At 36.4% G+C, this 144,179-nt stretch overlaps 3 protein-coding genes and 1 pseudogene across 11 annotated transcripts; 3 read left to right on the top strand and 1 right to left on the bottom strand.

Moving 5' to 3' along the window:
* Positions 1-6,153: 6,153 nt before the first annotated feature.
* Positions 6,154-21,599, top strand: LOC123815636 (annotated as a pseudogene).
* Positions 21,600-24,237: 2,638 nt separating this feature from the next.
* LOC123815858 (UDP-glucuronosyltransferase 2B31-like) lies at positions 24,238-45,535 on the top strand. Its single transcript, XM_045834559.1, has 6 exons — positions 24,238-24,999; positions 26,559-26,707; positions 36,620-36,751; positions 38,656-38,743; positions 39,604-39,823; positions 44,788-45,535. The coding sequence occupies exons 1-6, from the start codon at positions 24,261-24,263 to the stop codon at positions 45,065-45,067; spliced, it is 1,608 nt and encodes a 535-aa protein (XP_045690515.1). The 5' UTR covers positions 24,238-24,260; the 3' UTR covers positions 45,068-45,535.
* Positions 45,536-57,802: 12,267 nt separating this feature from the next.
* On the top strand, positions 57,803-83,320 carry LOC123815856 (UDP-glucuronosyltransferase 2B31-like). 4 transcript variants are annotated; one of them, XM_045834555.1, is made up of 7 exons: positions 57,813-58,146; positions 58,671-59,441; positions 61,156-61,304; positions 72,202-72,333; positions 74,482-74,569; positions 75,432-75,651; positions 82,932-83,320. In XM_045834555.1, exons 2-7 carry the CDS (start codon positions 58,673-58,675, stop codon positions 83,209-83,211), a joined length of 1,638 nt encoding a protein of 545 aa, XP_045690511.1. In that variant the 5' UTR covers positions 57,813-58,146; positions 58,671-58,672; the 3' UTR covers positions 83,212-83,320. The 4 variants fall into 4 exon arrangements, with proteins under 4 accessions (XP_045690513.1, XP_045690512.1, XP_045690511.1 ...); XM_045834558.1 differs by lacking the exons at positions 57,813-58,146; positions 58,671-59,441 and adding an exon at positions 60,369-60,464; XM_045834557.1 differs by lacking the exons at positions 74,482-74,569; positions 75,432-75,651 and having other exon boundaries at positions 57,803-58,146; positions 82,932-83,065.
* Positions 83,321-110,470: 27,150 nt separating this feature from the next.
* On the bottom strand, positions 110,471-143,838 carry YTHDC1 (YTH domain containing 1). 6 transcript variants are annotated; one of them, XM_045834163.1, is made up of 18 exons: positions 143,476-143,838; positions 135,467-135,511; positions 133,600-133,701; positions 132,901-133,229; positions 132,355-132,778; positions 128,085-128,174; positions 127,585-127,638; positions 126,939-127,033; positions 125,323-125,431; positions 125,118-125,235; positions 121,035-121,119; positions 119,927-120,093; positions 117,322-117,404; positions 116,064-116,100; positions 115,928-115,991; positions 115,755-115,817; positions 114,123-114,257; positions 110,471-111,463 (listed from the first exon to the last, which is right to left on the bottom strand). In XM_045834163.1, exons 1-18 carry the CDS (start codon positions 143,501-143,503, stop codon positions 111,239-111,241), a joined length of 2,253 nt encoding a protein of 750 aa, XP_045690119.1. In that variant the 5' UTR covers positions 143,504-143,838; the 3' UTR covers positions 110,471-111,238. The 6 variants fall into 6 exon arrangements, with proteins under 6 accessions (XP_045690119.1, XP_045690120.1, XP_045690122.1 ...); XM_045834164.1 differs by having other exon boundaries at positions 115,928-115,967; XM_045834166.1 differs by lacking the exon at positions 127,585-127,638.
* Positions 143,839-144,179: the final 341 nt, after the last annotated feature.

Below are 144,179 nucleotides of genomic sequence, written 5' to 3'. Positions count from 1 at the left end.
TACATGTATCAAGGTTTGTGCTGCACTTCAAAGGAAATTGAGAGCCTAAAGTGCACATAGATTTAAAAAGTAACAAGACTAAAACACTGTGAACTAAGCTGGCATTTTAAGATCTTAGAAAAACAACAGCAAATTTAACCAAAGTAGAAGGAATTAATATTAAAGGGGAAATGAATTAATATATTACAAACACAATGAAGATGATCCATGAGTCCAAACAGTCTCTAAACAGACCAAATAAATAAACTCCTGGCAAATTGGATCAAGAAAGAAATAGAGCAGTACAAATTACCAACATCAGAAATAAAGAAATAGCAGAGCCATCAGGCACTAAAACTTTTGTTATCAGTGTATTAGGTGTAATGATATAAACAAAATTCTCTTTAAAGAAAAAATTAGTATAAAACACAATTTATACAAAATGACACAAGAATCAGCAGAAATCGAAATTTTGAATTGCCAAATAATACCCATTAAAGAAATTGAATCTTTGTGAAAAACTATTAAAACTTTCAATTGAGTCCTTGTTAAAACTACTAGAACTACCAATAAAGAAAACTCCTAGCACAGATGCTTTCACCAGTGAATATTCACAAATACTTTAGAAAGAAATACCCCAATCTTCCACATACTCTTCTAGATAATGTGGACAAAAAGAGGGTCCACACCCTAAACCTGGCAAGCTCAGGGAAGGCCTGTGTGGAAGGCCTTTCCAACCCAGTGACCAAAAATAACCACATAGGATGGTCTGAAAGTAACACTTCCTAACTAAAGGGGGTCATGGCAGGTAGTCACTTCCTAGTCCATTATCTTTCTTGACAAAGGCCAGTCTTAACTGAGACTGTCTATGGTCTTTTTCCATCTATGGTAACATACCTTTGAGATGTCAGTTTAATTTCCTTTTTCGAGACCCTGCAGGGAACAATCACAGCTCCAGAGCAGAAACCACAGAATCCTGCCATTGGCATTGTTGTCATGTTCATTGTAAACTGTTAACACCCTAGACCCACCAATGTAAAAGTAGTATGTGTCACTCTGGCCAGATGGCCCAGCTGGTTTGAACATTGTAATTGTTTATTACATTCTAAACATTCATTTTAAACATTCTAATTGTTTATTATTGGTATATAGAAATGCAATAGGTTTTTATGTAATACTTATTCTGTATTCTGTAACTTCACAAAATGCATTTATTGGTTTTAGTAGTTTTGTGCTGGTGTCTTTAGGGTTTTATATATATATAGCATCTAGTCACTTGCAAATAATGAGATTTTTATTTGGATTCCTCTTATTTCTTTTTCTTACAATTTCTGTGCTAGTACTTTTAATGCTACGTTAAGTAGAAGTGGTGATGGGGGGCATCCTTGTCTTGTTCTTAATCTTGTAGGAAAAGCTTTCACCTTTTCACCATTGAGTATGATGTTAGCTGGGGGTTTGTCAACTATGCCCTTTATTATGTTGAGATATGTGCCTTATATGCCCACTTTGCCGAGAGTTTTAATCATAAAAGGATGTTGAATTTTGTCAAATGCTTTATCTGCATCTATTGAGATGATCATATGATTCTTTTCTTTTCTTATTATTAATGAGGTGTATCACACTGATTGATTTATCATAGTTGAATCATCCTTGCATCCCTGAGATAAATCCCACTTGGTCATGGTGTATAGTCCTTCTGAAACTAATTTTGTTAAGAATTTTTGCCCTGGCTGGCGTAGCTCAGTGGATTGAGCATGGGCTGCGAACCAAAGTGTCGCAGGTTCGATTCCCAGTCAGGGTACATGCCTGGGTTGCAGGCCATGGCCCCCAGCAACCGCACATTGATGTTTCTCTCTCTCCCTCTTTCTCCCTCCCTTCCCTCTCTAAAAATAAATAAATAAAATCAAAAAACAAAAAAAGAATTTTTGCATCTATGTCCATTAAGGAATTTGGCCTCTAATTGTATTTCTTTGTAAAGCTTTGTCTATTTTTTGTATCAGGATAATGCTGGCTTCATAGTATGAGATTGGAAGCATTCTTCCCTCTTCAATTTTTAAAAGAATTTAAGAACAGGTATTAATTCTTCTTTAAAAGTTTGGTAGAATAACCTGTGAAGTCAGCTGGTCATGGGCTTTTGTTCATAGAGAATATTTATTACTGCTTCAATTTCTTTCTTTTTCTGACAATAATTTTTCTTTTGTAATTACAGTTGACACACAATATTGTATTAGTTTCATATGTACAACCTCCAGTAATTAGATATTATGTAACTTATTAAATGATCATCCTAATAAATCTCATACCCATCTGACACAATACATATTTATTAGAATATTGACTATATTGCTTATGCTCTGTTTTACATTTCTATGACTATTCCGTAACTACAAATTTGTACTTCTTAATCCCTTCAGCTTTTAAACTCATCTCCTCAAGCCCCTCCCACCAGACAAGCATCAATTTGTTCTCAGTATCTATGAGTCTGTTTCTGTTCTGCTTGTTTGTTTATTTTATTTATTAGACTCAATTGTTCATACACATACTTTGCCATCTTATTGTTCATACTTTATCTTTTTCTCTTCTTCTTTTTAAAGAAGACTAACATTTCATGTAATACTGTTTGGGTGGTAATTCACTCTTTTATCTTCTTCTTGTCTGGAAATATCTTTATACCTCCTTTGATTCTAAATGATAGCTTAGTTGTGTAGAGTACTCTGTCATGTAAATGTTTGTGTGCTTGAAATTGTCCCAGGTGTTCCTTATACTACTCTCATTTTTTGAAATTCTTTTTCCTTTTTTGCTGTTCTGATAGGGTGTTTTCTTCTTTCTTGTTTTCCAAATCTCTGATTTGATCCTCTGCTTAATCATCTCCACTCTTAATTTCCTATAAAGTATTCTGCATTTTAGTATAGTCTTGGTTTATGACTGGTTATTTTTTTAAATTTTATTTTAATCATTGTTCAAGTACAGTTTTCTCCCTTTTACTCCCAATCCAGCCCACCTCTCAACCCTCCCCACTTCCCTCCCATTACCACCCTCCCCCTAGTTTTTCTCCATGTGTCCTTTAAGTTTGTTCCCGTGAACCCTTCCCAATGTCCCCTGAAATTCCCTCTTCTCTTCCCTCTAGTCCCTGTCAGCCTGTCCTCTATTTCAGTGTCTTTGGTTATATTTTGCTTGTTTCTTTGTTTTGTTGTTTAGGTTCCTATTAAAGGTGAGATCATATGGTATTTGTCTTTCACTCCTTGCTTGTTTCGCTTAGCATAATGTTTTCCAGCTCCATCCAAGCCGTTGCAAAGGGTAGGAGCTCCTTCTTTCTTTCTGCTGCATGGAATTCCATTGTGTAAATGTACCATAGGTTTTTGATCCATTCATTTACTGATGGGCATCTTGGTTGCTTCCAGCATCTAGCTATTGTAAATTGTGCTGCTATGAACATTGGGATGCATGGGTTCTTTTGGATTGGTGTTTTAGTATTCTTAGGATAGAGTCCCAGCAGTGGAATTTCTGGGTCAAAAGGCAGATCCATTTTTAGTTTTCTGAGGAAGTTCCATACTGCTTTCCCTAGTGGTTGTACCAGTCTGCAGTCCCACCAACAGTGCACTAGGGTCCCCTTTTCTCCACAACCTCTCCAACACTTGTTGTTTGTTGCATTGTTTATGATGGCCATTCTGACTGGTGTGAAGTGGTATCTCATTGTGGTTTTAATTTGCATCTCTCTGATAGCTAGCGATATTGAACATCATTTCATGTGTCTTTGGAGTTTCTGTATGTCATCCTTGGAGAAGTGTCTGTTCAAGTCCTCTGCCCATTTTTTAATTGGATTCCTTGTCTTCTTAAAATGCAGTCGTGTAAGTTCTTTATATATTTTGGAGATTAAACCCTTGTATGACTGGTTATTTTTTATGTTTTCTAGTTCTATTTTTATGTTTCCTATCTCTTTGTTGAAGTTCCAACTAAGTTTGTACAGTCTTTTCCTAAGTTCACTGAGCATCTGTATAAACAATATTTTGAACTCTGCATCTTGTAAATTCTTTGCCTCCATTTTCTTTAGTACATTTTCTGGAACTTTTTCAGTTCTTTCATTAGGACATGTTTCTTTGTCTCCTCATTAAGTCCAGCAAGTTCAGAGAATCCGAAAGAAGTTGGACCCAAGGAGGAACACACCAAGGCACACCATAATTACATTTCCAAGATTACAGGTAAGCAGAAGATCTTAAAAGCAGCAAATGAAAAGGAGACAGTTACCTACAAAAGAGTTCCCATAAGACTATCAGCTGATATCGCAAAAGAAACCTTACAGGCAAGGCTGGGCTGGAAAGAAGTATTCGAAGTCATGAAAGGCAAGGACTTACATCCAAGATTACTGTATCTGGCAAAGTTATCATTTAGAATGGAAGGGCAAATAAAGTGCTTCCAAGATAAGGTAAAGTTAAGGGATTCATCATCACCAAGCCCTTATTGTTGAAATGTTAAGGGGACTTATCTAAGAAAAAGAAGAAGATCAAAAATACAACCAGTAAAATGACAACAAACTCACAACCATCAACAACCAAACCCAAAAAGCAGAAACAAAAATGAACTAAGCAAACAACTAGAACAGGAACAGATTTACAGCAATAGAGATCACATGGAGGGTTATCAGCAGGGAGAAGGATGGGGAGAATGGGGGAAAACGTACATGGAAGAAGAAACATAAATTATAGGTACAAAATAGATAGGAAAAGATTAAGAATAGTTTGAAAAATAGAGAAGCCAAAGAACTCATATATATGGCCCATGGACATGAACTAAGATGGGGGAATGATGGTGCAAGGGGAGATACAGGGTGGAGGGGATAAAGGGAAGAAAAAAATGGGACAACTGTAATAGTATAATCAATAAAATACATTAAAAATAACAATTTTTTTGTTTTAAAGTCTTCTTATCTGATAAAGCATTGCTACCTCAGCTTTCTTTTTATTTCTTTTTGCATGGAATACATTTTTACATGTCTCCTTTTTCTGACTATGTGTCTTTGAATTTGCAGTGTCTCTTGTAAGCAGCACATTAATGAAGCAAGTTTTTTTTTAATCTATTTAGTTGCCCTATGTCTTTTTAAAAATGTTTTTATCCTCACCAAAGGACATTTTTTCATTGCTTTTAGAGAAACAGGTAGGGAGAGAGAAAAGGAGAGAGAGGAGAAACATCAATGTGAGAGAGAAACATTGGCCAGTTGCCTTCTCATATGTGCCTCTACTGAGGATCAATACTGCAACCTGGGTAAGTGCCATGATTAGGAATCAAACCCATGAACTTTTGGTCTATGGTACAATGCTCCAACCAACATAGCCACACCAGCCAGGGTACCCTATCTCATTTCACTGGACCATTAAATACATTTACATTTAAACTAATAATGTATAGTACCTATGTACCTATTGCCATTTTGTTAATCATTTTTGTTGCTGTTATAGTAATTTTCTGTTCTTTTCTTCTCTTAATCTCTTCCTTTGTGGTTTTCTGCTTTTCTGTATTGCTTTGCATGTATTCCTTCCTCTTTGTTCTTTTTATACCATTTTTAGGGTTTTGTTTTGTAGTCATCATAAAGTTTATGTATTTCTTCTATATCTATAGCAGTTCATTTTAAGCTAATATACATTTAAGTTCAAATATATTCTATAAGAATTATTTTTTTACTTTCCCTTCCACATTTTGTTATTGAAGTCATGTTTTACATAGTTCTGGGTTGTGTATCCACTAATTACTTATCATATTTTGAGTTGGGTTATATACATTTATTCTTTTGACCTTCATACTTTTTAGATATTGGATTTGCTGTATTTATTAAATATACCTGTGATTTTTTTTTATATTTCTTTATTTCTGGTTATGCCCTTTCCTTTTCTACTTAAAGAAGAGCCTTTGAATAGAAATAAGACAGACTTACACACACAAGGTCATCGCTAACACTTATAATCATAGAACAGACATTAAATCCACTTATTTACAAACAAGATCATCTACATTAGCTTTTACAACTTCTCTGTGAATACTCTGATTATTTATATGAGGTTACTATATTTACTTTGAGGTGCAGAACTTAGTATTTTAACTCCTGATTGATTTCTCCTTCAATAAACTTGAGCAATGAGGAAAGAGATCATCAGTTCAGAAAGAAGCATGTGTTCCAGTAGGATGTCTATGAAATGGATTTTGATTCTTCTGCTGCTACAGCTGAGTTGTCATTTCAGCCCTGGAGGTTGTGGGAATGTGCTGGTGTGGCCCATAGAATACAGTTATTGGATCAATATGAAGACTATCCTGGATGAACTTGTCCAGAGAGGTCATGAAGTGACTGTTCTGATATCTTCAGCATCAATTCTTGTTAATCCAAATAAACCATCCGCTATTAAATTTGAGATTTATCCTACACCTTTAAAAAAAAGATGATTTTGAGAATTTTTTCAAGCAGCTGACCTCTAAATGGATATACACACCAAAAGATAGACTTTGGACTTATTCTTCACTAATGGAAAAAATTATTTTGGAATATACTCATTTTTTTCTGAAGCTCTGTAAAGATGTAATTTTGAACAAGGAATTTATGACAAAACTACAGCAAGAAAAATTTGTTGTTCTTGCAGATGCTGTGGGACCCTGTGGTGAACTGCTGGCTGAGCTACTTAACATACCTCTTGTGTACAGTCTCCACTTCTTTCCTGGCTTTGCAATTGAAAAGCAGAGTGGAGGATTTCCAGTCCCTCCATCCTATGTATCTATTATCTTGTCTGAATTAAGTGATCAAATGACATTTATTGAGAGGATAAAAAAAAGTTGTATGTGCTTTATTTTGACTTCTGGTTTCAAATGTTTCATGAGGACTGGAATCAATTTTATAGTGAAATACTAGGTAAGTTTTGTTTTTATTTGGTAGTATGAAATTCTAACTTTCTTAGTGCCTTGGAAGGTGAGTTTGCATAAATATTAAGTGTTATATAAGTAAAATGTGGAAATAAAATTATAAATTCATCTCTCATTTTCACAAATATTATGGAAATACTTAAAGGGTCATTGAAGAATTCCTTCCTCTAATATATTTTTATTTAATTTAAAAACTGGTAATATTTTGCCATATTACCTGAATATTCTTTCATGATATAGTGGCTCTATCTCAGACTCAGGAACCTATAATACAGAGTTTCTAATGATTTCACATCCCTTCACTAACTACTTACAATTATTCCATTTAAACGTCCAAAAACTTGTTGAAGGGTGGGCATGTAAGTCAGTAAAATATTGGGTTGGCCAAAAAGTTTGTTTGGATTTAAAGTAAAAGTAAGAGACACATTTTTCATTTTCACCAATAATTTTGTTTTTTCTCTCTTTTTTTATCGTTATTCAAGTATGCTTGTCTCCATTTTCCCCCATCAATCCCCCAACACAAGCCATCACCACCTCCCAACTTCAATCCTATTTCCCTTTGGTTTTGTCCATGTGTCCTTTATACATGTTCCTTGATAATCCTTCCCCCTTTTCCTATGTTATCTCCTCCTACCTCCTCTCTACTTACTGTCAGTTTGTTCTATATTTCAATGTCTCTGGTTATATTTTGCTTGCTGGTTTGTCCTGTTGATTAGATTCCACTTATAGGTGAGATCATGTGGTATTTCTCTTTCATTGACTGGCTTATTTCACTTAGCATAATGCTCTCCAGATCCATTCATGCTATCACAAAGGATAGGAACTCCTTATTTCATTCTGCCAGATAGTATTCCATTGTGTAAATGTACCATAGTTTTGATCCACTCATTTACTGATGGGCACTGAGGTTGCTTCCAGCACTTGGCTATTGTAAATTTTGCTACTATGAACACTGGGGTGCATAGGTTCTTTTAAATTGGTGTTTCAGGATTTTTAGGGTATAACCCCAACAGTGGAATTGCCAGGTCCAACAGTGGAATTTTAGTTTTCTGAGGAAATTCCATATTGTTTTCCACAGTGGCTGCACCAGTCTGCATTCCCACCAACAATGCACTAGGGTTCCCTTTTCTCCACAACCTCACTAGCTCTTGTTGTTTGCTGATTTGGTTATGATGTCCATTCTGACTGGTGTGAAGTGGTATCTCATTGTGGTTTTAATTTGAATCTCTCTAATGGCTAGTGAGCTCAGCATCCTTTCATACGTTTCTGGTCCCTCTGTATGTCCTGCTTGGAGAAATGTCTGTTCAGGTCCTTTGCCCATTTCTTTAATTGGGTTTTTGTGTTACTGAAGTAGAGTCATGTGAGTTCTTTATATATTTTGGAGATCAAACCTTTGTCCAAAGTATAATTTGCAAATATATTTTCCCATACAATTGGTTCCCTTTTCATTTTTCTGATGTTTTCTTTAACCATGCAGAAGCATTTTATTTTGATGAAGTCCCATTTGTTTTTTCTTTCCTTTATGTCCTTTGTTCTAGGGGACATATCAGTGAAAATATTACTGCATGGAATATTTAAGATTTTCCTCCTGATATTCTTCCTTAGGACTTTTATGGTGTCATGACTTACATTTAAGTATTTTATCCATCTTGTGTTTATTTTTGGATATAGTGTAAGTTGTGGTCAAATTTCTTTCTTTCTTTCTTTCTTTCTTTCTTTCTTTCTTTCTTTCTTTCTTTTTTTTTTTTTTTTTGCATTTAGCTGTCCAGATCTCCCAACACCATTTGTTGAAGAGGCTATTTTTATTCCATTTTATGCTTCTTCCCCCTTTGTCAAATATTAATTGAGCATAGACACTTGGGTTTATTTGGGGGCTCTCTATTCTGTTCCATTGACCTATGTGTCTGTTATTATGCCAGTACCAGACTTTTTGGTTATTGTAGCTTTGTAATATAGTTTTATACCAGGTATTATGATCCCTCCTACTTGGTTCTTCTTTCTCAGCATTCCTAAAGCTTAAAATTTTTTCAGCCTTCTTTTGTCCAGTAAACTCCTTATTTGGCCTTCCATTTTAATTGAGAGCATTGCTGGGTAGAGTAGTCTTGGTTGCAGGCCTTTGCCTTTCATTATTTGGAATATTTCTTGTCATTCTCTTCTGGCTTGTAATGTTTCTATTGACAAGTAAACTGCTACCCTTATTGGTCCTCCTTTGTATGGTACTTCCTGTTTCTCTCTTGCTTCCTTTAAAATTCTCTCTTTGTCTTTTAATTTTACCATTTTAATTATGGTGTGTCTTAAAGTAGGCCTCTTTAGGTTCCTGTTGATCGGGACTGTCTGTACTTTCTGGATTTGTGTGACTTTTTCTCTCATCAAATTAGGGAAGTTTTCCATCATTACTTTTTCAAATAGGTTTTCTATCTCTTGCTCCTCTTCTCCTCCTTCTGGTATCTTCATTATACAGATATTATTCTGTTACATGTTATCCTGTATTTTCTTTAACCCTCTTCATTCTTTTTGAGTCTTTTTTCCTTTTCTTGCTCTTTCTGGGAGATTTTTTCTACCTTGTCATCCAGCTCACTGATTTGATCCTCTGTTTCATATAGCCTGATTTTGATTCCTTCTACTGTGTTCTTCAATTCAGAAATTGTATTCTTCATTTCCTCTTGGCTCTTGTTGGTAGTTTCTATGTCCTTTTTCATGATAGTGTAATTCGCAGTACATTGAATGTAGCTTCCCTGTAGTTGCTGGTAATTCTCACTAAGCTCATTGAGTTTCCTTATAACCATTGTTTTGAACTCAATATCTGATAGTTGACTTGCCTCTATTTCATTTAGTATATTTTCTGAAGATTTCTCCTTTCCTTTCATATGGGGATTGTTTCTTAGTCTTCTCATTATTTGTGAGACTCTTCTTATTTGCTTTTGATTCTTAAATTGATCTCTTTTGACTCCCTGAGTTTACAGTGTGAACTTCTATGATAGGAGACCAATTAAATTCAGTGGTGCTGTCTCCTTGATTTCTTGAACTTGATGCTCTTAGGATGCCTTTATGCAATTTATGTTGGCTCTCTGGATATAGCTGGGTTTTGATTGTTGTTGGGTCAATCTTTGGTGGGTCCTTCCCTCCAGCTGTTTGAAAGAAGGTCATTCTACCCACTATGTCTTGTATGATGTGTTGGGAACCACCCTGCCTGGTATCAGAAGCTGTAACCCCCACCAAGCCTAAGGATGAGGGAAAGACCTTGGACCATTAGCCACCAAGGAGACAAAAGCTTATCTTCCTGGCAGGAGTGCCGCTTCTGCCCCTTTTACTTCACCCTGCCTGGCCCCCAATGCTTGGTCAGTTAGCCAACGATGGGTAAGATTCCCTAAGGGGGAAACAACCTAAGACAGGCACAATCACGTGGGAGGACCCCAAGGAAGGACTTTGGAGGCTACAGCAAAAGCGGGTGATGGACCCTCGCCCCTTGGCTTTGACATAGCCTGAGTCCTCATTGTCTGCAAGAAAATCTCCTAATCTCTTGGCTGCCTCACTTCCCTTGCTCCACCTAAGCCTGAAACAATGACAGAGGGTTGTGCAGCCCTGTGCTGGAAAGGGCGGGTTCCCTGGGTGATCAGGCCTAAGAAAGAATATGTAAAATCCTGTGAAACCTGTTTAGTTTAGAATGTTCTCAACTGAATGATAAGAGTCCAAGGAAGAAGTAAGTTTATTCCTTAAAGATTTTTACAACTCTTTGACCCTGACTCAAAATAGGCCCTCCTAGTTCCTTGTTATCTATTGTTTGATCCTTACTTCCTGGCAATGAGTAATGAGCTTTACCTGAATTCTTACGCAAATGAGCCCAATAAAAAGCCTGCTCGGGTGGGGGAATGAGGCACTCTCCCTTAGAGGTGCTCTCCCCTAGGGAGGGTAGCCATGGCGCTTCCCACTAGAGAGAGTAGCCATTTCATACCTATTTCTCCACAGGACTCAGTTGTCTCTGTGTATGTTTTTCTCATGTTTCAATGAGCCATCCACAGCATTCTGCAGTCACTGCCGGTCAGTGGCCATGTCAATGATGTGGCAGACTTCAGCCAGCAGAGTCTGTGTGTTGTGGCTGAAGACGAAAACAAATGCACACAAACTATAATAGTCCTGTGGAGAAAAAGAGACAGTACGAGTACTCTCTTAAGATGAGAGTCCGGCAGCCACTTCTCTCAAGGAGAGAGCACTTTGGCCACTCTCTCAAGGGGAAAGCTCTCTGACCCTTTCCTGGACAGGCTTTTATTATTTTTCTCAGGTCTTATATCAGAGAAGGATTTATTTATCTATTACATAGAATGCTGTTGTCTACATTTTAGGTGCAATCAAGGAAATGAAAATAACAAATGCAGAAGAAAAAGGTGATGAGCTAATTACACTCCATCCTTGGGAAAATTCATACAGACTTTGGAAATTACCTTGAAGATAGGCAATAAACACTGTTTCAGACCAGGGTGAAGGAGTTTTAGCAAGAGCAAACCATAACAGTCTGGATGCATTTTCTAGGCCTGATTCCCATGGGAAAACCCAGTTGGAGGGTCTGGATCCTGCCCACCGCTTCACTCCTGTCAGTTTTCCATACAAAGCTGAGTCACATTTGCCAGATTTAAAACAAACCAGTTCCCTACAGTATTCAGGTGCTGTCTTAACAAAACCACAAAGCCCAGGGAATAAACCCACATCCCCCAAAATATATCCCCCCACCACAATCCCACTATCAACAGCAAATGAACCAGTATTAATAAGGATGCAAAAAGATTAAGACTATTATAAGAAAGGAGAGAAATGAACTATAGTATAAAATCTAGTGACTTAATATGCAAAACTTGATGGACAAGAAATGAATGTTAAAAAGCTATGCAGAAAATAAAATATTGCTAATCATGGAGAAGACCACCCTGGATTTCCTCTCAGTAGCCTCTAGTATTTACCACTGCTTTTCCTTTCTGGATCCATCTCTGGTGATGTCAGACATTGACCCTGTCTGACCTTAGGCAGCCTGCTCTGAGACTGCCAGGGATCTGCTGTCTGTTGCTGTCTCCTTCAGCTGTTAATCTAGTCACTCTGCACTCAGCAGTCAGTCTTAAGCCCCACAGGGCAAGGCAGAATCTCTCGTGATGCTGGGGCTATTGTTTCTCTGCAGGCTGCTATTGCATTGGGGTATTGGTCTACCTGAGAAGGATGGCTGCTGCCATAGGGGCAAAGACTCAGAATGAGGATCCCAGCTACTACTCCCTCAGTTCTTTCCCCAAAACTTCTGTCCTCAGTCTCTCCTCAATCATCTCTAGTCCACTCTGCTCCCCCTTTTCCAGTGATTGATTGTCTGTGGCTGTCTTCTTCAGTTGTTAATCTAGTCACTCTGCACTCAGAAGTCAGGCTTAAAGCACTATAAAGCCAAGAAAGAGTCCTCCTGGGGTTACGCTGTTGTTTTCCATCAGGCTTCAACAGCTGGTAGGGGAGCAGTCTGCCTGAGCAGGATGTCTGTGTTGTATGTGGCATTACTCAGCACCAGGATCCCTGCTACTCTCTCAGATCTCTACCCAAAGATTCTGCCCCCAGTCTCTCCTCAGGTGTCTCCAATCCACTCTGCCCCTGCCTTTGCCAGAGCCCGGAGTACATGGTTCCAAATAAAAATTTGTGCATTGACCCTTTAAATGTTTTTTGCATCTCCAACCATCCATCTCTAGCAGAGAGCAACCCTGCTGCTTTTCACTGTCAGTTGTTATCTGTGTAATATTTGGGCTCTGGCACTCTAGGCTGGGATCCCAACTTAGGGCTTAGACCCTATTCTTCTCAAGGGGATCCAACCGGCTGCTTAATTATCCCTCCACCACTGCCACCTGTGGTGTCACAGCCAGACCTCTCAAGTCTATACCACACTCCTTACCAGTCAGTTAGTGCCGAAGATGATTCTTTTGTCAGTCCAAGGTGACAAAGCTTCTCTTTCACTAATGTTCAGTTGTTTGTTCCAGGTGGTTTCTCCACAACTCAGTTGTAATTCCAGATTGGTCCTGGAGGATGCTGGTGTGGCTTCAGTTCACCCTTCTGCCACATGCCTTTTCCTCATTCATAATGTTATTGAATAGTGCATTCACCATTTTGTTCCACTACCTTCTGCTATTTTCAGGCAACTTCATAATTCCATCTCCCCAATACTTTTTATCTTTTTGAGCAAAGAACTGTTACAGGTGCCTTATGCAGTCTTCCAGGGAACTGAAACTTTTCCTGTTAATAGAATTTTGTGAAGACCTAAATGAATGGAAATCTGAAAGTGCAATATCTGGTGAATATGGCAGATGAATCAGAACTTCCCAGCCAAACTGTAAAGTTTCTGCCTGGTCATCAAAGAAACATGTGGTCTTGAATTATTCTGATGGAAGATTTTGTGTTCTCTTTTGACTAATTCTGGATGCTTTTTGTTAAGTGCTGCTTTCAGTTGGTCTAACTGGGAGCAGTACTTGTTGGAATTCATCATTTGGTTTTCTGGAAGGAGCTCACAATAGAGGATTCCCTTCCAATCTCACCATATACATAACATCACCTTCTTTGGATGAAAACTGGCCTTTGGTGTGGTGGGTGGTTCATTTTGGTTGCCCCACAGTCTCTTCCATCACATATTATTGTAAAGTATCCACTTTTCATCATCCATCACAATTTGTTTTAAAAATGGAATGTTTTCATTATGCTTAGCTGAGGAATCACATGCAGAAATATGGTCGAGAAGGCTTTTCTCAATTAACTTATGTGGAATCCAAACACCAAAGCAATTAACACAACCAAGCTGGTGCAAATGATTTTAAATGCTTTATTTGGATACTTTGAGTATGTCATCTATCTCCCACATGGTATAATGTTACTGTTCTTCATTAATGTTTTGATTAGGTTGCTATTAGCTTCAAGCGGTCTACTCTACCATAGAGCATTGGCCATTGAGAAACACCCAGCATGAAACTTTAAACCACTTTTGACACACTTGAGCACTCACAGCACCTTCCCCATACACTGCACAATTTTTTGTGTGTTTCAGTTGCATTTTTACATCTCTTGAAATAACAATGCATGATATGCCAAAATGCTGCTTATTTTTTTCCATCTTCAATATTAAAAGGGCTACACAAGAATCCACCAATTTTGATGTTTTTTTAAATGCATGTTGATATGACAGCTGTCACAATACAATCTAACATAATTGTTTCAAATGAAGTTAAAGACAACTAAGCACTACTGGAGTCATCTTAAGGAAAAAAAAAACCTTTGGGCCACACCATATATTTTGTCAAAACTCTCCCTTTAAAGACAAAATGAGCCAAAATTAAGAATGAAGACATCTATTATTATACTTTATGAAAATATTCCAAATATTCCAGCAGTTATTTGCAAATATTTTTATTAATGTACAAGAATTATTAAGCTCCTAAAATAAGCCAAATGCAGTTATAGTACCAGTAAATTGCTTGCTAAATTATAAAAACCACACAAAATAATCTAGGGAAAAGTGTTTCCATGGCTATGGTAGAATTAATTGATTGAGGAGTTGAAATCATTGTTTACATTTGCATCTATTACTGTTGCAGCTTTATAGAGTAACCAAATACATGTTTAGTCTATGATTGCTTAAGTTTAATCATCTTCTATGATTCTGAATGTACTGATGTGATGTTAGAGAAGAAAAACTATTACACTTTATCACAAGTATAATTCATATATATAAACAACATAATATAAAGTATGTATATTATATAATTATGTTTGCTTATAAAATCACCAACAGTTTAAAGATCTTGGCTACACTAGTCCAAGCTCCTTTCAGGAAATTTCCAGGCACATTAAACTGCTCTCATTTTATCTAATTTTTTTTTTTTTGCGATTTTTACGTGAAGGAAGACCCACACATTATCTGAGTTGATGGGGAAAGCTGAAATGTGGCTCATTCAAACCTATTGGGATTTTGGATTTCCTCTTGCCACATTTTGAATTTGTTGGAGGACTCCACTGCAAGCCTGCCAAACTCCTGCCTAAGGTAAAACTATCCGTTTTTGCTTTACTTTGTTTACTTTGCATTTTTAGTAGTAATGATTCTGTGTTCTTCATTTAGAATGTCTCATCACACTGAGAAAGATATGGAATATAAGGAAAGTAACATGACAATTAGAAACTCATATATTTCTATACTATTACAAGAGTCTGAATGTCATTATCATTACAGAATAAAGAGTTATACTTGGGAGACTTTCGAAACAGGGTCAGGTAAAATAAGGCCTTCTTAATTCAGTACATAAGAAAGTGTAAGTCATAATTCAAAGAATAATTTTAATGTCACTAGCATAGTGCAAGGATAAGTGATGGGTATATAGAGGAGCAGACACAATTTTTGCTCTCACACAAAAGATATTCCACTTGAAAAGATATAAGCAAGTAATAAAAAGTGTGTGAAAAGTATTATAATAAAGAAAGAACACAATGCTACTATGATGTTAGAAAATATCCCATGGGAATGGATCACACTGCATCAGGAGTGACAACAGCAATCAAGCATAAGTGAGCATAAGAGATCCCTTTTTCTGTCCCCTTCAAGAACAAAAATGTGTTATCTATCCATGAACAAAAATGTCTCTGTGGAAGGTGGGATCCAGCATTACATGCCAAGGGACCTGGAAAGAATCTCACCCACCTGTACATCAGGTAATAGGCAGAGAGACACCTGGCTGGCTGTGATGCTTACAGGACATTGTGAATTGTTGCAGGCCCTCCTGGCTGCAGTCCAGGAGTACTTAAAGACCTGATATGGGCAGTCATCTATGGCTTAGAGAGTTGTTGGGGAAGTCCAGATTTCCAGGGGAGAAGTTCCAACACAGTATTAGAGCACAAAATATATTCATTTAAATGCTTTGGTATGAGGTAGAGGGAAGATTGACTTTGCCAGCATCACTCCTTCCCAAAGGCACCACAGTTTAAAGCCAAGAGAAAGCCTGTGATTTCTCCAACAGGAGATAGGATGAGTGAGTGAATTGAGGCAGAGTTTTCCCTAGTGTGCAAATCAGCCCTTTTGAAATGAGCTTCCTGGTTAGAAATTTCTCTAGTACAGAAGGTAATAAAATCTGGAAACTGATAAGGATTGGAGAACACAGAGTAATTCTGAAACAATTTGGGTGAACATGACTTTACCAGGAACTTCATATACATTGAACTGAGCTACTCAAGAAGGTGACCAGATCTCTGCTGCAGAAAGCCCAGCTGTATCTCTCCCACCATGGGGCAGGGCAATCCTTTGGAGACCCAGTGAGGTGATCATGAAGGTCCCTCACAGCTAGTTGCATGCAGCACATTCTAATAAATCATCCATTTTAAATAAGATTTCAGAACAAAAGGTGGCATTCATAAATAAGCCAGAAACCTAGTAACTTAAATAAATACCCAGAAAGTACAACTCTGGATTATGAATAAGAATTTTACAGCTATTTCATGGAAATTTCAGACAATTATACCAGACTTATGAACTATACTGACTATCCAGCTTGCAGAGAGTGATTTAGGGAGACAGATCCAAAACTGATGTGGACACAGGAAGATCCTGAACTCACACCATGCATGAACACACTGAATATACACCTACATGTAGAGTAAATTCTCCTGAAAAATAACTGAGGGTAGAGGGAACAGCTTATGCACAACAAAAGCAGAGAGATTCCATAGAAAAGGTTGAGAAACTGAGAGAACTCTTTGGATTTTATGGAAACACTGGAATTAGAGATGCCAGTAAGTTCCATTGTTTACATTCTCTTTCCACAGATAACATGGGCAGAAATTTAATTCAAGTGGTATAGTCCATGTGCAAGGCCACCATAGTGTGCTGTAACCTGCTCACCCCACACCCACTCTAACCTCAGACAGCCGAACTGCCATAACAGCATAACAGCGCTGCAGCCACAGGCCCCTGGCAGCTCCCAACCCAGCCAGCCAGCCTAGCAGGGTGCCCCCAGGGTGTGTACTCTGGGACTCTGCCTCTGCATGCCTTCACTGTGGCTAGCCTGTGTGCCTTAAGGACCACTTCAAAAGCCACTCCATCAGGACAGATAGTTCTTTATCTAATCCTTAAAAACAAACACAGAAAATAAAACAAACACAGAAACTAAAACAAATGAGGAAACACAGAAATATGTTCCAAATGAAAGTGTAAAAAAAACTCAGGGATAAAATCTCTAAAGAAACACAGATAAGTAATTTGCCTGATAAAGTATTCAATATAATGGTCATGAGGATACTCACCAAACATGAAAGAAGAATAGAAGACCACAGTGAGAACATTAACAAAGAGTTACAAAATACAAAACACAACCATCTGAACTGAAGAATACAATAACTAAAATGAAAAAAATATATATGCTAGAGGAATCAACAGATTAAACAATAAAGAAGACTATGGTAGCAACTTGAAAGACAGAATAGTGAAAATCAGGAGAGCAAAAACAAGAAAGAATTAAAAAAAAACAAGAATAATTTAAGAGACCTCTGGAACAACATCAAGAATACAACCATTCACATTAGAGGAGTCCAGAAGGACAAGAGAGAGAAAGGTACAGAAAAACTATTTTCAAAAAATGGCTAAAAGCTTTCCTAACCTGGAGAAGGAAACAGACATCCAGGTCTAGGAAGTTCACAGAGTTTAAAACAAGATGGTCACAAAAATATCCTCACTAAGATTTGTCATAATTAAAATGACAAAAGCTAATAATAAAGAGAGGATCTTGAAGGTAGCAAGAGAGAAATAGTTAGTTACATACAAGAGAAACATCATAAAACTATCAGTTGATTCTAAGGAGAAGTTACATGCCAGAAGGTTGTAGCAGAACATATATCAAGTGCTAAAAGAATAGAACCTACAACCTAGAATACTCTGCCAGACAGGCTTGTCATTGAACATCAAAGGAAATTAAAAAATTTTCCAGACAAGCACAAATTAAAGTTCATGACCAATAAACCAGCTTTATAAGAAATATTAAAAGGCCTTCTTTAAACAGAAATAAAATGCCTATAACCAGGAATAAATAAAATCTCACTGGTAAAGCCAAGCCTATAATAAATACAATAGACCAGCCATTTAAAAAGCTAGTATTGAGGAAAAATGGGGACAATTGTAATTGAACAACAACAACAAAAAAGAATTAGATACCTAAGCAGAAATAAATAAGTAATAAATAATAAACAAACACCATGGGAAATATGGTCAAAAATATTATAACTATGTATGGTGGAGGATGGCACTAGAAATGATAGGGGATCACTTTACAAGTTATATAATTATGCAACCACTATGCTGCACACCTGAAACTAATGAAAATAATATTGAATGTCAACAGTTGTTTAAAAATAAAATAATATTTTTAAAAGCTAGTATGAAGGCTCACATATAATAGTAGCAATATAACAATAAGTACATAGACGATGTACAATAATAAAAGGTTATAAAATATTATGTCAGAAACAAAACATAGAAGGGATAGTAAAATATAGCTCTTCTGTAATGTTTGGAACACTACAAAAATGCATGTTGGTTTAAAATAGACTGTTATAGATATAGATCAATATATATGAACCCCATGGTAACAACAAACCATAAATCTACAAAACACAGCCCCCCAAAACAAAGAAAAAGAACCCCTTCCAAAAAGAAAAACAACAAACCAGCAGGCCAAAATGGAAGATCAGTAAAGGAAGAAAGAAACAGAAAAGAACAACAAAAAAATACTAAAAAACAATTACCAAAATGTCAAAAGTACACCTATCACTAATTACTTTCAATGTAAATGGAATAAATTCTCTAATAAAAATACATAGTGTGGGGACGCAAGTTGGCTGCAGAATAGGTGAAGATACACACACCTCCACTTTGTGTGAAACAGCATTTACAGCTAAATTAAAGAGCAATCAACTTTGAATGACCCACTGAAAGACAGCTGAACAGGAGTATTATATCCAAAGATTTCTAGAAAACACTACACAGCGACTGATAATCAGGGCAGAGAGGGCTGGCCCCTGCACCCAGGTGGGGTAGCTAAGAAGCTGGAAAGAATGCTTGGTGGCTGCAAAAGTCTCCCCTAGGGAGTGTGGGGGTCTCAACCATATGTCAGGACCCCAAACCAGGGAAGCATGGCCAGGAAGAGAGGCCTGCATAGAATCAGTGATAATCAGCAGGGACTCTGCTCTGTCTGCTGGAAGCAAAAGGGAGAGTCTGTTAGCATCCCAGGTGCTCTGCTAAAGGTCAACACACAGGAGCTCACTCTTTGGCACTCACCCAGGGCTCTGGTAGTCTTAAGCCAATTCAGGGCATATGGAAGCCATAAAGAGAAGATCTGAGTGGTGAGGTTCTAGAGAAAGATCCAGAGGGTCCACTACTGAGGTCCGTCCTAAGTCAACATCCTGCATTGTCCTCAGGAGCCATAGTCAAGGGCAGGCCCCCTGTTCTTACAGCACAAACTAGGGCAGGGGGCAAGCACTAACCTGATCCCTAAAATACTAGCAATACCATCCTGCCACGCTGGAGTCAAGCAGAAAGGATTGTCGGCTGCACCCACAGGGACATGAGGCATATTCTTTTCCTGGAGAAACATAGGCAGACTCTCAGAAGGCCGATGAATCTTTCCCCCTACTCGCAGGTTAAACAGGTGCCCTGAACAGAAAGAAGGCACCCTCAGCAGAATACGCCCTTGTCAGGGTCTCTGGCAGCATGGCTGTGGAACCGAGGGAAAAGGAGCAGCTCGCTCCCCTGCCATTGGCCTGTGCCAACCACTACGAAGAGCTGCCTTGATCTTCACTTCCCAATCTCATGGGGCCCATTCTGTGGAGCAGAGTTCAGCAGGGTGGAAGAGGGCACAGTTCAGAGCTGGGAGATGTGGCACAACACCCTCAAAACCTCTCATAAGGGTCTTTGGCAGTTTAGCTGCAGAGCTAAAGAGAGTCTCACTGGCCCCATTTCATTGGGTTCAGTTCCTTGAAGAGAAGGGTTCAGGGAGCTCAGCTTGGAGCCAGGAACTTCAAAGTGCAGCTCCCCTGGGGTCTCTGCAATCACCAATGTGGAGCTAGGGCAAGGCATGCAGCTTGCTCTCTGCCTGTGTGCCAGCACCATCCACAATGGAAGACTAACTAGATCTGTTTTTATAAATACCACCGGACCCCTCCTGCTGGGCTCAGTTCCTTGCAGGGCGGGCAGCTCCGATCAAGCTGGGACATTCAGAGTGAACTGCTTTCAGAGACTCCAGTCTGGGGCTTCAGCAGTCATGGCTAAGGGTGGGCTCTTGTGGCCCAGCCAGTGTCACACACACACATGTGTACAAATACATGAAACAAAAAAATTCAAACTCATCAACTGTGTCCTCCAAAGAAACTAAGGGATTAGGTTTGTTAAAAACAGCCACTGGTTGAAAAAAAAAATGGAGGTGCCTCAAAAAATTAAAAACAATAACCACTTGGTTTGGATGTATATCCAAAATGATGACAAAAGAATCCTGATATTTCCACACCCAAGTTCATAACAGCACTATTCACAAGAACCGAAAGGTGAAAACAATACAAGGGTCCATTGATGGATAAATCAATAAACAAAATATGGTATTTACACAGACAGGAGTATTGTGTGTTGTGTGCCCTTGAGTCAGCTCCTACTCCTGAAGACCTTATGAATGAGTGATGTCCACAAAATCCTAGCCTGAGCAGCCCTCACAGCTCCTGTAGCCTCATGCCTATGGCTTCATTTATGGAGTCATGGACCTCACATTTCATCTTCCTCTTTCCTGCTGCCTTCTGTTTTCCCAGCATCATTAGCTTTTCAGAAGAACCCTGGCTTCTCATCATGTGCCCAAAGAATGGAAGTCTCAGTTTTGTGATTTTTGCCTTCGGAGATATTTCAGGATGAATTTGCCCTAAGACCCACTTGTTCATCTTTCTGGTGGATCAGAGTTATCTGTAGAGGAATATTACTAACCCTTAAAGTTGGAGGAGATTCTAACAAATGCTGGAACATATCTGAATCTTAAGGACATTTTGCTGAGGGAAATAGGCCACTCGCAGAAAACAAATCCTGTATTCCACTTATATAAGGTATCTAGACTACTCAAACTCACAGAAACAGGAAGCAGAATAACATTTGTCAGGGATGGGTGAGATGGAAAGAAAATGGAGAATTACAGTATAAGAAAGACAGTTCCCATATGCAAGATGAAAAAGTTCCAGATCTGGGTTGAACAACAAGAATACAAATGCTACTCCACTGTACATATAGAAATAAATAGGTAAGATGTTCACTTTGTATTATGTGTATTTTATCACAATCTTAAAACACTAGACCCACTAGTCACTACACTAGTAACTACTTACAATAACTAATTTTCTCTCTTTAGTTATTTGTAGCAATGCTTTCACTAGTGTTCACTCTGCTGTTACTCTTTTCTGATGGGAAAATTTCTTCCTTCACAGGAAATGGAACAGTTTGTCCAGAGCTCTGGAGAAGATGGGATTGTGGTGTTTAGCCTGGGGTCGATGGTCACTAACTTGACTGAAGAAAATCCAATATGACTGCCTCAGCCTTGGCCCAGATTCCTCAAAAGGTTAGACAAAGTACCTTAGAGTGGAAAAATAATGAGTGTGTTAAACTCGCTAAGGGGTCTGATTACAGAAATTCCTACATGAAAGGTAAATTCTTATGATAGCCCCAATTTAACTAAGATAGCAATTTAAAAACAAGGTGCCCATGGCAGGTGCTAAAGTGATGCAGAGAGTGTTTTGTTTGGCAATAACATTGGCATTAACATGGTGACCACAGAGAAGTGTATTTCAGAGGTACAGTGTGAGGTCTGGTATTATAACAACACTGTAGACAGGTCTAGATATGGACAAATTTTACCCTGACAGTTGCTCCTTTTTCTTTCTTTCTTTTTTTAAATATATTTTATTGATTATGCTATTGCAGTTGTCCCATTTTCCCCTTTTATTCCCCTCCACCCTGTACACCCTCTTCCACCCACTTTTCCCCCTATAGTTCATGTCCGTGTGTCATAAGTTCTTTAGCTTCTACATTTCCCATACTATTCTTGCCTTCCCCCTGTCTATTTTCTACCTACCATCTATGCTACTTATTCTCTGTACCTTTTCCCCCTCTTTGCTCCTCCCACTCCCCTGTTGCTAACCCTCCATGTGATCTCTATTCCTGTGATTCTGTTCCTGTTCTAGTTGTTTGCTTAGTTTGTTTTTGTTTTAGTTTTAGGTGTGGTTGTTAATTGTGAGTTTGCTGTCATTTTACTATACATATTTTTTTATTTTCTTTTCCTTAGATAAGTCCCTTTAACATTTCATAAAATAAGGGCTTGGTGATGATGAACTCCTTTAACTTGAACTTATGTGAGAAGCGCTTTCTCTGCCCTTACATTTTAAATGAAAGCTTTGCTGGATAGAGTAATCTTGGATTCAGGTCCTTGCTTTTCATGACTTGGAATCCTTCTTTCCAACGCTTTCTTGCCTGCAAGGTCTCTTTTGAGAAATCAGCTGACAGTCTGATGGGAACTCCTTTGTAGGTAACTGTCTCCTTATCTCTTGCTGCTTCTAGAATTCTCTTCTTCATTTTAATCTTGGGTAATATAATTATGATGTGTTTTGGTGTGTTCCTCCTTGGATCCAACTTCTTTGGGACTCTCTGAGCTTCATGGACTTCCTGGAAGTCTATTTCCTTAGCTAGAATAGGGGAAGTTCTCCTTTATTATTTGTTCAAATAACTTTTTCACTTTTTGCTCTTCCTCTTCTTCTGGTACCTCTATAATTCAGATGTTGGAATGTTTAAAGATGTACTGGAGATTCCCAAGCCTCTCCTCATTTTTTCTGAATTCTTATTTCTTCATTCTCTTCTGATTGGATGTTTTTTCTTCCTTCTGGTCCACTCCATTGATTTGAGTCCCAGTTTCCTTCCCATCACTATTGGTTTCCTGTGCATTTTCCTTCATTTCACTTATTGTAGCCTTCATTTTTTCATCTAATTTGCAACTAAATTCAACCAACTGTGTGAACATCCTGATTATCCTTGGTGGTTTTCTTAAGCAACTGACTCTTTCTGCAGTGTCACAAGTGGCTCAACCTCTGCACAGAATTTCCCTTTCCCACATTCACCTCCTGTCAAGCTTAAGGCTTCTACAGGCCAGTGAGTCACCTGCCATCCAGAGGGGACCAGTGGTTTGGAAAGAGGCTTTGTAGCTTTTTCCATGTTCATACCCACCTCCAGGAAAGCAGGACCCATTTTTCCCAGGTTCTCTGCATATTCCCTTCTCTCTGAGGAACTTGGATTCTTGTCTCTGGTGCACATAAGGCCCAAAACTCCTGACACCAATACGTAGATTGTTAAACACCTGTGAGTCTTAAAGGACCACAGGATTTTCTGCAGCTTTTTACTAGCATTTGCCAGCTCCCATGCCTGCACTGATTTAAAAACTTTTTCTCCCTCTGCCTCCCCTTCCTGCCTTCCCTAGACCTTGGAAGGATTGGATTTTGTAATTCTAGCTGTTGTACTTTGTGGACCTGTTATTTTTGTTTTTTTCCATGAAGCACATACATTGGATGTGGGAGGTAAAGAACTATCTCAGTTGTTCCTGGTGGCTCCCTTCATATCCGTCACTGTCTTCTTTCTTGTAACTCAGGTTAGATTTTGTTTTCTCTTGCCCCACTGCAGAAAGAATAAACTGGAAGATATGGGACAGAATGGAAGACCTCACAGTCAGATCTGCTGGGTTTTGGAGAGTCATTTTTTTTTTCCACTGAAGGGGAAAAGCTTCTTCAACTGCTACTTGCCCAACCTCAAAGAGGTACTGATTTTGGATAAGTGCTACTGCAACACAAAATGGGCAGAGAATCTGAACTTTTAAACTCTGGAGGTCTGAAATTTACTGTTGGTCACTGTCAAGTTTGTCTGGTGTTTCAAAGGCATACAATATTGGATGCTGCAAATAGGAACTAAGGGCATCAACATTTTATTAATCTTATTAAACCTGTGACTGGTTGGTGTTTACCCCCCATTTTAAAAGGTCACAACTAAACATTAGCTGGCTTAAATAAATAAATAAATAAATAAACAAACCCTATGTGGGGAACCATTAGATTCCCCATTAGATTGCCATGGGGAATCTAATAACTATGAGCAGAATGAGATGTTTATGTGTTATCATCATTGCCTAAGTATTCAGCTACCTTTTTCTTTTTCCACTTGTAATACAAATGTTATCGTATTTTCACTTTGAGTTGTAGGAGTTGTATATTAACTTTCTGATTGATTTCTCCTTCAATAAACATGAGCAATGAGGAAAGAGATCATCAGTTTGGAAGGAAGCATGTGTTCCAGCAGAATGTCTATGAAATGGATTTCGGTTCTTCTGCTGCTACAGCTGAGTTGTCAGTTCAGCCCTGGGGGTTGTGGAAAGGTTCTGGTGTGGCCCACTGAATACAGCCATTGGATGAATATGAAGACCATCCTGGATGAACTTGTCCAGAGAGGTCATGAAGTGACTGTTCTGACATCTACAGCTTCAATTCTTGTTAGCGCTAATAAACAATCTGCTATTAAATTTGAGATTTATCCTACATCCTTTACAAAAGATGATATGGAATTGTTACTCATTAAGCTAATCAGTAAATGGACAAATGATCTGCCAAAGGATACATTTTGGAGATATTTTTCACTAATTCAAGAAATGCTTTGGGAAAGTTTTGATATCTGGGAAAAGATCTGTAAAGATGTTGTTTTTAATAGGAAACTTATGACAAAACTACAGCAAGAAAAGTTTGATGTCGTTCTTGCAGATGCCATTGGACCCTGTGGTGAACTGCTGGCTGAGCTACTTAACATACCTTTTGTGTACAGTCTCCGCTTCTATCCTGGCTATACAGCTGAAAAGCAGAGTGGAGGACTTCCAATCCCTCCATCCTATGTACCTATTGCCTTGTCAGAATTAAGTGATCAAATGACGTTCATGGAAAGGGTAAAAAATATGATATATGTGCTTTACTTTGACTTCTGGTTCCAAACACATAATCAGAAGAAGTGGGATCAGTTCTACAGTGACGCACTAGGTAAGTTATGTTTTTACTTGGTACCATGAAGTCCTACTTTTCCTAGTGCCTTGGGAGGTGAGATTGTATAAATATTAAGTCAGAGAAATGTGTCTTTTATAAGTAAAATGATTAATATATAATGTCCTTAGTCTTACAAATATTATAGTAATGCTTAAAATAAGGTTAGTTTCAACCTTGTGTTCCATTAGTAGAGAACACTCCAGGAAGTCAGAGACCCCAGATTGAAGCACGGAGAGTTCTTCAAATGATCGCATATCCATCTTGTTTATTTGTGTGTTTGCAATAACTTTTATTTTAGAGAAAAATTTTAGGTCCACCACAATGTTAAATAGAGATTTCCCATATATGCCCTACCTCCTCACAGGCATCGTCTCCTGTATTGTCAGTATTCTCCATCAAAGAAGTACATTTGTTACAACTGATGGAAATACATTGATATATCATTATCATATGTCCAAATGTGCACATTATGTTTACATCGTAAATCCATAGTTTACATTAGGATTCACTCCTGGTGTATATTCTGTGATTTTGGACAAATTTATAATTTCATGTATGTACCATTATAGTATTGTACAGAGTAGTATAACTGCCTAAAAATCTTGTGTGCTCTATTTACCCTAAAAATCAATTTTAGTATAATTTTTTCATCTTCAATAAAGGCATTAGAAATTTCACTAACTGTCTCATCAAAGCACAGAAGATTGAGGGGTTATTTCTAGCACACTGTTTATGGATGATTGAAGAAATTGTTTCCGCTTGTTTCTCCTTGGTTTCCATATTTAAAATTTAAATGGGTTTGCCATATTACCTAAAGGAATATTTGACAATGAAGAAATATAATAGCTTTATCCCAGATTCAGGAACCTATAATTTGAGGTTTCTAGTGATTATATTCCATCACTAAGTGCTTATAAGTCATCTCTTGAAGGGTGGGTAATCAAGTTATATGTCTATGGGGTTTTTTTTTTAATTATATCTCCCCCAAAAAGGAGAAATGAACAAAGTTAATGACAAGGACTTCTATTTTCATATTTCATAAATATTTTCTAGCTTTTTGCAAATACTTTTATTTAATAGACAAATATTGTGAAGCTTCTAACATGAACCAAATGCAATAGTAGCCATAATTAAAACCTCACCATTTACTTGCAAAATCTAGAAACAAAGGAATAGCTTGCTAAACTGTAGAATCTATACAGAGTATTCTGGGAAATGGCATTTCATGTATATGGTAGGGTTAATGTCTTGAGGAGTCAAAGTCACCATTTACACTTACATTAGTTAATTTTGAAGCTTTATGGAGACAACAAATGAATATGCACTGCTTTAGTGCTTAGATTAATAATTGTTTATGATTCTAAATGTACTGATTTCACAGAGATAAAAGTCTATTATAACATATATAATGTATGTGTATACATATTTGTATTTTCAAACCAATGACTTTTAAACATTTTTGGCTACATTAGTCCAACCTCCTTTCAGGAAATTTCCAGGTACATTAAACTACTCTCATTTTATCTACTTTTTTTTTTGGCTATTTTTACCTTAAGGAAGACCCACAACATTATCTGAGCTGATGGGGAAAGCTGAAATGTGGCTCATTCGAACCTATTGGGATTTTGAATTTCCTCGCCCACTCTTGCCACATTTTGAATTTGTTGGAGGACTCCACTGCAAGCCTGCCAAACCTTTGCCTAAGGTAAACCTATCCGTGTTTGTTGTACTTTACACTCTCCATAGGAATGATTCTGTGTCCTTCACTTATAATGTCAGATCACACTGAGACAGATGTGGGAATCTGGGAAAAGTGACCTGCTCATTAGAAACTCATATATTATAAGGGGGGGGGGCAGAGTAGGTGGAAGCTACACTAACCTCTTCCCAGGGCCAATCTGAAATTACAAACTAAATTATAAAACAATCATCCTGAATAACCAACTGAAGACAAGCTGAAGAGAAGGCTTATAGCCAAGAAATTACAAAAGAAATGGCGTCACCACACTGAGACTGGTGGGAAGTACAGAGGTTTGAGAGAGCTGGCTGAGCTCCCCAGGGTGGCAGCTGAAGTTCTGGAGGGATATTTTAGCAACCAGGGGATCCCTTGAGAAGTGTAGGGTCTAAACCCTAAGGCAGGCATGCCAGCCTGTAATATCAGAACTGGAAAAGACATCCACATAAGATCCCCCTGTGAAAAGTAGCAGGGTTTCCGTCTGCCGAGGAGAGACAGCTAGAGATGCAGCCACTTTATTTTTTAAGTATATTTTATTAATTATGTTATTACAGTTGTCTCATTTTTCTCCCCTTTAACCCCCTCTGCCCTGTACCCCCCTAACTCCAGCATTCCCTATCCCCTTAGTTCATGTGCATGGGTTGTATATATAAGTTCTTTGGCTTCTCCATTTTTTATACTATTCTTAACATCCCTCTATCTATTTTGTATTTACCACTTATGCTTCTTATTCCCAGCACTTTTCCCCCATTGTCCCTTCTCCCCCTCTTCACTGATAGCCCTCTATGTGATCTCCATTCATGCGATTCCATTCCTATTCTAGTTGCTTGTTTAGTTTCTTTTGGTTTCTGTTTTTTTAGGTTCAGTTGTTGACAATTGTGAATGCTCATAGTTTTGATCTTCTTTCTCTTAAGTTTCTTTAACATTTCATAATAAGGGCTTGGTAATGATGAACTCCTTTAATTTAACCTTACCTGGGAAGTACTTTATTTGCCCTTGCATTCTAAATGGATACAATAATGGGTGTAGGTTTTTGTTTTTCTTGACTTTGAATACTTCTTTCCAACCCCTTCTCTCAAGCAAGGTTTCTTTTGAGAAATCAGCTGGTAGTCTTATGGGAACTCCATTGTAAGTAACTCTCTCCTTTTGTTGCTTTTAAGATTCTCTCCTTATCTTTAATCTTGGGTAATTTAATTAAGATATATTTTGGTGTGTTCCTCTTTGGGTCCAACTTCTTTGGGACTGTCTGAGCTTCCTGGACTTGTATGTCTGTTTCCTTCACAAGATTAGGTAAATTTTCTTTCATTGTTTTTTCAAATAGGTTTTCAATTTCTTTCTCTTCCTCTTCTCCTTCAGGTACCCTTATGATTTGGATGTTGGAATGTTTAAAGTTGTTCCAGAGCTTCCTAAGCCTCTCCTCATTTTTTTTTGAATTCTTGTGTTTTTCATTCTGTTCTAATTGAAGGTTTATTTCTTCCTTTTTTCTCAATTCATTCATTTGAATCTGGTTTCCTCCCCTGCATTGTAGGTTCCCTGTATATTTCACTTTATTTCACTTTGTATATCCTTCACTTCTTCCTTTATTTTTCATCTGGTTTGTACTCAATCATTTTTATGAGCATCCTGATTACCAGTGGTTTGAATTCTGCATCTGATAAGTTGGCTATCTCTTTGTCACTTAGTTCTTTTTCTGGAGTCTTGATCTGTTCTTTCATTTGGGCCATATTTCTTTGTCTTGGTGCACTTGTTACATTGTAATGGGCAGAGACTTCGGTATTCACTATGGTGGGGCAACCCACTTCTCTGCATTGTGGCACTGTATTTGGGGTAGGAATCAGAGAGGAAACAATGCCACCTGCTTGGCTCTCACATTGCTTTCAGTTGTCTTCCCCACTACCCATGAAGAAATTGCACTCTTTGGGTACTTATTCCTGGGTTGGTGGGTTTTATATGTTCTAGGATCATGTAGGCCCCTTCAACAGACCCTCCTATGAGCCTGGCAGTTTCTCCTACTGCCACAACCCCCACAAGTTTTTACAGCTAGGAATTTTAAGCTTTCTTTTCCTCTTACTGGAACTTGGGTTGCACAGTTTCACTTGCTCCCCAGTTGTTCCTCCCAGTTTATCTGCACAGTAATGTGTTACCACCTGGTACACCCACTGCTGCCTTACATGCCCAGTCTTCCAGCTGCTGCCTTGTCCCGCATCCCCTCTGTCCCAGTAGGTTACATGAAGGAGAGGTTCAAATCAGCAATTTGGAAGAAAAGATAGAAAAAGCAACCAACCATTTGCTGCAAATAAAATAATTCTTTTAAATAAGGATAGTTTAAGGAACATTTGGGATGACACATAACATAAAAATATCCATATCATAAGGATACCAGAAGGAGAGAGAGAGAGAGCAAGAGATCAAGAACCTATCTGAAGAACCAATGATCAAATCTTCCATAAGCAGGTGAAGAACAAAGCACACAAGTCCAGGAAGTGGAGACTGTCCTGAACAAGATGGATCCAAAGAGGTCTAACAAGATACATCATAATTGATTGGCAAAGGTTAAAGACAAAGAGAGATTCTTAAAAGCCCCTAGAGAAAAGCAGTTAGTTGCCTATAAGAGAGCTTTCAGAGACAATCACATGATTTCTCAACAACTCTGTTGGCTAGAGACATTGGCATGAAATACTCAAAGACCAACAACCCAGGCTACTTTACCAGCAAGGCTATCATTGAAAATTGAGGGAAAAATATAGTTTCCAGAAAAGAAAAGCTAAAAGACTTTGCTACCATCAAACCAGTATTACAGGGAATGTGAAATGGCTTGTTTTAAGAAGCTCAAAGAAAAGAAGAAGAAAGAGAAGGAAGAAGGAGGAGGAAGAAAAAGAAGGAGATGGAGGAGGAGGAAGAGGAGAAGAAGAGGAAGAAGCACAACAACAATGACGATGACAACCAAAACGGAGGAACACAGTATAAAAATAAAATGGCAATAAATATGTATCCATCAATAATCACTTTATGTAAATGGCTTAAATGTTCCCATCAAAAAGACATAGGGTAGATGAATAGAAAAGAAAATAAGACCCATGTACATGTTGTCTTTAAGGAGCCAACCTTAGAATAAAAGATACACACAGTCCACAAGTAAAGGAATGAAAAAAATATTTCATGGAAAAGGAAAGGAAAATAGCTGGGTTAGCAATACTTAAATCTGACACAATAGACTCTAAAACCAAGCTACAGTGGCAGACAAAAAAAGGACACTACCTAATGATAAAGGGAACAATGCAATAGTAGCATATAATGTTAGTAAACATTTATGCACCCAACATAGGAGCACCTAAATAAGTAAAACAAATCTTAATGTACATAAAAGGAAAGACTGACACAAATACAGTCATAGTAGGGGATTTAAAAAACCACACTGACTTCAATGAATACATCTTCCAGGCAAAATTTCAACAAGGAGATGGCAGCTCTAAATGGCATACTAGATCAAAAGGATTTAATGGATAGTTTCAGAACATTTCATCTCAAAACTGCAGAATATATATTTTTCTCAAGCACACTTGGAAAGTTTTCTAGGATAGATCACATCTTATAAAACAAAACAAGTCTAAATAAATTAAACAAGATTGAAATCATATCAAGTATCTTCTCTGACTAACATTTTATGACAATGGAATCAATCACAAGAAGAAAACTGAAAAATACAGAGACATGGAAGCTAAATAACATGTTATTAAACAATAAATGGGTTAATAATAAGACCAAAGAAGAATCAAAAGATACTGTGAAACAAATGAAAATAAGAACACAATAACCTAAAATCTGTGGGACTGCAAAAGCAGTTCTAAGAGCAAAATTCATAGCAATACAGGACTATCTCAAGAAACAAGAAAAAGCTCAAGTAAACAGCTTAACTTTACTCTTAAAGGAACTAGGAAAAAAACAACAAACAAAGTTCAAACTGAGCAGAAGATAGGAAAGAATGAAGATCAGAATAAAAATAAATGAAACAGAGTTTAAAACAATACAAAAAAAAATCAGTGAATCCAAGAGTTGTTTCTCTGAAAATATAAACAAGATCAGCATGCATTTAATCAGACTCATCAAGGAAAAAAAAAAAAACAGGAAGGACCCAAATAAATAAATTCAGAAAAGAAAAACAATCTCATTCATAATTACTTCAAAAAGAATAAAATACCTAGGAATAAATTTAACTGATAATTAAAAGATTCTGTACTCAGAAAATTATAAGACACGGAAGAAAAAAATTAAAGATGATAGAAATAAGTGAGAGCATTAATATCATTAAAATTTCCATATTACCCAAAGCAATCTATGCAGTCAATGCAATTTCTATCAAAATACCAAAGATGTATTTCACAAAAGTAGACCAAATTTTTTTTAAATATATGGAACCACAAGAGGCCTCAGATAGCAACAGTGATCTAGAGAGAGAAGAACAAAGTTGGAGGAATCATGCTGCTTAACCTCAAACTATACTGTAAAGCCATAGTAATCAAAACAGGATGGTACTGGCAAGAAAAAAAATGGACACATAGATCAATGTAACAGAACAGAGGGTCCAGAAATAAACCCACACCTTTCTAGTCAATTTTTATTTGACAGAGGAAGCAACTGCATACAATGGGCTAATGAGTATCACAAAAAATTAAAAATCCAACTGCCTTATGACCCAGCAATTACACACCTGGGAATTTATCTGAAGAAATCCAAAACACTAATTTGAAAAAATACATGCACCACTATATTGTTTGCAATATTATTTACAATAGCAGCCCAAGTGATCATCAGTAGATGAGCAGATAAAAAAGTTATGGTACATTCACATAATGGATTAGTACTCGGCTATAAAAAAGAAACAAATTTTCCTCTTTGAGACAGCATGGCTGTAACTGGAGAACATTATGCTAAGGGAAATAAGCCAGTCACAGTAGGACAAGTATCATATACTCTCACTCATACATGGATTCTAATATACAAACTGAGCTAACAAGCAACATAGACACTAACGAGCAACATAGACACAGACTCATATACAGAGAGAAGACTGACAGCTCTGTGGAGCAGGGAGTGATTTGCAGTTTGGGGTGATTGAGATAAAAAAGTAAAGAACTCATAGACATGGACAACACTGTGGTGATTGCAGAGCTAGTGGAGTGTGTAAGTGGAAAAGGGATAGGGGGATAAAAAGTAATGGAAATAAAATTAAATTAAAATGATTTATTAAAAAGAAACCATTTGCCCCACACTTGCAGCTAAGAGTAGCCAATAAATGGAGTTCCAATAAAAGGTAATCCCTGGAGAGAGCAACGTTTTTAAGTAATAAACTCAACTACTTAAAAAAAAGACATGTTTTATATTATTTCAAGAGTCTGAATATTTATTAACATTACATAATAAATAATCATACTTGGGAGACTTTTGTAATAGTTCTTTCCAAAGCATTCTTTATCAGCACATAAAGTTGATAATCATTCATAAAAAGAAAATTCTTAAGATGACTAGCACAGTTCAGTGATAAGTGGTGGGTAGACAGAGAAATGGTGTAGACACAATTTCTACCCATAGATACCTGTCATTCTACTCAGAGAGACAGACTGTAAGTAAGAAAATTTGTGTGAAGAGTAGTATAATAAGGAAAGACCACCAACCTAGAAAACATCCAGCAGGGATCATAGAAAGTGTCTCATGTCATTGACAAGTAAGTGAGACCTGAAGGATGTGCAGTAACAGGAATGGAATGGAGAGAGAGGAAGACACAAAGGTAAAGCAGGAAAAATAACCCTGACAGTTTCCAAGAAGTCTGAGTTTAGTGTATGAGGAAGAATCTGAAAAAGGAGGCAGATGATGCTGGAGCAGTTAAAAATAAGTAATTATAAAGATTTTGAAGCATCTAATGAAAGCATTTGTGAGCCAATGAGGAGGAGAAAATGGAATAAAAAGGCAGATATATGATCAGATTTCTTTTTTTAAGAAAGCCCTCAAGAAGCAGTCACTGGATGGAATTGTACGGGGACCACGGTGGAAAGGCAAAGAAATAGGAGTTTGTTAAGAGAGTTCAGACAACAGACAATGTTAAACTAGACATTAAAGATATGACAACATGCCCTGGCTGGTGTAGCTCAGTGGAATGAGTGCCCGCCTGCAAACCAAGGGATTGCTGGTTCCATTCCCTCTCAGGGCACATGCCTGGGTTGTGGGCCAACTCCCCAGTAGAGGGTCCTCAAGAGGCAACCACACATTGATGTTTCCCTCTCTTTTCCCACCCATCCTATTCTCTAAAGTAAATAAATAAAATCATTAAAAAATAAAGATATGATAATACCAACACTATATATCAACCTCATATTCCTTTTCAATAGAAAGAATTTAATATATATATAAAATACTTAAAATATCTTTGGCACATAGTGAGGCAGAAGTAATATAAACTACTGTTATCTTGTTTTCATTACTGTAAAGACTATTATTAATAACCTAATATATACATGCCTATGATTCCTTACTTAATAGCAACTTGTGCAATAGATTCTATGACATTCTAACAAAGTCATAGAGAAAACATATCCTGTGAAGTACTTAAAAGTACATGTGTAAATAATTTTCTTTTCAGATGAGTAAGTTGAAATACTAATGAATATTTATAACTGTTGAGGATCTTCACCAGTCCTCTAGTTTAAAGGGAAGACCATTCCTCAGCAATATGAATGTGCACCCCAGCAACACTGGCAGCCAAACCCAAAGTTTACTTGCTTTCAGTAGAGCATTTAAACAACTATTCATTTGAGATCCCTAGAGCTTAAAGGAGATTTGCATATTTTAGCAGGTGTATTCTGCCATAAATGAAACCCTTATGAAATTTCAGTAAATATCCCCTGGTGAACATGTTTCTTACCATTGTAGCTGCCTGCCAAAATTATCACAGAAAATGTACACTGCACATAAAATAACAACCATAAATTCTGTATATATAATAAAGTCCAAACAGTTTCTACCACTCCTATCTGAACACTGTTTACAGTTTAAAAATGCAAAGAATTCTGTTAGTATATACTGTAGGATGTATTCTTATGAGAGAAAGAATCTGTATGTTTTAAACTGATGCCATTCTTTTAAGACATAAGTAGAAAGCAATCATCCATTACTAAACTAGCAAAAGACTGTTAAGAGATCTTTGCCTGCCATTTGAAAGCAGCGACCTAAAAAAGATCTTATTCAATGGTTAATGTAATATTTCTTTTGATTGCACATTATTTAAGCTATATGTCGAAACTTTCCCAAGGGCAATGGCTGAGGTAAGATTAGTGAAAGTTCTATTCAATCTCACCTATTTTGAAAAATGTGCCCCTTCACATTAAGGGACAGTGGCAATGTCAGTAGGAGTGGAGAAAGAGGATGAGGAGATCAGGACAAGCAGAAGGATGAATAGAAGTGTAATCAAAATAATTAGTAACAGTAGCTCTTGTTAGCAGTTGCAAAAACAAGACTTGAATTCTAGTCAATGATTAGTGAAACCTGCCCTCATTCTTTATTATATAAATACTTTCTCCAAACTACTTCATTTCCATTAGTTATTAGGATCCCAGGTAATTTCTCTACTTTCCTTTTAAGAAATAAGAATTAGGCAAGTTGTAACAAGATTCAAAAAATGTCTGTGGAGCCCTGGCTGGTGTGGCTCAGTGGATTGAGTGCTGGCCTGCAAACCAAAAGTTCACTGGTTCAATTCTTAGTCAAGACACATGCCCAGGTTGCGGGCCAGGTCCCCAGTTGGGGGCCAAGAGGCAACCACACACTGACATTTCTCTCCATCACTTTCTCCCTCCCTTCCCTTCTCTCTAAAAGTAAATAAATAAATCCTTTTTAAAAAATTCTTCTAGACTTTGACTTCACAGAATAATACTGTGAAACTATACAGGGGGAAAAATCAAAATGTGTAAAATTGCATACAAACTCCACACTGATGATATACATGGATAGAGAGAAAGGGTGAATCTTACTTCCTTTTTAATCTTTTCTTGCTTTTCCAGATGTCCTATTGACAAGCATGTGCTATTTTTATAAGGATGCCACAGAATGACCACTCCATGTTAGTGATTAATCTATAAAGACAGGCTGTATTATATCACTACGATACCATACAGAACCATCTTCCACAGCATAATAGAAGAAGGCTATTGGCAGAGAGCTAGTTAAAGGAAACATTAAACATAGTAGATTAACATATATTGAGTATATGTATTTGCAATAAAGCTAAAGAAAAGAAAATGTCAAGGAAATATATGGAAAATATACTTAGAATATTTCTTGAAAATATCCATGCATAAGTGGACCCACACAGTTCAAACCAATGTTGTTCAAGGACCAACTGTACAGTTTGATCTGAGCCACTCAAGAGGGTGAGCAGATCTCTGCTGCAGAAAGCCCAGCTGTACCTCTCCCGTGGTGGGGCAGGTGATCCCTAGGGCACTCAGTGGTGGTGAGGGCTCCTCACAGCTAGTTACAAGTAGCTCATTCTCCTAGAACATCATTTTACAATATGATTTCTGAGCAAAGGTGTCATATAAAATCAAGACAGAAATATGATTGCTTAAATAAGTAATTATTTGTATATTTATGAGTCATACTTACTTGAATAAGTATATTTATGAATTTTAGGGCTATATCATGGAAATTCTAAACAGTAATACTAGAATCATGAATGATAGTAACCCTGAACCTCCAGCCTTTAGAGACTGATTTAGGGGGAGAACCTGGGAAGTGCTGACAACAGTTAAGGTAAGATCATAATACACTTTTTCTTTGTGCTAAAAGTCAAAGAAATAAACTACTAATGACAAAACAAAAATAATTCTAAAAAAAACCTGCTTAGAATAAACACAAGTGATTTAGTACAACTATAACAAATAAATAAAGGTGAATTAATATCCTCCTGTTTGGCCTCCTCCCAAAAGCCCATGTAAGTAATTAATGACATTCTAAATGAAGAATTTGGATGTAATACAGTCTAAGAGCCATTCCTGCTCAATACTGTGTACTTGCTGTACTTCATTTCTTGCATGTACACGTTTGCAGAGTAGACCTAGTAAAGGAAACCAGTCCATTTCAACTATATACTCCCAAGAGAAACAAGAGATCAGGTCTGTGACAAACAGCCACTGATGAAAAAAATGGAGGTTATCCAAAAGTTAAACACAGAATAACTATTTGGTCCAGCAATGCCACTTATGGTTAAATATTCAAAAGAATTAAAATTAGGATCCTGATGAGACATTTAAATACCTAACCTCATAGCAGCATTATTCATAAGACCCAAAATATGGAAACAAACCAAGTGTCCATCAATAGATGAAACAATAAACAAAAATGTGTTATACACACAGACAAGAATATTCTCAACCTTAAAATAGAAGGAAATTCTAATGCATGCTACAACATGGATAAAATTAAGGACATTCTGCTAAGCAAAAAGGACTAATCACAAAAAGACAAATACCGTATGATTTCAGTTATGAGGTATCTGGCCTGGTCACATGCATATGAATAGAAAGCGAATGACATTTGTCAGGGACGGGTAAAATGGAAACAAAATAGAGAATTAGAGTATAAGAAAGTTCCGATTTACAAGATGAAAAAGCTGTAGAGATGGATTGCACAACAAGAATATATATGCTACTCAACTGTACACTCATAAATAGTTAAGATGGTAACTATATTACGTGTATTTTAACAAATTTATAAAAAGGCAGTACACTAAAAACTCCTTATAACTAATTTTCTCTCTTTAGTTATTTGTAGCAATGCTTTCACTAGTGTTCACTCTGCTGTTGCTCTTTTCTGATGGGAAAATTTCTTCCTGCACAGGAAATGGAACAGTTTGTCCAGAGCTCTGGAGAAAACGGTATTGTGGTGTTTAGCCTGGGGTCAATGGTCACTAACTTGACTGAAGAAAATGCCAATATGATTGCATCAGTCCTGGCCCAGATTCCTCAAAAGGTTAGACAAAGTACCTTAGAGTGGAAAAATAATGAGTATGTTAATCTCTGTAAAGTGTCTGATTGCAGAAATTCCTATGTGAAAGGTCAGCTCCAATGATAGCTCCAATTTATCTCAGATAGCAATTTAAAAACAAAGTGCCCATGGCAGGTGCTAAAGTGATGCAGAGGGTGTTTTGTTTGGCAATAACATTGGCATTAACATGGTGACCACAGAAAAGTGTATTTCAGAGGTACAGTGTGAGGTTGGTATTATTACAGCACTGTAGACAGGTCCAGATATCACCAAATTCAACCCTGTGGGTTGCTCCCTTTTCTTGCAGGAATCCTAGGGAACTGTGCACAGGATAGATATTCTCAGAGCAGCTGCATTTTAACAGTAACATAAAGTAGGGATGATAACAGTATGAAAGGCATCATGCAGTTTAGTTTTGCCAGGTAATCCAGGCTTCCCTTACTTTCTCTGAATTTTGTAACTGGTCTATTCAATGTGTTCTTCAACGTGATGTTCAGATGAAAGCATGTCCAGCGTTCACCAGTGCATCCAGATACCCAAGTCAGCCACAATGAGTTAGAGAATGAGAAAAAAAAAAACCTATAAAAAAGAAAAAGAAAAACTCCCTGGTGACCCAGGCCTTGCTAAATTCTAAAGCAGGAGACATAAAAGAAAGGATAGAGGCTGGTCCAGCCCTCAAGGTGGCCCTATGTTTTATAAACTGTGGCCCAGAAACAACCCATCAGAATGATAACCTCCTGACTGAAGAAGAAAACAAGCAAATAAAAAAGAGTCAACCAAAAACAAGCCTAGCATACGACAGGTTCACATGTTCCTACTTCTCCAAAAAATACAGTAGTAAATCATCCTAATACATCAAATACTCAAACTCTCTGGGTATTTGTGAAGTGCTCTTCGTTTCCTAAATAATGGAGCTTTCTCCCTATCACCTATGCTAATTTGCTGAGAACCTGAAGTTGCTGTAACACACACATAACAAATGAGTGTTAACTAGTTATAAACTAGAATCCACCTCTTGAGGCTTTCTTAGAAATTTCAAAACAACCTTATTTAGCTACCAGACTTAGAAATTGCTTGGCCATTTATGATTAATTAACCACATTAGTCAATGCTGTCTATGCATGGCAGCACACTGTGAGGTGTTAACAGTCAGCTGCATAAAACTTAAATCATCATCATATTTGAAGTGCCAATGGGTTTTTCAAAAACTCTTCTACATTTTAGAGAATTTTCAATCCTAGCTAGAATTTTCAATCTTATTTTGTGATAACACAAAATTCATGTAAAAATTACCACTTGAAATTTTTCTTAGAGGAAATAGTGATTCATAATTATTTAAAAGAAGCTAAACATACTCTTAAAGCAGAAATTATTTATTACTATTAATAAATTATTAAACATCAGAATGATTTAATTTTCACAAACAGCTGAATACATTGATTTTGTAAATCAAATTATATAAGACTCTAATGCAATAACTCATGAAACTAGTGAAAATAAGTAAACTACATCCCATGATTCAAAAAGAAATAAACAAGGTAACATTAAATCTGGAAGATGAGAGCTGGTATAATAGTTAAAACGAAATAAGTGTGCAGACAATGAGAAATTTCCTTGAAAAAGTCATTGGTAATCTCATTTGTCTAACCCCTGACATCATGATTGCACTCCTACCTGACTGAATATAAAAACAAGTACATGTAATAGGAGTATCTACTCTTATTCCATCAGTGTTTTATTGGTTCTCATTATCTAACATGTCTTGTCCTCATTACCTTATCTGTAAGATGGAAGAGGTTGAACTAGATGTCCCTGAATCTATTTGTGATTTAACATGCCATAATTTTGAAATTTGACTCATGGAAACTTGATTTTCTTTACCTTAACAGGTTATATGGAGATATGAAGGCAAAAAACCAGACACGTTAGGACCAAATACTCGCCTGTATAAATGGATCCCCCAGAATGACCTTCTTGGTAAGACTCTGGAAAACACTGAAATCAGTGTCAGTTTGACCAGAGTGATGAAGAGTTCACTAGGAAAGAAATATATTGAACATTTCTTATTGAAAACCTCAGAAATAAAAATTAACCTCCTTATATGTATTTCACAGTCCTAGGGGAAATGAATAAGACATAAGAGTTGGCATCTTATTTTACACAGTCACATTCCTTACAGCCACAAAGAAAACACCTTCATCGTATGTGTCATTTCCTCTCATGCAGAATGTCTCAACAAGTTCTGGGTTATCACCCTGTCTCCTAACTTTCCTCTCATACCAAGCCTTTAACCCACTTAAGGGTATACAAATGACCCTGAAAAACATCAGCCCACCTTTTGATACTAGTGACTCTCCATTTTCTCTTGGAAAAAGAGTCAAAATCTCTTTCTAAAGTAGTAACATATGTCTTTATAATGTGTAACAGAAACAGAATTTCTTTCTCTGACCCTGTGCCACCACCATCACTTCACGTACTGCCTTGACACCCTACATATCAGACTCAGTGACTGCACCATTGTATTTAGAGAACATGTTCTAACATGCCTCACCACTTTTGTTTATGCACTTTTTAAATTTTTATCCAGATTATTCCCTTCCAACTTGTCCACTGGCAACTTGTATTCATTTTCAAGTCATCAGAAACACACCAGTCTTCTGCACAAGCCTTCACTCTCTCTCCAGAAGTTTTGCTGCCTCTTCCTTTGAATTTTGAAAGACATTTTAATAGAGTCTGAGGTGCATACTAATCTGTTACTAAATATACCTTTATTTCCAAACACTCATTTTATTCCAAGATTTATAATTCATAATTTACTTAAATTCACTGAATCCTAGGTCATCCAAAAACCAAAGCCTTTATAACTCATGGTGGAGCCAATGGCATATATGAGGCCATCTATCATGGGATCCCAATGGTGGGCCTCCCTTTGTTTGCGGATCAACCTGATAACATCGTTCGCATGAAGAAAAAGGGAGCTGCTGTCAGACTGGACATCAACACAATGTCTAGTACAGATTTTCTCAATGCATTGAAGACAGTCATTAATGACCCTTCGTAAGTATCACATTTTTAAATAGATAATATTTATAAAAAGGTTCTTTTGTCAGAGGTGCATATGAGTTTCATCTCATTTTTAAGAGGCTAATTTTGACATTATTATCATAATTTAACTCATTTTAAACCTACTTTTATTTTAACCACTCTTTTATTTCAAAGTTGAATTTCAGCTCCATTTTTAAATGGGTACCCAACTAGTGAAACAGTTTTCTCCTCCAATAATATAAAGTAATAGATAACCATAAGAACACATTTTATAAAAACACATGACAGAATACATAGAAAAATAATGATGAACTAGAAAAAAATCATAACATCTTTCAATTGAATATATAACATTTCTGATACTATAAATTTCTCTACACTCAAAAAATTATTTCCTTATAATCATTTTAATAGGTTTTATTATATTATTTACATACTATAAAATGTACCTGTTTACATTATTAAATATAAATATATGTAATATGTTTACAGAGCTATGAATGTATTGCCATTATATAAATTTAGGATATTTTCATCATCCCCAAAAGATAGGTCATGTACCTTACAAGTCACTCCCATCCCTGTCTTCCACGGAACCATTAATCCACTTTCAGTCCCTATACATTAGTCATTTTGGACCTTTCATAATAAGAGAATCATGCAAGGACTTGCTCCTTTCACATTATGTGGTTTAACTTTGTCACTGTTGTAGATTTGCACTGCTGAATAATATTCTATGATATTGATATAACACATTTTATTTATCCATTTATCACTTTGTGGACATTTTGCTTGTTTCTTAAATTTGGCTGTTATGAATATTTCTATCTAAGATTTTGTGTGAATATATGAAAGATGTCAGTAGTTACAGCCAATGTAAACAGACTAAATCATTTAAATGCAAGTAATATTTAAGTCAGAGTGGATTTTAAAATTTTTATGTACTACTTAGAAGGCATCCTTAAGTTGCAGTGTACAAGATTTTTATTAAGTAGGAAAATGGTCTATTTTGATAGTGACCATAAAAAAGAGTTAGCTTTACCATTATCAGACACAGTAGATCAGAAGAACTTCTAAAAATAAAGATAAAAATGTTAATAATAATGAATAGGTTAATCTTTCAAAGCAATACAAATTATTAATTGGTAACACCTACTAATAAATCCCAAATTAAAAAAAATTAAAAGTGGACAAAAGGAAAGATCAAAATACAAACCTTTAATCATAATAATATTTTCAAAGATCATTGTCTATACTATAAAAAAGATGACAAAATAAATAAATAAAATAAAAGATTTTACACACAATTTTAAAAGGAAACCTCTTTGACATATATACAACAGTGGAGAACACATATATTTAACAACAATACGAATAGAAATGTATTTGAACATCCATACTGGGAAAATCCACAACTCAGTATATGAAATTTTTCAAATTATAAAGAGTATATATGTCCAAGCAGATACAAATAAAAGAGAAACCTAAACTAAAAATATCTCTAAATCTGTAAAATTAAGCAATACATTCTTCTCAATAGTTCCCTATTTTGGTATATACAGCACAGAAATGTATAAATATGTAAACCAAAAGCCATGTACAAAAATGTTTGCATCAGCATTAGTAGAAATAGCTAAAAAAAAATGTTAACAATCCAAATGCCCACCAAACATTGTGAAGCTATAATCTGTGATACTCTCATATATTGGATACAATACAGCAATGGATTAATTAACAAGTGCTACAGAAAAGACAAAATCTAGTACTATAATACGATTCTAATAAGAAAAATTAATCTATGATGTTTAAAGTAATGTCATTAGTTAATTTGTGGAAGGGATTACTGACTAATGGTTCAAGAAAATAAGGAGTGTCTAGTAGCTTGGGTACCCTATGTCAGTATCAAGCTAGTAGATACACTGAGGTATTTACTTCATGACTATTGACTAGGTATTATGAAATTTTGAGCTGTCTATTTAGGATATGTGCATTTTTTCTATGTTTTTTTATACCAAAATTAAGGGTATACTTTACAAAATATATTGTTTTGTTTTCTTGTCCTTTGTTCTGTTTATAGGGATGACAAGTTACACACAAAAACTGATTTCTATCTTTGTTAGGAATGAATATAGCACACATTAATGTGGAAATTATAATTTCACAAAAGCCAATAGCATACAAGATAATATCTATTAGTAGTCCAAATAAAGAAATAACATCTCATGACTGGTTAATCACACTATTGCTACAAGCAAGTGGAGATGAAGGAATGAAGTCAAATTTAATAAAGAATCAATGACCAACCAAGAGCTGATTTGCAACTGCCAGTCCAAAAATAAAAGTCCCCTGTTACTAGAGCATGTTGCTAGGGAGCAAGGTAACAGGTTGGAAGGCTGGCTGATCTCTTTCAAGGGCCGCTTCGAGGGTTATCACCACTGTCTAAGAGAACTATGATGCCAAGACAGGAAGGAATGCCCAAGGGTCTCTGGAGAGAGTTTTGATTAGTAAGAGTCACCCTACCCGAACCAAATTGATCAAATAGTCCTAACAAACCCTCAGTATTTATAGCCTAGATGTTTCTTTGCCATAGTCGCTTCACTACACCTTCTCATCAATAAGCCCCCAGGTTGGGGGCAAGAGCCTCTGCTTATGAACAAATGTATGTAGAGTGACATCCCAATAGAAATTTCTTCATTCTTACATCAAAGCAAACATTGTAGTCTTTGTAATAAACAAGTGAATTAAAGTGACTTCACTTAACTCATAAATAAGTGGATTTGAAATCACATAAATCAATGTGAATGTATTTAAAGATCTATGAATCAAATAGTGAAAAAAATCAAAACCATAGAAGAAATGCCCTGGGCGGTATTAGTGTGGTCAGTAAAAGCTTCTCTGACACTTTACATTAACCCCAAGGCTTCTGCCAGAAGTTAAACGTAGCCTTGGGTGTTGCAGGGAAGCCTGCTGTAAGAGGGGAACAGAGGAGACAGAAAGTGCAAAAGCGCTGAGGTGGAAACACACTTGGCGGCTTCAGTGACCAGCCTGAAGGTGGAAGTGTCAGCAAGACAGTGTGCATAGGGAAAAGTGAAAAAGAGGTGGTTGCCAAGGGTCTGTCCATTGTTACACTGAAAAATTCAACCAAGTAAATTTAAAGATCTAATGGACTTCATTAAGCAATTCATGAATGGGGCAAAATACCATTAGCAACTGGAAAGGTTCTCGGAGGTTTTGAACAAAATGGAAGGTTTGTACAAGCAGAAGAATGTAGTGTGGGAATTATTAGCAAAATGAAAAAAACAATTATTTTTAATTTTTTTTATTTATTTATTTACTTTTAGAGAGAGGGAAAGGGAGGGAGAAAGAGATGGAGAGAAACCTCCCTATGTGGCTGCTTCTCAGATGCCCCCAAATGGGGACCTAGCCCACAAGCCAGGCATGTGCCCTGACAGGAATCAAACTGGTAACCCTTTGGTTTGCAGGCCAGCATTCAATCCACTTGGCCACACCAGCCAGGACAAAAAAATATACTATTTTTAGACTGGGCATCATTTTCCAGGAAAGAAATGGCAGGGGTTTATCATGCAGATTGCCTCTTCTGCCAATGGAAGACACAGAGGTGCCAAGTGACAGACTAACTCATTGCTAATGATCAGAAAAGTCCAGACTGGTTGATAATGATTATATTTCTGGGAGAAGTTAAAATTTCAAATAAATCAGGTATTAAATCTATTTTGACATCATGATCTTTTAGCAAAAGTAATGTCATTTAGGGTGTACTGTTTTCTTGTAAACAACATGTAGGATCCTTTAGGCCAAAAAAAGACTTGTAATTTATTCTAAATGGACTGAGAAACCAAATGGAAACTTTGAGCAAGAGAATGTGATAATCTTCTGTGTTTTAAAACAATATCATTCTGGGTGGGAAACAGACAATAGATTTATGAAGAGAAAAGTAGAAGCCCATGGACCACCAGTAAGGAGGTAGTCTTGGACCATGGTAAAATTCACTTAAAAAACATTAAAGGCATCATCTTAAAACTTCATTTCGCCATCTGATTTATGTCTAGGAAAGAAAGTCCAAAACCATCAAAACAATTTTATAAAAGTTTATTTGAGCTAATAAGCGAGGACCAGCATAGAAGCAAGATAAACAAATGAGAAAATGCTGTGGAGAAGGGCAGTATGACAGTTCTTTTTATGCACTTAGAATCCAAGGAGAGAATGAAAGAAGAGTTACATGAAATCCACCTGTATTAGGTTAAAGAAGCATGAAAGCAAAGTAGAGGTGGGTGGGTAGGTCCCACTACCTACTAGGATTGGATAAAAAGTGATATGGAAAGGTACTTCTTTCACATTGGTAGGTACAGAATAGTTAACATTTTATATTTATAGTAAATGCAGCTGATATGTGGGCAAACAAAAGATGTTTGAGGTCATTGTGCTCTGCTGCCCAAAGTCATGCCTTTGAGAAATTTCTTGAGCATTTCAAAGGTATATTTTCCTTGATACATAAGAACAAAGGACTGGCTCTTTTACAGTACAGATTAACCTTTTACTAAGGACGCTGTTGGCCTGGGATGAGACTACTACCAGGACCCACCCAGTTAGAAATTTATGATCAGATCATCCTGCATGGTGACCTTGTATCACTGAACTTGTCCAGCCCACCATGTGGCCCCTTTTTCATTCACACAAATAGTAGCCATTAGAATGGCTCCTATGATTCCTATGCTAAAAAGAGGTGACTCTCCCACTTCATCTCCCATCTTCACTTTGTAAAATATTTGTCATCAGAAAATGTCAACTTTAAAGCAAAACCATCTGTGAAGACCCAAATAAAAATATCCCTCTTCTGCAATTCTACGACATTTATTTGAAGCACATGTATAACACTTCAGAAACCTTTCATGGGAGTAATTCACTTAGGCAAATTAATTGCTTTTAATGTTAGTATCTTTGTGTTTCTCCTTCAGATATAAGGAGAATGCTATGAAATTGTCAAGGATTCACCACGATCAACCTATAAAGCCCCTGGATCGAGCAGTCTTCTGGATCGAGTTTGTCATGCGCCACAAGGGAGCCAAACACCTGCGGCCAGCCTCCTATGACCTCAACTGGTTCCAGTACCACTCTTTGGACGTGATTGGGTTCCTGCTGGCCTGTGTGGCAACTGCTATACTTGTCGTCATAAAATGTGTTCTGTTTTGTTGCCGGAAGTTTGCCAAAACAGGAAAGAAACAGAAAAGGGAGTAGTGTTTCTGAAGCCTGAAGATGATATACCTAATAGACAGGACTCCTCCAGTTTATTTCAGCAAGAAGTAGTTGCTCCTCCTATGACAAAATGACTTTTCACAATTTAGCTTCTCATTTCATAATCTGTCTTCAAATGATTTCTACCTGTTTAAGAGTTATAAATATGCCATGCCAAAGATAAAAACTGGTAAATATAAAACAATAATAAATTGATATGAATTTATATTTAAATTTGTATTCAAATTCCATGTTATACAGAAATAATAAACCTATCTGTGTCTCAAGCATTACACAAGGACACAAGAACTGTAAGTAGTCTGTCCACATGTCAATAGTATTTCACAAATATTCAGAATATTTTTACAGTACTTTGGTGCAAAATTCTGTAGTTTTGTCTTTTGCTAAAGGAACTATTCAATAGTTAGAAATGTGTAGAATGATTAAAGCTTCCATTTGATTTTTGAAAGACCAGTAATGCTCCTTGGTTTTGCTGTACGTTCAGACTCAGCATCACTTCTGACACAAAGACATGGCAGGTCATTTGCTTTCATCTAATTTAATTTAATTTAAATCCAAAACGTACATGGATTTAGAAATACAACAGCTAACTGCTTCCTGTTTTGGATGACTTTGGTTTCAGTAGCTAATTCTCTTTGCTTCAGAGCCCCTTAAAGAGTAACCTGATTGCTTTCACTCTCATTTCAGCCTTTGAAAATATAGAATGCATATTCTAAAAGGACTTACTGAATCTGTGTTCCCTCCACAAGTGTGTGTAAGTACATATGTCCTCCTCATGCAAAACAAGGCACAGCGTCATTTAGCTACTTACAGAAACGGGGAATATTCAATGTGTCAGTTGAAGGGAGTTTGAAATAATGATTATTATTCCACATAACCACACTAGATATGCATGTCTCATTTCTTCTCTCTTTCCTCAGAAGCCTGCTGTTCCACCCCTCTCATTAACCTGGTATAAAAACATTCAATACTTTGACGTGACAAAAATACAATACAATCACTCTTTCTTTTAAACATAGACACACTATGACTGACCATAATGAATAGCAATGCAAAGAATACAAAAATCATGTAAATTTTATTGAAAAAGGAAAATCAAAACTCAAGGATTCTCAAAGCCCTCCTGAAACAGATGCTTCATGTGTGATGTGGTCCAGGCCAGCAAATCATTCCTTTCTTTTTTGATCAAGAACAACATTTAAGTCTCACCATAAGCATTCTCCAGGCTAAGGCATGAATTTATTTTTAAAACAAGCTAAAACTTCAATGATGGGGGACATATAGGACAATGTTATCACTGATTTTTCCATGTAACTCTTCTATACATTTGAAACAATTTTAAAGAAAAACAGAAGTAACATAGTTCCATAATAGATTATAATGTTAAATCATCCATATAGGCTTAAGTTTCCTCAAATTTATTTTGTAACACACATAACAGAGAAAGGTTAGTAATCAATGTATAGTGAGAAATCTTACAAATCACAAACAAAAAAAGCAAACATTCCAAGATAAAAATAAATATAAACAGGAATTCACAGAAGTAAAAATGACCAATAACATATAAAAGATAGCGAAAGCACTGATTTTAGTAAAATATAACTTGAGTCAATAAATTGTTGCCCACAAGATATTTATCAAATGTAAGAATCCATGTGGAAGAGGCCCCTGTGGCTGCCAGAAAGCACTCACCTTGAAGGCCAAAGCTGCCCAGCCTGAAGAGCCCCTGAGAACCTGGAAGCAGAGGCTGACAGTGGCTCTTCCAGCACAGCAGGACCCAGAGCAGCTGGTTCCTGTGTCACCTCTGCCACCCAAAACCTCCAAGTTCAAAGATGAGATTCTGCACTCAGGCAGCACTTAGTGCTGCCTGAGCTGGGCCTGCAACCACAGATGTGTCTAGTAATTGGGTGTTTGATAGTCATTGGCTGCTGTGGGCTCAGCTGCCCATTGCTTAACACCTGGCAGCAGCCTGTGGAGGCCATTGGCCTTGTGGACTATGACATGCTAGAAAGCAGCAAATTGGTCCTCTCAGTGTACATGTCATGGCACAGGTCCACCAGGCCTGGGTCTTCATGGCACCACCTCACTGTGCCTGTTCAGTTCTGCCTGGAGTGCATACCCCACACTTCTGCACTTAGACGTTGGTCACTGCCCAGATGTGCTAGCTGATTGCTTGGACAATAGGCCCTCTCACTACATGGTTAAGGGTGCCTAGGTGCTGGCCTACCCACCTCTCCTGTTAACCAAGGCCAGGACTTCAAGGACCAAAACAAAGTCTACCACTATTAATACTGATAGACATGCTGTCCAGACCACTGGGAGCAGGCAAGAAGCAGGGACTGCCAGAGCAGATTGAGAATTTCCCAGGGCCATGAAAGGCAGTGCCAGGTTCCTCTGGGTGAGCCATGTTTCTTCGGTAACCAAGGGCATGCTTCCCTATCTCTGGGCAAGTGTCAGGGGGAGGAAGTTCTTAACTGAGCACCAGCAAGTCTAGCAAGTTAATTGGATAAATGAGGAAAAATCCTCTTACCTGCTTCTGTATAAGATTGGGGGTGGGGCCAATGGAAGGCAGGCACAAGAACAACAGAGGTTAAAATGGCAGGGCATGATTCTAAACCAAAGAGGCCTGCCAATATAGCCAGGGGAAAGCAGGGATTGGTTGGGAGGTGGACCCATCCAAAGACATGAAAGTTCAGTAAGTTAATCATCATTCTGAGAAAGCTCCTGGTCCATCCCACACCCAAAGCTAATATACCCCAGGGGATCCAAGAGATCTCTCTCTGGCTTGTGGCTTGCTGCTCAAGACATGCTCTCACAGGATGTACTGGACTGTCCTCTCCATGGGCCATGTGACCTTAGCAGTTACATGGCCCATGGCCTCCAGGAGGGAGTGTCTCTCACCTGCCAGCCTGGTGGAGCAGATGCCAGTGTGTTCACATGCTCTCTGGCCCTCTGACTCAGAATATAGAACCTTGGTGTCACAGAAGACACATGACTATTGTGGGCACTGGCATAACACACAGCCTCCACGAGGGAGCCTCAAGCCAGATATAGCTTGGTGCAAGCTAAGCTACCTGGATCACCCCTTAGCAGCCACTTGGCATTCAAAAGCATGGTGCTTTCAATGGAGCAGGAATTTTGGGCGCTGCCATTTGTTTTGGTCTTGTTAAGTAGAGTTGGGTTTTGTATGGACTTAGCAGAGGAGATGAGCTTTCAGATGGGGAGTTCCCCATTTTCCCAGGTCATTCAGCATTCACATAACTTTTTTCTTTCTCGCCAGCATCTGCCTCTTGAATTTGCCATTTAGTGGCAGCAGGCAGCTGAACCACACTTTGGGTCAGAAATATTATGACATTGGGCCTTGCTGTCACTACCTCCAGCTGCATGGATGGCAGGGTGCTCGCTTGTAAGTGGGGCCCTGGGCTGCCTGCAGAGGCTGAAATTATTGAAGAGCATTCCAGCTCTGGAACCCTGGTACAATTGCAGCCTATTGCCTTTGGATGCCTTCAGAGGGCATTTCTGCTGTATTCACCTGTGGAACAACATCTCAACTCTACAATTGTAGGGAGTGGCCCATGGTGACTAACTTGCAGAACTGTGAACAAGGCCTTCTGTGTAACCTCAGGCACTGATAAGTGCCACTCCCTGCAGTTGCTTAGCACAGGAGAGCCAGTTTCTGTCACTCATTAAACCTCAGCAAGCTATTTCTGGATTCAGGGTATCGCATACATTCAGGCCTCAAGTGAAGGTAGACATGTGTTTTTTGACTCCTCTCTATGCATCTCTTTGAAATATATGGACCCACTCAATGCAGAGAGCCTGAATCACTGAGGACAGGCAATCTCAGAATGTGTGAAGGTACCACTGTCCTGCCAGCAGTCAAGAGTAAGACTCTTTAACAGTCCGGCATGTTGTGGGGGCCTCCTGGCCTGGGCTGCAAAATCGATGGCACATTTCTGAAGGACTCAGTGACTGGTAAAGTCTGAGCTGAGAAAGATGTGGATTGCCATATTCTAAATTATATTTTTTGAAGATTCTTCAAGAATATAAAGAGCCTGGGAATGATTCTACAAGACTTGTGAATACCTGAACTCTGTTTCATAAGAGGCTTTTCTCTTGTAATTTGGTGGATGACAGAAGCTATTACTCAGTTCAAGTAGCATTTCTGAGAATGGCCTTGTGTTTTCAGCACTTGGGTGTCTTCAACATGTGTCCTGTAACGTAAGTCACAGGATTTAGTGACAGCTTTTCTTTCACCTCCCCCAATCAAAATCTTTCTAACTTGTTCAATCTTGCCTGGAATTAAAGAGTAGTAAACTTAGTCTTCCAAATTAATTACAGATGATATACTTGAGGTCATTTTATTGTTTACTAAGACATTCTTTGGGTATTATTTATACCTCAAATGATAACATATATTCTACAGAAATAAGTTTAAAATGTAAATTTGTTTCATTACTGGAAGTGCTCATTCTATTAAATATTTTGAATATCAAAGTGAGATATTTGCAGTTCAGCAAGCTAAGGCAAACCATCTTTGTAGTATGTTAGTTTCTCTTACAAATTTCTGATTTTTTCTTAAAGTCAGCTTTCAAGTCTACTTTATGTTGTACTCATACAATGTTTTCTAAACTATGGTTTGGCTTGAATTGGGCTCCAACCAAGTCCAAGTCCCAACCTTCTGTTACCTTCCTGCCCTTTTCCTCCAAATAATGCTATCCTTATTTTTGGCTTTACAGTATGCCAGGAACCCACATTTAATATTGACTAAAGCAGCATAGTTCACATTCTTATATACCTTCCAATCTTAGGTAGAAAACTTTGACTCTTGGACCAATACTGCTTATTATTGCTTTGCTGTAGGTAAATACCATTTATCAGGCTAAAGAAATGTTCTTCTATTAAAAATAAATCTGAGACTTCTGGCCAAGATGGAGGCATATGTAGTCGCACTGTGCCTCCTCATGCAACCAAAACTAAGGACAACAAGAATTTAGAAACAAAAAAACAACCAGAACTGAGAGAAATGAACCCAACAGAAGTCTGACTACCATTCATCCAGACCGATAAGGAGGGGCGGAGTCGGAGGGATTGAGGGGTCCCAGCAGGAAAAAGCGGTGGCTGGCAGACACGGGCAGTCAGGGCGCAGACAGCAGTTGGGGGCAGCTGATAGACCAGTGGCAGACCCTGGGCGTGGGAGGCAATGAGCAGACCCAGTGAGGCGTGCAAGGCAGCTGGCTATCTGCGTGCAGACAAACTAAGTGAAAACAGGCAGTGACACAGATCGTCCAACCCAGGGACCCAGAACTGGGAAACAAAGCCTGAAGGCACCGACTGAAAACACCTGTGGGAGTTGAGGCTGGGAGATTCTCTCAGCCTCACAGGAGGCTCCTTGGGGAAACCCACAGAGTCCGAGAAAGTACACAAGCCCACCCGCCTGGGAGCCAGCACCAGAGGGGATCAATTTGCTTCTGGGAAGTGGCAAAGGGGACTGAAGTCCTAGAGAGAGCAGAACAGGTGCCATTGTTCCCTATCGGACCCCGCACCCACATACAATGTCACAAGCCAGCAACTGAGGTGTCCAGCCCTGGTGAACGCCTAAGGCTCTGCCTAAGCCTCATATGTAACAGGTGTGACCAGACCAAAAAATAAAAATAAAATAAAAAAGATGGCTCAAACAGAATTAAAAGCCCCAGATCCAGTTTTTTTTAAGTGACCAAGAGATAGCCAACCTATCAGATGCACTGTTCAAAACACTGGTGATCAGGATGCTCACAGAATTGGTTGACTTTGGTCATAAATTAGATGAACAGATGCAGACTATGATAAGAGAAATGAAGGAGAATGCACAGGGAACCAATAGTGATGGAAAGAAAACTGGGTTTCAAATCAATGGAGTGGACCAGAAGGAAGAAAGGAACAACCAAACAGAAAAGAATGAAGAAACAAGAATTCAAAAAAAATGAGGAGAGGCTTAGGAACCTCCAGGACATCTTTAAACATTCCAACATCTGAATTATAAGGGTACCAGAAGGGGAAAAGGAAAAACAACAAGTGGAAAAGTTATTTGAACAAATAATAAAGGAGAACTTCCCCAATCTGGTAAGGGAAATAGATTTACAGGAAGTCCATGAAGCTCAGAGAGTCCCAAAGAAGTTGGACCCAAGGAGGAACACACCAAGGCACATCATAATTATATTACCCAAGGTAAAAATGAAGGAGAGAATTCTAGAAGCAGCAAGAGATAAGGGGACAGTTACCTACAAAGGAGTTCCCATCAGAATGTCAGCTGATTTCTCAAAAGAGACCTTGCAGGCAAGAAGGGGCTGGAAATACGTATTCCAAGTCATGAAAGGCAGGGACCTCCATCCAAGATTGCTCTATCCAGCAAAACTTTCATTTAGAATGGAAGGGCAGATAAAGTGCTTCTCAGATAAGGCCAAGTTAAAGGAGTTCATTCTTACCAAGCCCTTATTATATGAAATGTTAAAGGGACTTATCTAAGAAAAAGAAGATAAATATGAACAGTAAAAAAAAGACATCAAACTCACAGTTAGTAACAACCATACCTAAAACAAAAGCGAACTAAGCAAACAACTAGAACAGGAACAAAATCACAGAAATGGAGATCACATGGAGGTTTAGCAACTGGGAAGTGGGAGGAGGAGAGAGGGGGAAAAGATATAGAGAATAAGTAGCATAGACAATAGATAGAAAATAGGCAGGGGAGGGCAAGAATAGTATGGGAGATGTAGAAGCTAAAGAACTTATGACACATGGACATGAACTAAAGGAAGGGAATATGGGTGGGAGAGGGTGTGCAGGGTGGAGGGGAGTGAAAGGGGAAAATGGGACAATTGTAATAGCATAATCAATAAAATATATTTTAAAATAAATAAATCTGTAAAAACTATTTTAGGGAGTATAATGTAGAATGAGGTTTTTAAACAAATTTTAAACATACCATTTAAACTTGCAATTCTACCCCTAATATCTGTCATATAAAAACTTACACTGACACATATGTATATATAGTGTGTTCCTTCAGGTACCTAAATACCTATCAGTCAATGAACACACTTACCTCCAATGAGAGGGATGAGGTACACAATAATTACAGAGAATATTAGATTATAGGCAATATCATTGCATATTTTCCATATCACATTGCAAAATAAATAAGCTCCAAGGATAAAAACATAAGTATGATTGATATTCTTCTTTGGAAATAAAATATATATAAATTTGTATAAACACAGAGAAAACATTCTGAAAGAATACAGCAAATTGCCGATGATGGTCACTTAAATGTTTATATATATCATCTTTGTCTGACATTTCACAACATGGCTTTCATGTATTGCATGAAATAATAAATTTATTAGTGAAGTAAACATATTGACTCAACAAGTTCCAAGATTTTAAGATTGTCTGATTAATTTTTAAGTGTTACTCAGAATATTTGACTTGAGCAAAAATCTGGTATGCAGTCTGCTGTGTCAAAATGGGGCTCCCTTTAATATTTTAACATGCCTCTCATTTAAAATATCTAGGAATACGTATTTCAATGCTTATTAAAAATTTCAATCCATGAGAAAATCTAAACTCACTATTAACAGTTTTATTATGTTGAATGTCAGTATTTTTTTAATTTTCAAGTAACTTGGAGACTTCTGCTGCCTTACATTGAAAATTTATATTTGTGGTGATTTTGAGATATGACTACAAATACTTTGATAGTCCTCCCAACCTGTCTCCTTCCCTTGAACTTTGGCAGGCCTTGCAGTTGCCTCAACAAAATGCATTCGGAGAAAGTGATATTAATTCCAAGGCTCTGATAGAAAAGGTAATATATACTGTCTTTGTTTCTTTCTCTCTCACTCTTTCCCACCATCTGGGGAATTTGTACCACCTCAATGTTAGATACTCATCCATTCCCTAGTGCCAGAAAATCATTGATAACACATTCTTCAACCTACTCCAAACTCTTTTCCTCATTCCGGGGATGTCTGTGAATATCTTCCCCATCCATGTTGTCAGTCTTCTGGTGTATGTACCTTATCTATCCACTATCCACTGAATTGAAATGCACCAGTGGTTGTCAAACATAGAGAGGAATTGGCTTTACTCTTTGGGATTTGGTTTGCCCTTGGCTTTCATCTCTGCAGGCAGTCCTCATACATTATCAGTGCCTGCCTCTTCTCTATCCACTTTCCTCTGTTCATTATCAGTGCCAATGAAGCAAAGACCCATGGTTGAGCCCCTTCTCCTTGGTGGTCTTCTTAAGCAACAGACTCTTCCACAAGACAGTCCACCTGAAGTGTGCCCCGAGTGACTCAACCTCTGCAGAGAATCTCCCTTCCCCGCATTCACCTCCTGCCAAGCTTGAGGCTTCTGCAGGCCAATGAGTAACCTGCCATCCAGAAGAAACCAGTGGTTTGGAAAGAGGCTTTGTAGCTCTTTCCTTGTTCATAGCCCCCTCCAGGAAAGCAGGGTTCATTTTGCCAGGCCCTTCTGCATATTCCCTCCTCTCTAAGGAACTTGGATTCTTGTCTCTGGTGCACATGAGGCCCAAAATTCCTGACACTATATGTAGATTTTTGAACACTTGTGAGTCTTAGAGGATCACATGTTTTTCTGTAGCTTTTTATTAGGATTTGCCAGCTCCCATGCCTGGACTGATTTGAATACTTTTCTCCCTGTACCATTTACCATCCCACCTCCCCTTCCTGCCTTCCACCATCCTTGGATGAATGGATTTGTAATTCTAGGTGTATTTTGTGGACCTGTTATTTTTATGGATATGGGAGGTAAAGGAGTGTATCATTCGTTCCTTGTCACTCTCTTTATAGCCATCACTGTCTTGTTTCTTGTAACTCAGGTTAGGTTTTGGTCTTTCTTGCTCCAATGCAAAAGAAAACAAAACAAAATGAAAAATGCTACCAGAAGAAAGACCTTATAGCCAGATCTGAGTTTTGAGAAGTGATTTTTCTTCCCTTCAGAGGGAAAAATCTTCTTCCACTGGTACGTTTGAAGTTGCCCAACTACAATAAGCTACTGATTTTGGATGAGTGCTACTGCAACACAGAGTGCTCAGAGAACCTGGACTTTTAAACTCTGGAGGTCTGAAATTTGCTGTTGGTCACTATTGAGTCTCTCAGTGTTTCAAAAAAATTTAGGTTCTCCAAATAAAAAATGAAGGTGTCAACTTATTAAACACATTAAACCTGTGATTTGTTAGCTTTTTCCTGACATTTTAAAGAGACTAATATGGGGAAAGAAGGTAGATGTCACATCACTTGTAATTTTAATGTGTTTTACAGTTAAACATGAGTTGATATCATAAATCAATACATAAATATAAATTTATATGTTGCATGTGTATCCTCCTGTGGAATCTATTAACTGTGGCAAGGTCAATATGAAATGTTTGTATGTCATCATCATCACCTAAGTGTGCATCTACATTTTGTTTTTTCTACTTGTATACCAAATGCTATGACTGTTACCATCTTAACCATTTCTGTTTCTATGGATTGAACTAGATACTGCAGGATCCTGAAATCATAGTGTACTTGTCTTTTATTTGTATTGGTCCTTTCTCTTAGTATAATGTTCTTAAATTTCATCCATGTTGTAAAATGTGTTAGAATTTCCTCATATTTAAAGGTTAAGAATATTCTGTGATTACAGCACACTTTGTATATTGATTCATCTATGGACACCTGGGTTGTTTCCACATTTTGGAGGAAAAGTTTACTTTATATAATAAAGAATGAGGGCAGGTTTCACTAATCATTGACTAGAATCCAAGTCTGTTTTTGCAATTTCATAACAAGAGCTACTGTTACTAATTATTATCATTACACTTCTATTCATCCTTCTGCTTATCCTGATCTCCTCATCCTCTTTCTCCACTCCTACTGACATTGCCACTGTCCCTTAATGTGAAGGGGCACATTTTTCAACACAGGTTTAGACTGAATAGAACTTTCACTGATCTTACCTCAGCCTTTCCTCTTGGGAAAGCTTCAATATATAGCTTAAATAATTTGCAGTTAAAGGAAATATTACATTAACCATTGAATAAGATCTTTTTTATGTTGCTGCTTTCAAATGGCAGGGAAGGATCTTTTAATAGATCAGTTAACTAGTTCAATAAGTGATTATTGCTTTCTAATAATTCTTAAAAGCATGATATCAATTTAAAACAGATTCTTTCCCTCACAAGAATATATCTTATAGACTAACAGAATTCTTTGCATTTTTAAACTATGAACAGTGTTCAGATAGAAGTGGTAGAAACAATTTAGACTTCGTTAAATTCAAAGAATTTATGGTTGTTATTTTATATGCACTGTACATTTTTTCTTTAATCATTTTGACGGGCAACTATGATGGTAAAAACGATATTCATTGAGGGGTCTTTACTGAGGTTTCCTATGGGCTTCATTTATGGCAGAAAACACCTGCTGTAATAAGCAAATCTCTTTTATGCTCTAGGGATCTCAAATTCCTAGGATCTCAAATGAGTAGTTGTTTAAATGCTGTACTGAAGGCAAGTAAACTTTGGGTTTGGCTGCCAGTGTTGTTGGGGTGCACATTCATATCGTCGAGGAATGGTCTTTCCTTTAAACTAGAGGACTGGTGAAGATCCTCACACTTATAAGAACACAAAATTTGATGCAGATTCATTATTCTGCTCACTCAGTCATTTTGAATGAGATGGCCACACAGTACACATGCTCATTCAACAGTGTCTACCACAACCACTGACTGGTACAGTGAAGTCATCATTGTTCATGCATATGCATTCCAATCCACTCTCCTTGGCTGCCAGGTTACATTAATGTCACACAAATTATTTGCATTATATTAAAAATGGCTGGCCTTTTTCCAGACAGATCTCATCATATTCATATACTTGTTATAATAGACTTTTATCTCTACTGTCACATTAGTACATTCAGAATTATAAACAGTTATTAATCTCAGAAATAAAGAATTAAACCTGCATTTGTTTACTCTGTAGAGTTTCAAAATTAATTAATTCAATGCAGTGACTTCAACTCCTCAATTAACCCTACTGTACACACAGAAATGCATTTCCCTAGAATACTCTGTCTAGATTATACATTTTACCAAGCTGTTCTCTTGTTTATAGATTTTGCAAGTAAACTATGAGGTTTTTGTGAATGGCTACTATTGTATCTGCTTCATGTTAGAAGCTTAATACTATTTGTATTTTAAATAGAAGTATTTTTTAAAAACAGCCAAAAAGATTTACGAGAAAATAGAAATGCTCAACCTTAATTTCAGCTCATTTTGTTTTTAATGGAGAGATATAACATTACAAAAATATAGACATAGAACTTGTTTACCCACTCTTCAGTAAGATTTTAGGCCTATAAAAGATTATTTATAAGCACTTAGTGAAGAAATGTAAGTAATCATGAGATACCTCAAACAATAGCTTCCTGAGTCTGGAATAGAGCCTTTACATTTCTCTACTGTCAAAGATTTCTTCAGATAACATGGCAAAACAATTTAATTATTAAATAAGGAAACTGAGGAGAAACAGGTGGAAACAACTGTCTCGGTGCTCCTTAGCATTGTGCTAGATATGCAACTGCGCAATCTATTTCACTTATTTTGGCAATGATCTTAATTATTCCCTCCTTCTATTTATTTGGGGGTTTATCAGGCTTTTTCTAGTTTCAATAAATGTAAAGTTAGATTTTTTATTTGGGATTTTTCTTGTGTCTTGAGATAGGCCTCTATACCTATGAACTTTCCTCTTAGAACTTCTTTTGCTGTATCCCATAAATATTGAAAAGCTGTGTTTTCATTTTTATTTGTTATAAGGTACTATTGATTGGGGGGGGGGCGTTGATTTGCTCTTGCTCTGTGGGGGATGGTGAAGGCTGGCATAACACCAAAGGTTGAGTGCTTAACAAAGCACACTTGACTGCTTGCATCTGCAAGGCGGATCCAAGCTGGCAGACAGCAGCCAGAACCTGCGGGGGTTGAGAATGAAATAGATACCATGAGTTTCAGCTGAATGTGACTGTAACTTTTGCAGAAGACGTATGTATCAGTTAGATAGCCTGGGAACTGAGCAATATGTGTCTGCAGCATCTCCCTAAGTTTGCAAAATGTCCTTGAGCTCTATCTAACCAACCCCTATAAAATAAACGTGGAGACCATGTTCGTGGTTCATTGTCTCTCCATCAGAGGATATATGCAATGACTTGCAGGTTCTCTGTAATAGCAGAGTGAAATTTGTCTCACTGTCACAGCTGTTGTGATGCCCCTTCTTTGGGTTCAACTCTGGTCTTTTCACAAATCCAGGTTTTTGTCTCTCATAGATATTTAAAAAAAAACATAAAAAAGGCAGACGAAGGAAGGAAGAAGAGATAAAATTTAAGGAAAGAAAGGAGGAAGAACTAAAACAAGAACGCAGGAAAGAGAAGAAAAAGAAATTAAGAGAATAAAAATAATACAAATTTAAAAATTAAGAATTGTTAAAAAGTAGAATAAAACTGAAAGGTCTCTTGGTTTCAAAGTAGCCAAACTGATTTTTCTGGTCTTGCGGGCTGCGGCTGGCCTGAGGGGTGTGGTACGGCTTTTCTTCCTTCCGATCTGCATCTGCACTCGGTCAGCGGCGCGCACTGTCTGGGAAGCTATCGCAGCTCCTCGCCCCGCACCCTGGGTGTGGGAATCAGGCCTTTCTCCAGGGTTATTGCTGTGGACTGGGGTGTACGACCCAACCCCTCCTGTGTCTACAGACTCCAAGGGTGGTCACAGCCCTTGGGTGTTTGCTAGCAACTGGGTTCCAACCGGTGCCGCCCAGACCTTATTTGGCTGGGGAGGGAGCAGTTGCCCCGCCTCTCTCCCAAGGACTTGGTGGCAAACCCGGCAGCAGGCACTAGGGCTGGGGCTGCAGGCCCCGCAAACCCGGAGCTAGTCCCTGGGACCCTACCGTGTTGCAGCACTCCTCTCACCGTCTGGTTTTTCGGTTCCGCCACAATCCTTGGTCCCCTATTTTCACGTATGCTGAGGTATGTTGGTTGCTTGCTCCTGTACTCTGTAGATCGGCCAGGATTTTCTCCCTTGTGCAGGGGGAAGCCGAATCCGATGCCATCTTCCTTCTCCTTCCTGTAAGAATTATTTTTTACTTTCCCCTCCACATTTCATGTTATCGATGTCATGTTTTAGAAATTTTTGTGTTGTGTACCCCCTAACTACTTGTATTTTGAGTTGGGTTACGTACATTTTTTCTTTTGACCTTTATACTAGCTTTTTTAATGTCTGATTTACTGTATTTATTAAATATACCTGTGATTTTTTCCTTTCTTATGTTTCCTTATTACTGGTTATGCCCTTTTGTTTCAACTGAGGTAAGATAAGAGACTTGCACATGCAAGACCACTGATAGCACTTATAATCATAGAACAGATGCAAGGTTATCTACATTAGCTTTTCCCAGTTCCATCCAAATACTCTGTTTATACAATGCATTTACTTTGAGGTGTGGGAGTTAAATTTTAACTTTCTGATTGATTTCTCCTTCAATAAACATGAGCAATGAGGAAAGAGATCAGCAGTTTGGAAGGAAGCATGTGTTCCAGCAGAATGTCTATGAAATGGATTTCGGTTCTTCTGCTGCTACAGCTGAGTTGTCAGTTCAGCCCTGGGGGTTGTGGAAAGGTGCTGGTGTGGCCCACCGAATACAGCCATTGGATCAATATGAAGATCATCCTAGATGAACTTGTCCAGAGAGGTCATGAAGTGACCGTTCTGACACATGCAGCTTCAATTTTTGTTGATCCCAATAAACCATCTGCTATTAAATTTGAGATTTACCCTACATCTTTTGAAAAAGATGAACTTGAGAACATTTTCATGCAGATGATCTCCAAATGGGCATATGAACCTAAAGATACATTTTGGAATTATTTTTCACTAATGAAAGACATCCTTGTCCTACATGCTGATTGTATTCAAAAGACCTGTAAAGATGCAGTCTCGAACAAGAAACTTATGACAAAACTACAAGAATCAAGGTTTGATGTCATTCTCGCAGATGCCATTGGACTCTGTGGGGAGCTGCTGGCTGAGCTCCTTGAAATCCCTCTTGTATACAGTCTCCGCTTCTCGCCTGGATATGCATACGAAAAGTATGCCGGAGGACTTCCACTCCCTCCATCCTACGTACCTGTTATCTTCTCAGAACTAAGTGATCAAATGACATTCATGGAGAGGGTAAAAAATATGATATATATGCTTTATTTTGACTTTTGGTTCCAAACATATAATCAGCAGAAGTGGGATCAGTTTTACAGTGACATACTAGGTAAGTCTTGTTTTAATAGCTTAATGTCCTGACTTTGCTCTTGCCATGGGGGGTAAGTTTGTATAAATATAATGTTAGAGGAATTTGTCTTTCTTAAATGATATGTCTAAATAATAATATATAATGATTTTTCAATCTCACAAATATTATAGAAGTCTTTAAATTACAAGATTATTTTTAAACCTATGGTTCATTATTAATACAGGGCCCTTCTAAAATCAGAGACCCCAAACTGAAGCACTGAGAAGTTCTAGAAGCAATTACATATCCATTCTTTGTTTGTTTGTAATATAATTTAGTTTTTATTCTTTTTTTGGAAAGTGTTTTAGTCTCTCTTTGTTGTTTCTTAAATAAAGTGTCAAAATATTGGTCATCCTATACTTATTATTAGGGCTCTTCTAAGTTCACAGCAATATTGCATAAGATCTCCCACATAACCCCTGCCCCCCAAATTTGCATAGACTCCCTCAGTTTCAACATATCACCAGAGCAATAGATACATTTGTTACAATTGTTGAACCTATATTGACACATCATTATCATCCAAAGTGCAGTTTATGTTGGAGTTCACGCATGGCATTATATTAATATATTCCATGGGTTTTGACAAATTTATACTGACATGTATTATAAGGAGTAGTTTCACTGCCCTAAAAATTCTCTGTGCTGCACCTACTTCTAATAAATCCATTTTACTATATATTTTTTTATCTTTAAAAAACAGCATTAGAAATTTCACTATCTTGATCAAAGCAGAAATGTAGATTAAGTTACTTTATTTCTAACACAGCTAGAAATTTGTTTCCATTTATTTGTCCTCAGTTTCCTTATTTAAAATTAAAAATTAAATTAATCTTATTTAAAATTACTTTTTTTGCCATGTTGCCTAAATATTCTTTTACAATTGACAGATATTCTATCCTGGGCTCAAGAACCTATAATTCAAGGTTTCTAATGATTATACATTGAGTCACTAAGTGCTTACCAATCATTTGTTTTAAAAGCCAAGAATCTTGTTCAAAGGTAAACAATCAAGTTTTAATCCTATATTTTTTAAAATTATATCTCTCCAGTACAGACAAAAATGAGCCAAAATTAAGGAGGAGGAACTCTATTTCTATATCTTATGAAAATGTTCCATTATTTTTTAATTTATTATTAAATGTATATGAATATTATTAAGCTCCTAGAATGAACCAAATGCAATTGTGGGTATAAGGAATTGAGGTATAATTTCAAAAACCTCACAGCTCTTGTTAAATTCGTATAAAGAGATTAGCTTGCTACATTATAGAAACTAAGCTGAGTACATCAGGAAAACATGTTTTCATTGGTTAATTGATTAGAGAGCTCACATAATGTCTGCATTTGCACCTGTTACTTCTATAGCTTTACAGAGTAAACAAATATATTTAGTTCTATAGTGATTTGCATTTAATATTTTTTTATTATTGAGAATGTACTGATGTCACATTAGAGAGTCTAGTACTTTGTCTTATATATATGAAAATAAACATAAAGCATGCAAATTTTATATATTTGTGTCAATATATATGGATATATATGAGTATATTCATATACATGAATTTATAAAACCACAGACACTTTAAAACATTTTGGCTACTTTATTTCAAGCACCTTTCAGAAAATTTCCTAGTATAGTTTTTACATTAAAATACTCTCATTTCCTCTATTTTCTGTTTTTTTCCTTTAGAAAGACCCACTACATTGTATGAGTTAATGGGGAAAGCTGAAATGTGGCTCATTCGAACCTCGTGGGACTTTGAATTTCCTCACCCAGTCTTACCACATTTTGATTTTATTGGAGGACACCACTGCAAGCCTGCCAAACCCCTGCCTAAGGTTATTTATTTATTTTAATTTTATTTTATTTTGTTATTTACTTCTGTTTGTTTTTTCTTTTGAGGACCTTCACTAGTATTCCACCTTAGAAGGAAGACAGTCCTCAACAATGTGGGTTTGTGTTCCAACAGTATTTGCAGTGAAACCCAACATTTACTTGCTGTCACTCCAGCATTTAAAAAGTTCCCCTTTTGAGATTTTAGGATTTAACATCTTGGCATAGAAAGGGATTGCATAATCTATCAAAGCGGGTGTTTCCTGCCACACACCACACCTGTACAACATTTCAGTAAAGACCCCTGGGGGGGCATGGTTTCCAACGTTACAACAGACTGACAAAAAGAGCACAAAAATATGTGCACTACATGTATAATATGGACCAAAAATTTGCTTGTTTAGTAGTCAAAATAATTTCTACCAATGTGTCTGAAAATTGCCCATAGTACAAAACTGCAAAAGAATTGTTAGTTTATAGGATATTCCTTATGAAGGAAAATAATAATCTAATGTTTTCATTGCTATCATACCTTTAAGACATTTACAAAACAAGCATCCTTTACTGAATTATTTTGTTATATCTTAAGACATCTTGTTTGTCTACCATTTGGCAGCAACATAAAACAAAAATCTTATTCAATATCTATTTAGACTTAAAATGTTTAGCTGTATATAGTAACTTTCACAAGGTCTAAGCTTGAGGTAAAATTAGTAAAAGTCAATGTAACCCTATTCTTTAGCTCTAATGATGTATAATTGACATGTAAAATTATAAGATATATAAAGTATACATAGTGATTTGATATGTATATACACTGTGAAGGGATTCTGCACATGTAGTTAATTAACACATCCATCACCTTACATATTTATCCTTTTTGTGTGAGAGAGAACATATAAACCCTGCTCTCAGCAAATTTCAGTGATACAATGCTGGGTTATCAGCACTAGTCACCAGGTTATACATTAAACCTTCAGACCTTATTCACGTGCTAGATAAAAGCTGAGGCTCTTATACTAGCATTTCCCTATTTCTTCCACCTACAACCTCTGGCAATCACTTCTCTATTCTTTTTCTAGATTTGCTTTTTTTTTTAATTCCATATATGATAATATGCACTACTTGTCTTTCTCTGTCTCGCTTATTTGGCTTATCATGATGCCCTCCTGGTCCATTTATATTGTAACCAATGGCATAATTCCTCCTTTCTCGTGACTGAATAATATTCTGTGTCTTACCTATTGTGAATAACTGCAATAAACAATGGATTATAGATATCTTTTCAATATCCTGTTTTAATTTCCTTTTTATCTATGTATCTATATCTCAGTATACCTAAGACAGGGATTACTAGAGCATATGATAGTTCTATTTTAAATTTTTTTAGTTATGTTTTATTGATTATTCTGTTACAGTTGTCCTGATTTTCCTCCTTTGCCTCCTCCACCCAGTGCCCCGCATTCCCTCAGGCAATCCCCCCACCACTGTTCATGTCCATGGGTCATGTGTATAAGTTCTTTGGCTGATCCATTTCCTATACTGTACTTTACATCCCCATGGCTATTCTGTGACTACCTATTGGGTATCTTTTTTTTCTTTAAATATATTTTATTGATTATGCTATTACAGTTGTCCCATTCCCCCCCTTTATTCCTCTCTTCCCTGCACCCCCCTCCCACCCACATCTCCCCCACGCTTAGTTCATGTCCATGGGTCACACATATACATTCTTGGGCTTTTCCATTTCTTATACTATTCTTAGCCTCCTCCCCCTCTTTTGTACCTACCATTTATGCTTCTTATTCCCTGTACCTTTTCCCCCGTTCTCCCCCCTCCACCCCCCCACTGATAACCCTCCATGTGATCTCCATTTCTGTGATTCTGTTCCTGTTCTAGTTGTTTGCTTAGTTTGTTTTTGTTTTTAGGGTTTTTTTTTAGGTTTGGTTGTTAATAGTTGTAAATTTGTTGTCATTTTACTGTTCATAGTTTTGATCATCTTCTTTTTCTTAGATTAGTCCCTTTAACTACCTATTTGTATTTCTTAATTCCCTCACCTCTTCATCCATTCCCCCACACCCCCCACCCTGCCATCCAGCAACCATCAAAACACTCTCTGTATCCATAATTCTGTCCTTGTTTTTCTTGTTTGCTTAGTTTGGTTTTTAGATTTAATTATTGATAGATATACATTCATTGCCATTTCATTATTCATAGTTTTGATCTTTTTCATAAATAAGTCCATTTTATAGACCATTTCAAATAATAATGGTTTGGTGATGATGAACTCCTTTAGTTTTTTCTTATCTGGCGAGCTCTTTTTCTGCCCTTCCATTATAAATGACAGCTTTGTTGGGTGTAGCAATCTTGGCCATAGGTCCTTGCTTTTCACGTCTTTAAATATTTCTTGCCAATCCCTTCTAGCCTGCAAAGTTTCTTTTGATAAATCAGCTGACAGTCTTATGGGAGCTCCCCTGTGGTTAACTAACTTCTTTTCTCTTGCTGTTTTTAAAATTCTTTCTGTATCTTTAACCTTTGGCATTTTAATTATGATATGTCTTGCAGTGGGTGTCTCTGCATCCATCTTGTTTGGAACTCTCTGTGCTTCCTGGATTTGCATGTCTATTTTCTTCACCAAATTAGGAAACTTCTTTCATCATATTTTCAAATAGATTTCCAATTTCTTGCTCTTTCTCTTCCCCTACTGGCACCCCTATGATGTGAATGTTGGACTGCTCAAAGTTGTCCCAGAGGCTGCTTACACTGTTCTCTCTCTCTTTTTTTTTTTATTCTTTTTTCTTCTTGTTGTTGTGATTGGTTGTTTTTTGCTTCCTTATGTTCCAAATCATTGATTTGAGTCTCAGTTTCATTCACTGCACTGTTGTTTCCCTGTAAATCATTCTTTATTTCAATCAGTGTATCCTTTGTTTCTGACTGGATCTTTTTTATGCTGTTGAGGTCCTTAGTATATTCCTTGATCATCCCTATAACCAATGTTTTGAACTCTGCATCCGGTAGATTGCTTCTCTTCATTTAATTTAACTCTTTTTCTGGAGTTTTTTTCTGTTCTTTCATTTCGGTCGTATTTCTTTGTTTCCTCCTTTTGGCAGCCTCCCTGTTTTTGTTTCTACATATTAGGTAGAGCTACTTTGACTCCTTGTCTTGGTAGTGTGGCCTAATGAAGTAGGTGTCATGTACAGTCCAGTAGCACAGACTCCCCTATTACTCAGGCTGGGTACTCAAGCTGTGCCTTTCATGTGGGCTGAGTACATCCTCCTCTTGTAGATGAGCCTTGATTGCTGTTGGCAGGTCAATTGGAGGGATTTACACAGGCCACTCAGCTTCAAGGACTGGCTGTGACCACTGACCACTACCCTCTGCCCTCTGTGGAGGACCAGCTATGTAGAGGCAGGGTAGTTTTGCTCCATTGTGGTCTGTAGCTGTCCACTGGATGTGCAGGCTCCAGGGTTTCCTGAGTGGTACAGCATAAAGTCACCCCCCACCTATGTTTTGCCCCGGGCCACCCTGCGTGAGCTGTAAAGCAATCTGAGCTGGCTGCTACTTGTGCTGGGCTTGGAGATTCCCAAGCTGTGAATCTAGGCTGTCTATTGCTAACAGCAGGTTGTGGCTCACTGAGGCCAGCTGTTGCTTGTTTGAGAATATTTAGGAATTTTAAAGCATGAGCCAAGGCCAGCCATTCATATGGAAAAGTAGCTTAGGTGAGCCCATAAATTTTGTGTGGCGCAATCTCAGGAGTTGTCCAGGGCAGGGAAAATGGTGTTAACCAGGTTTATAGAGTCTCAGATATGGCACCAGCCTACCGGTTCTGTGCAGGGAGGGTTCAGCAAAGGGACAATGGCCTGTGCTAGCCCTGATGCCAGACACTTCAATTTCTCCCTGTATGCCACTGGTACCTTTCAGCTGGAGCTCAGAGGGAGTGAGTCTAAGTAGGTGAGTCCATATGGGGGTTCTTTAAGGGAAACTCTTTGAGGCTCCATCAGTTTCCTCCACTGATTGAATCCCTGCTGGTTTTTGCATCCAGAAGTGGTGGAGACTTATCTTCCTGGCACTGGAACCCTGGGCTGGGGGGCCTGGTGTGGGGCTGGAACTCTTCACTCCCAAGACATCCCTCCCAAATTTTTGCCCACTACACATGGATGTGGGAACACCCCATTCCACACTGGCACCCTTCCTACAGGTCAGAATGAGTGTGGTTTCTTTAATTCCATAGTTGTCAGACTTGCATTCAGCTCAGTTTCTGATGGTTCTGAGTGATGGTTGTTCTATATTTTAGTTGTAATTTTGATGTGGTTGTGGGAAGAGGCAAGCCATATCTGCCTATACTGCCATCTTGACTGGAAGTCCCTATTTTTAATTTTTTGAGGAAACCACACTTTTTCCATAGTGGCTGTATCAATTTACATTTTTACCCTACTCTTTGTGTCCCCTTTTCTCCAAATACTAGCCAAATTTGTTATCTCTTGTTCTTTTGATGATAGGCGTTCTATCAGGTGTTAGGTGGTATTTCATTGTGGTTTTGACTTGCTTTTCCCTGATAATGAGTGATGCTGAACCCCTTTTTCATGTACCCATTTTCCATTTGTATGTTTTCTTTGGGAAATGGCTCTTTAGAGCTCTTCCCATTTTTTATGCCCATGTTTTAATGAGTGGTATTTTTGCTACTGAGATGTGTAAGTTCTCTACATGTTTTGGATATTCACCCCTTATCAGATATATAATTTCCAAATATTTTCTCCCATTAAGTTGCCTTTTAATTTCGTTTCACTTTCCTTTGTTGTTCAGAAGATTTTAGTGTGAGCTTATTTTCACTTTTCTGTGCTTTTTATGTCATATCCAAAAAAAATCATAGCCAAAACACATATCCAGAATTTTTTTTCTGAGTTTGTTGCTAGTGTATAAATATGTAACTTATTTTTATATATTGATTTTGAATCCTGGAACTTTACTTGTTTATTAATTCTAACAGTTTTTAATGAAGTCTTTAATGTTTTATATATATACCATACCAAATGTAAATAGGGACCATTTTACTTCTTCCTTTCCAATATGGATGACTTTTTTTTTTTTTTTTTTACTTTGTTGCCTAATTGCTCTGGCAAGGGCTACAGGTAATATGTGGAATAAAATTAACAAGAGTGGTTATCCTTACCTTATTCCTGATCTTACCAAAAAGCTTTCAACTTTTCATCTTGAGTATTTTAGTTGTGTGTTTGTCATAGATGGCCTTTATTTTGTTATATTCTTCCTCTGTCTACCTATGTTGTTGAAAGTTTTCATAGTGAATGGATGCCGAATTTTTGTCAGATGCCTGTCCTGCATCTGTTGAGATAATCATATGATTTTTATCTTTCATTCTATTAAATCTACAAATTTATCAATTTGTAGCTTTTGAACCATCCTTGCATCACTAGAATAAAACCCACTTAATCATGGTGTATGATTTTTTTAATGTATCATTTTATTCTGTTTGCTGTTATTTTGCCAAGGCTTTTTACATACATGTTCAACAGAAATATTGACCTGTAATTTTCTTATGGTGTCCTTGTCTGGTTTTGATATCAGAGTATTGTTGGGCTGATAAAATTAATTTGGAAGTGTTCCCTCCTCTTTTATTTTTGGGAAGAATTTGAGAAGAATCAGTATTCTTATTAAAATATTTGGTAGACTTTGCCCATGAAGCCACCTGCTTCTGTACTTTTCCTTGTTGAGACATATTTGACTACTAAGCCAATCACCTTAATAGTAATTACTCTTTTCAGATTTTCTATTTCCTCATTATTCAGTCTTGATAGGTTATATATTTCTAGGAATTTATCAATTTATTCTAAGTTGGCCCTGGCTGGTGTGGCTCAATGGATTGAGTGCCAGCCTGCAAACCAAAGGGGTGCCAGCTGGATTCCCAGTTAGTGCACATGCCTAGCTTTCAGGCCAGGCCCCCAGTAGGGGGCATGTGAGAGGCAAATATACATTGATCTCTCTCTCCTTCTCTTTCTCCTTCCCCTCCCCTCTCTCTAAAAATAAATAAATAAATAATTTTTTAAAGTTTTTCATTTATTCTAGTTTGCCAAGTTTGTTGGTGTATAATTGATAATAGTAGCCTCTTATGGCTCCTACTCTTTCTATTTCTGTGGTATTAGTTGAAATATCTCTGCTTGCCTTTCTAATTTTTTTTGAGTCCTATCTATTTCTTGTTAAGTTTAAGTTTTGTTTTGTTCATTTAAAAAAAAACAGCTGTTAGAGTCATAAATCCTTCTATTTTAGTTTCAATTTCATTCATTTCTGCTCTAGTCTTTGTCATTTCCTTCCTCCTACTAACTTTGGCTTAGTTTACTCTTCTTTTTGTAGTTTCTTGAAGTGTGAAGGTAGGTGGTCAATATAGCTATCTTTTTTTCTTATTGTATGCATTTACCCTGTTAACCTTTCTCTTTGAACTACTTTTTCTGCATCCTGCACATGTTGGTATGTTGTATTTGCATTTTTATTTGACTCAGGATATTTTTATTTCCCTTTGATTTCTTTTTTGACGTATCGGTTGTTTAGCAGTATGTTTGATCCACATATATTTGGGGAATTTTCCAGTTTTCTCACTGTAATTGATTTCTAGTCTCACATCATTGTGATTAGAAAAGATACTTGGGACTATTTCAATCTTCTTAAATTGGTTAAGACTTGTTTTGTAACTAATTAATGACCTATCCTGGAGAATGTTTCATGTGTGCTTGAGGAGAATGTTTATTCTGCTATCATTGGATAAAATATTCTATAAATATCTGTTAAGTCCTCGTTCACTAAAATGTGGTATAATTTCAATGTTTCCATACTGATCTTTTGTTTGGATGATCTACCCCTTCTTGAAAGTGAGGTATTGAGATTGTATTGCTGTCTATCTCTCTTCAGGTTTGTTAATATTTACTTTTCACTTAGCTGCTCCCTAAGTTGGGTGTGTAAATATTTACAAATGCAATCTTTCTTGTTGGATTGACCCTTTTATCATTACATTTGACTTTGTCTGTTGTGACCACTATTAGCTTTTTAAAGATTTTACTTCTTTATTTTTAGAGAGGGGGCAGGGAAGGAGAAAGAGAGAGAGAGAAACATCAGTGCGTGGTTGCCTCTCCCGCACCCCTTCCTAAGGACCTGGCCTGTCTTTAAGATTCTCTCCTTGTCTTTAACTTTTGACAATTATAGTGTGTCTTGATGTGAGTCTCTTTGGATTCCTCTTATTTGGAACTCTATGGGCTGTCTAGAAATAAATTCCTGTTTCTTTTCCCAAGCTAGGAAAGTTTTCAGATATCATTTCTTTGAATAACTTATCTTCCTCTCTCCTTTTTCTGGGAACTATCTACTACATATATATTGTTGCAGTTGACAGTATTCCATAAGTCCCTTAAGCTACCTTCACTTTTCATCATTTTTTCCCTCTGGTTCACATGATTGGATGAACTGCAGTGCCCTTTCTTTAAGTTTGCTTATTCTTTTCTACTGATCTATTTAATTTTGAACCCCTCTATTGAATTTTTCGGTGCATTTAACACATTCTTCAGCTCTGTGATTTCTATTTGATACTTTCTAGCTCTGTGAAATTCCCACTTAGTTCATGCATTATTTTCCTGATTTTGATTAGCATCTTTATGACCATTATTTTGAACTCTTTATCAGGTAAGTCAATTATCCCCATTTCATTAAGGTTATGTTTCTGAAGGTTTCTCTAGCTCTTCAGTTTGGAACATAACATTTGCCTTTGTTTCTCCATTTTTCTTGACTTTCTGAGCGTTTATTCCTGCACATAATAAGATAAAAGAGCCACCTCTCCCAGTCTTGACAAAATGGTCTCATGTGGGAAATGAACTTTATCCAACAGCCCAGCCAGAACTCTTGGCTGTGTCTCAAACCTTTGTGGTTGCCCTATCTACCTTCTTTACTCTTAGTGTCTCCCAGTCACTAAAGGTGTGCCAAGGCCTCTCAGTATCCCAAAGAGGGTAACTACCATCATCACCTAGATGTAGGCTGATTAGAAACTGGACCCTCAGGCAGCAACCAGGAAAGTGTGTAGTTAGGTTACTTCCAGGGAGAAACTAGGAGTTGTTTTGCCTGCTCCTTCTGCACTGCTATAGCCTTGGAGGGAGCTACTGCACAATTAATAACTTGTTCTTTGTTTGCTGCAGTCCTGTGGGACTCATGAATAAAAGCCTCATTGGCTACCAAAAGCTGTTCATTTAGATATCTATCCCCTCAATGGCAGGGGCAAAAGTGGCCTGCCAGATGTGTATACAAGTACCTTTGAGGGGGATATTTGTAATTAGAGGTGAGCTCAAGGGAGAGGCCATTGGTGGTGCCTGCTGGCTTCCCCTGGCTTTAAAGAGATGTATGTACTAAGAGTAATGTAGTTTCATGTTTTCCCAATGTGTAAGAGTCATTCTTTTAGCTTCTGGAATTCTCTCAAAGGGAGCTGCTCTCTGTGTAGCTGCAATTTTGGTGTTTACATGGGAGGAGGTGAGTTCAGGAGGCTCCTGTGTTACCTTGGACTGGAACCAATCTAACTTATTCTTGAAAGCTTTTACCCTTCACATTAAGGAAAAACAAATGTCAATGGGACTTGGAGAAAGAAGAGGAGGATAGGAAGATAGCAGCATTATCACAATAATTAGCGCTAGTAGCTACTGTGCAAAACAAGACTTGACTCTAAGTCAGTGATTGCAAAACTTGTCACAGAATGAGTACGACTAGTCTAAGTCAGTGATTAATCTGAAAAGACCAGTTGTATCATTACAGTCCTATAGGGAACTATTTTCCACAGCATGAATTAAGAAAGCCAATGGCAGTCAGTTAATCAGACAAAGCATTGAACAAAAGTGACTTTACATGTTGCTACAAGTCATTGGAATCCCGCAGCTTAGCTAGATGCACCATGTGAGTCATAGGAAAGCTCAGTGACCTTCAGATCGAAACTAACATCATCATAGTAAAAGTATAATTTTAAAGAATGCCCTACGTATTATATAGTCTGCATGGGCAAAGTTTTCAAAATTTTACCCTTTTTTTCTCATATCTGTAAAAGCACAGTTTCAAAAAAACTTTGTGACAATGATTAGAAATGGAAAATATATTTTTATTTTGGAAAGTTTTAGTCATTATTTTTAAGAGAGAAAAAACAATAAATTTAAAACACAAAGGAGCAGAAAAGATATGAATGTGCAGTTTTAACAAAATATCCAGAAATATTTGGCTCATGTACATTTCTCTCTTTTATAAGAGTACATTGAACAAGGAGGAATTACACCAATATTGAAAATAATAAAATTATAAATATTGGCAATAATTAGGGATAACAAGTCAAAATTATTTTCAAACAATTTCAGTAAAACCTGACTTTAACAGAGACTTACAGAGGTGAAAGTGAGCTACTCAAGAGGGTTTCAGCCCTGGTGTGCCTCTCTCACAGTAGTTAATGTGCCCTGCGGAGGGCTCGGCATCATGATAGTGAGAGTCCCTCAGAGCTAGTTACACACAACAGTTTCTAATGGGACATTAATTTTACTGTATGATTTCAGGGTAAATGGCATCATATGTTAGTAAGCCCAGAAATATGATCAATCAAATATGTAACTATAAATATATAATTCTGCACTATATATGGGACTTTTAGGACTATTTCAAGGAAATTCCAAACATTTATACCAAACTCCTGAATATCAACTATACTTAACCTCCAACCATTAAGAAGTGACTTAGAGGAAGTATTTGGGAAATTCTGATAAATATGTAAAAGAAAAAGATATATAGTGATTTTGATCATAATTTTTAAGGAAATAAGGCACTAATAACTAAACTAAAGTGATTCTACAGGAGACCTGCCTGAAATAAACACAACTGATTTAACAGAACTAAAATGATAAAAAGTTAAAGGAGCATTCAGAACTGCTGTGTGGCCTCCTTCCAAGAATCCATATTAGTAATTAATAACATTATAAATGAAGAGTCTTACATAATATTGTCTAACAGTATTTCCTCCTTACTACTATGTACTGGTTCTATTTTATTTCTTGGTTCTATACACATGTACACTTGAAAAATACACATGATAAAGGAAATCGATCTTATATAACATGCATCCTTCCACAGGAATGGAAGGATTGAGTCTGTTTTAAAAAAGAAAAAAGCCACTACTGAAAACAGAATGGAGATTTCTCCTCAAAAATGAAACTAGGATTACCATATGTTTGGCATTCCCATTTCTTGATATATATCCAAAAGTATTAAAATCACAATATGTCAATAAAATATTTGCACACCCACCCAAATTCATAGCAGCACTATTCACAGCAGTCAAAAGTGAAAGCAACCCAAATGTGTAATAACACAAAAATCAATAAACAGAATGTGGGATTTACATACGATGCAATTTTACTCAGCCTTAAAATTGAAGGAAACTAACACGTGCTACAACATGGATGAAACCTGAGGATATCATGTTCAGTGATATGGACCACTGACAAAAAGACAAATACTGTATAACTCCACTTATAGGAGTTACCTAGACTGGTCTAATTCGTGGAAATAGAAAGCATAATCATGGTTGCCAGGAACTGGTGAAGGGGGAATTATTATTGCATAATGGGTACAGTTCCAGTTTTGCAAGATGAAAATGTTCTGCAGTTTGGTTTCAGGACAATGTGAAGATACATACTACAATGTGAACAAGTCAGTAGTATGTTAAGATGGTAAATACTATGTTATGTGTATTTTACCACAATTTTCTTAAAAGAAGTACTCATAATTCCAACTAACACTTGATTTATCTCTTAGTTGTTTGAAGTATTCCTTTCAATGGCATTTGCTATGCATTGCTCTTTCATGATGGATCAAATATTTTCTTTACAGGAAATGGAAGAGTTTGCCCAAAGCTCTGGAGAAAACGGTATTGTCGTGTTTACTCTGGGGTCAGCTGTCAGGAACATCTCAGAAGAAAGAGCCAATGTGATTGCATCAGCCCTTGCCCAGATTCCACAAAAGGTTAGACTAAGTACAGTAATAGTGCACAATTCTGTGAAGGGTCTAATTAAATAAATTTCCTGTGTGACATGTAAGCCATTATGATACCTCTCATTTATCTCAGCTATGAATTCAAACCAAAATATACAAGGCAGGTGCTAAAATAATAGTACAAAGGGTATATTTGAAAGTAACTTTGGCATTAACATTGTGATCAGAATGAAATGTTTTTAAGAGGTACAATGTTAAGTTTGGTGTTATAATGGTATTGGAGGTAGGTACCAAAGTCACCAAACTCTGCCTTTTCATTGAAGGTTCCTGAAGGCATTGTACACACTGCAGATGTTCTCAGAAAGGAGTCAAATTCTAACAGTAATGTTAAGCAGGAATTGATCACAGCATGAACTTTAGGCTTGCCAGGTATCCAGGCCAGTCTTCCCTCATTTTTGAAATAGGCCTATTCAGTGTGCATTTCAAGGTGCTATCCAGGAAAAGAATAGCCAGGACTCACTGCACTCTGTTCAGGTACCTCAGCCAGCCACAGTGATTAAGAGAAAGAAAAAGTGGCATGCCCTGGTAGACTAGGTCCTTTAAAATTGGAGGAAGATAAATTAGAAAGGAGGGAGATGGGCCCGCCCCTTAAGGTGACCCTGTGTTTTATAAAATGTGACTCCCAAAAATCTCTGCTTCTAACCAACCAGAATAATAACTCTTCCTGGTTGAGGAAGAAGTAGGGAATATAATAAGGAATCAACAAGAAGCAAGCCCATTACAGAAAAGTTTCAGATGCACTCTTCTCCATAAAACAGAGTAGTAAATTATTTTCTGATATATAGAATAAGCATGTAGTCTTTGGGTATTTGTGAACTACTTTTTAGTTTCCTAATTGATGTAATTTCTTCTTAGAACCTATGCTAATTTTTTACTGAGAATCTGATGCTATTTTAATATTCACATAGCAAATAAGTGTTAAGCATGTGTAAATTATATCCAGTTTATGAGAATCGCGGGGAAATTTTAAATCAGAATCTGTTTTGGTCCTGGGTATGAATAGTGCTTGGCCACAGGTCCCATAGTAGTCAGTGATGTCCATGCTTTGTAGTGTATCATTGAAGTGTTAACAGTTCACTGAAAAAAACTTCAGCATCATCAAAACTTTGGATTTTTTCAACAGCTATACTGTTATTTATGAAGTACCAACAAGCTCTTCTTTTCTACATTTAAAAAAATCTCTGAATCTTTGCCCTGGCTGGCATAGCTCAGTGGATTGAGCGCGGACTGCAAACCAAAGTGTCGCAGGTTTGATTCCCAGTCAGGGTACATGCCTGGGTTGCAGGCCATAGCCCCCAGCAACCACATATTGATGTTTCTCTCTCTCTCTCTCTCTCTCTCTCTCTCTCTCTCTCTCTCTCTCTCTCTCTCTCTCTCTCTCTCTCTCTCTCTCTCCCTCCCTTCCCTCTCTAAAACTAAATAAATAAAATCTTTAAAAAAAATATCTGAATCTAGATGAAGTAATCTTTGGTTCATAGGGGGAAAAATTACTTCTTTAAATTTTTCTTAGAAATAATACCTAATAATTAGTACTAAGTAAAGAAATTAAATATACTTACTAAACAGAAACTATATTACTACAAATTATTAAAAAGCAGAATTATTAATTCCTTACAAGTAGTTGGTTACATAGATTAGTCCTTTGTAAATCAAAAGATGTAAAATTCTAATAAATTAACTTATGAAATAAGTGGATATAAGGAAACTCCCTTCAGTAACACTTAAAAAATTAGGTTAAGATTACATTTTATAAGGACAGCAATTATAATAAATAGATAAATGTGTAGTAATTGTCTACTTTTTTGCACTAGAATTATAATGAATAGACCTAAAAATTTATTAAATACTTCAATTCATCATTGATAATCTCATTTGTATACTTGTATGTGCTCCATATCATGATTATATTAACACTTGTTTGAATATAAAAATAAGTATATAAAATATAGGTATTTCTATTATACCAGTGTTATAATAGTTATTTTTAATATCTCTTGTCTTTATTACTTATCTGTCTATGAAGGAGTTAACTAGATTATCTCTTAATTTCTTTAGAATTTGAAAATGCTATAGCTTTACTTCAGTTCATGGAATAAAATATTTTCTTCACCCTAACAGGTTATATGGAGATATGATGGCAAGGTACCAGATACCTTAGGGCCAAATACTCGGCTGTATAAGTGGATCCCCCAGAATGACCTACTTGGTGAGATTCTGGAAAACAAATACTAAAAATGATAGTAACTCCAAACAAAATGATAATAGTTCAAAAGGAAACCAATTTGTTAAATATTTATTATTGAAAATTTCAAAAATAAAACTGAACTTCCTTATATTTGTTTTACAGTCCTGGGGTAAAGGGTAAGATACATAATTTAACATTTTATTATACATAGCCTCCTTTCTTATATGTAGAATCAAATACCTTTACTTCAGGTATAATTACTTCTCATGAAGATTTTTTCAATAACTACCTGGGTCATCACTCTTTCTCCTAGCTCTCCCTTCTCATTTCTATTCTTTTCCCTTCTTTATGGGCATTCACTGCCATTAAAAATAAAGCATCTCTTTTCTGATCAGTGACTCTCCATTTTCTGTGGAGAAAAATCCATAATCTTTTCCATGAAGTTATAACACAGTTCATGATAAAGTGTGCTCTTTTCTTTCTTCAGTTTCAGAGTCACCCCAGTTGCATTTCCTGCTGCCTTGACACCCTACATGTAATACAATCTGACTTCGTTATTTCTTAGAGAATATGTTCTAACATGCCATCTCCTTTTTCTTTTCGCACATGCAATTTTTTTTATCCAGAATGTTCTCTTTCCATTTGTCCATGCAGCAATCTAATATTCATTTTTCAAGTCACAATGCCACACCAATATCTATTTACCTCTTCAGCAACTAAAGAGCTTCTTGCTCTGAGATCTAAAATACATTTTAGTGCCATTTCATGTGTGTATTAATCTATCATCTAGAATGCACTGCCTCTGTCAGTGCTCTTCTTGCCCAACTCTCATTTTATTTCTAACACTTACAATTAATAACTTGCTGAATTCACCCATACTTAGGTCATCCAAAAACCAAAGCCTTTATAACTCATGGTGGAACCAACGGCGTCTATGAGGCCATCTACCACGGGATCCCAGTGGTGGGCCTCCCTTTGTTTCTGGATCAACCCGATAACATCATTCGCATGAAGGCCAAGGGAGCAGCTGTCAGATTGGACATCGACACAATGTCTAGTGTAGATTTGCTCAATGCATTGAAGACAGTCATTAATGACCCTTCGTAAGTATCTCATTTTAATAGTATTTATAGAAAGTTTCTTTCGTTAATGGTTAAATGAATTTCATCCCATTTTAAGAGGCTAATTTTGACATTATTAACAAATTAAGCCATCTTATATCTACTTTTATTTTCAATCAGACATTAATTTCAAAGTTACATTTTAAATTTCATTAAATTAACTTTAATTAAAACCATTAATTTAATAGGCAACTAGTATAAACAGTTTCTACACACAAAAAATGTAAAGTTGCCCTGGCTGGTATGGCTCAGTGGTTTGAGTGCCAGCCTGTGAACCAAAGGGTGACTGGTTCAATTCACAGTCAGGGCACATGCCTGGGTTGGAGGCCAGGTCCCCAGTAGGGGGCACATGGGAGGCAACCACACCTTGATGTTTCTCTCCCTTTCTCTCTCCTTTATGCTCTAAAAATAAATAAATAAAATTTTTTAAAAGAATGTAAAGTTGTGTAGGTAATTACAAAAAAAGACACATTTAAAAATATATGATAGAACCATCAAAGGAAAGAATGATGAACTAGAAGAAGCATCATAAATTATTCCATTATGTAAAAGTTCTGAAATTATAGATATCTTTTTGCTCAAAAATTAACCGTATTGTCACTATTTTAACATATTTAGTAATAAAATATAATTTATATACCATAAAATTCCCCTATTTAAAGTATAAAATTCAAATATATATAATTTATTTACAGAGCTATGAAACCATCACCTTGGTATAAATTTGGGACATTTTTGTCACTCCAAAATGTAAATGTCATATGCCTTAGAAGTCACTTTTCACCTTCTCCACCTGCCCATCCCCCACTCAAGTAACCATTAATCAACTTTCTCTATAGATTAGCTCTTCTGGACACCTCATAGAGATAGAATCACATAATATATGGACTTTCATAACTGGCTTCTTTCATGTACTATAAGGTTTTTTAGTTTCTTCCCTATTATAGCTTTGCATTGCTGAATAATATTTCTTTGTATCAATATAGCACATTTTATTTATCAGTCTATCAGTTCAGTTTCCTTTTAATTGCTTCCACATTGAGCTATTATGAATACTGCATTATATTTTTATGTGAACCTCTGTTTTCATTCATTTTGGGGTAGATATCTACAAGTGGATTCTGGGTCATATGGTAATATTATGACAAACTTCCAAACTGATGACCAAAGAGATTGCACCATTTTATACTGCTATCAACTATGTTTGAGGATTCCAATAAGTATTGTAAATACTTATTATCATCAGTCTTTTTAAATTTTTATTGAATTTATTGAGGCAACATTGGTTAATAAAATTATATAGGTTTCAAGTACAATTTTATAATACATCATCTTGATATTGTATTCTGTGCTCACCCTCCAAAGTAAAGTCTTCCTCCATGACCTTTTATCTCACCTTTACCCTCTTCAATTTCCCCCTACCTCTTTCTCCTCTGGTAACCACCATATTGTAGTCTGTGTCTATGAGGTTTTGGGTTGGGGTTTTGGTTTTGGTTTGTTTTTGTTTTTGTTTTGTTTTGTTTTTTTTGCTTAATCCCTGCAGCATTTTCACAAAGCCTCCCAACTCCCCTCCCCTCTGACAGCTGTCAGTTTGTTATGTGTATCTATGAGTCTGTTTCTATTTTGCTTGTTTATTTTGTTCATTAGATTCTACATACAGTAGAACCTCAAGTTCTTAAACTTAATTCATTCTGGAGGGCTGTTCAAGATGCAATTTGCTAAAAAACTGAATAATTTTTTCCCACTAGAAATAATGTAAATTGAATTAATTTGTTTCAGGTCCCCAGTGACTCCTTCTTTAACCTTTCCTATATACAGTACATGTCTAATGTACTATTTAACTTATAAATAAATACTTCAAAAACAAAAGGACATGAAATGTGAATAAAATTTAATAAAAAGGAAATGAAATATACAGTAAAAAATGAATATTTATGTACACACTGGAACTTACCTTTAATGTTGAAAGCTACTGATGACTGAATATGGAGAGGAGGAATGGAGGGATGTTATAGTTTGGAAGGGGAATCCTCTTACATAAAAATGTCAGGTCGCTGTTTTTCTGGGGTTCTTTGTTTTTGTCTCCTCAGTCTACTGGAACTTGATTCAGGATCACTAGGCCTCTATCTCACTAAAACCTATCCAATGATGCTTGTTTATGTTTGTGTGTCTTCTGTTTTAAGATTGTATTTATTTATTTTTAGAGAGGGGAAGGGAAGGAGAAAGACAGGGAGAGAAATATCAACGTGTGGTTGCCTCTCACAAGCCCTCTACTGGGGACGTGGCCTGCAATTCAGGCATGTGCCCTGACTGGGATTCGAACCAGTGACCCTTTGGGTCACAAGCTGGCATTCAATCCACTGATCCATACCAGCCAGGACATTGTCTGTGTTTTAACACTTGACTGAAGTGAAACACTGAATTGTCATTGAACAAGTTAATCAAATGGTTTACCACTTCTTTGTCAGGATGATATTTTGCAATAAAACTTTGCATTTCTCCCCATTTCCCAAACATTTTCTTGATTAGTGAAGTAGGAATATCCTCCCTTCCCTCCCACTCCTCTGGAAAGAGTTCCTCAGCTGCTGTCTGTTGCTATTCCCTCTGAAGGTCTTGGTGTTCCTCAGTGATTATCTCAGTGTTGTGGGCCTCTACCAACTCCTCCACATCATCCTCATCTACCTGCAAGCCCATGGACTTGCCCAGAGACACAGTATTCTCCACAACACACATGGGCTCATCCTCAAAGCCCTTGAAGTCTTTTTCAGCAACAGACTCTGGCCATAATGTATTCCAGGCTGATTGCATGGTCCTGGGAGACAGTGCCCCCCATGCTTTGTCTATGAGCCTCAAGCAAATGAGGATAGTAAAATGTTCCTTCCAAAACTCCCTGAGGGTTAAATTAGTTTCAGAGGTCACCTCAAAACACCTCTGAAATAGTGCCTTTGTGTAGAGTTTTTTTTTTTATTAGAATGACCTGCTTTTCCATGGACTGGATGAGAGGAGCTGTGTTACGCAGCAAAAACCTAAATGACAAAGGTGTACACCTCCACCAACTGAGCCTTCAGACCTGGAGGGTGGGCAGGAGCATTATCCATTACAAGAAGGAATTCCCGGAGGTATTTCCTCACACTTGGGACAAACACTTCATGAATCCACTCAACTAAAAATTGCCTGGTTACCCATGTTTTGCTATTAGCCCTCTACATCACATTCAATTTGTTTCCCATGACATTATTTTTCTTGAAGACTTATGGGGTTTTAGAATGGTAGGCCAGTAGAGGCTTCAATATAAAGTCCCCACTTGCATTTCCACACAACAATGTCAGGCTGTCCTTCATTGGCTTGTGTCCTATCAATGACTTCTCCTCCTACATCAGTGGGTCCTCTTTGGCATTTTCTTCTAAAAGAGGCCTATCTCATCACAAAATCATCAGCAGCCACATTGTTAGAATGGGCAGCCTCCCCATGCCTTATGGCAGTATGAATGCTGCTTCTTTTAAATTTACTGAACCAGCCCCTAGTAGCCTTAAATGAACCACTTTCAACACTTGTTCCAGAGGTGTCTTTCAGGGAGTCAGCATGCAGTATCTTGTTTGAGATTTTACTGCCTATGTTTTTTCCTAAGATTTTTATTGTTTTTGAGTCTTACATTTAAGTTTTTAATCCATTTGAGTTTATTCTTATGTATGGTGTAAGTTGGTGGCCTAATTTCATTTTTTTTGCACAGATTTGTCCAATTTTGCCAACACCATTTATTAAATAGACTGTCTTTATCTTATTATGTGTTCTTGCTTCCTTTGTTGAATATTAATTGGCCATAAAGACATGGATATATTTCTGGGCTCTCTATTCTGTTCCATTGATCTGTATGTCTGTTTTATGCCAGTACCATGCTGTTTTAAGAAATCTTGAGGAAGAACAACAAAGCAGAAAGACTCACACTACTTGATACCAACTTATACTATAAGGCCCTTGATTGCAAAAGACATTGACCAGATCTCAACATGTCAGAGTCCTTTTATGCCCAGGATAATTTTTCTGTCAATTTCCATGGCATTCCAACATATCAACGATGTTGGGTGGAGTGTCTCTCACTCATCTGTGTATAGTCAACTTTATTGGTAATAAGTCCTAATTTTACTAAAATTAGCTTAATCATTCTGGTCATATCTAAGCTCTCTCCAAAATACAAAATGACCCAGTTTCCCCTGATGGTAGTAGCATTTTGTAAAAGATAGTACATCATCACAACCAGGAAAGTGAAACTGAAATAGTCAAATACAGTACATTTCCATCACCACAAAGATTCCTCTAGTTGTCCTTTTATAGTCACACCCACTTTGGTCTCACTCACCTCACCCTCATCTTTATCTCTTTTTTTAAAATCTTGTAACTCCAATCCTTACATTCCTTAGGACTCCCCAAGGGTTTCAAATTATGGAGGTACACAGGTTTTGATTTCCTTTATGGGGAAATAAAGTTACTGTGATTTTGACACCAGATCTGTTTTTTCAAGGCTTTGAAAATTTAAGATATTAAGTCCTTTCCCTGGGACTAGGATGGGGTTAGAAGAAGCAAGGATGGTAAATGGACCAAGCATGCATCAGGGGAAGAAAATTGTCATATGATTGAACATATGTAAGCTATCTCTGCTACATCTGTGCCATAGTTCCAGGGAATTATATAGACAACTGTCAGGGAATCTAAGATAATTTTTAGAATGATGCAGGACAGAGATAAATAAAAGGAAAAAAGAAAGGGAGGGAATAGGGGAAAAAGCCTCCTGCCTTAGAAAAGTAAGTTTGCAACTATAATAGTGGTGTTAGAGTGTTACTAGTTTCAACTGAAATTCTAAATTGTCCCTAAAACAATTTGAATGTTAAAATTATTTTAGAAAGGTGAAGATTTCTGTAATCAAATCAATTCCAACACTATTTACTTTTTATAACTGAATTGAATGTTTAGTTTTGCCAAGAGAATTAAACAAAGCAAAAGGTAAGGATGTTTTTAGCCACCAAAAACATTTCTATGTGAATAGTTCACAGGCCTGGGTATTAATTACAATTTGAGTTAATCTTGCAATAATTCATGCTTGGAGTTTAGTGCTCCTCACGCCATAGTAGTCCAGGAGGGCAGGATGCTTGTTTTTGAAGGCAACATTTTTGACACAGTTCTGAAGAATTATAGAAAATTAATAGCACTGCTGAATAAAGGTCATATGGGTAAAATAAATAAATAAAAGACATGCTTAAATAGTAGTATACAAGATTGTACATACAAAGACAGAAAAAGATGTATTTCAACAGTATCCATAGAAAGATGTTATAGCTTTACTAATATCAGATACAATTAGATAAAAAGCACTACTAAAAATAAATACTGTAGAATAATAAATAGGTTAATCTTTCAAAACAAGGCAAATTGTTCATTAGTAACACCTACTACCTACTAATACACTTACATATAGATAGATTATATATATTACATATATATTATCTGTATATATAGAATATTCTGTATTCTGTAGAATATTATCTGTATATGTAGATAATACATATTTATATGTAAATACACAAATACATGTTCTATATACAGATATTTATTATTATATATATTCTATATGCATGTTATATATTCCACAAACTACATAGAAGCACCCTATTCCTGGACCCTTTCACTACTGTTTTCCCCAAATATAAAACAATGGGAAAACACATTGTTTCAAGACCATATTAATTTATTAATGAAATTGACCATGTGTGCTATAGCATAAACCAAGATGCAGTATTTTTAAAATTTTAGGTAACGAAGAGTATATTGTCTGGCCAAACTAGATTAAATTAGAAATGATTTTTTAAAAAGATAACTAAAAGAATCTCTAAATTTGGAAAATTAAGCAATATATTTCTAAATATTTCAGCATCAACAAAGAAATCATAATCATATACGCATCTTCTCATCAAAACCACTTCTAGGTTTATGTGCAACAGAAATGCATAAATATATAAACCAAAAGACATATTCAAAAATGTTTATAACAGAATTAGTATTAATGGCTGAAAATTTATTAATCTAAATTTCTATTTGTCATTAAATGAAGAAATAATGTGTGGTGTTGTCATATAATAAAATATTATACAGTAAAGGGATAAACCAGCAACTGCTACAGAAAATAATGACTATATACTATAAGATTCTAATATACAAATAAGAAAAACTAATTTATGGAATTATAGGTCAGGAGACTAGGTAATTTGGAGATGGAAGTAGCAAAATGGTCCAGGAATTGGGTGCTTCTATGAAAAATGAATGGTTATATTGGTATGTTCATTTCATGATAATTTTCTTGATAATTTTGAACTTATCAGAATATATATATTTTCTTATGTATTTCATACATAAATTGAAGGTATATTTTACAAAACATATTTAAAAATCTAGGAATTAAATAGGGAGAAGCAGACATGAAAGAATTGCCTAGGTATGGTATCATAGTGTGGCCAAGAAAAACCTCTTGGAGATGTGACCTGATCCTAGGTCTCCAGCAGCAGTAGAAGCAGCCTTGGGATTTCGCAGGAAAAACTGCTCTAGGAGAACAAAGGAGACACAAAGTACAAAGTGTTGACATGAGAACACGTTTGGCAGTTTCCGTGAATGGTCATATCAGAGTGACTACAACAGAGTGTGCATAGGGCAAAATGATAGAAGAGGTAGCCAGAGGTCTGTGCATGCAAGGTCCTATAGGACAAAGAATAGATGGGGATTTTATTCTGGATGTGATGAGAAACCACATAGCAATTTTTAACAGGGTGAATGTCTAATTCTGAAGGGTTTCAACAAAATTTATTTTGGCTACAGGGTTAAAAATAGTTGAGAAGAGTAGAAGCACAGAGACAGGTGAGGAAGCATTTCTGCCACCAGGACACAATTCCTCTTTAAAAACTTCTAGAGCATTATCCTAAGTATGCATTTCCACTGTCCTACATAGCATATAGAATAGTTCCTATCATTTCCTCTGCAAAAAAAATTTAACTTTCCAACTTTCTCTTCCATCTTCATTGTCTAAAATATTTTGCAGTCAGAAAATTCTAATTTAGAAGTCAAACTTTCTTTGAGACCCAAATAAAAATATACTACTACTTCTGTAATTCTAAGGTATATATTTTTAAAAATTTGTTTGACAAAAACCTTTGAAGGGTTTGAATTGTTTAGGTAAATTAATTCCTTTCAATGTTGGTATCTTTGTGTTTCTCCCTCAGATATAAGGAGAATGCTATGAAATTGTCAAGGATTCACCACGATCAACCTATAAAGCCCCTGGATCGAGCAGTCTTCTGGATCGAGTTTGTCATGCGCCACAAGGGAGCCAAACACCTGCGGCCAGCCTCCTATGACCTCAACTGGTTCCAGTACCACTCTTTGGACGTGATTGGGTTCCTGCTGGCCTGTGTGGCAACTGCTATACTTGCCATCATAAAATGTGTTCTGTTTTGTTGCCGGAAGTTTGCCAAAACAGAAAAGAAGGGGAAAAGGGAGTAGTGTTTCCGAAGCCTGAAGCTGACATATCTTATAGATGGGACACCCCCAGTTTATTATTCCAGTAAGAAGTTGTTTCTTCTCCTGAGACAAAATGACTTTTCACAAATTAGCTTCTCATTTCAGAATCTGTTTTCCCATGATTTAGATCAAAATTTGTTTTCAAGGGATTTACTACCTGTTTGAGCTAAAAATATTTCATTTCAAAGAGAAAAACAACTTGGAAAAGTAAAAAGTAACAAACTGGCCCTGACTGGTGTAGTTCAGTCAACTGAGCTCGGGCTGTGAACCAAAGGGTCACCAGTTCGATTCTCAGTCAGGGCACATGCCTGGGTTGCAGGCCAGGTCTCCATTGGGGGCCTGGTGAGAGGCAACCACACATTGATGTTTCTCTCCCTCTCTTTCTCCCTCCCTTTCCATCTCTCAATTAATAAATAAATAAAATCTTTTTAAAAAAACCTTGAAAACTTTTAAAAAATAACAAACTATGTGGGTTTATATTGAACTTTACTGCTTCAATGAACAAAACAGAAACAAAAAAGGTTTTTAACAGTGTTTCACATATTGTACATGGACACAAAAACATTAAGAATTCTACTCATAAAGGCAAAAAAGTATAATTTATTAGTATAGTATAGTATAATTTATTTCCCAATTTGTTGAATTAGAAAAATAACAGCCCTGGCTGGTTTGGCTCAGTGGAATAAGCGTGGGCCTGTAAACCGAAAGGTCACAGTTTGATTCCCAGTCAGGGCACATGTCTGGGTTGCAGGCCAGGTCCCCAGCAAGGGGTACGTGAGAGGCAACCACACATTGATGTTTCTCTCCCTCTCCCTCCCTTTCCCTCTCTCTAAAATAAAAATATAAAATATATTTTTAAGAAGAAAATGAAACTGCTACCTGCTTCCTATTACAAAATTGAGCTATTTATGAAAATCTTTGATTTCACAAACTAAATTAAACTGTTCCTTGTGGCCTTCAAAATATTCACCTGGTTACTCTCACTCTCATATCAGCCTTTAATAATGGATGTAAAGTATCAGTTATAAATTAAGATAATATAGAATTGGTACTTTTCAAGGGACTTACTGAATTTTTATTTTCTCTAAATATATATGTTTAAATATATAAGTATATAATAAGTATATAAAAATATATAATACATATATCATTCAGAATAAGAGGCATCACTTATCTACTGACATATGGTGTGAAGTTCAATGTTTGTTGAATACAACTTGAAATGAGATTATTCTGTATAACCATGCTAGATCAGCACATCTGTCTCATTCTTTTGTGTCTTCCCTCAGGACACTGTTGCCCCATTCTTCCTATAGCTCTTATATGCAAACATTCAATTCTTTGTCATTACCAAAAAATAATGTATTTATCATTTTCATTAAACCTAGGCGCACTATGACTGACATAATCAGTAACATTGAGAAGAATACAAAAGTTACATAAATACCAAAAATTGGTAAATCAAACTAAAAGAATCTGAAGACATTCCTGAACCCTGTACATCAGGACAATAATTTATGAACAAATTGGTCCAAGATAGGAAAATCATTTATCTTTATTGATCAAGAAAACCCACATCAAAGTCTTACAACAAACATTCTCTAGCCTAAGGCATGAAATTTATTTTGAAAACATTAAAACTTTGATGTGAGGAAATCATATTTTTTTTAAAAACTTACCACATAGTTTTCTTTGCAACTCCTCTAGATAATTGACACATTTTAAAAAATGAAACTACTATAGTACCATAGTAGATAATATTAAATCATGCAACACAGGTAACAAAAAAGTATTGGTATTCATTGTATGGTGAGGACTACTACAAATCTCCAGCAACACCAACACACAAAAAATCAAGCAATCCAAACTGCACCTGTGAAAATAGATGATGAATATGAATAGAAAATTCACAAAAGTAGCATAGTCAATAACACAAAAGATGACAAAAGCCACTGATGTTTTGGAAAACAAAAATCAAGTCATTAAATTATTTTTCCAGTTAATTTGCCAAAAAAATTAATCTTGTAAAACTATTTTTGAGCCAGTATAATGTGGGAAAACCCCATGTCTCAGCTTCCCCATCAGTGAAATGCAGATAAACTCTGGTATTAACTACCTCATGGACTTGTGGAGAGGATAAATGTGTGAACACTGTAAAGCACTGAAAATAGTTTTCTATTACATAGAAAAATGTATTTACATTATGCTTTAAATGCATGAAAAAACTTTCACAATGATTTTAGTCTTTGCATAAGTTACTTAATATATTTTTTCTCTGTAGCCTTAACCAAGTGGGCAGTAGCACTGAGGTCTTTAAAGCAAGGAGGGTAAAGCAGGGTCAAACTGCTGACCCTAATATCTTAGGGTTCTATGGTGATCCCCGTGTTTTTGGGTGAGTACCCAAAAGGCATTCCCTTCCTTTTCATTTACAAAAAGGAAAAAGGGAATCTGATAATTAAGATGCATATGAGTAGGTGAGTTTATTGAGTTCTCCTTTAAGACTCTAAAAGCTATTTCATCCCATCCTACACATAAGATTGGGTCAGGGCTGTCATTCTTTAGTAAAACATGTAAGGTTTTGGAATCCAATTTTGCCAATAGCCAACCAACCCAAGAAGAACAGGAAACTCAAAACACCACAAAGCCTCTTTGGATCCAGGTATATAGTTCTTGTTCGAATATTAGATGTCTCAGATATTAGACCTGAGTTTGGACAAACTAAAAATTTTTTTATGGACTTTATGTCCCTTTAAGTCCATATGTTTCTAATGGGTGAATGCTGTCTTCCACTGAGGAGACCTGAGAAGAAAGGCAAAGAAATAAATTGGTCACATCTCACAAGGTAGAACCTGTAGGGAAAGTTATACCATCCAAGTAAGTCTTTAAAATTTGTCAGAAATAAGAAGGGCTTTCAATAAAAGCCTAAGCCATTACTGCCAGGTAAATTGTTTTCCTTCCCAAGTGAAGGCAAAAAGGTATTGGTTAGCTTCATTAACTGAAATACTAAAGAATGTACTACATAAATCAATTACAGTAAAAAATTTACTTCTAATTCGCTTAGATGCTAACCGCGCATAAGAGTTAAGGACAACAGGGTGTGGAGGGACAACAATGTTGCTTAATTTTCAGAAGTTCTAGACATACCTCCACCCTTATCCTCAGCTTTCTCACAGATAAAATGGGAGCATTACAATGACTAGTGTAAGAAATAATAAGACCCTGAGTTATGCAATCTTCTATTATGGGCTTTATCTGCCAGTGTCAGATAAAGATTTTGCCCATAAAGAAGATGCAGTTGACTCAATAGGGAAAATTAATCAGTGGTCCACATTCGGCTACTGTACTAACAAAAACAGAACAAATAAAATATCTTGAAGAGCCATTTTAATTCTCCTTATTGGCAATTCTAGCAGTTATTGTCAAATTCTAAGATCATAAACCATAATCAAGTGGGATTTATTTCAGGGATGAAAGGTTGGTACAATATTTACAAATCAATTAATGTAATTGTGGGGTCTGCTGGACAGGGCTCCTCCAACCCCCATAAGAGAAGGCTGGCAGAAGGGCCCTTGGCCAGAAGGGATGTGTATGGCTTTGGAAATGGACTGTAATTCCCTCCTTATCTCCTTTTGGGAGTGGCTTCTAGTCTCGAGTGACTGTTTTTTGACATTTTCTCTTTGCACATACACACTGAGATAAAGTAGTTCAGGTTCACACACGAGACATGTGCCTGTCCCCTTGTCCCCTTTGTCTAGGATCCCTTAAAACAAGTCTTGGACTCAGGGAGGTGTGGTCCTGCTTTGCTGACCTTCCACCTTGGGTACTCCCTGTAATGTGAGTCATAAAGGCTCTGTCTGCCTCAAGGAACATGTATAAAGGACCCATGGAAAAAAAAACAAGGGGGGAAGGATTGAATGTGGGAGGTGGTGGGGTTGCTAGGGCAGGGGAGAGTATTGGGGGAAAATGGGGACAACCTAATAAATAAATAAATAAATAAATAAATAAATAAATAAATAAATAAATAAAGGCTGCATCTGCTCCATCCAGTCCTCCTGTGGTTTTCTCGGCTTATCTGAATGAGCAATCAAGATGCCTGGGCTTGACCTCCTGTGTTACAATAATACATCACTTAAACAAAAATAAAATATGCAAGGAAAAAAATAAACAAACAAAATTAGAACAGACTCATAGATACAGATAGAGAACTGGTGATTGTCAGAAAGGAGGGTAGGGTTGGGGCACTGGGTAACCAAGGTGAAGGAAGTAAGAAGCACAAATTGGTGGTTACAAAGTAGTCACAGGGAAGTAAAGCTTAGGAAATATAGTCAATGACATGGTCATAAATATGCATGGTGCCAGGTGGGATACTGGAAATATCAAGGGGAACACTATGTAAAGTACATGTTATCTAACCACTAAGCTGTATTCCCGAAACCAATACATAAGGAATTTAAAAATTAAAAAAACATATATGAAGGACATTTTTTTAATTTAATTTTTATTTTGCACTGGCTGGTGTAGCTCAGTGGATTGAGTGCTAGCCTGAGAACCAAAGAGCCACTGGTTCGATTCCCAGTCAGAGCACAGGCCCTGGCTGCTGGCCAGGTCCCCAGTATGGGACATGTGAGAGGCAACCACATACTGATGTTAAAAAAGAAAAAAAATTACTTTTTATTTTATTTTCCCCATTACCTGAAAGAGATTTTTAACAGTAATTATTTTTGCTTCTCTGTCTCCTAATTTTACAGTCTCATTTAGGCCATTAGTTTTATTAAAATAGTTAAACAATTTAAACCTCTGTGGTTTAGACTTTTCATCTCAAATAGTGATTTGACTCTAGAGCTCTTTCCAGTTCTAAAATTCTACCACTCTACCTATTTATTTATAATTACTAATTGTATTCATAATTATTAATACATTCCACAAGGGTTTAGATACATTTTGGTCTGTTCTAGGGTTTGGTTTAATCTGGAAGCCTAAATGCCTTGCTATATATACCTGCTGTTATTACTTTTGCCCTATAGATACTTGTGTATAACTTTTCTCCAAGCATTTATTCAATAAAGTAGTAAAATGATTATCACGATTAATTAGATTATGTTCAGTTATGTTCAAAGTACATGAGTACAATTTTATTTTTTTGAATATTATTTTTATTTTAATTGCTGTTCAAGTACACTTTCTGCCTTTTTCTCCCAGCCCAGCCCACCCCCCCAGCCCTCTCCATCTTGTTTCCACCCCCCCTTGTTTCCGTCCATGTGTCCCCCATAGTTGTTCCTGCAAACCCTTCCCCTTTTCCCCTGAAGTTCCCTCCCTTCTCCCCTCTGGTCACTGTCAGCCCACTCTCTATTTCAGTGTCTTTGGTTATATTTTGCTTGTCCATTTGTTCTGTTGATTAGGTTCCTGTTAAAGGTGAGATCATACGGTATTTGTCTTTCACCTCTTGGCTTATTTCACTTAGCATAATGCTTTCCAGTTCCATCCATCCTGTCCCAAAGGGTAGGAGATCCTTCTTTCTTTCTGCTGCATAGAATTACAGTGTGTAAATGTACCATAGTTTTTTGATCCATTCATTTACTGATGGGCACCTAGGTTGCTTCCAGCACTTAGCTATTGTAAATTGTGCTGCTATGAACATCGAGGTGCAAAGGTTCTTTTGTATTGGTGTTTTAGTGTTCTTAGGATATAGTCCCAGCAGTGGAATTGCTGGGTCAAAAGGCAGATCCATTTTTAGTTTTCTGAGGAAATTCCATACTATTTTCCATAGTGGTTGCACCAGTCTGCAGTCCCACCAACAGTGCGCTAGGGACCCCTTTTCTCCAAAACCTCTCCAACACTTGTTGTTTGTTGCTTTGTTTATGATGGCCATTCTGACTGGTGTGAGGTGGTATCTCATTGTGGTTTTAATTTGCATCTCTCTGATAGCTAGCGATATTGAGCATCATTTCATGTGTCTTTGGATTTTCTGTATGTCCTCCTTGGAGAAGTGTCTGTTCCAGTCCTTTGCCCATTTTTTAATTGGGTTTCTTGTCTTCTTAGAGTGGAGTCGTGTAAGTTCTTTATATATTTTGGAGATCAAACCCTTGTCTGAGGTATCATTGGCAACTATGTTTTCCCATATGGTTGGTTCTCTTTTTATTTTGATACTGTTTTCTTTAGCTGTGCAGAAGCTTTTTATTTTGATGAGATCCCATTTGTTTATTCTTTCCTTTACATCTCTTGCTCTAGGGGACATATCAGTGAAAATGTTGCCCCATGAAATATATGAGATATTCCTGCCTATGTTCTCCTCTAGGACTTTAATGGTGTTACGGCTTATATTTAAATCTTTTATCCACCTTGAATTTGTTTTTGTGTATGGTGTAAGTTGGTGCTCAAGTTTCATTTTTTTTGCATGTAGCTGTCCAGTTCTCCCAACACCATTTGTTGAAAAGGCTATTTTTACTCTATTTTATGTTGCTGCCCCCTTTGTTGAATATTAATTTACCATAGTGACTTGGGTTTATTTCCGGGCTCTCTGTTCTGTCCATTGGTCTATGTGCCTGTTTTTACACCAGTACCAGGATGTTTTGATTACAATGGCCTTGTAATACAGTTTGGTATCAGGTATTGTGATCCTTCCTACTTTGCTTTTCTTTCTCAAAATTGCAGCAGCTATTTGGGGTCGTTTATGGTTCCATATAAATTTTTGAAGTGTTTGTTCTTTATCTGTGAAATATTCCATTGGTACTTTAATAGGTATTGCATTGAATGTGTAAATCGCTTTGGGTAGTATGGACATTTTGATGATGTTAATTCTTCTGATCTATGGACATGATATATGTTTCCATTTGTTTGTATCTTTGTTGATTTCTTTCTTCAGTGTTGTGTAGTTTTCTGACTACGGGTCCTTTACCTCCTTGGTTAGGTTTATTCTCTGGTATTTTTTTTTTTTGCTATATTGAATGGGATTTTTTTCTTGATTTTTGCTTCTGCTGTTTCATTGTTGGTGTACAGAAATGCCTTTGATTTCTAAATATTGACTTTGTATCCCACTGTTTTGACAAATGTATTTATTAGGTAGAGCAGTTTTTTGGTGAAGTCTATAGGATTTTCCATGTAGTCATCTGCAAACAATGACAGTTTTGTTTCCTCCTTTCCGATTTGGATGCCTTTTATTTTTTTATTTCCTTTTCTTGTCTGATCGCTGTGGCTAAAACTTCCAATACTATATTGAATAGAAGTGGTGAAAGTGGACAACCTTGTCTGGTTCCTGATCTTAGTGGAAAAGATTTTCCTTTTTGCCCATTGAGAAAGATGTTGGCTGTAGGTCTCTCGTATATGGCCTTTATTATGTTGAGGAATGCTCCCTCTATTCCCACTTTGCTGATTGTTTTTATCATAAATGGATGCTGTACCTTATCAAATGCTTTTTCTGCATCTATTGATATGATCATGTGATTTTTGTCTTTGCTTTTGTTTATGTGATGTATTACATTTACTGACTTGCGAATATTGAACCATCCTTGCATCCCTGGGGTGAATCCCACTTGTTCATGGTGTATGATCTTTTTAATGTATTGTTGGATGCGGCTTGCCAATATTTTTATTTGAGGATTTTAGCATCTATGTTCATCAGCTATATTGGCCTGAAGTTTTCTTTCTTTGTTGTGTCTTTACCTGGTTTGGGGATTAGGATGACCCTGGCCTCATAAAAAGAGTTTGGGAGTTTTCCATCATTTTGGATTTTTTGGAATTGTCTGTGAAGGATAGGAGTGAGCTCTTCCTTAAACACTTTGTAGAATTCTCCTGTGCAACTATCCAGTCCAGGGCTTTTGTGTGTCGGGAGTTTTTTGATTATTGCTTCAATTTCATCTGCTGTTATTGCTCTGTTCAAGCCTCCTACTTCTTCATTGAGTTTTGGAAGATTATATTTTTCTAGAAATTTGTCCATTTCACCTAGGTTTTCAAGTGTCTTGGCATACATTTCTTCATAGTAATTGCTTACAATCCTTTGTATTTCTGTGGTATCAGTTGTAATCTCTCCTCTTTCATTTCTGATTGTGTTTATTTGGGTCCTCTCTCTTTTTTTCTTGATGAGCCAGTTTAAAGACTTGTGATTTTGTTTATCTTTTTAAAGAAACAGCTCCTGGATTCATTGATCCTTAGAATTGTTCTTTTAGTCTCTGTCATTTAATTCTGCTCTGATCTTGGTTATTTCCTTCCTTCTACTTGCTCTGGGCTGTCTTTGTTGTTGCTCCTTGAGTTCTTGTAGACGTAAGGTTAGGTTGTTTGTTTAAAATGTTTCTATCTTTTTTAGGTAAGCCTGTATCACTATGAACTTCCCTTTCAGGACTGCCTTCTCTGTGTTCCATAAGTTTTATATTGTTGTGAATTCATTTTTATTTGTTTCCGGAAACTTTTTTATTTCTTCCCTAATTTCATTCTTGACCCATTCATTGTTTAATAGCTTGCTATTCAATCTCCATGATTTTGAGTGTTTTGAGTTTTTTTCCTTGGGGTTGGTTTCTAGTTTCAGTCCCTTGTGATCAGAGATAATGCTTGATATGATTTCAATTTTCTTGAATTTGCTGATGAGTACAATTTTTTAAAAGCTTGTTTGAGCTGGTTAATTTGAAACAAATTTCTCACCTATTGATACAAGTTTAGTAATACCCAAGTAGTTAACATGAATAAACTTACACAGAAATATAAAAAGAAAACAGAAAAAAAAGGCTCTACCAGCCTCACAGAAAGTGTTAAAGGGACTACCAATTAATTCTGAGTTAATTTCCACATAGAATGCAATGTTTATTAAAGAAGAAGTAAGAAAGCTCTGGCTGGGTAGTTCAGTTAGTTGAGTATCACCCTAGTACACCAAGGTTTTGGGTTCAGTTCTACATCAGGGCACATGCAAGAATCAACCAATGAATGTGTAAGTAAGTGGAACAACAAATGAATGTTTCTTTTTCTCTCTCCATCCTCCCACTTCCTTTTTCTTTCTAAAATTTATAAATAAAAAAGAAGACAAATATACTGTTTTCTTCTATTTTTAAGTATATTCTTTAGTATTATTAAATATATTCTTTAATATATATGTCCTTAAAACCATAAAATAATCACAAAAATTACTGAGTAATAACAAAGAACGATGGGGCCTTTAGAAGTTTCTCTGGGCACTTTTCCGCCTTGCAGAGCCACTGCAGTGTTCACTGTTGATGAAGCTGAACATTCGTCCTTCTGGCAAAGAAGAAATATTCGTAGGATTTAGATTTAATATTACAAAGCTGAATTTGGAGCGGAGACTGCAAATTAAAAACTGGTATAGCAGAAAAGAGTATTCCAAATTTCTCTTTTGTTGGCATCCCAAAAGTTTTTGTACCTTTGGACACAGCATCATGGTAAAATTTAGGTGACTGAGACATAGTTTTCTTTTAAAATGAAGTCTGTGAAAGTGGGGATATAAACAGGTTCTGACAAAGATGAACTTAGAGAAGGCCCATTTGGTCTGTAGCCCTACTAGTGGTAAATTCCCTGACTGCTGAATGTATAATCAGACTAGACATCCTGGCAGGCTAGAATCTTGATTTCAGTATTAGCTAGCTCAGTCTGGGTTAGAGGGAGTTCATTCTGTTGGACTGATGTGTAGCCTTTGTGCCTGCACCTGTGGCCAATCCTTTCAAACACCCATCAAACCAGCGCTAGAATGGCCCGTTATTTGGTACCTCTCCTGTAGTGTATATTAATTTTACCAATCCAAAATATATGTAAATGCCTTTCATTGATTTAATTGGCAAATCCCTAATTATTAATCTGGCCATCTGTTTGTGCTTTTGTCCATTTAGATTTTTTTTTTCATGTACAACAATCTTTTTCTACTGTGGTGTTTTTCTATTGACTCTGGCGTGAAGGTATAAAGGATAAATTTATTCTTTGTTAAAAATCTAGAATTCTGGAGTCATGGGTGACAGTGGCTCAGAGTGACTGGCAGAGAAATAAGATTAATAGAACTGGTGGAATTTAACCAAGAATTCTAGGTCAGAGAAGATGAACTTTGAAGCTGGGTTGATCAATTGCCCTGACGCAGGCTGATTGCAAGAGTCAGGATAGAATGAAGTCAAGGTTGAGGCAAACACATTGAATCAGATCAGAAACATTGCAATAAAGGTCAGGAAAACAATAAGGAATGAGAGCTTTAGAAATACAGGAAGTAACTAGGAGGAGTCCAATGCAAGGTGTTATAACACATATTCTAATCAGTTTACTGGAAATTCCTAGAGCCTTTCGGTCTAGAAGGCTCTGTCAGTCAAGATTGTCAGGAAAACAGAAGACTCACTAATTCTCTCTGTAGCTGATCTTGTTCATTCTTCTATCAACCTATTCAGTTCCATTTTATTTCATATAATGTTATACATAATTTAATCAATGGGTGTATTTCCAATTTATAGAATTTCCAAATGGTCTTTATATTCATCTTTCTTACCCCATTCCAGTCTCATGCTGTTCTTTCATCTCTGAACATCTTAAACATGCTTATTTTTAATATTTTTACATTATTTTATTGTATTTTTCCACTACCATATATCCCACCTACACCTCCATGCCCTGCCCCCCACCAGACACCACACTGCTGTCCACGTCCATGAGTTCTTCCTTGCTCTTTCTTTTTTTCTTGATCCCTCCACTACTCCCCCAAACCACCCTCCCAGACCTGTCAGCCTGCTCTCTGAGTCTAAACATGCTTATTTTTAAATGTCATTCTCATTTTTGTCTCTATCTGTAATCCTCAGGTACAAATCATCCTATTTTACAGTCATTTCTTCATGCGGTTTCCATGAATTAATCTTCAACAGAGGTTGATTCCTGAAAACACTCCACCTGTACTCTACATTATGAAAGCATCCCTTCAAAATGTTTTGCCTCACCAGCTCCACTGCAACGTAATTTTTTTTAGCCTAAAGTCACTGAACTCTGTAGGCAGAGTAAATTTTGGTTCCCATGGTAAAGCCCTCATTGTTTTTTATTCCTCTGCAAAGTCACTTTTTAAATACATCCCACAAACATCTATTCATGGAATTCATTCCTGTGCAAACAATTGGTGGATATTCTTTCTTGGTTTTATATCCTGCCATGTATGTTTTTCTGTGTTGTCTTTTATTCAGGATGGGTATGCAAATGAAGCAGTAGAAGTGGAAAAGGGTCACATATGATCAGCTCAGTCCACTACACTGAATGGAACTCTTAAATGTGTATGCTTGTGGATAAAGGGCATTTTTTTAAATTAAGAATTTTTAAATTTTTTATTGCATTATAGTCAGAGATGTCTATAGAATTTGTTGAGAATTAGTCTGTAATGTTGTGTAAGATCAATGTTATAAAATGTTTTGTGTGCAGTTAAAAAGAATGTATTTTCTGTATTTGGAACTACAGGATTCAATAGATGAATCTTATTACATTTGTTGCCAGAATAATCAACTTTTGTTTCAAAAAAATCAACTTTCATACTAATTTGTGTTTGGGCTATCAGTTTCTGAGGTATATTAAAAATCTCACAGTTTTTCTTGCTTGTGAATTTAGTAAATTCTATCCATACAAATGTTTTTCTTTATCATATTTAATACTGTGCATCTTTTATTCTACTTTGATAGTAGTATTATCAATACATCAATTTTCACTTAGTATTGGCTAAATGCATATATATAAAACAATCTAAGCCATGTTGAATTAGTTATTTCTCTTCTAAAGAAAAATAAGCCCTGGCTGGCGTAGCTCAGTGGATTGAGCGTGGGCTGGGAACCAAAGTGTCCCAGGTTTGATTCCCAGCCAGGGTACATTCCTGGGTTGCAGGCCATAACCCCCAGCAACAGCACATTGATGTTTCTCTCTCTCTCTCTCTCCCTCCCTCTCTCTCTCTCTCTCTCCCCACCTCCCTCCCTCCCTTCCCTCTCTAAAAATAAATAAAATCTTTAAAAAAAAAGAAAAATAAAAGTTGGATTAAAATATCTGAAACTCAGTGTCTTAGGTTTACTTAATTTAAATTTAAATTAATGTAAATGTATTGCCATACATTAAATGAAAATGAATATATGACATTAAAAAATTAGTTTGCACTTATCTGTAACAACTTAAGATTTTATTTACCATGTTTTGCTCACTGAATTATTTTTTCACCTTGCTCTTTGTTAGAATGAGCTAAATGTTCTTATTCTCTAAGCTGCCAATAAAAGTTATCCATATTTGTATTTCCCAATTCTCCGTACTAAGAGGGCCTAGAAGCAATGAGCACATTTAGTATCCAGATCTTAGTTTCTAGAGACTATTCCTCAATAAAAGGAACAATGGCTGTTTGGAGAAATTATTAATTTTAGTCCTGAGGTAAGAAAACTACAAGATAAGCATGATATATCTTGTGGTATCAAAAAATAAGGAAATAAACAAGGTGATGAAAAATGTCTGAAGAACATAAGGGGCAATGAGAGGAAACCCCAATGAGTCAAACGGGGAACACTTTGAGCAACAAAAATAATAATGATAGTTACATATTATAACCCATAGGATAAATTTTTAAAATCCATAAATCTAGAGTGATAAAAATAAAAATAAATAAGCAAATGGAGAAAAGGGGATTTTTCCCTTATGATAGAATTTCAATTAAAATTATGGAAGAAATTTTGAATATAGAAATAATCATTAGGCAAAGACCATCATCATACTTGCTTTAGGCAAGAATTATCTATCAATGAATATCAAAATTAGAGCAAAAGCATGATGACAAACAGAATATTTACACAGTCTCAAAGTATCTCCTCACAAGTTATTTTAAAAGGAAAATTCATTGGGGATGGCTGGGGTTGGGGGGAGTGATGGGAGGGGAATGGAGACAACTGTACTTGAACAATAAAAAAAAAGGTTTTTTTAAAGGAAAACTCATAACTTTACAGGGCAGAAAACTACAGACATCATCTTAAATGGTCAAAGGTAAAATCACTACTAATAGGATACATTAACATCAAAGCCTCCTGGAAATTATGTATTTAGAAAAGCACATCAGTCCTGTGATATTCTTACAAAAAATGTATATTTTAAATTCAATTATAAGGAAACATCAAGAAAACCTAAATTAAGAGTCATTCTACAAAATAACTGACCAGTAATTCATCAAAAGTGTCAAAATTAGGAAAGACCAAACAAACAAAAAAAGACCAAGGAATTATCCCAAATTAAAAGAGACTAAGGAGAAATGAAAACAAAACGCACATGATCCTGGCCGGGGATTTGGGACAGAAAATAGTGAGAGAATAGAAAAGACTGGGTTAGACTTTTACACTGTGGTCCCTACACCATACCTGTACCCCGCCCCCTGCCCCCCAAGTTAGAGTCCTTATCTAAAGAAACTGAAACAAATAATCTGGTGTGAAATAAAGTAACTAGAATTGATGTAACAACCAAGTGAAGCCTTTCTCATTCTGACATTTATGGATCCCCTCATGCAATTAATGTCCAGTATCACATGCTCAGCATAAAAGTCAAAGCGAGCCAGTTACGAGTCCTTCACAGATACAAAGAGATCCCCATGACTCATGCTGTTGTCTTATTTTTAAATATAAACATCCAACCACAGATCAGAATACACTTGGGGAAATCTAATAAAATGGCAGAGTACAGCCAAAATAAATAAACACACATACACATCAGAATAAACAGAGGTAGTGAACAAGACAATTTAAAAATATATTTAATTTTATTAGTAATCACAGAGGTAATGAAAGATATTTCATATAAAAAACAATGTACTGCAAAATGGAACAAGATAAAAGGGAGGGATCTTGTCTATTTCACACCTATTATACCCCACTGTATACCTTTTCCTCCTGTCGTTTGTTCTACATCTTGCTGGCAAAGGGTTTTGCACAGTTATAGTCTGAGAGTACACACCTCTCACTTTTTGCACTAAGGCTTCTTTGACATCACTGCATGTAATTGCTAAAGGAATTTACCTAATGCCCACAGGTGCATAATCTGACAGCAAGCCTAGCAGGAGTCCTATCCCATCCCCTGGTGGTCTTTTGTAGGCATACACCATACAGCTTTCTACTGGGTCCCAGTGGGCTAAATTCCAGTTGTTCACAATGATGATCAGCTTCATTGTCTTACCTCTCTTCTGGTTTCACCCTTTCCTGACCCCTATTCATATACTCTAGGCTTTCTCAAAATAAAGTATCACATTCTCATTCTTTTATCACACTCTTGCTTTCTGAGGGGAACACAGACTAAAACAGTTTGTACCAGAACTGGTTCTAATAGACTTACAAGATAAGACTTGGGAATTGGATAATTCACCAATAACTGGCAATAACAATCACATTGTTGATATGTACAATGATGATAACTCCCAGCACTGTGTAAAATCACAATTTATAAGGGAGTGAGAACTTGGGGTGAGGTACATGGGAAGGTAAAGTATCGACTTATGGACAATATAGGAAACAATGGTAATGACATAGTTTATAAAGAGATTTTATTAATAGTTATAACCTTATAAAAACAGGCCTAGTTTAAAGAAATATCAAATCAAAATATGCTGTGAAAATCAAGAAATATTCTTTGACAGTGTTTAAAAAGATTCTTTTCTTCTGCTGTAGCAGAAAACTAGGTTAAGAATTTAATAGCAAAGATAGCAGAGCTAGAAAAGAGACTCAATTCACAACCTCAACAGGCCTCATGTGCTAAAGTCAGTGCCTAGGAAGAAAAAAGGAGACCCTGAGACCTGGGCTTGGGGAATGAGCCTGAAAATCTTAAATCCCCAAGTTCTTCTGGGTTTTCCTTCTGTAAAGGGTAGTGGAGACATTTCTATCAGAAGTCGCAGTGAGGTTCCCACTAAACGTGAAACTATGACTCCCACGGGGTCATTTTGGACCCCTCATTATCACTGGGACAGTGAGCGAATAAAATAGTTATCGTCAGTGGGGAGTATTGACCCTGACTACATTAAGGACCTAGGATCACAATTACATACTAGGGAAGAAAGGGCCTTACCCAAGACCCAAGAGATGCAAAGGAGTGCCTAAAACTCAGAGGGGTAGTAACTCAGTGCCTAATGATAACTAAGCACATACTTGTAGTAACCATGACCCAAGAAGAGTAAGGTACCTTAAGAATAAAGGCTCATTCATCCCACCAGACTAGCAATTTAAAACACACCAGTAACTGACTCCAACAGAGAAATATGAAATTTACAGAAGAGGAGTAAGATGATAAATGCTAATTATTTCCTCAGGACGAGTTGCAATAGTGGGGATACAAGCCTGTTTTACCTAACTTTTCCTTGTAAATGTTGAATTTGTCCACTATATTGAACTGTGACTGATTGGACTTCAGTGGGGGCACCCAAAGATAAGAGCATTTTAGAACATACATTACATTAATCCCTTTTTTTGCCCTTTCATATCTTCACACCCCCCTCCCTAGTCTTCCAGTTTCCTTCAGTCACTGCACTGTCAACTAGATTCCTTGAGGAGATAACACGACACCATCAGTTTTCAGCTGCAGTGCACAACCTACTTTCTGTCCCTGTCTTTCTCTGATGCTACTGTGAGGGGCATCTGTGAGAAGCTAATGAAAATCCAGTGAATGCAGAGTTAGCACCATATACAGCCCTTGACCAATGGGAGATAAAAGCCAGTAAAATGCATTCTTGCCTCTTCCAGTGTTCAGGTGGACTAATCTGAGGAGGGTTCTATGCCCCACTTCAGAGGGTCCCAGGACAGAGACCGGTTAGCCACAGCAATTACCAGCTCAATAATGCACTCTGCCACTGGCTTTCCCTCCTTCCTTGTGTCACTTTCCTTGTTCCATACTTCTGTTTCATAGGATCAGTTCCAGAAATAAAATACTAACATGCAAACCCTTCTCTCAGTTTCAGCTTTCTGACAAAAAGAGACATCGTTAGAAGATAACAATATAGTTGGCTGAAGTTAAAATATAGAAAATCAAAAGACATGTTGGAACATAAAGAAAATCTCTTAAAATGTAAAAAGGCAAAAATAATAATAAAGTAAATAAAGGGAGCACTGACCTAGTGGCTCTATCTAAGATAAACTCAAGAAAGAAAAAAAAAAACCTGAGAAGATAAAGAGAAGAAAATTATTAGCAAAACAACACAATGAAGTTCTCCAGTGTGTACCAGACAGGTCTATGGTCTTCAAAAAGAAATGGCCAATGAAGAGACAATCTGGATCAATAAAATATTCACTATTGTGAAATTTCAAATGAAGGTAAATGGAAGATCTGAAAAGATTTGAGGACAAAAAAATTGATTGCCTGAAAGCAACAGGAATTGCAGCACCACCGGTCTCCTCATCAGGAACAAGGAATGCTGGACGGTAGTAGAGCCATGTTTATGTCTTTGAGGCAAAATATTACTAATCTAAATTTGATCTCTCACCAAATTAACTATTGTCAGCAAATAATATAATTTCAAATATTCTAGTAATCAAACAAACATACATATTTTCCCTACATCAGGCAGAATATACTAGGATATATAATTCAAAAATCTACCTAACTTAAAATAAAAAAGGTCTATTTCTCTCTCATGGTACATATCCATTGCAGGTATATTAAGAGCTGTGTGTCAAATTATCCTCCTCCCAGAAACCAGGTTGGCAGAACTGCCACCATCTGAAACATTTTGGGTGATTGTCACATAGCAAAAGAGGCACTTTCACTGAAGAAAGCAAATTGATTTCAAGACAGCAGAAATATACAATTTTCCCATGTGCCTGGAAGGTAGGTGGTATGTGTAGGGGGGGAAAATACATGGCAAACAGAACTAATGACTAGTAAACTTTCTTAGGAAGTTACATGAAGAATTTACTGTAATAAAACAAAACCCTAAACAGAGAAAGAAAGAAAGAAAGAAAGAAAGAAAGAAAGAAAGAAAGAAAGAAAGAAAGAAAGAAAGAAAGAAAGAAAGAAAGAAAGAAAGGAAGGGAAGGAAGGAAAGGAAGGAAAGGAAGGAAAGGAAGGAAAGGAAGGAAAGGAAGGAAAGGAAGGAAGGAAGGAAGGAAGAAAGAAAGAAAAGAAAGAAAGAAAGAAAGAAAGAAAGAAAGAAAGAAAGAAAGAAAGAAAGAAAGAAAGAAAGAAAGAAAGAAAGAAAGAAAGAGAGGAGGAAAGAAAGAAAGAAAGAGAGGAGGAAGGGAAGAAGAAACATGGATGGATCTGAACAGCATTATGCCAAGTGAAATAAGCCAGGCAGTGAAAGACAAATACCATATGATCTCACCTATAAGTGGAACCTAATCGACAAAACAAATAAGCAAGCAAAATATAACCAGACACACTGAAATAAAGAACTGACAGTAACCAGAGGGGAGGGGGAGAGATAATGGGGGAAAACGATGGGTCATCAAGGAACATGTATAAAGGACACATGGACAAAGCTAAAGGGTGGTAGGATGCAGGGTGGGAGGTGGGTATCGGTGGGGCAGGGGGGAGTGGTGTGGGGGAAATGGAGACAACTGTACTTGAAGAAGGAAGGAAGGAAAGAAGGGAGGGAGGGAGGGAGGGAGGGAGGGAGGAAGGAAGGAAAAGAAAGAAAAAAAAGGAAAGATTGGAACCACTAATCAGGGAGTCACATGGATTTGCTGTGTTGAGTTGAGGTATCAGGATTGGAGGATGAGACCTTAATTAATGAACGAAAGATGATTGAAAACGGGGAAAAAGTGAGAACATGATGAATAAAATTACTGGTGGAGGAGGAGGAGTGGGGTGAGAAAGATGAGAAGATAAAGAAGAAAAAAGGAGAGCAGGGAGAAGGAAGAAAAAATTCAATTAAAATTTATCCTCAGAATAATATCCAAATTCACCATATGGAACTCAGAGAGGGGAAAACAGATTACAGTTGCCTCTTGAACAATATGGATTTTAACCGTATGGGAACACTTGTAAAAAGTCATTCAGTTAGTTGTTTATGAGGTCATGCATTTAATGGTTATTAGACATCTGCTACTTTGTGCATCTCCTTTGGAACCTGCCCCTCCTGATGCAACCCTGGTTGCATTCACCCTAAGGTCCCATGCCTCTCCTCCCTCCTATGATGGCTATTCAAGGAATCAATCCCCTTCCCCTGGAGACTGATGAGATCAGAGGTGGCTCTGTGAAACTAGCATGGTATTCAGAGCCCTGTTGTGGAACAGGTATGGAAACCTAGTGTAACAGGTATGGAAACCTAGTGGAAAATGGCCTTCTCCTCTGGCACTGAAAATTATGTGAATAACAGAAGCCTGAAGATGGTGACAGCCATTTTTAGACCACTCAGACTATGCCAGAGAATAAAGCCATCATCAAAGCCAAATCCTTACTTACATACCTGAATTCAGCTTCACTCTCCTGAATTTTACTCTACAATGAAATCCCTGATTAATTTCTAAACCCTGGATAATTTTGTTTTTGACCTGAACAAATGTTGATGTATAGATTTATGGAATTCATATTGTAGAGTACATGGAATGCCTCTTACAGTAAGCAAGAATGTCGTAAGTGTCTTCCAGACAGCTAATCAAAAAAATTCAATTTTATAGACCTATTATTTTAATTCCTCTGATAGGAAAAAACATACAATCTTTTATATTGTTTCTCTGTCATTTTTTTCATCCAAAAAACCAACAAGGAGAAACCACTTACTGTGTTTAAATGGGCTAAAGTATATAGAATAATATCTGGCAGCAAGTATCCAATAAATGTTAGCTTTATAGAATAAATTAACTAGGACCAAAGATGGCAGAAAAGTAGATGTAAGTTATATCCACCATATCAAAATTACAACTAAATTGTAGAACAATCGATCAGGATAACTATCTGAATACTAGCTGAGCAGAAGTCTCCTAAGAATATACACGAGCCACACAAGGAGGAGTAGACAAGAAATAGGCTGACCCTGCACACCAGTGTATGGTGGTGGCAAATATGGAGAGACATCTCAGCTGCAAAGGTCCAACCAGAAGAGCAAGGGGGTCTCAATCCCATGCTGAGCTCCCCAGCTTGAAGCACCGGTGCTGGGAAGAGAGGCACAAATAACATCTGGCTATGGGAGTCATTGGGAATTCCATCTACCTAGGTGAGCAGATTGCTAGAAACCCGCTCTTAATGGGCCACAACAAACTCACTCACCAGCACTCACCCTGGTCTTCAGCAAAGGAATGGTGACTTAGAGGGAACAGAAGACATACAGGGAAAGATTGGCTTGTGTGGTTTTGAGGAGGGCTGGAGGGACAGCCAACGTTCCTGCATTGAGTCCTGCTCCCACACCACCCACAAATGTCATCTTTCCTGGGCCAAGCCCTCTCTTCCACACGCATTATCACAGTAGACAGTTTGAGCCCATGTTGCAGTCTTTGTGAAAAACAAAAACCCTTGAGGAACTTTAGGCAAATTCAGCAAGTGCCAGAGACATACAGGAAGAGACTATGTGGCTTTCGAGGGAAGGACATTACTTCCAGCATGCTGGACTCCTCCAGGATTCCTGAATTGGGAGCTCCCCTCCCCACAGCACTAGCAGTAGCCTTGCCTTGCAGAACCCCAAGGCCTCACTTTGCTAAGCTCACATCTGGCTGAGGGATCTGAGGGAGGCAGGTGGTGGCTGCCCTTGATTTACCCAGACTTGTTGAATGGCCTCAGGCCCAGCATTGGAGTCAACTGTTTTAACCTGGCAAATACCAATCAACCCTACTTGGGTTGAGAACCTGCCTCATACAATCCGTATACTGCCTGAAGCTATTTCAGAGGCCAGGCAGGCCTAAAGGGCAGCCGGCAGGTGGTAGCAAATCTTGGGGTACCTTGGGCCTTTTGCTGACCAACTCCAGAGCTGGCACTAGTGACAACTGGCCTCAGTACACAGCTTGTCCCCTCCCACAAGCACCCAGGACCAACACAGTTACCAACCACAGATCACTGTGTAGCTCCTAACAGGTAGCCCAGAGCCAGTCATAGCCAGTGTCTGACATTGACCTGTACTGAGTCCCTCTCAAGTAGCCTCAGAACCAACACACTCAGTGGCTGGCTTCGAACAGCAGACCATGACCTGATTAGCTCCACGAGCAGCCCAGCCAAAGGGAGGTCTTGGCAAACCCCAGACCCTGCTGAGAGAATTCCACTTCCTGGGTTAAGTCCCTATACAGCAGCTTGTATACTGTAGTCCTGGTCAGTTTTCACTCAGCCAAACTGAGGGACAACCCCACCGACAGATGGGTCAACAGCAATCATGATTAAACTACAACAGGGCCTGAAATAGTCTAAACAAGGGACACTACTAGAGCACCCAGCTCAGGTAATCAAACGACTGCATCACTGAGCCCCAAAGGACACTTACTACATAATGTCACCCTATCAAGATTAGGAGACATAGCAAATCTACCTAATAGAAACAAACACATAGGGGAAGCCCAAATGGAGAGACAAAGAAATATGTCCCAAATAAAAAGAGAAATCTCTAGAAAATGAACATTAAAAGAGAGGCATACAGTCTACCAAATATAACATTCAAAACAATGGCCATAAAGATGCTAAAGGAAAGTGAGAAATTGAACAGCATAAAAAAGGACATAGAAACCATAAAAATGAACCTGTTAGAAATGAATACAGTACCTGAAATGAACATACACTAGAACAAATCAATGGCACATTAAATGAAGATCAAATTGGTGGTTTGGAAAACAAATTAAGAGAAAACATCTAATAAGGACAGTGGAAAGGAAAGAGAATTTTTAAAAAATTAGGTCAGTGTACGGGACTTCTGGGACAAATGAAGTGTAAGGACAGCTGCATTATAGCAGTAGCAGAAGACAGACAGCAAGAGATTGAGAACCTATTTGAAGAAATAGGATGGAAAACTTCCCTAACTTAGTGAAGAAAAAAGACATACAAGTTCAGGAAGCAAAGAGTCCCAAACAAAATTAACCCAAAGAGGTCCACACCAAGACATATCTAATTAAAATGGCAAAGGTAAAAGCAAGAAAAGACAGTTAAGTTACCCTAAGACTGTTAGCTGATCTCTCAACAGAAACTTTTCAGGACTGAAGAGATTGGCACAAAATACTCAAAGTGATGTAAAGCAAGGACCTACAACCAAGACTGCTTTACCCAGCAAAGTTATCATTCTAAATTGAAGCATAAAGAGGTTCTCCCAGACAATAAAAAGCTAAAGGATTATATCACCTTGTTTATAATACCAAACCAGTAATATAAGGAACATTAAAGATGTTTAAGAAAAAAAAAATGTCAATAAAAAGGCACCTATCAATAATGTTTAAATGTAAATGGATTAAATGCTCTAATCAAGATATAGGATAACAGAATGGATAAGAAAACAAGACCTATATATATGCTGTCTACAACAGACCCACTTGACACACACACATGCGTACACACACACAAAAGGGATGGATGACATTTCATGAAAATGGAAACAAAAAAGCTGGAGTAGCTATACTTATATCAAAATTAGTCTTTAGAACTTCCAGCAAAGATGGAGGTATAGGGACATACACTATCTTCTTGCAAACCAAAAAAAACCCACAAATTTTAAGTAAAAAGATAACCAGAACTGCCAGAAAATTGAATGGTATCGAAATCCAACAACCAAGGAGTTAGAGAAACATTCAGACTGATGGGAGGCATGGAGAAAGACAGGTGCATAGAAGACTCAGGGCAAGGCAGTGGTTAGCAGACTGGGTGGTCCAACATTTGTGTGCAGATAAATGGAACACCTGGTGAAGATGATCCACTGCACAACTCAGAGTTCCAGTGTGGAGAAATAAAGCCTCAAAACCTCTGGCTGAAAAAACCTGTGGGGATTGTGGCGGCAGGAGAAAATCCCACCTCACAGAAGAGTTCATTGGAAAGACCCACAGGATCCTAGAATGTACACAAGCCACCCACTTGGGAATCAGCACCAGAAGGGTCCAATTTGCTTGTGGGGAGCCAGGGAAGTGACTGAAAGCCAGCCAAGAGCTGAGAAAGCAACTTTGTTCCCTCCTTGACTTCTCCCTCACATACAGCACAACCCAACAAAGCAGGTTGCTCCTCCATGGCAAATACCTAAGGCTCCACCCCTTACAAAATAAGGGGTGTACCCAGACCAAAAAAAAAAAAAAAAAAAAAAGGCCCAAAAGAAAGAACAGATCAAAGCGCCAAAAATGGAACTAAGTAATGAAGATAGAAAACCTAGCCCTGGCTGGCATAGCTCAGTGGATTGAGCACAGGCTGTGAACCAAAGCATCGCAGGTTCGATTCCCAGTCATGGCACATGCCTGGGTTGCAGGCCACAGCCCCCAGCAACCGCACATTGTTTCTCTTTCTCTCTCCCCCCACTTCCCTCTTTAAAAAAAAAATCTTAAAAAAAAAGAGAGATAGAAAACCTATCGGATACAGAGTTCAAAACAGTGGTAATCAGGATGCTCACAGAAATGGCTGAGTATGGTCACAAAAGAGGAAAAGGTGAAGGCTATGAAAAGTAAAATAAAGGAAAATGTACAGGGAACCAACAGTACAGGAAAGGAAACCAGGACTCAAATCTATGATATGGAGCAGAAGGAAGAAATAAACATTCAACCAGAACACACTGAAGAAACAAGAATTCAAAAAAAATTAGGAGATGCTTAGGAACCTCTGGGACAAATTTAAACTTCCTAACACCCAAATCATAGGGCTACCAGAAGGAGAAGAGGAAGAGCAAGAAATTGAAAACTTACTTGAACCAATAATAAAGAAAAACTTCCCTGATCCGGCAAAGGAAGTAGACTTCCAGGAAGTCCAAGAAGTTCAGAAAGTCCCAAAGAAGTTGGACCCAAGGAAGCAAACACCAAGGCACAACATAATTACATTACCCAAGATTAACAATAAGGAGAGAATCTTAAAAGCAACAAAAGGAGACAGTTAACCTACAGAGGCGTTCCCAGAAGACTGTCAGCTGATTTCTCAAAAGAAGCCTTGCAGGCAAGAAGGGGCTGGAAAGAAGCATTCCAAATCATGAAAGGCCAGGACCTACACCCAAGATTACTCTATCCAGCAAAGCTATCTTTTAGAATGGGAAGGTAGATAAAGTCCTTCCCAGATAAGGTCAAGCTAAAGGAGTTCACCACCACCAAGCCCTTATTATATGAAATGTTAAACAGACTTGTCGAAGAAAAAGATGACCAAAAATATGAACACTAAAATTACAACAAACTCCCAACATCAACTGAACCTAAAAAACAAAAAACACATACAAAGGAAACAACTAGAACAGGAACAGAATCACAGAAATGGAGATCACATGGAGGTTACCAGCAAGGAGGGTGAGTGGGAAGGATGGGGGAAAAGATACAAGGAATAAGCATAATTGGTAGGTACAAAATAAACAGGGGGAGGTTAAGAACAGTATAGGAAATGGGGAAGCCAAAGAACTTTTACGTACAACCCAAAGGCATGAACTAAGGGGTAGGGGGAAGGCTTGTGGGAGGAGGGATGCAGGGTCAAGTGGAATAAAGAGGAGAAAAAAGTGGGACAACTGTAATAACAATCAACAAAATATACTTAAAAAAATAAACTGGGACAGCATCAAACTATAACTTGCACTGCAAAATAAACTATCAACAAAATGAAAAGACAACCTACTGAATGGAAGGATCTGCCAATGACACATCTGATAGGGGTTAAACATACAAAATTTATGAACTCATACACCAAAAAAAAAAATCCAATTAAAAAATGGGCAGAGGACCTGAATGGACACATCTCCAGAGAGGATATACACACAGCCAACAGAACATATGAAAAGAAAATGCATATTAGAACTACAATGAGATATCACCTTACACCCGTCAGATTGGCTATCATCAATGAATTAACAATTGTTGGTAAGAATGTGGAGGAAAGGGAATCCCAGTGCAGTTAGTGGGAATGCAGACTGTTGCAGCCACTATGAAAAATAGCATTGAAGTTCCTGGAAATATTAAAAATGGAAATGCATTGTGACCCAGCAATTCCACTCTGGGTATACAACAATAGAAACCCAAAATACTAACTCAAAATCACACACACATGTATTTTCATTGCAGGTTGTGGTACATTTATACAATGGATTACTCAGCCATAATAAACAAATCTGCCCTGGCTGGTATAAGCTCACTGGATTGAGTGGAGGCCTATGAACCGAAGTATTGCCAGTTCAATTCCCAGAGAGGCACATGCCTGGGTTGCATGCCAGGTCCCCAGTAGGGGGCACACGAGAGGCCACCACCCGTTGATGTTTCTCTCCCTCTCCTCCTCCCTCCCTTCCCTTCTCTTAAAATAAAATTTTTTTTTGTTGTTGTTGTTGTTGTTTTAAGATTTTATTTATTTATTTTTAGAGAGGGAAGGGAGGGAGGGAGAGAGAGACAGACAGACAGACAGACAGACATCAATGTGCGGTTGCTGGGGGTTATGGCCTGCAACCCAGGAATGTACCCTGGCTGGGAATCAAACCTGGGACACTTTAGTTCCCAGCCCGCACTCAATCCACTGAGCTATGCCAGCCAGGAAAATAAAATTTTTTAAAAAATAATAAAACCTTACTATATGCAACAACATGGATTGACCTACAGAATACTATGCTAATTCAGAAAGACAAATACCACAGATTTCACTTACATGGGGAATCTAAAGAACAAAATAAAGAACAGAAACAGACTCATAGATACAAAGAACAGACTAATGGTTACCAGAGGGGAGGGAGGTTCCAGAAGTGGGTGAAGAACATGAAAGGATTAAGTACAGATTGGGAGTTACAAAACAGTCATTGGGATATAAAGGAAGGCATAGGGAATATAATCAGTAATATTGTAATAACTACATATGGTGCCAGGGGGCTACTGGAAATACCAGAGGGAACACTGAAAAGCATAGAATTACCTAACCACTATGCTGTACACCCGAAACTAATATAACACTGAATGTTAAACTGTAATTGAAAAACAAAGGTTTAAGGAAAATTTTAAAAATTAAGACATCTGGGGAAAAATTGTTAGGATGTCCATACTACCCAAAGCCATCTACATTAAATACAATCCACATAAAAATTTTAAGGCATTTTTACAGAAATAGAAAAAACAATCCCCCAAACTTGTATGAAGGCACAAAATACCTTGAATAGCCAAAACAATCTTGAAAAAGAACCAAGCTGAAAGCATCATACTTCCTAATTTCAAACTGCATTACAAACTATACTGATCAAAGTTACGGTACTGGCATAACAACAACCGCATAAACCAATTAATCAGAATAGAGAACCCAGCAGTAAGGGAGAAGCCTCAAGTATATTAACATTGGACAAAGGAGCTACTCAATGGGGAGAGCGTATCTTTAATATACGGGGTCAGGAAACAGGATAACCACATGCATAAGAACGAATCCTTAAACTCATTCATAGACAGAACAGACTGAGGGATTGAGAAGAGAAGGAGGCTGAGGGGGGAATGAGTGAAAAACATGAAGGAATTGAGTCCACACTGGTAGTTTAAAAAGTCACAGGGATATAAAATATCGAATGGAGAATATAGCCAATATTGTAATAACTTAAAATATCAACATCACTTTGTAAAGAATGATTGTCTAATCACTATGCTGTACATCAGAAACAAATACAAAATATCAAATGTAAACTGTAACTTAAAAAATTAAATTATTGGCTGAAAGTTAACTAGACACTAAGCTTCTTAACACCCAAAATACAAAACATAGGTTAACATCTAAATGACTGGACACTTTAGGAAAAACCTCTTCTTAGTAAGGAAGCTTGAAGAAAATGTCTAATATCCATAGAATCTAGAACTATCATTTTAAACATTAATTTATATTCTATTTTTTCCAAGATATGAGGTAGCTTCTTTAGAAATATCAAATTATATTGAAATATGGTTGGCATCTTGGATCTATCAAGTTGCTGCCTTATAATCTTAGGCAAGTTATTAGCCTCTTTGGGTCCTTCTTCCTGTCTTTAAAAATAGGAAGTGAAGCAGCTTGGCACGCTTGTAGCATTGTCCCGTGAGCCAAAAATTCATGGGTTCGATTCCTGGTCGGAGAACATGCCTAGGTTACAGGTTTGGTCCCCAGTCAGAGCATGTACAAGAGGCAAACAATGTCTCCTCCTCACTCCTTCCCTTCCCCCCTCTCTAAAATCAATAAGCATATCCTCAGGTGAGGATAAAAAAATTTTTTTAAAGGGAGTAGAATGTTTTAAGCGGATAAAGTTAGTATATAGAAGCACAAAGTGCCTTTATATACTAAGTGTATAATATGATTTATAATTTATTACTACTATTTTAGAAAAATAACTTTACTTACTAGTTTAACATTTTGATTATTTCTCTACATCTTAGAAATTCATCAGAGTTTAAGAACTCCAAAAGGAATCGTTAGATATTAACTTGTATAACTTACTGATTTCAAATAAAACATCAGTGAAATGACTTACCTCACACTACCAACTCCTTTAATTGAAGGCAATGCTGAAAACAGAACCAGTTTCCTACTACCAGGTTAATTGTTCTTTCCTTTCCATCACACTTCAAGATTTTTAATAAATCTTAGGCTTTACTTTTCAAATAGATAAATACAACTACTAATAGTGAATGCATGGGGAAAAGTTATGACAGCAAGACTATAAAAGCAGTACATTGCTAGTTTTAAATATTTCTCAGGAGTGAAGTTCCTATGTTCCCTTGTTCAGACCAATAAATTAGAGTAAATGTAAAATTGTGATTCGGTATACAAGTACAACCCAAGAAACTGAAATGCATGAAAATCTTTCTTAAACTGTTTTCTGGTGTGATTCTCTATTTTATATGGCTTGTTACTATTGAGAGGAGTTGATGGTTAACTTAAAATATGTAACTGACTCTGAGAGTTAAATTTTAAAAGTAGAAAACATCCATAGATTAGTTCACTAACGCAGATATTACAAAACCTGAAATAAGAAAAAACAGTCCACTGACCAAAGTAGATCCTAAAATGTTATCAGAGGAATAAATGCTTAACCAAAATATCAATATAATTCCAATGTGTATTAGTTCTTACATTAGAAATAGAAGTAAGCCTTTAATATAATTGGTGTAGGTCATTCACTTCTGCTAAAAGATGTAAAACAAAGGCAACTGGGGTTCCTACAACTAAACTCGAAGTGTTCTGTCATCTACCAATGCATAAGAAAACAAATTTGCATCCAGAGAAGAAAAAAATACAACCAATGTCAATCTTTACCAATTTATTTTATACAAAACAGTAGCAATGTAGAATATGGGGATTATCTTCTGCTGTCACGCGCGCAAGTTGTGAACATTCCAAGCCAATGTTTACAGTTTGGAGGGAAGGCTAAACAATAGCATCAACCATGCTACTGAACATGGGATTTTTTATTGAAAAAGATTAAAAATTAGATAGCAATGTCTTCATAATATTGCTCTCATCATTGAAGACTGAAGAAAAATAAAAAGTCACTTAAGATTAAAAAAAAAGAGGGAAAGGGCGAAACCGAGAGGCTGCTACAACACTGCCATATAGTCAAACCATCATACTTCAATAATTGCATACTTGATAGCAGCATTATTTTTACTGAACCGTGTGCAACTACAGTTAGAAACACATCAAAGAAAAATATCATGGCAGTCATTAATCAAAATCCAAAAGAATAAAAGCAAACAAAGAAATAACTCTAGAATGAACACACTGTAAGTAGATGAACATTTACGGAGAATGAATCAATATCTACATCCGTGGACTGTTCCATTCTGCCCCAATAAGTGTCAACTCAAATTGTCAACTGTGCATTTTTTGGAGGATCTGAGTTTTTTCCAGTTCTTATTATACTGCATGCTTGGAACAAAGAGGGTCATAATAAATCCTTCTACACAATGAACTTTAAGTAGACAGCTGAAAATAAATTTACTACTTGTAAACACACACAAAAAAAATACAAGATTTTTTTTATCTTTAAACAATCAGTGCTTCCAAAAGCACATTATCTTCTGTATCGACCTCTCTCCCCTCGGTCTCTGTCACGATCACATAATCGTTCTCTTTCTCTTTCTCTGTCACGTCCTCGGTCTCGCTCCCTGTCTCTTCTGTTGTCTCTGGGGCGATCACGCTCTCGTTCCCAATCTCTTTCACGAGGTCTACTTCTCCGACCACTGACAACAGCTTGTGTTCGACGAAGGAAATCATCCACCCGCATATCATAATCGTGCTGGAAAGGGTAAGAAATTGTTTAGGTATGTCAAAAACTGGATGAAATGTATGACTCTCTATACTGTATTTACTGTCTGGTAGAAAGAATATAGAAAATGCACTAAATGCATTAATTCACAAAAAGTAATTCTGACATTTAAAATCAGAATTTTAAGGTTTTAATTAATTAGAAACTTACAATAGAGGATTATACCTATCTCATTAAAAAAGTCACTCCATGCAGTTTCTTAATGTAACTTTAATGACTTTGCCATCGAATCCCTTTAAATAAAATTTAGGTCAAACTAATCACCTACTAGTGACGGTCCAGCACATCATGCATATATGCTGATATTCATGCTGAATGTCACCAATGTTTTTCTGGAACAGGTAAACCCTACTGGTAACTTTCTCCTTTGATGCTACAAACCAACACACAACTTATCCTTTTAAGGTAAAATTAAGAATGCCCATATTCCATATTTTCTTTCAAACTAAACCACTGTTGATGACAAATTTATGAAATTTGAAAGAAGCTTAAGAAAATATGTACTTCAGGTAAGATTGTAGATTCCACCAAGAGCTGGTCAGTAATACACAAAAGGCTGAGGAGGACAAGGATGAATAAACTGCCTAAGTGAGACGCAAGATGTCATTGTCACTAATTCTAAGCTTGACCCCTGCTCTAGCTTTCTTCTCTTAATTCTCAACTCACCTTTATTTAGTGAACTCAAGTCTCTTTTCAAAAGTATATGGTATAGAAGATTCAAAAACGCAATTCCGCATTACTTTTTATTTAATGAATATGTATCATATAAGCATTAGTCAGGATTCTCAAACTGTTTTTACTGAATTAAGATTAAAGGTCCAGGGCCCTGGCTGGCGTAGCTCAGTGGATTGAGCATGGGCTGCAAACCAAAGTGTCGCAGGTTCGATTCCCAGTCAGGGTACATGCCTGGGTTGCAGGCCATGACCCCCAGCAACCGCACATGGATGTTTCTCTCTCTCTCTCTTTCTCCTTCCCTTCCCTCTCTAAAAATAAATAAAATCTAACGGGAAAAAAAAAGATTTAAGGTCCAAATATGATGTGATTTTGAAGGATTAATCTCTTTGTTAGGATAAGGTAGTGATTTTCACAACAGGTGTACTGCCGGAATTTTTAAAACACACAACACCTGACTATTTAGTCAGGCGCACTGAGCTTTCCCCCCAATATTGTCAAATAAAAAAATGACAACAGCCAACACAAAATAGCTGTCCAGTGTGAATGTCCTGTATTGAATCATAAATATGTAGGTATTATATAATAGAGTTGCACCTTATTGGTCACACTGCATTGTAAAGTTGCATCTGATGGGTTATTTCTTGGTACCAGAAATCCTTACACACAAGCACAGGTATCCGATTTTTTTTTAAAAGTCACTTTGTAAATTCAATTAAAAAATAATTTTTTTAAAAAGTCACTTTGGAGCAAAAGGAGTAGGTAATTACTATTATTATTTTATAAATTGATCAGAATTATAGCTGTTATGTTTTTTGGTGTGCCACAGAATTTTAGTAGTGTATGTGTGCCGTGAGATGAAAAAGGTTGAAAATCATTGGGATAAGGAAATAAATGACAACAGATGAAAGTATCTCAAAGATAGGCCAGGAAACTACCGGGCACAATGACCCTCTCAAATATGCACTTTTTTCAAAAAAATTTTTTTATTGCACTCTTTATCTAAGTGGGTAGATAAAAGGATGTTTATTTGACCCAGCACAAACTCCATCTCGTGTGTGTGTGTGTGTGTGTGTGTATGCTCGCACATACGTGCGTGCTCACACCAGGGTTTAGGGGTTGGTGGGTGAAATCCCAAACTGTATATCCTATTTTAACAACCAAACTACCTTTCAAAGGCTACCCAACTTACACACAAAAGAATTACTCTAACAAGTGCCAGGAGTCAATTTCATTTTTAAAAATAAAAAGTACTGTTAGGGAAAAACAGAATACCATTTAATAAAGTCAGTCTCACTAGTTTAAAAACAAAAAACTCAAACTAGAGACTGTCCTTCATTCACCCTCTTTTTCAAGTGGACAAAAAAGCTTTCATATCAAATTATTAGAACCAGTAACTATTTAAGTACAATTTACTCTTCTACATCATAACATGTTTGTCATTTTCTAGCATCATCCTACAAATCAGATAGGGAGGTGAAATAGTTCTCCTGGTTACTAGTTTTAACGAAATTTGGCAGAAACAAATGACAAAGTGAGACTGGAAATTTATCTGTTAACTACCTGAATATACACCATCTATCCTATGAACATTAATTGAGTCAGTCAGAACATACACAAATCTTAGAAATACCTATTTGCAATAATATTAATTACACAATAAGTGAAGACACAAAATATCCCAGTTCACCACACCCCTAGGACATTACCTAACAGCTATATGTAGGAGTTGCCTCAACTTAAGCAGTGTTTGATCAGTAAAAGAAATGTAGTTAGTCTATTTAAATAATCCAAAGGGATAAGCCATTTTTAACAAACGAGTTGTGAATTATTCCAAAACAGTTTGCAGTAAGAATACAGAACAATCCACCAATCAAAATAACATGGTAGCGTCTACATTTAAATGAGCTACAATTCTAAGTAGTTCCCTCACGCTTTTGCCTTCTCATACACTTACTACTCGTTTATCTCTGTATCTTGCTTCATGTGGTACTGGATGATGTCCTGAGTAAGGGGGATGAGCTTGAGGAGGTGGAGCATGGTGCTGATAATAAGGATGGTGTGGAGGTTGTTCCATTCCCGGATAAGGAGTCTAAAAAAAAAAAAAAAAAAACCCCAGAAAACAAAAGCCCTCTTCCATAAGTATGTACCAAATATCCTTATAAACAAACCACTTTTAGAATTCCCCTACCTAAACCACCCATCCCAAACAAATATTTAATCTGTATTAGCCATCTACTTTGATGGCATAAAAGTTCTTTAAAATATCCTTTATTTGCTTGGTGAGACTATGTCCATAATAAACTCCAATTGCACATCTTTTGAGATTTAACATATTTATTCTTTAATATAGTATCATTTAAATACTAATAGAAATAGCAAATCCTTACATACTATGTATGAGCACTGTCATAAGCACTTTACATGTCTCATTTAATTCTCATAGCAACCCTTTGAAACAGGTACTATTATTCCTATTTTTACAAAAGAGGAAACTGAGGCACCAAGTGGCTAGGGAACTTGCTTAAAATCACGTTCTAATAAGGGGGTGAAGCTGGGACACAACATGCAACAGTGTGGCTCTAGGACCAGTCCTCTTAACCATGATGTAAAAATCTCTTCTAAAAAAAAAAAAAAAACAAGAAACAAAACAAAAAAAAAGCCTTTTAATAGCCAATAAACTTTTAAATTGATTGTGAATTAAGGGCAATTCAAAGGTTACTTTACTTCCCTTGTTAGTGCCAAGATGTTATTAAATGTTTTAAATTTCATAGAATCTAAAAAAAAAATTGTAATTCATCTATCTGTGTATAGGCCCTTAAGTAAAAAAGTCAGAAAAAGAGGCCACATTACAGGTGGCATTATTTTTTTTAAAGAGTAAAAAATAATAACTATCTAAATTTCAAAGTGTTTTATTTCTTGGGAATTAATGTTTCAGTTATCCTCAATACCTTAAAATGTACTCTAAGAAGAATACACAGTTTTCTTAAAGGGAAATATTAAAAACTAGAAACAGGGTTTAATTAACCTTATTTTATATAGAGAATATACTGAGTATTAGTATCAGGCACTATGCTGAACTTTGCACGTATTTTTAAGTTTAGCTTCTCATTTACCCTATGAGGCTGGCACTATTCCGTTAAAGCCATACAAGGATAGGTACAATGCCCATTTCGCTCACCAATGGATAATCAGAACAAGCACAGTGCCCTGCAGAGAGTAGGTACTAAATATTACTTTGATGAGCCAGAGAATGAACAAATGTTTATTGAGTTTTACATTCAAGGAAATGAAGAATGGACTTACAAAACTTGCCCAGGGTCAGAACTGAAAAGGTTAAGATATGAACCCAGGCAGCGTTTCTACCACTAGCCACCTACAATAAGCCATAACCCTTATCAATTAAGCCTGTTACCAACACAAGTCAAATTATTCATTAGTCTTTAGTTTTAAAAACAGCATGTCATTATTTATTACCAAAGATACTTAAGTCTCTAAATAGGCAACTGTTAAGAATATTTCATGTTAGCAATCAAAATATAAAGAACTGCAAACAAAGTTAAATTATTTGCAAAAATAGAATACAAACCATTCCTTGCCAAGGTGGTGGTGGTCCCATGTTATGAAATTCCCTCACATAATCATTGTAGGACTAAAACAAAAGATGATAATGTCAATAACAAATAGAAATAAAACTCAAAACTACAAAATAAATCAGATCTTGATTTTATGTACTTTTAACATATGAAATGAAATGCTTACCCCATTTAAAAACACATCTCGGCGAACTCCTGAAAATCGTCTGTTGGGAATAAGATTTGTGAAACTAAATTCAGGTAATTCATAAACTAGTTCCAAGAATATAATTCAAAACTAAGCAAGAGTGAACCAAACTTACCTGTCTACTTCCTGGTATCGTGGGTCCTTTAAATACCCTGTTCAAACATCAAGCATTTTAGTAAATGAAATTTATAGTTTTCATTATGGCATCATAATTAAACCTTCCTTACCACTCATCTCAATTCTTCCCACGAATACTGTGATGCTATTAAGTCATACTATTATTGCATTATTCCATTTTCAGATTTTCTTCTCAGATTACATGATAATCTAGGAAGTAATAATTTACTGGTATCACAGACTTATAAACTGGTAGAGGTTTTCATATGGATCTTCTAAATCCACACCCCAATTTTCGCTAGATAGAAAATTTCTTCATTCTGCACCATAAGGAAAGTAAGGGCAAAGGAATTATCTTGAGGACACTGCAATAGAATTTCTTTAAAACAAATGTTTACCTTCTACCTGAGTATACATATACACAATCTTGCTAGGTCAGCCATAGATACTTTTTAAAAATGCAAACTTAAAGGGAAGAAAAACAAAACTGCAAAAATAAAGAGGTATAGATTTTAAAGAACCATGGAAATAAAAATATTTTCCCACCACCTTTGAGTAAGGCCTCAGCATATTAAAACATAAAAAATGAGTGGCCACGTTACTGGAGAAAACCCAATTTCATTCCCTGTACCACCTATTTTGGAGAAGAATAAAGCTTATTAAGCCACTTGTTATGTAACAGTGCTGTTATGCTTATTAACACCAATTTCCAAATTGACTAATTTTTATAAATGATCGCGATATTAAATAAATATCTTCTTGTAAATACACTTTCTTTTTTAATCCATCAAGGAAAAGAATAACTGAGAAGCTGGCTTTTAGGTTACAAAGTATTTCCCATTCCTCTCTAAAAACATAAACTCAAAGATTTTTACTTAGAAAAATATAACATAATTTCAACTTCCTATCAAAGCTATGTATATAACACACGAAATACTAAATATCATAGGAAATAAAAAGTATAAAGTGTAAGATTACTGCTTTCCCTAACTATACCTAACCTTTTGCAATAATTATAAATTAGCAAAATCATATAATTAACATATTTATAATACTGAGTCACACTAGGAAAAATTAGATAACCCTAAGAAAGGAAAGAAAGCTACTACTAGGTGAGGACTATTAATTTCCTAAAGTTTAGTAGTCATGTCCTAGATTTCTCACTTTTATAACTTATACAATTACAACAGTTTTTGTGTTTTTGTTGTCTTTTAATAATTTTAAGGCAAATATCTGCAGGATTATAAAATATTAACCTGGTCTCTGGTGAAACTCAGGGGCATAGTCAATCCTTGGTTTCTTTCTGCTGTTATGAATATCATAATCTTCTGGTCGACGCCTACACAAATTAGACATATTAGAAATTAAACCAAAAACTGCTGGGAGAACAAATAGCAAAGCAAGAGTTTCTGACAGAAATAAGTACAAAAATTTGCCCGTTATTTACTCTAAAATAACACTCAAATTTGTGGTACACAATCTTAAAATTTCTAAATTTTAATTTCTCAAATTACTATAAATCAATCTTTTTTTTAAGTATACTGCTGGAAATAGAAATTCTCTGCAATCCTCATGCTATAAGACAGCTGGAAAGAGGAATCTGCTCAAACTATGTAAATCACATTTTAGTACTCTAAACAAAAGTGAATGACCTACCCTTGAACTAATTTAAATATCCAATTTAAAAATTAATACACTTTCCCAAATAAAATCTCCATTTAAGTGAAAAAGAAAGAAAAAATACTCTACCATTATACAATACATAACTTTAAAAACTATGTATTTAAACTTATTAATGTCATTTTAGGATAAGTCTCAACAAAATTAAGAATGTCTTAAGTATTTTTCTTTTCTTTGCACAAAATTATACTTTCATATCATCATACAGAAAATTTGGTAACTTATTAAAAGTGACTTTACAAGAAAGTTTTGAAGTTCTTAATACTATGAAAAATAAATTTCTATGCTTAATAACATTTAGGAATTAAGGGAATTTCTTCCAGAGACAATGCCTTAAAATGAAACTGGCAAGTAATGGGGCAGAGTTTTAACAGAGTTCATAAAAGGAGTTCAAAGTATTCTTTAGTAAGTAAAATTTTACTCTCTGCAGTGTTGCCCTCTATTGTCTTCCGTAAGTCTTAATGTTTAATGTAATACATAATTAAATACACTTCATTTTTACTTAGCATTTAAGAAAGGGCTACACAAACTTTTTAAATATTCAAATTTTTTAGGTAACAAATGTATCTTTTTACCCTTAATGTCTAAAAAACTCTACCATACCAAAAACTGTCAAACCTGGCATAACTACTTTTCCAGCTATTTCTGAATATCAATTGCTTTCATTAACTTTTGCAACACAAGTTCAACATAAACTTAAGTGCAATTACCCCAAGCCCCACCCCCAACAGAATAAAACAGTTGAATCTACAATAAATAAGACTAAGAAAATTAAAAGCTGGTTTAAAAAATAAACATACCGCTTTCTTGTAGTTTGGGGAGTGCATTTACGACCGGTATAAAACATGATAGAAACAGTTCATATAGTAGTCCAACTACTGACTTTAAGCTGTAAGCCACATACATATATGGAGGCCCTGGCAGGCTTGAGAGAAGGTGTAGTGGTGTAATAAGTATAGTTTGCAGTCCATTGCAAAACTGAGGTAAAAACTTCACTTGTATGTACTGTATTGCACTGGAAACCTCTTAGCTTAAAACTTCAAAAGACATCTTGGTGCTCAGTCCTTTTAAGCCAGAAAATAAGGGGGCTCTGCCAGGTTTCCTCCTACCTACTCGACAGTGTCCTTTTTAAGCTCAAAGGAATGGGGACTCTTGTTGGATTATCTGTACCTACCACAGGATGTTTCCATCAAAAGGAAACGTAACCAAAGGTTTCATCCCATCAACCACACATCCAACAGTCTTTAGTAGAATATTTTAGATTAGCTGTATGCAAATCTATACAGGGGAAGGTGTTGGGTAGAAGGGCTTAACTCAGTCCTTTGCAAAGCCTTCTCCAATTCTGTAACAAGTTAAACCCCCTTTTCCTGGAAAATGATGTTTAGTTCATAAAGTAGTGATCAATAACCATGGCGATCCTCTAAAAAACACTTTTAAGTCCACAGGTACTGCCAGCATCTGGAAAAGTTGTAAACAGACACAGCAACAGCCCTTCGTTTTGGTTTGTTGCCGGGTCTCCCAGGGCCACTTGATCCCCTTTGGAAAGGACCTATTTTCAGAAGCTCAGCAAGATGTATGAATTCACTGGGTACAGGTTAGAGAATATCTGGCAATGGGGTTAACACATCACGGTGGTAAAATTTGAAACAGTCCCAATAATGCTCCTCTTGAATATCAAAATAACTTAAAATATTTTATCCTCTAAATGAGGCGTCATCTTCTGAAAAAATATTAGTGATCCTTTATAAAAGTCCCATATCTCATAAGGCTTATCCAGAGACACACCTGCAAGAAAAGGCTTTTTACAAAATATTAACATTTTTTTGTGAATAGAGACTTCCTCCTTCTTCCTCTTTTCTAGCCTGTTTTTAGCAACAAAGGCCTACCTCATTTCCATTTTATACATTGTATTATCAGAATATCAACTAATCTAAACTGGATAATACTCTTTAGCAAATAATTTTTCTGCATAAGGAAAGATCCCCATTTTCCTCTTGAAAAATGACTGAGATCAAGGTGACCATGTGAAATCCTCAATGAAGCCACAAACTAGTCCATGCAGCTTGATTTGAGGATTTTCTCTTTCTTCTTTACCGCAGGACAAACTTTTGACGAATCACATTCCTCCATCATGTTATTCTGATACATGTGCCTATTATCAGTCCAAAGAACGTTTCTAACCTTCCCACATCCCGGACTGGTTCTCGACGGGATGGACGTCCTCTTGATCGGGGCTGAGAATGCATTCTTCTCTTGTGACGCATTTTATGAATGACCTGATACAAGTCAATACTTTCATCAGGGGGAAATAGAAGACAAAGCTGGGTTCCACATTCGAGTTCAATTTCCTAGAACAGGAAAGTACAAGATGAAGACAAATGAAACTTTTAATAAACGTGTATTTTCCTGATACACAAGAACAAAATGTGTTTTGGAGGTTTCCTTCCAGAAACTGGTGATTACATGGGATTCCAAAATAGCTCTTTGAAAGGTTTAAACTTTTCAACATTGTTTCCTGTCTTCGATAACAGCAAAACTAAAATGTGTAGAATCACCAAAGTTAAATATACAAATGTAATTGCTTAAAATTCTGAGACAATGCCCTCTACAGATTATTTCTTTGTACAAAATACAGAAATACCAGGACAACGGTATCTATCCATCTCAATATAGTGGAGGAAAAACATGTTATGTTAGTGTGTGCCACAACTTTGATAATTATAAATTGCTAAACACACTGAAATCCATTAGATTAACTACAAACGCATAATAATCTGTGGAATTTTAAAACAAATTTTATTTTCCAACTACCAACATTTTCACTTGTGAGCAGTGAAAAAATATTATTCCTATTCAAAATTACCTACAGAAACTGAGAATCAAAGGTTTGAGTTTATTTTAAATAACTGCACATTTTTTTTCATTCAACTTGACAATCTCAGTACATATAATCAATCTTTTTATAAAGCTTCCTTGTATTCAGAAAACATAAGCAAGGATGTTCATTGGTATTTCTAAGTTCAGAATATCAGTAATAATATAATTAAAACTCAGGCCAATTCTCTTCAAAACTTTTCCTTCGATTGTATTAATGAAAGTACCATATAAAGCTTCCAACATTAGTGGAGGTCTTATTAGTCAGTCATTAATCACAGTAATCATAAACTCCAAATAAGAACATTTTCCCTTAATACTGCACACAGTCTTTCAAAATAGTTTAAAACGTCCTTCAAAAAAGTCTTAAAAAGTGTTATTAACTGTGTTTTTTAAAAGAATTAAAAGAACAAACCTGTCCATCACGTCCAATCTTTACTGGTTTGTGTTCATTCCAAGGATTGGTGAGATGAGCCGACTTAGTGAAGGGTAATTCACGCCTAAATACAAAGTAATAGTAATTTCATTCTTTTGCAGAATAAATTTAAGGACCTTATGCTACTTTCACTACTCAATTCCTGTGTTAATCATGATTTAAATGTGACTAAAATTTAAGAATCACTTAGATTGGTAGTGCTATTCCCCAGAAAAGGAGCCCCTTTAGAGATACACTCTTTCCATATTCTCCATTTGGAGTGCACTCAAAAAAAAAAAGCTGAATAACACTCTGCTTAAAGAACATGAGCTTGGAAACGAAGACAGTGTAGAATTTGAATTTCAACTCTCTTGCTCACTTAACTTCTCTGAGTTTTCTTCACCTTATAAACAAGGATAGCACCTCCTACTTCATATCTGTTTTAAGTAGTTCGCAAATGAAATGACATACAAAAATATTTAGTCTATTCCTTGATTCTGTGTTCTCAAAAAAATTGTAATTTTTATTAACTGATAAACAAACAGCTGAATCTTAACCAAGTACTTAATACCAAATGAAAAAAATGTCCCCTATCCTTGGTTCAGGGCTGTTTTACCAGATTCAAGTGTCTTACACTTTTCAATAAGGCAATTAATTATTACCCATCATCCATAGAATGGCTCTTAACAATACAAATGTTTGTTTATAAATATATGTATTTGTATGTATTAATTATGCCTTCCACTTATACTATAGTGCAATGTTCTAATATATAATTTTAAACTCTAACTCCTTCTGAGCCATAGGGCAAAATGGTCTCACCAACTTTAAAAAAAAGATATCCTGTATTTTTGTAGTTCTTTATCAACCTAGCACAATACTGAAAGCAAACATAACATTAAAAAAATACTTGTTAGCTGTCAAGGAGCAATAAAAAATTAACAGCATTTGATTAAGTTTTATCTATTGTACATAAAATGAGTAATACCAAAATAAATCAATGTTTTAAGAACTATTATATCTACAATACAAATGAAACTCCTCAGCGAAAGGATATACACAGTATAGGTAAAAAGCTGTTTTCATCCCTACTTTTTTCCATAGCTATCAAAAAAGAATAAACAAGCTCACACAATTATTTTGTAAAAAAGTTGGTACAATAAATAGAATACAGAAGTTTCATTATGTTTTTAATGTAGATAGTCATATCTCTTTTGGAGAGAAAAATAATCAGAAAATCCAGTGGCACAGTGGTAAGCCTGAAAGTCACATGGCCCAGGAAATGCCTTGGTAGAATGATAAGGCAGGGTTACAATATCTGATGCAATGAGAAGGGCTTAGAGCAAAAGCAAAATGGAGGAAGAAAAGCACAAGCAAGTAAGCTGGTGCAGTGAACAAGCTATATAATCACTTATTTTAATCTTACATGAGTTTCCTTAAAGATGAATACTGAATGCTCAAATTTTAGGTAACATTGTTAAATCTTAGGAAAAATTCCGACATTTACAGGAAAAGAGAAGTATAACTAAAGTTATAGTACTACTGTGGTAAGGTCGCATGCTCTGTGGTGGTGGTGGTGATATGAATGTATGAGGGAAGTGGGCAGTGAGTGATGCATATGCCCACTAGGTATTAACGAAAGACTAGGGCTCTTAGTCTAATACACATCTTACTTCACACATCAAAACTGGTTCAAGAGTGCACAAAATATTAGTAAGATGAAATGATTTGGTTTTGTACCTCTTCTGTTGCTAAATACATTTCAAACAAGTTGGTAAATTAACCAGTAAGTCAATGAACAGGAATATGAAAACAATGATCTACGAATAAATTAAGTCTACCTTCTAAAATTTACAAATTTACTTATCAATGTGAAAATAACGTCAAAAGAAGTCACACACAAAACAAATTTGCTGCAACCAATCTAAAACTGGGCAATTATTATTTTTTTTCCTATTCCTAAGAAAAGCATCATCTCCAAATATTTTCCAAGTACACCAATGACATTTCTAGTAATAAAAACACAGACTAAAAAGCCTGTCCTAAGACCTTCAAAGTTTTATCCATAGGAAAAATGTCTATCACTGTAAGAAATAATTGGCACCGTGTTTTCCCTATAAAATGCCAGATTTTAAATTTTATTGATTATAATTGTAACTTAATTCTAAGAATTATGAGCTTTTTATTTTAAAACTCCGGGTGCAGCACAGTAAGAGGATTATCACCTACTCTCTCACCACCTTAACATCACAATCCAACATTAAAATTCTTTTTTTGTGTGTTATTTCTATCCATTTTGTTCCAGGAACAATTACTTCTGCATATTACATTAAGTAACAAATCTTAATTTACCTAACCAATTTCCTATATGGGAGAATTTAGATTACTTCTCATTTTTCCCTATAGAAAGTAACGATAGGGCGAGTAATGATGTATTTTTATGCATACAGCTTTTTGCTACTCTATTAACAGTCCAGTTAACACACTATTTCCACTATATCATTGTCCATGTATCTTGATAGTTCTTCACTATCCCATAGTAAAGGCTTCACTCCTTAGGTTAGGCACATCACTCTTTATCTTTGCGTTTTGGTCTTCTTTTTACTATCTGCTTCACTAAAAAAAGATGACTCCCTAAACCACCCACAGACCCTCCTAATTCCCCCAACCCCCGCCCCAGTTTCTATTTTCATGTTCTTCTTGTGCTGATCTGCCTTCCTGAATATAAATTCCATTCCTTCTTATTCTTACCCAATTCCACTATCCCTACCTATCAAAACTCAGCACCTTAACCAACATATAAATTACATAACACTAGCAGGTGGGTCCCGTCTGGGTAATTTTTATCTAACTAAAATTAATTTTATAAATAATAGATTAGCACATGACATAAGAAGTTCACTTAAATAATTAGAACTATATGTATTTAAATAACTTTCTAGGCCCAAGATAGAATGACTTCTGCCCCAGGCGCCATGTCAGCAAACTGAAACATAGATATTCTTAGCCAACTCTAGGCTTTCTCACCCCTAACAAGATTCACAGTGTGGACACAGCCAATCAGGTTATGTCCTATTTGTCTCTTCCTTGTTCTCATTCTTTATTGTATAAAAGATTTCTGCCTTCCACTTCATTTTGCAATTCTCCACAGGAGACTGTCCATTTCATTTAGTGTTAAAGTTTTGTTCGTATCAACTAAATTGACTTCTTTGATCATTTTTTAAACAATGTACAGTCATCCAGGAAGAACATAAGACTGGTAGTAGCTCAGTGTTCAAAATAAATCTTTTCCTAAAATAACATATTTAAACAATTACTCCAGTTTCAAAAGATCCCAATGTCAACTACACATCGTTTGCTAACTTCCTTAAAAAAATACAACTTGTTCACAAGTGAATTAGTCACCCCCAAAATGTTAGCAAAATCACGAGTATTTCCCATTCCATGGTTAAAAAAAGAACATGTTAAATCGCTAATATTACATAGATATATGCTAGATAACATTCCAAATAACTGTCTAGTTTATGATAAATTTACTGCTATATTACTAATATAGAAAAATAAAAATAATGCATAAAACTCTTGACTAAACAAACCTTTGAACTGTGCATCCTATATTGGTTTATAAAGATAGTAAACAACCCTGGCTGGCGTAGCTCAGTGGATTGAGTGCAGGCTGCAAACCAAAGCATCGCAGGTTCAATTCCCAGTCAGGGCACATGCCTGGGTTGCAGGCCATGGTTCCTAGCAATCGCACATTGAGGTTTGTTTCTCTCTCTCTCTCTCTCTCCCTCCCTTTCCCTCCCCCCTTCTCTCCCTCCCTCCCCCTCTGTTCCCTCTCTAAAAATAAATAAAATCTTAAAAAAAGAGACAGTAAACAATACAAGCTAAGCATAGTGATGCTATTTTTACTTTAACATTGTTAAATTTTATGATCCAAATCAGCTTAGAAATAAGATTAAAAGAAAAATAACTAGAGAGAATGATAAATTAAAGCTAAACAATTCTAAGTTTTAACGTTATTCCCAACTGGTAGTCCATTCAAAACAAGGGCAACTTTTATTATCTACACTTGTAACTCACCTGCAAATCCAGTCAATTTTAAAGACACCTCCCAACATTTTAGCATTCATTCCTGCTGGAAGCACCCAATGTATAGGAGATCCTCCATGATGTGATTCTGAAGAAAGCCTTGCAAATCCTACGGGAATCAAATCACAACATAATATAAAAATGCTAATATGGTATAATCAATGTTTTCATATATCCCAATTATTTTTATTCTTACCTTGAAATTTTCCACTCTCTCTGACAGAAAATATTAAGATAACACTCCTTGCAGATCTGAATGCAGCATTTAATTTTTTCTCATTTACTGGCAGTGTGGACCATACACCCTATACAAATAATGCAAAGATCATACAAATTGTAATCAATGTCAATCTTTCATATTTCCAATTACATTTGCAAAAGACCAAATCTAGTGATACTTTTGAATTTTTGATTCAAGTTATAATGAAGACACAGGTCTTAGTATCAGCTGTCAAAATAATGTAATAATTTTTAAAAAACTCAGGAAAAATACGGAGAAAATTACCAACCTTAACAAAATTATTAAAACAACTAAATACATGTTTGGGGAGGGAGGCGGGATTCAAATCTTATGGGCTAGAATTCTATATAATAAAACAATCACAATTATTTTAAAATCATAGCCATTTACTGTGGTAAAAACATGTTGTTTGAAGGTGAATCACAACACATACATTTTTCTGTCTTAAAAATTGTGACTAACAAAATAATTTAAAATTACTGTATAAATAAATCCATAAGTGACGAATTTATCAAATTTCTAGCATTTCCCAGTTTTCCTACTTAAGTTCTAATTTTTATGTATCAACAGTTTCACTGAAGAGGCCTGTGTTCTTTATATAGAACCAGAACACAGTTAATTTCCAAAGAATTTTAAGCAATTCTTTGTTCATGACTGACTGACTGAGAGACAGAATAGGTAGGTAAAGTAAAAACTCTAACTCAGTTTTACCGGCTCACACAAACTAGATCTCATTCACAGTAAGTGCTTAATTACTTCTGTGTAAATCCACTCCAGTGGAAAGGAATAAACCTCCACTAGACAGCTATTTGGTACATTATTCCTTCCATATGTAAAATTTGATGGGTAATCCTCAAATAAAGAATATTAACATTGATAGAAATATAAGTAGAAAAAATGTTTAACTTTAGTTTTTAATTTCCTAAAAATTAGCAGAAACTGTAATTACTCATTGTAAACCAAGAACAGAAAGATATAATAGCTGGGGTAGCAAACGTGTATATTTGTGGCAAAAACACAAAATTTATTGTCTTACAACATCCTACAGCAATTGAGCATATCCTGTTTGTGAAGCCTGCAGTTGGACTTTAAGCTAATTCTTTCCTTATCTTCCAAAACCAAGTGACCTTACTTTTAAAAATAAAACTCTCTCCATAAAGAAATGAATTCAAGATCTCAAGGTATAAAACAAGCATCAATATAAAGCAAAAATTGGTTAATTAACAAAACTTTTTAAGAAGTATTATTAGTATAAAAAATTAGCAAACAAATATAGAAACACAAAAATCAACAGAAATACATCCTTTACAATACAAAGTATAATGCACATACACATATATTCCTTAATATTGAATATCTGACTTCAAAAATCATCTTTAAAAGATTTAAAAGAAAACCCGGATTGCTGTAAGGTTGCCTAACCAAGCAGAAAACAGACCCTAAGTGGCAACTGGGCTCTGAATCTTTCAAGCTTTTATGAAAAATGATAGTATATCTTATGCTAATCAGTTTGACCTTCCCATTTAAAATGTTCAAAATTAGGATAATTTCAACAGAACTGACACTAATACCTTAGCTTTGGCAAGAGACACATTCTCATGGTTGTTACTCTTTATGAGAAAAAATCTTGCATCTTGTAGGACATATTTGAGTTTACTCGTTTGATCTGAAAAAAAGAAATCCAAACTGATTAAAGAGAGGTCATTATCACATAAGAGGGGCATTAAGCTGTACTAAAAATAGCCCTCTGCAGCCCAATTTTTAAAGTTCATAATCACCCACTGAACCTGTAAAGCTAAGCCACAAGACATAATAAGCAAAGCTAAGAAAAGAACCAGCATTTTGCAAGAAGGTAAACCTAATCCAGTGATGTTCCGATATATCAGATCCGTACTTAAGTATGAAAATGGCTACAAATTTTACAATTTCTCCCATCAAATTATTCTTTTAAAGATTGAAAACAGGTTATTATGCTGTTAAAAATATATATATATACCATCCATGGTGCCCCAAAATTGTAACATATCCTGAGATGTTTGCTATTGCTCTAAAAGATATGCACTAAGTGAACATGGAGATCTATGTAAGACCACATTATTTTTCCATTAATATATCAGAACATTACTACATTAAAACCAACTATAATGGAAAACCAATAAGGCAAAACAATGACTTTATGCAGCATGCAATGAAAACAATTTCAAATTTAAATGATACCTTTTCGGACAGCACGAACGGAAGATGATAATTTCTCATGCTTCTTTTCTGAACCTGTATTTAGCCAAAGTACATTTGTTCAGATTGAGCTTTAATAGAGATAAGACAAAATTTCTACAGTCTTGTCACATCAAGTTCTCATTCAAGACAAATTATTCTTCCTGGCGCACCCACACACACAAAAAAATACTTCTCAATGTGTACGAGTGTTTTGCTTTTTGGGTTGTTTGGATTTTTAAAGATATGTATATTTGAACAGTTTCCCACTCAGAAAACTAGTCACTGAATCATCATCTTCCAAGAAAAAAAAAAAAGTGAAATTCCACTTAAGCAGTAACAGAACAGGATTGAAATAATAAGAAAAAGCTTAGTTTTCTCTAGAATTATTACACTGAACATGCCATCAATAAGTTCATACTAAATTACAGCCTCCACACACTTTCTACAGATTACACTAAAATCAGTTGCATAAGATTGTAAATAAAGGTAAATAATAATACCTGCATATGACTCTGATGCAGAGCTTCCACTTCTATCAAAAACAATTGGAGAAATACCTCTAGCTCTCTTTCTTTCCTTCTTTTTCTCATCTAAAAATAATTAAGCAAGATTTTAAAAAACATTACAACACAGGTATAGGTAACAAGAACATAATATGTATCCTGTTTTTTGCATAATACCTAAATATTAATCATTGCTAATCTCTTCCCTGCTTCTTCATTACCTCAGAATGAGGTATTCCATTTCAAAGACACTATTCAAAAACTAAGGGCATGCCCATAATTGTGAGTTCTTTATACTATATATAAAGGTGTCTTGAATAAAGTTTTCCAAAAGGTGGGAAAAATCTGCAAAGAAAACTCAACTTTCCCGTCAATAAAATTTACTGTATTTCCCTCTATGTATCAAGTTCCACTGTTCCAGGTCCTCTTTTTTAAAAAGTATACCGAGTCTTCATCACAATTCCAACTCATTCTTAGATGTCTAATGAACTCCAGACTGAAAGCTATTCAACTGTTTAAAAAAGAAAAAAAAAAGAAAAGAAAAAAAAAAAAAAGTACAGTAAATTAATGATTCCCTTCTGGTGGCCACTGCTTATTTTGGTGTCTTTCATTCCTCTTGATCATTTCCTTCCTAGGTTACTGTTCCTGTTCAAATTCAATTTAGAATGTATTACTAAAATCTTAATGATTTCCTATGTATTTCTATGAGATGGGAATCTTCAGTAAACAGAAAGGTTTGCATTACATGTCACATAAAAACTATTTCGAGCTTAATTTGAAACTTTATAAATAAATGAGGACCTAAGATGGAACAAGGTTCTCCTGTCTCTTTTTACTTGTATTTTAATTATACCATTATAAGCTCCTTTACTTTTCTTAGCTAGGAAATAAGAATGGATAAGAAGGGAAAAAATGGCATTTATATATATACATATATACACATATTATAGATACACATATATATGTATATATATAGCTGAAACATACTCATCAATGATTTTGCATATAATTTCCTATTATATAATGACTCTGCAGAGTTAACTATTTTAAAAGTTTTAAACAAATTACCTCCCTTAAGCCTCCAAACAAACTCACAAGATACATAATGCCATTATTCTCATTTACAGAAAAAGAACCTCTATTTAGAGGGGTGATTAAGACAACTTGGCGAGTGTCCTACAGTTTCTGGGTAGTGGAATCTAGTTTCAAATGCATGACCTGTAACTTGAAGTACAAACCCTGAGTTCTATTCTTAATGAGCTAATGAAAAAGTTATTTTACTACTATTCTTGAAAAGGAATTCTAGGTCCAAGATGGAAAACTCCAAGGACTTCCTAAGTTCCTTTTCTTTAGTTGAAGCATCTTCTCCTTTGTTATTGACTAATAACTGCTTCTCTAAATAGATGTAACAAGAAACTTGTAAATGTCACTAATTTTCCTAACTTGGAGCTGAAAGGCAGAGCAAAGCAGCACATAAGTGAACAATTACAAAGCTAAGACCATTTAAAGCAAGCAACCATGTGGTCAAAATGATTATTTCAAATAACCAGTAGTATTCTGAGAAAAGCATTTATTTCCAGACTTGCTGGCTTCGAATAATGATACCTAACTTTGTGAACAGATTGAAACTTTTAATATAAAATACTGAAAATCTCACTCAAATAGATAAGAAACCAGGGGTTGTGTCAAAATCCAAATCTCTTTCTACAAGCATTTGTTTTGTTCACTGACTACACCTTCCTATATAGTGCCTGGCACATAGTATACACCAGATTCATTGAATCAAATATGACATCCACATGAAAGAGACTTAAAAAAATAAAATCTTGTTAAAATTTTTCTTTCAAAAATCCTACATTTAATTTTTCCTCAAATATTTAGGAGTCTATTATAAATTGATCACTGAAGATGATACATCTCTTTCTCCTATTTAAAAACAATACTTTGAAGATCAAGTATATGGTGACAGATGAGACTAGTCTTTGGGGGGTGAGTATACAGATGCTGTATTACAAAATTGTATACCTGAAATATCTACAATGTTATTAACCAATGTTACTCAATAAAGTTAATTTTTGAAAAGATTTATTTATTTTTAGAGAAAGGGGAAGGGAGGAAGAGAGGGAGACATATCAATTGATTGCCTCTCTCATGCCCACAACTGGTAACCTGACCAGCAGCAGACCCGTACCCTGACCAGGAATTAAACCAGCGACCCTTTGGTCTGCAGGCCAGCATTCAAATCCACTGAGCCACACCAGCCAGGGCTCAATAAATTTAATTTTCTAAAAACCTAATGGTTCAATGTACTGAAAAAATCTCTCACAAAGATAATGCAGAAAAAAATATAAAACCACAAATGCAATCCTATCCACCTGTTTTTATGTAATGTTAAATCCGCCATTACCATGAGAAATCTGCAAGCATTTTTCATTTTTTTTGCACAACTCCACTGCTCTTATGTTTGTGATCTCCTCTCCCACCTGTTATTCTCAAGTCAAAAGAACAATGAAAATCATCTGACAAACTTTTAACAACCATTAAAGTGTGTCACTTTTGTAAGAAAGTTACTGAAAATACTGAAAAAAATAAAGTGAAATCTAAAGAAATTATGCCACAGAAACTAAATTATTAATCCCTTACATTTAAAAGTTTACATCTACCAATCAAAGAGCCCCAAATCCACCTCCTTATTTCCATTATTATAAACTACTCCATGACAAAAACACTAAATACATACTAAGTAGTCTGTAAAACATCTTCCACATAAGGGATCTTTAAATGAAAATCTGTAAAATGTCCTTTGTTAAGGAAAATAAATATATCTTTTAAAACAAATATGTATCTTCTATTAACAGTTTTGATATCAAGGTTTTATAAAACTGGATACCATTCAGTGTGAATTATCTGATCTACAAAAATACAAAATATAAATAAGTACCTTGCTACAGTATCAGCATCATCTCAAAACTTGTTAAAAATGCAGATTTCAGGTCCTACTTATTTAAATAAGTCCCTCTGGTATGAGTTCAACAAGACAAACACTAAAGTCTAAGAAACAGTCTCTACTATGGATACCAAAAAGACTCATGTCATAAAATATTTCTAACCCCATGGTTTTTATACACATTTTCCCCAATAAATGAACATTCATTGATATTGCCAATGCAAATGTTCTCTATCCATTATTATAAACTATAAAAATATACCCCATCAGTTTTCAAACTCTCAAATTTAACACTCTAGAGAGCAAAAGGTTGAAAGCACTTCAGTTGTCAATCACTAGAAAGTACCTGGCCATTTACTCTATAATCTACACACTCTAACAAGAGCATGATTTACTAACAATGTATCAGTAAAATGATAAAATTCTATAATAATAAATATGTAACTATCCTATATATCAAAAGATTAGTATTTTTCTTGTATTCCAATGTTTAGAACATTTTGCTTAAGAAGCAGATCTGTCTGCATCTTTACATAAGACTGCTGTTGATAGTATAATCCTTATATAATGGGCAAAGATCTTTAAGTACCCTGACCTCTCCTTTGCTGTACCCTCTGAATTTCTCCACCAAAGGGGGCCCCTCAACCTAGTGACTGCAATTATCTAACATACCTACATTTACATCTCATGGATCAAATAGGGATAAAATGGTGGGACATGTAGTAATACAGGAACAACCAAAGATGGCTTACCCAATCTCTCCACAAGAATTTTATACTCTTGTTTACATTTTGTACCATTACACCCAGCCCTCTGGAGACCCTGCACCAGCAGGTCAACACACACAGAGAATTGAAAGATAAGTTTATGCTCCCAAAAGAAAGAAAAGGAGTTGTTTCAATTTCTATTGCCACATGATGAAAATCTAGAGGCATTTAACATGGAAATATTGTAATACCTGTGCACAGGTGCCACATACTTCAAGCACATCAGTCTTTAAAAAATCTGTTGCTAATATAAAAATCTAAAAATTTATAACATTAAGACCTGAAACACATTTCCTTATAGAAAAACAAACTTATGTTCATTTATAATACATTCAAGCAGGTAAATGCCTTTACAAAAGTATATAAATCTTATTCATGTTTTTACAATACTCAAAACTTATAATTAACTATAAAAATAATCACAAGGCAATCTTACTGATCTCCTCCATCTCCTCAAAAATTTTATAATTTAAACATGTTCAAGAATAAAACCAATAAGGTCAAGTTTGATTTTTTTTTTTTTTAAGGACAAACTTTTGCGTATAAATAGTACCTGATCCATCCGTGCCTGAACCAGATCTGACAGACCCATCTGTGAAGGAAACGGATTCAGAATCAGAGTCGCTAGCCTCACTTCGAGTGTCATAATCATTTCCCTCTTCCTTCTGATCTCTCTCATCCTGTTCATATTCTTCCTCTTCCTCCTCCTCCTCTTCCTCCTCCTCTTCTTCTTCTTCCTCCTCCTCTTCCTCTCCATCTTCATCTACCTCTTCATCTTCCTCTGCATCTTCTTCTACCTCTTCATCTTCCTCCACATCTTCCACCCCTTCCTCCTCATTCTCAGTATTGTTGCCTTGCTCATCAGAAGAAGCACTGCTGCCAGTCTCATGGTCAGAGCCATACTCTTCAGAGTTCACCTCTTCCTTAGAAGACTGGCTGGATCTGCTTGCACGTCTATCCACTTCAAGCCCAATTCTCTGATGTTTAAAGAAAAAGGGAATCAGCAGTCATATAAAAGACAAGGTCAGAGTGAATAAATAGTTCTAAAGCCTCAGAAAAAAATTGCTTTCTGTTTTATAGCTGCAATAATATTTACTACCTCGACACCATCTGGTGTAGGAGATTTGGCCCTCCTTTCAGGATCCCTTTTACGGAGACAAGCTTTCTCTGGTGGACTCTTATAAGGTTCTCTGGAGGCACTGCTTGATAAACGAATCTTCCGATCAGCTTCTAGACGCTTGTTTCTTTCAGATCTTTGATATTCCTCATTTTTATACTCTGTTACCGACTTTCCCTTTGTACTAACTATTCTTTTGTTATTGCTAACTGATGAGCTCAGTGGCTTAGAAATCAACTGTCTTGAATGAACAGAGGGCTTTTGTCGTTTGATGTCAGTAGATTCCATTCGGTCACTTTTTCTTTTTGATCCTTAAAAACACAATTTAAAATAACATATAAGTGTTTGGGTATTCCACTTGTTTCAGCAAAGATTAACAGATATCGTGTATCAGAGAGGGGAAAAGTCTCATTTATTTAAAATATCTTCTGAAATTATTCAGAAGTTAATCATAAAGAAAATGTACCTTTCAAACCTAGGAGAATAAATTCATCTATTTGAGATGTTTCACACATCTGAAAAAAAAATTACTCTTACTCATGTGGAATTAGGTACCACTGTTTATGATGTTTATGTGCTTTTGGTATTAATGTCTCAAGAAACAAGTACAAAAGCAAAGTCATTTTCTTAAAAAATTAAATTTCTATACAGTTATTTTAACAAAAATAACAGAAATCTTACCCTTTTTCTCGTTTTTATCTTGTTCACTCTCTGGATTATACAGTTCATCATCCTGTTCTGGCACTTCAGTTAAAATATCATCTAAAACATTGAGTTCACCATCTAAAAGCAAGAAAATTAAAATAGGTGAAATTATTATCATTAAGGTTATGGAAGTATAAGAACATAACCCTCAAAAAACTTTTACTTCAGGATGAAGACAAAAGAATTAATTCCTATAAAGTCATACAAAGTAAAGATGATACAGAGCCCTGATGTACAAAGTCAGGTGTATACAGCCCATAGGGTATGAAAGGATCGACAAGGACACACAAGGTGCATCTCACATACTTTAATTTGTACATTTTGTAACTGCTTAAAATATGCACAATAAATTAGTATGGAAACGTGTCTAACTTATACATACACATTTACCAAGGATTGTGTGCTCCCTGTAAGATACTTATTAACTACCAGGAGAAAAGTTGGCAGACTCCAGCATAACCAACCAAAGTTACCATCATCAATAGTGGGTCAAATCAACATCACAGTCCTCCTACACTGAGAATAGAACAATTCTGTGATATTCCTATGAAAAAAATGCCAATTTGAATGTATATATGAGGAAACGTCAAACAAACCCAAATTAAGGAACATCCAAAAATGTCAATGTCCTGTAAGTCTAAAGTGACCATGACTAAGTGAATACAGCACTTGATCTGAAACATAATTGGGAAAACCAACAAACTCTAAGTAAGGTCTATAGATTATAGTATCAATGCTAATTTCCTGATTGTGATAGTATGTATTATAGTTAAGTAAAACGTGGTCTTAATTTTTAGGAAATACATGATCTAAGTATTAGGGGCAAAGAATCATCATGTCTGCAATTGACTAATGAACAATTCAGGAAAAAAGTGTGTCTGCATGCATCTATGTACAAATATACACTCAGAGAGAAAATGTGTATAAGAGAAAATATGAAATGTGAAATAAAAAATATGAAAGGCAAATGTGGTAAAATGTTAACACTTGTGGAATATGGGTAAAAAGTAAAGTATATGTAACTATTCTTATGGCTATTGTTTGAAATAATAGCAAAATAAAGTGGAAAGAAAAATTTATTGATGTGCTATATAACCAAAACATTTCAAGCTGCTGGGACTGAATATAAAAGTGTAACTTGTCCAGACAAGCAAACCAATGCTATAACTGACATAATGTTCAATGATCACGAAAACTTAAAATTCAGTTTTGTCACCCCAATCCTACCCTCACACTCTCTAATGGGACAAAGTAAATCTTAGAAATACATGCACATATTTACCACTTTCAACTAATTTTTTTTATAAAATACTAAATTTAATGGTAAAAGTTTTCAACGCTAAGTAGTCCAGTATCAAAGAGTTTTTCAAATTTAAGATGTGGCAAAGAGAAGTATACAGTTATGAAACTGAGACAAGACAATTATTTTTATGGCTCTGGCCAAAAAGCAAGCCCCTCAAAGTATAACAAGGGTTATTAACCTGGGTTCCATAAGCAGAATAGATGGGATTCAAATTTCCACCAAGGATAATAGAAATCAGTGACTGAAGAGAAACAAAACAGTTAATGTAGGTGTGATAAGAAGGAAAGCAAGGTTAGGTAGGATACAGAAAAGGTAACACAACACCCTCCACTGTATTTAGAGTCAGATACAGTTGCTATTTAAGAACATCTGAAAATTACGTATGGCACAGCAATTGATTTCTTTGGTGATAAAATGTTTATCTGTACTTTACCATTTTTCTAAAAAATATATACTATATGGATTTTTAAATTTTTGTTTACTTATTCTTTTAAGAGTTACTTAAAATCAAACTATGCCAACCAAAAAGGCTTCTCTCACCTTCTGGATTCAGTATTTTCACTAAGGAGGAAATTCTCTCAAGATCTGAATGATGGCAAACAAAATTAATTTTAGACTTTATATTATAAATAAAATAACAATTTAATAGGAGAAAGTCTAAGTTTTACAGATATTTATTAATCCTTGGGTAAAAGCTCTCTAGTCAGGAAAAAAACAAATGGGTCCCAACAGACCTTGATAGAATACATTTATAGAAACAAAATTTAAAACTATCTCAACAAAGTAAGGAATTAAGTGAATACAGTGTTACTTCTTTTCATGAAATTATTAGCTCTTAATTAGAAATATCAACTCAAAAATGTGACCTTCACATGAAATCATACACTTTATGTGTTAAGAGATTTAAAGAACTACATAGTTTCATTTAAATCAACCTAAATCTTAGACATGCCTAAATCATGATTTCCCGTTATTAAAAAGTGAATTTTTGTTTTAAAAAGCTGTAACAAGTAACTATTAAGTAAAACTCAGAGATTAGTTTTAAAAAGCACCTATAATTTCTTAAGACAAATACTAACCAATGCTTACTTTTAAAAACACTTTAGAATTTTCACATGTGTCATATGTTCATATCACAAGAAACATGTAAGGTATGTTTTATCATCCATTCCTCTGCAGATACACAAAATTACTCATGTAGAAATAGATAGATATGAGTCTATAGTTCAGGCTTTCTAAATCTAGGGTTAAATTAGGTGGAAAACATGAAGAACACCTTTAAACAAAGTACAAGAAACAAAAAATAATGTAAGTGATTAAAAGGTAGTGTGCACTAGATTAATTTCATATTAGTGCACCAGAATGCTCTGTATTATCAACATTATAACATCTTAAATGTGCTTTAAGATTAACCATAGCATCCTCACTTAATGGTCCACACATTTTTATCTGTATTATAATCCAAGATATCAATAAGCAAACTGTGGTTTTATTACAGTATTGGCAAACTAAGACCTGCAGAACAAGTTCAGCACAAGAGCTTGTCTTTGACCCACAAGAAAGCTTTTTGGATTTTTTAGGTTGTATTTAAAAAAAAAAAAAAAAAAAAAGCAAAGAAAAACATGACCAAGACCATACGTGGCCCACATAAAGCCTAAAATATTATTTACTATCTGGTCTTTCATAAAAAGTTTGCCAGCCCTGATATAAATTACAACATTTTCAGTTATTTTCCTCCATCACTGGAACTAAATACTTTACTGAAATATGACAGAAAGGAGAGATTTGAATTTGACAGAAAAAAATTCCAGATTACCATTTAGGAGCTAGATATCCTTGGGAAAATTCCAGTCTGAGCTCCAGTTTCTTCACCTCTGGTAAGAGGCATTTACAATAAAAATATCAGTGTTTGGGGAAGAAAAGAGGGAAGGCAATTATCTGAATATTCTGATGAGTTTTTCAACCTGTAAGCCTTTTCCTATTACACTATCAGATTCTAATAAACTTTGTCTGCCATAACCCTTTTGTTAATGACTAGAGGACATGATATACAAAATTCAGTCCAAAATATAAAACAAATTTATTTCAGTAAGACAAATATATATATATTCTGATTATCTATTGCTGTATAACATGCAACCGCAAAACGTGGCTCTTTTCTCCTCAAGATTTTATTTTTAGAGAGAGAAGAAGGGACGTTTGAGAAAGGAAGAGAAACATCAATGTGAGAGAGCAACATCAATAGGTTGCCTCCTATACACACTTCCTAACCAGGGACTGAACCAGAAACCCAGGTATGTGCCCTGACCTGGAATCGAACCTGCAACATTTTTGGCGCATGGGACAATGCTCCAAACAATTGAGCCACAACAGTCACGGCAAAACTTGGTGTTTTAGAACAATACAATCATTTATTATTGCTTATGGTTCTAAAGCTCAACCTAGGTAGGTCTCTTATATGGCTGCAGTTAGATGGTGTCCAGGACTAGAATCACCCAAAGGCTAGCTCATTTACATTTCTGGCTGGCACCTAGGATGGGAAGACTCAAAAACAGCTGAGGCTTCTAGGGCCTTTCTCTCTGTGGTCACTCTCCACCATGGCAGCTTCAAGATAGGCAGACCTCTTACCTGGCAATTTAGGGCTCTAAAGATGTACAAATCCCAACAGATAAAGGGCCAGGCAAAAGCTCAGCAACATTACCACAGTACTTTATTCAGAGGCAACCACAAAAGTCTACCCAAATTCAAACAGAGAAGACAGACCTGAGACTCTGCCTTTTGTTGGGAAACATATCAAATACTTGGTATCCTGGTAGATGTTTTCAAAACTACCATCTACTTTGTTTTGTTTAAACTTAAGGATTTTAATTATAAATGTAAGGTGTATTTTTTAAAGCCCCCAAAAGGTGAGATTTTATAGTACCAAGTTGTAAAGCTAACTTATGCTGCTTCCTCTGACCCCTTTCCTTGGCTAGAAAATGTACGTTTAATGTATATTTTAATTCATTTTTTTCAATTTAGAATGAATTAATCATGAAGAAAAAAAGATTATTTTAATATTTTCAGAAGCTACTGCTATTAGAGACCAATCCTCAGTGGCATATCATTTTGGGAAAAAAAAAAAAAAGAAAAAAAGAAAAAGAAAAATTAACTGAGAAAGTAATGTTCACAAGTTCTCTATAGCGACTTTAAATTACTTTAGTATATGTTCCAAATCACTCTCTTTGTTTTGAAACTTAACATTATTCTGTATAGAAATATGCTTATATTACATTACTTCACAGTAGTTTGACAGAAGCAACCCAACCTAAAAATATTAAGATAAATGAGCAAAGGAAAGTAAATGCCAGGTTAAGAAAAGTTCTAGGAACATACACTTCATGCACTATGAAAAAACTCTAATGCAGTTATTTCTATGATAAAGCACTTTCTCACTATGTTTTCTTGGGCGGGGGTGTTAGAGCTACATAAAGAACTATAGACTTTTAAAAATCATTTTAAAACCTCAAAAATCGTGTTTAAGATGCCACAACAAAATGAATTTTTTCACACGTCAGTGAAATGTATTAGCTCATATGATACACAAAATGCTTCATTAAACAGTATATTTTCATTTATGGCTAAAATTCAAATCCACCCAAAAGTTATACACTAATTAGACTGGTAGATAAATCTAGTTCTTGGATGCCTTGTTTTTGACAACTAAAGATTTAACATAAAAATCCAAACCTTGTATTTTTAAAGAACTATTTGATCATTAGGGGCCCAGATTCTCACATGAAAACAACCAGCTGGAGCAGTCCTAATTGCCTTCTTTTAAGACATAGAGAAGGTAACATATGTGAAGGTCTGGCATGAGAAAATCTGGGCTTATGCCTGGTAAATCAGTGTACTTACTAATACTGCCTGAACATGGACCATGCTTGTTCTTTTCCTTTTTAATGTGTACTCACCATCACCTACTGTATTAAACAAGTACTTTATCTGCCTGATGCTAGTATGTATATAAGCCTGAAATTCCTAAATAACACTGACATTAAATAACTGCAAATCAATTGAAGGTTCAGTTCAATGATCCCTGAAGCACAGGGGATACCACACTCCTTTTTGGTATATATGGTACTTTGTAAAAGAGTAGAGGTGCTAAATAAAGGGGATAATTGTACTCAACTCCCATGGATTAATTGCCTTGACAAGATGTAAAGCATCATGTTGTCAGATCTTCTGAATTTTCAAGAGAATTCCCAAATTCCGAATTTTATTTGTAACGACCTGTTAACTGTTGCCTCAATGAAAAACAAAACAGGCTGCTGCTGGCCTGAGCCCTCTGTGGAAGTGTAATCATCTGTGAACCTTATGCTTTCCCAATGTATGGTGTATATGGACTTCATTTAATGCTCACTGGTGCAAGCTAAGCTAGCAAGATCTCAGTTATCACAAACTATTAGCAAACTGAGTTTATATAGATTCAGGGGTACATAAGGCAAAAATAAGGAAATAAAAATAATCATAGTTTTTAGAGCCTATTCAAAAACTGACAAGACGTTAGCAATAAAAGGGCTTGTGTTTTGTTGCTTGATTGGGGGATTTTGGTTTGAGATAAACATGGAAACTTAAAAATCTAACTGGCTCTGTATGCAACAAAATGAAGCCCCAGAATTAAAATGACTGAAATCTCACAATTCTGAATCCAAATGTACTCTTTCCACTTTACTCTTTGCAATTCCTGGCCTAGTAAGGCCACAAACTCCAGGGATTATTAGTGTAGAAAATTAACCTTTATCTGAGACACAGTCCTTTTTTTTTTTTTAATTAAACCCCAGAAGCTTCTAGGTCAAGAGATACTAAATACTATTTATTTCAGGGTCCAGCATCAGACTAAGATGTAGAGTATTTAAATAAAGAAAACTGCCACGTAAATATACTACACATTTTGTTTTCCAAACAGCACCAGAGAACATTATACATTTTGTTTTATTTAATGTAGTTTTACTGGGGTAAGGCAACGAAGCAAGATTTCCTACAACCTCCTTTTCTGTTACATTTTACATTAGTCTCTTAGTTTCTTCTTTTGTCATTCAAAACTTTCAATCCTCTAAATGAAGTGTAGAAATGTGGATTTCCCATCCCATCCATATTTCTTGCCTTCCAAAAAAAAAAAAAAATACAACTGACGTCTAAGAAGAGCACTTTTAATTTTTTATTCCACTTTTATTATGCGTAAAATACATTAGAATACCAAACACTACTCTATACTTTATAGGGCCTTAACTGAGGTGGACCAAGAAAGTCAATCTTATCCCAAGGATATATTCACTACAGGGAGGGCTACAATACATATATACATATGTGTGTGTACATGTAACTGCCTATACACATTTATATGTACTTGCCTGCATGACTGTGTGTACATACATAATTCAAATTCTGAAACTCTTGGCTTTGGCATCAATAGCAAATGTCACCTAACTAGTCAGTTATTAATGAACTCCAACCTGTAATGGTTTACAATACAACTACCAGATATCAGGTACCTGGGGAACAAGACATACTCCTCCTCGCCCTCATGGAGCTTCCAGTGTGGTAATGCAAAAACACACTACTTATGGAAGGGGTAATTCATTATAACTACTCTTTAGAGAGAACCTTGTTTAAGAGCTTAAAAAATAAAATTTATACAAGGTGTTTATAGTATAAAAGATGTGTACTGCCTCACACAGAAAAATGGCATTTAACATTATCACCATCAGCATTCCAACTTCTTTCAAATCTACTTTTTGGACAAATAATCAAAGGAACTGGCAATCTGTCCAATTATATAGGCTTTAGCTGCTAAGTGTTGTGTTTTTACAGAAGCATTACAGATCTTGATGTCCCTTTATTACACAGCTGATGTGAAAAACACAATAATCAAAGGACTCTATGGACCAAAAATCTTTTAACTGTTCTGTTAGGAAAGCATTCAGAAGGGACCTAAGGTTTGTGACACATCTAAGATTCTTGCAAAACTTATCTTCATAATTTTCCAATATTTCATGTAACTGATGATAGTAAATACTCAGCTTCCCACCTATTCTTGTTCGAATATGAGAAGAAAAGGTCAAGTATTTATTCTAATTCTGGCTATTACTCTAGCTGGGTGACAATGATGAAGTGAGTTAAGACACCCTGGGGCTCAGTTTCCATATTTGCAAAAAGATTTCTAGAAATCTTCCTATTTCCAAACTAAATAAACAATTGCGATAGGTTTGTATTTGCTAGCTTTCCTAATAAACATCAATCTAAACTATAAAGTACATATAAAAAGATTTTAAGCCCCAGCTGGTGTGGCTCAGTGTATTGAGTGTGGGCTGCAAACCAAAGGATTGCTGGTTCAATTCCTAGTCAGGGCACATGCCTGGGTTAGGGACCAGGTCCCCAGTGGGGGCCATGTGAGAGGCGACCACACACTGAAGTTTCTCTCCCTCTCTTTCTCCTGCCCTTCCTCTCTTTCTAAAAATAAATAAAATCTTAAAAAAAAAAAAAAAACCTACTTGACCTAATAAGTGAATTTGGCAAAAACAGCAGGATACAAAGTCAATATTCAGAAATCGATGGCATTTTTGTACACCAACAATTAAATAACAGAAAAGGAAACTAGGAATAAAATCCCATTTACTATAGCAACGACAAAAAAATTTTTTTTAAAGATTTTACTTATTTTTTAAAGATTTTATTTGTTTATTTTTAGAGGGGAAGGGAGGGAGAAAGAGAGAGAAACATCAATGTGAGGCTGCTGGGGGTTATGGCCTGCAACCCAGGCATGTACCCTGGCTGGGAATCGAACCTGGTACACTTTGGTTCCCAGCCTGCGCTCAATCCACTGAGCTATGCCAGCCAGGGCCCGCCCCCCCCCCCCCGCCAAATTTAATGGGTAAAATTAATTATGGAAATTAAGTTTTACCAAAAGTTTCACAAATGTGAGGCCTTTGAAAAGTTGGACAATTTATCCTAAATACTCCTAATAGGTGGCACACTGCTTCCCGATTATAGTTACAAATTTTATGCATTTGGACTGCATTTTCATCAGTAACTCCATTTCTAAAACAAAAATATTACAACATCACCCACTCCCCACACCCAACCAACGTTACTGTGTCTACTCTATTACTGACTTGCAACTATGTTTCAACAGACAGTAAATTTTTGAGTACTGAGTTTTACTCATTTTGCATTTGGTTCATCTCACCCACAATTGCCATCCACTCCCACACAATCAAATGTTGACTTAATTACTGATTAAAATCATTTGGTTCAATAACTGACTTTACTACTAATTAAAAGCAGTTTCCTTCACTAACAGCATGCAATCCTATATATTCACATTCCTCCCGGATTTCTGAAAACAGTAGGGATGGAGATTCTTTAGCATTCATTTAAGGAAGGAAAATTAATCCATATTCCTTATCATTCAACTGCTTTAGGACAGGAGCAGTATCTTAAACATATTCCCACCCACCCCACTTCCCAAGCTTGTCCCTTTCCTAGGGCAGTTGACTGACTCCTCTCTCTGAAAAAGAAAAATTAGATAAAAAAGACTACAAGCCTAATGCAACTGTACTCTAGACCCCACTTAACAAATCCCCTCCCCAATTAATTAGGCACACAGAAGGGTAGGTCTGTGGAATACAGGACAGCAGATGTTCCATATTTTTATCAACTATAACCTTTCCAAAACCATCGCGGTAATCTTAGGCTTAGAAAAGAACTTAAGGCACCAGGATCTACATTAACATCGTAGGGTCTGGAGGGTCGGCATTTCCCAAGACTTGGCATTCCATTCTGACATCATCAGTTCTTCCTATTTTTTCACTGTAATTTAACCCCTCCAACTCTCTATAAATTACACCCATTTGTTCCTGGTTGTACCCTCTGAGAGATAAGCACAACATATTTTTATCAAAATAGTGGCCAGAAATTTTTTGTACGGCTTAAGTCACATAATTATCTTTTCAAACATCATATTTTCCAAAATAAGTATTCCAGGAAGAAAACTGGCGATTTTTACCACTTTGCCTATTAACAAGAACAGCCAGAATTCACTTGCAAATATTTCTCAAGATTAATAATCCACCTACCTACACGACTTTTTAAACATGCTCACTTACTAGACTACCATCTTTAACCGCGGTATTAAGGGTTTTCGAAATTTAGCGTAACAGATAAAGGTGGTTGTGCATTATATGGGCCTAATCCTACCAGGAAATAAACCTAAGCGCCTGCAACTCAGAAAAGGCCTTATCTTAGCCCCGCCCAGGGCAGCTAAACGGAAAGTGAAGAGGAAAATTAGGATCAAAGGAAAACCCTAGGCCAGTGGGTTAGGTCTCATGGAGATCCAGAACGAAAGGGCAGGCCCGTTCCCTTCCAATGTGTGCAAATGTTTCGGTGGGGCCACCGGCTCCGCGCGGGGCAGCCTAACTCCCCAACCCCCCACCCTGCAACGGAGAACTACCGCTCCACCGACCCATTCCCGAGCCCCGCCTCCGCCCGTCACCTTTATCCGCACTAACCTTTCTCCTCCCGACTGTCGGCCGCCATTGCTCCTCTCCTGTTTCCGCCGCCGCCTCGACGCGACTCGCGCGTGGGCCGCAGCCGCGGCCGCAGTAACACGGGATCGTCCGTCAGTCCGTCCGCCGGGCTGCGTGCTCAAGCACTTTTGCCTCTACCACTCACCTTTCTCAACTCACCCTTTTCCTCCTCGCTTTTTCCCTTTCTCCCTTCTCCCCTTCCCTCCTTGCACTCGAGCCTCCGGAGGCTTAGGCCCAGTCTTCCCGTTGGGGTTTAGGGACGGGAGGGGGATAAGTGGGAGGGAAGGGAAACAGATGGCGACAGCGGGCGGTGCTAAAATGGAGCCTGCTTCCTGCATGAAACAATTCCACTCCCGAAATGCCTTGCGCTGTTTACGCTTCGTTCCTCCCTGGCAACGTCACAGTGCGGAGAGGGGTGGGGAGCAAAACGGGCGAGGGAATGAGACCTAACGTCGGCATGTTGCCCCGCCCCTGCAGACTGGCGGTCCCTCGAACGAGTATTCGGCTGGCTGACTAGGTGGCCCGAGGTTATACGGGCAGTCTGCAGCGCCGAGTAGCCCTAGGTGGCTCAGACGGGCGGACTTTCCAGTTTCGGGACAAAGATACTTCCTGTTGCTCCACAGGACTTCCGATTTTCAGTTCTGGAGATGGGTTACTTACTCAGAAAAAGTCTGGGCAGGTTCCTC

Source organism: Phyllostomus hastatus, unplaced genomic scaffold, assembly GCF_019186645.2.
Source record: "Phyllostomus hastatus isolate PE091 unplaced genomic scaffold, TTU_PhHast_1.1 phas_contig_196, whole genome shotgun sequence".
Taxonomy (NCBI): Eukaryota; Metazoa; Chordata; class Mammalia; order Chiroptera; family Phyllostomidae; genus Phyllostomus; species Phyllostomus hastatus.
Note: the sequence above shows the minus strand (reverse complement) of the source record. Positions and strands in the feature narration are given on the sequence as shown.

What these genes read in the sequence shown, in the direction of transcription:
- LOC123815858 (XM_045834559.1), top strand. Translation starts at nt 24,261, where the DNA reads ATGTGTTCCAGCAGAATGTCTATGAAATGGATTTCGGTTCTTCTGCTG. An exon ending in TGGCCCAGATTCCTCAAAAG is followed by an intron (nt 36,752 to 38,655) that starts GTTAGACAAAGT and finishes TTACCTTAACAG; the next exon opens with GTTATATGGAGATATGAAGG. An exon ending in CCCCCAGAATGACCTTCTTG is followed by an intron (nt 38,744 to 39,603) that starts GTAAGACTCTGG and finishes ACTGAATCCTAG; the next exon opens with GTCATCCAAAAACCAAAGCC.
- LOC123815856 (XM_045834555.1), top strand. Translation starts at nt 58,673, where the DNA reads ATGAGGAAAGAGATCAGCAGTTTGGAAGGAAGCATGTGTTCCAGCAGA. An exon ending in TTGCCCAGATTCCACAAAAG is followed by an intron (nt 72,334 to 74,481) that starts GTTAGACTAAGT and finishes TCACCCTAACAG; the next exon opens with GTTATATGGAGATATGATGG. An exon ending in CCCCCAGAATGACCTACTTG is followed by an intron (nt 74,570 to 75,431) that starts GTGAGATTCTGG and finishes ACCCATACTTAG; the next exon opens with GTCATCCAAAAACCAAAGCC.
- YTHDC1 (XM_045834163.1), bottom strand. Translation starts at nt 143,503, where the DNA reads ATGGCGGCCGACAGTCGGGAGGAGAAAG. An exon ending in GAAAATACTGAATCCAGAAG is followed by an intron (nt 133,702 to 135,466) that starts GTGAGAGAAGCC and finishes TCTTGCTTTTAG; the next exon opens with ATGGTGAACTCAATGTTTTA. An exon ending in GATACAGAGATAAACGAGTA is followed by an intron (nt 111,464 to 114,122) that starts GTAAGTGTATGA and finishes TACCCTTTCCAG; the next exon opens with CACGATTATGATATGCGGGT.